This window comes from Orcinus orca, chromosome X (genome assembly GCF_937001465.1).
Source record: "Orcinus orca chromosome X, mOrcOrc1.1, whole genome shotgun sequence".
Classification (NCBI taxonomy): Eukaryota; Metazoa; Chordata; class Mammalia; order Artiodactyla; family Delphinidae; genus Orcinus; species Orcinus orca.
This window is the reverse complement of record NC_064580.1, coordinates 57,214,828-57,359,006: the sequence shown is the minus strand read 5'-3', so window position 1 is coordinate 57,359,006 and position 144,179 is coordinate 57,214,828. Positions and strand designations below refer to the sequence as shown.

The following is a 144,179-nucleotide window of genomic DNA, read 5'->3' as shown; positions in this document are numbered from 1 at the left end:
AAAACCAAATGGGACCTAATGAAACTTAAAAGCTTTTGCACAGCAAAGGAAACCATATACAAGACGAAAAGATAACCCTCAGAATGGGAGAAAATATTTGAAAATGAAGCAACTGACAAAGGATTAATCTCCAAAATATACAAGCAGCTCATGAAGCTCAATACCAAAAAATAAGCAACCCAATCCAAAAATGGGCCGAAGACATAAAAAACATTTCTCCAAAGAAGATATACAGATTGCCAACCAACACGTGAAAGGATGCTCAACATCACTAATCATTAGAGAAATGCAAATCAAAACTACAATGAAGTATCACCTCACACCGGTGAGAATGGCCATCATCAAAAAATCTACAAACGATAAATGCTGGAGAGGGTGTGGAGAAAAGGGAACCCTCTTACACTGTTGGTGGGAATGTAAACTGATACAGCCATTATGGAGAACAGTATGGAGGTTCCTTAAAAAACTATAATAGAATTACCATATGACCCAGCAATCCCATTACTGGGCATATACTCTGAGAAAACCATAATTAAAAAATACATATGCAACACAATGTTCATTGCAGTTCTGTTTACAATAGCCAGGACATGGAAGCAACCTAAATCTCCATCTACAGAATGGATAAAGAAGATGTACATATATACAATGGAATGTTACTCAGCCATATAAAGGAAGTAAATTGTGCAATTTGCAGAGCTATGGATGGACTTAAAGACTCTCATACATATTGAAGTAAGTCAGAAAGTGAAAAACAAATTCCATATGCTAACACATATATATGGAATCCAAAAAAAAAAAAAAGGTCCTGAAGAACCTAGGTGCCTGATGGAATAAAGACACAGACGTAGAGAATGGACTTAAGGACATGGGAAGGGGGAAGGGTATTTTGGGACGAAGTGAGAGAGTGGCATTGACAAATACACACTACCAAATGTAAAATTGATAGCTATTGGCAATCAGCCACATAACACAGGGAGATCAGCTCAGTGCTTTTTGACCACCTAGAGTTGTAAGATAGGCAGGGTGGGAGGGAGATGCAAGAAGGAGGAGATAAGGGGATATATGTGTATGTATAGCTGATTCACTTTGTTATAAAGCAGAAACTAACACACCATTGTCAAGCAACTATACTGCAATAAAGTTGTTAAAAAATAAATTTTAAAAAATTTAAAAAAATTTAATAAATATACAAAATAAAATGGACACTTTTACAAAGGACAAGGAAGGACACCACACAATGATCAAGGGATCAATCCAAGAAGAATATATAACAATTGTAAATATTTATGCTCTCAACATAGGAACACATCAATTGATAAGGCAAAAGCTAACAGCCATAAAAGCGGAAATCAACAGTAACCCAATAATAGTAAGGCACTTTAACACCTAACTTTCATCAATGAACAGATCACCCAGACAGAAAATTAATAAGGAAACACAAGCCTTAAATGTCCTATTAAACCATATAGACTTGTTCGATATTTAATGGACATTCTTTCTGAAAGCATCAGAATACATTTTCTTCTCAAGTACACACGGAATATTCTCCAGCATATATCACATCTTGGGTCACAAATCAAGCCTTGGTCAATTTAAGAAAATTGAAATCATATGAAGCATCATTGTTTTTCTTTTTTTTTTTTGTGGTATGCGGGCCTCTCACTGTTGTGGCCTCTCCTGTTGCGGAGCACAGGCTCCAGATGCGCAGGCTTAGTGGCCATGGCTCACAGGCCTAGCCGCTCCACAGCATGTGGGATCTTCCCGAACCAGGGCACGAACTCATGTCCCCTGCATCATCTGCAGGTGGACTCTCAACCAGTGCACCACCAGGGAATCCCTCAAGCATCATTTTTGACTAAAATGCTATGAGATTAGAAATCAATTTCAGGGAAAAGTGGTAAAAAACACAATCACATGGGGCTTCCCTGGTGGCACAGTGGTTGGGAGTCTGCCTGGTGATGCAGGGCACATGGGTTCATGCCCTGGTCCGGGAGGATCCCACGTGCCGTGGAGCGGCTTGGCCCATGAGCCATGGTCGCTGAGCCTGCGCGTCTGGAGCCTGTGCTCCACAACGGGAGAGGCCATGACAGTGAGAGGCCCGCGTACCGCAAAAAAACCCACAATCACATGGAGGAAAAGCCATATGTTACTAAACAAACCATGGGTCACTGAAGAAATCAGAGGAAATAAAAAAAGACCTAAAGACAAATGACAATAAAAGCGCAATGATCCAAAACCTATTGCACACAGAAAAAGCAGTCCTAAGAGTGAAGTTTATAGCAATATAATCTTACCTCAGGAAACATGAAAATTATCAGATAAACAATCTAACATTACACCTACAGTAACTAGAGAAGGAAGAACAAACAAAATCCAATGCTAGTAGTAGGAAAGAAATCATAAAATCAGAACAGAAATAAATGAAATAGTGACAAAGAAAACAATAGCAAAGATCAATGAAACTAAAAGCTGGTTCTTTGAGAAGATAAAGTTGATAAATCTTTAGCCACACTCACCAAGATAAAAAGGGAGAAGACTCAAATCAATAAAATTAGAAATGAAAAAGGAGAAGTTACAATTGACACCAAAGAAACACAAAAGATCATAAGAGGGCTTCACTGGTGGTGCAGTGGTTGAGAGTCTGCCTGCCCATGCACGGGACATGGGTTCGTGCCCTGGTCTGGGAGTATTCCACATGCTGCAGAGCAGCTGGGCCTGTGAACCATGGCCACTGAGCCTGCGCATCTGGAGCCTGTGCTCCGCAACAGGAGAGGCCACAAGAGTGAGAGGCCTGCTTACTGCAAAAAAAAAAAAAAAAAAAAAAAAGATCATAAGAGACTACTGAAACCAACTATATGCCAATAAATTGCACAACCTAGGAGAAATGGACAAATTCATAGAAAGTTACTACCTTCCAAGACTGAACCAGGAATAAATACAAAATATGAACTGACAAATCAAAAGTTCTGAGGTTGAAACTGTAATTTACAAATTTCCAGTGAACAACCATCCAGGACGAGACAGCTTCACAAGTGAATTCTATCAAATATCTAGGGAAGAGTTAAAACCTGCCCTTCTGAAAATCTTCCAAAAAATTACAGAGGACGGAAAGCTCCCGAGCTCATTCAGCGAGGCCACCATCACCCTGATACCAAAATCAGACAAAGATATCACAAAAAAAATTACAATCCAATATTACCGATGAACATAGACACAAAAATACTCAAGAAAATCCTAGAAAACTTAATCCAACAACAAATTAAAATGATCATACACCATGATCAAGTGGGATTTACCCCAGGGATGCAAGGATGCTTCAATATGAACAAATCCATCAGTGTGATATACCACATCAATGAACTGAAGAATAACGACCAAATGGCCATCTCAATAGATGCAGAAAATGCTTTTGTCAAAATTTAACACCAGGGGGATGAGGGGAAGATGGCGGAAGAGTAAGACGCGGAGATCACCTTCCTCCCCCACAGACACACCAGAAATACATCTACACGTGGAACAACTACTACAGAACACCTACTGAACGCTGGCAGAAGACCTCAGACCTCCCAAAAGGCAAGAAAGTCCCAACGTACCTCTGTAGGGCAAAAGAAAAAAGAATAAACAGAGACAAAAGGATAGGGACGGGACCTGCACCAGTTGGAGGGAGCTGTGAAGGAGGAAATGTTTCCACACACTAGGAGCCCCTTCACAGGCAGAGACTGCGTGTGGCGGAGGGGGAAAGCTTCGGAGCCGTGGAGGAGAGCACAGCAACAGGGGTACGGAGGGCAAAGCAGAGAGATTCCCACACAGAGGATCGGTGCCGAACGGCGTTCACCAGCCCCAGAGGCTTGTCTGCTCACCTGCCGGGGTGGGCGGGGCTGGGAGCTGAGGCTAGGGCTTTGGTTGGAGTGCAGGGAGAGGATTGGGATTGGCGGCGTGAACAGAGCCTGCAGGGGGTTAGTGCACCACGGCTAGCCGGGAGGGAGTCCGGGGAAATGTCTGGACCTGCCAAAGAGGCAAGAGACTTTTTCTTCCCTCTTTGTTTCCTGGTGCAGGAGGAGAGGGGATTAAGAGCACTGCTAAAAGGAGTTCCAGAGACAGGCGCGAGCCACGGCTAAAAGTGCGGACCCCAGAGATGGGCATGAGATGCTAAGGCTGCTGCTGCCACCACAAAGAAGCCTGTGTGCCTACACAGGTCACTATCCACACCCCACTTCCGGGGGACCTGTGCAGCCCACCACTGCCAGGGTCCCGGGATCCAGGGACAACTTCCCCAGCAGAACACACGGCACACCTCAGGCTGCTGCAACATCATGCCGGCCTCTGCCGGCACAGGCTCGCCAGGCACTCCATACTCCTCCCTCCCCCGAGCCTGAGTGAGGCAGAGTACCTGAAGCAGCTGCTCCTTTAACCCCGTCCTGTCTGAGCGAAGAACAGACACCCTCCCTACACGCAGAGGCGGGGCCAAATCCAAAGCTGAGCCCCAGGAGCTGTGAGAACAAACAAGAGAAAGGAAAATCCCTCCCAGCGGCCTCAGAAGCAGCGGATTAAACCTCCACAATCAACTTGATGCACCTTGCATCTGTGGAATACATGAACACACAATGAATCATCCCAAATTGAGGAGGTGGACTTTGAGAGCAAGATTTATTAATTTTTCCCCTTTTTCCGCTTTTTGTGAGTGTATGTATATGCTTCTGTGTGAGATTTTGTCTGTATAGCTATGCTTCCACCATTTGTCCTAGGGTTCTGTCCGTCTGTTTTTGTTTTTGTTTCTTTCTTTTTTTAAAACATTTTTTTTCCTTAAAAATTATTTTTATTTAAATAACTTTTATTTTATCTTACTTTATTTTATCTTCTTTCTTTCCTTCCGTCCTTCAGTCCTTCCTTCCTTCTATCCTTTCTTCCTCCCTCCCTCCTTTCTTTCCTTCCATTCTTCCTTCCTTCCTTCCTTCCTTCCTTCCTTCCTTCTTTCCTTCCTTTTTCTTTCTTTCTTTCTTTCTTTCTTTCTTTCTTTTCCTTCTTTCTTTCTTTCTTCCTTTCTTTCATTCTTTCTATCTTTCTTTCTAATTTTTTTCCCTTTTATTCTGAGCTGTGTTGATGGAAGGCTCTTGGTGCTGCAGCCAGGAGTCAGTGCTGTGCCTCTGAGGTGGGAGAGCCAAATTCAGGACACTGGTCCACAAGAGACCTCGCAGCTCCACATAATATCAAATGGTGAAAATCTCCCAGAGAGCTCCGCCTCAACACCAGCACCCAGTTTCACTCAACGACCAGCAAGCTAGAGTGCTGGACACCCTATCCCAAAAAACTAGCAAGACAGGAACACAACCCAATGCATTAGCAGAGAGGCTGCCTAAAATCATAATAAGTCTACAGACAACCCAAAACACACCACCAGTCGTGGACCTGCCCACCAGAAGACAAGATCCAGCCTCATCCACCAGAACACAGGCACTAGTCCCCTGCACCAGGAAGCCTACAAAACCCATTGAACCAACTTTAGCCACTGGGGACAGACACCAAAATCAACGGGAACTATGAACATGCAGCCTGCAAAAAGGAGACACCAAATACAGTTAAATAAGCAAAATGAGAAGACAGAAAAACACACAGCAGATGAAGGAGCAAGATAAAAACCCACCAGACCTAACAAATGAAGAGGAAATAGGCAGTCTACCTGAAAAAGAATTCAGAATAATGATAATAAAGATGATCCAAAATCTTGGAAATAGAATAGACAAAATGCAAGAAATATTTAACAAACCTAGAAGAAATAAATAGGAAAAAAGTAATGATGAGCAACACAATAAATGAAATTTAAAATACTCTAAATGGGATCAATAGCAGAATAACTGAGGCAGAAGAACGGATAAGTGACCTGGAAGACAAAATAGTGGAAAAAACTACTGCAGAGCAAAATAAAGAAAAAAGAATGAAAAGAACTGAGAACAGTCTCAGCGACCTGTGGGACAACATTAAACGCACCCACATTGGAATTATAGGGGTTCCAGAAGAAGAAGAGAAAAAGAAAGGGACTTGAGAAAATATTTGAACAGGTTATAGTTGAAAAAGTCCCTAATATGGGAAAGGAAATAGTTAATCAAGTCCAGGAATCACAGAGAGTACCCTACAGGATAAATCCAAGGAGAAATACGCCAAGGCACATATTAATCAAAGTCTCAAAAATTAAATACAAAGAAAACATATTAAAAGCAGCAAGGGAAAAACAACAAATAAGACACAATGGAATCCCCATAAGGTTAACAGCTGATCTTTCAGCAGAAACTCTGCAAGTCAGATGGGACTGGCAGGACATATTGAAAGTGATGAAGGAGAAAAACCTGCAACCAAGATTACTCTACCCAGCAAGGATCTCATTCAGATTTGATGGAGAAATTAAAAACTTTACAGACAAGCAAAAGCTGAGAGAGTTCAGCACCATCAAGCAAGCTTTACAACAAATGCTAAAGGAACTTCTCTAAAGAAGAAACACAAGAGAAGGAAAAGACCTAAAATAACAAACCCAAAACAATTAAGAAAATGGGATTAGGAACATACATATTGATAATTTCCTTAAAGGTAAATGAACTAAATGCTCCCACCAAAAGACACAGATTGACTGAATGGATACAAAAACAAGACCCATATATATGCTGTCTACAAGAGATGCACTTCAGACCTAGAGACACATACAGACTAAAAGAAAGGGGATGGAAAAAGATATTCCATGCAAATGGAAACTAAAAGAAAGCTGGAGTAGTAATTCTCATATCAGACAAAATAGACTTTAAAATAAAGACTATCAGAAGAGACAAAGAAGGACACTAAATAATGGTCAAGGGATTGATCCAAGAAGAAGATATAACAACTGTAACTATTTATGCACCCAACATAGGAGAACCTCAATACATAAGGCAAATACTAACAGCCATAAAAGGGGAAATCGACAGTAACACATTCATAGCAGGGGACTTTAACACCCCATTTTCACCAATGGAGAGATCATCCAAAATGAAAAAGAAGGAAACACAAGCTTAAAATTATACATTAAACAAGATGGACTTAATTGATATTTATAGGACATTCCATCCAAAAATAACAGAATACACATTTTTCTCAAGTGCTCATGGAACAATATCCAGGATAGATCATATCATGGGTCACAAATCAAGCCTTGCTAAATTTAAGAAAATTGAAATTGTATCAAGTACCTTTTCCAACAAAAACGCTATGAGACAAGATATCAATTACAGGAAAAAATGTGTGAAAAATACAAACACATGGAGGCTAAACAATACACTACCTAATACCGAAGTGATCACTGAAGAAATCAAAGAGGCAATAAAAGAATACCTAGAAACAAATGACAATGGAGACACGACGACCCAAGACCTATGGGATGCAGCAAAAGCAGTTCTAAGAGGGAAGTTTATAGCAAGACAATCCTACTTTAAGAAACAGGAAACATATCAAATAAACAACCTAGCCTTGCACCTAAAGCAATTAGAGAAAGAAGAACAAAAAAAAACCAAAGTTAGCAGAGGGAAAGAAATCATAAAAATCAGATCAGAAATAAATGAAAAAGAAATGAAGGAAACGATAGCAAAGATCAATAAAATTAAAAGCTGGTTCTTTGAGAAGATAAACAAAATTGATAAACCATTAGCCACACTCATCAAGAAAAAAAGGGAGAAGCTGCAAATCAATAGAATTAGAAATGAAAAAGAAGTAACAACTGACACTGCAGAAATACAAAAGATCATGAGAGATTACTACAAGCAACTCTATGCCAATAAAATGGACAACCTGGAAGAAAGGGGCAAATTCTTAGAAATGCACAACCTGCCAAGCCTGAATCAGGAAGAAATAGAAAGTATGAACAGACCAATCACAAGCACTGAAATTGAAACTGTGATTAAAAATCTTCCAACAAACAAAAGCCCAGGACTAGATGGCTCACTGGCGAATTCTATCAAGCATTTAGAGAAGAGCTAACATCTATCCTTCTCAAACTCTTCCAAAATATAGCAGAGGGAGGAACACTCCCAAAATCATTGGATGAGGCCACCATCACCTTGATACCAAAATCAGACAAGAATGTCAAAAAGAAAGAAAACTACAGGCCAATATGACTGATAAATATAGATGCAAAAAGTCTCAACAAAATACCAAGAAACAAAATCAAACAACACATTAAAAGGATCATACACCATGATCAAGTGGGGTTTATTCCAGGAATGCAAGGATTCTTCAATATATGCAAATCAATCAATGTGATACACCATATTACCAAATCGAAGGAGAAAAAGCATATGATCATCTCAATAGATGCAGAGAAAGCTTTCGACAAAACTCAACAACCATTTATTATAAAAACCCTCCAGAAAGTAGGCATAGAGGGAACTTTCCTCAACATAATAAAGACCAGATATGATAAGCCCACAGCCAACATTGTCCTCAATGGTGAAAAAGTGAAACCGTTTCCTCTAAGATCAGAAACAAGGCAAGGTTTCCCACTCTCACCAATCTTATTCAACATAGTTTTGGAAGTTTTAGCCACAGCAATCAGAGAAGAAACCTAAATAAAAGGAATCCAAATTGGAAAAGAAGAAGTAAAGCTGTCGCTGTTTGCAGATGACATGATACTATACACAGAGAATCCCAAAGATGCTACCAGAAAACTACTAGAGGTAATCAGTGAATTTGGTAAAGTAGAAGGATACAAAATTAATGCACAGAAATCTCTGGCATTCCTATACACTAATGATGAACAATCTGAAAGTGAAATCAAGAAAACACTCCCATTTACCATTGCAACAAAAAAGAATAAAATATCTAGGAATAAACCTACCTAAGGAGACAAAATACCTGTATGCAGAACATTAGAAGACACTGATGAAAGAAAGTAAAGATGATACAAATAGATGGAGATATATACCATGTTCTTGGATTGGAAGAATCAACATTGTGAAAATGACTCTACTACCCAAATCAATCTACAGATTCAATGCAAGCCCTATCAAACTACCATTGGCAATTCTCACAGAACTAGAACAAAAAATTTCACAATTTGTATGGAAACACAAAAGACCCCAAATAGTCAAAGCAATCTTGAGAACGAAAAATGGAGATGGAGGATTCAGGACCCCTGACTTCAGACTATACTACACAGCTACAGTCATCAAGACAGTATGGTACTGGCACAAAAAAAGAAAGATAGATAAATGGAACAGGATAGAAATCCCAGAGATAAACCCATGCACATATTGTCACCTTATCTTTGGTAAAGGTGGCAGGAATGTATAGTGGAGAAAGGACAGCCTCTTCAATAAGTGGTGCTGGGAAAACTGGACAGGTACATGTAAAAGTATGAGATTAGATCACTCCCTAACAGCATACACAAAAATAAGCTCAAAGTGGATTAAAGACCTAAATGTAAGGCCAGAAGCTCTCAAACTCTTAGAGGAAAACATAGGCAGAAATTCTACAACATAAATCACAGCAATATTCTTTTTGACCCACTTCCTAGAGAAAAGGAAATTAAAAGAAAAATAAACAAAAGGGACCTAATGAAACTTCAAAGCTTTTGCACAACAAAGGAAACCATAAACAAGATCAAAAGACAGAGGAGTTCCGGGAAGATGGCGGAAGAGTAAGACGCGGAGATCACCTTCCTCCCCACAGATACACCAGAAATACATCTACGCGTGGGACAACTCCTACGGAGCACCTACTGAACGCTGGCAGAAGACCTCAGACCTCCCAAAAGGCAAGGAACCCCCCACGTACCTGGTTAGGGCAAAAGAAAAAACTAAACAGAGACAAAAGGATAGGGACGGGTCCTGCACCAGCGGGAGAGAGCTGTGAAGGAGGAAAAGTGTCCACACACTAGGAAGCCCCTTCGCGGGTGGAGACTTCGGGAGGCGGAGTGGGGGAGCTTGGGAGCCGCGGAGGAGAGCACAGCAACAGGGGTGCGGAGGGCAAAGCGGACAGATTCCAGCGCAGAGGATCGGGCCGACCGGAACTCACCAGCCGAGAGGCTTTTCTGCTCGCCCGCCGGGGCGGGCGGGACTGGGAGCTGAGGCTCCGGCTTTTGTCGGAGCGCCGGGAGAGGACTGAGGTTGGCGGCGTGAACACAGCCTGCAGGGCGTTAGTGCACCGCGGCTAGCCGGGAGAGAGTCCGGGGAAAAGTCTGGACCTGCCGAAGAGGCAAGAGACTTTTACGTCCCTCTTTGTTTCCTGGTGCACGAGGAGAGGGGATTAAGAACGCTGCTTGAGAGAGCTCCAGGGACGGGCGCGAGCCGCGGCTAAAAGTGCGGAGCCCAGAGACAGACATGAGACGCTAAGGCCGCTGCTGCCGCCACCAGGAGGCCTGTGTGCGAACACAGGTCACTAGCCACACGCCCTTCCGGGGAGCCTGTGCAGCCCGCCACTGCCAGGGTCCCGGGATCCAGGGACAACTCGCCCCGGAGATCGCACGGCGCGCCTCAGGCTGCAACGTCACGCAGGCCTCTGCCGCTGCAGGCCCGCCCCGCACTCCGTGACCCTCCCTACCCCCCGGCCTGAGTGAGCCAGAGCCTCCGAATCAGCGGCTCCTTTAACCCCGTCCTGTCTGAGCAAAGAACAGACGCCCTCCGGCGACCTACACGCACAGGCGGGGCCAAATCCAAAGCTGAGCCCCTGGGAGCTGTGAGAACAAAGAAGAGAAAGGGAAATCTCTCCCAGCAGCCTCAGAAGCAGCGGATTAAAGCTCCACAATCAACTTGATATACCCTGCATCTGTGGAATACCTGAATAGTCAACGAATCATCCCAAATTAAGGAGCCCTGTGGATGAAAGGCTCTTGGTGCTGCAGCCAGGAGTCAGTGCTGTGCCTCTGAGGTGGGAGAGCCAACTTCAGGACACTGGTCCACAAGAGGCCTCCCAGCTGCACATAATATCAAACAGCAAAAATCTCCGAGAGATCTCCATCTCAACGCCAGCACCCAGCTTCACTCAACGACCAGCAAGCTACAGTGCTGGACATCCTATGCCAAACAACTAGCAAGACACGAACACAACCCCACCCATTAGCAGAGAGGCTGCCCAAAATCATAATAAGTCTACAGACACCCCAAAACACACCACCAGACGTGGACCTGCCCACCAGAAAGACAAGATCCAGCCTCATCCACCAGAACACAGGCACTAGTACCCTCCACCAGGAAGCCGACACAACCCACTGAACCAACCTTAGCCACTGGGGACAGACACAAAAAACAACAGGAACTACGAACCTTCAGCCTGCAAAAATGGAGACCACAAACACAGTAAGATAAGCAAAATGAAAAGACAGAAAAACACACAGCAGATGAAGGAGCAAGATAAAAACCCACCAGACCTAACAAATGAAGAGGAAATAGGCAGTCTACCTGAAAAAGAATTCAGAATAATGATAGTAAGGTTGATCCGAAATCTTGGAGATAGAATGGACAATAGAATGGACAAAATGCAAGAATCAGTTAACAAGGACCTAGAAGAACTAAAGATGAAACAGGCAACGATGAACAACACAATAAATGAAATTAAAAGTACTCTAGATGGGATCAATAGCAGAATAACTGAGGCAGAAGAACGGATAAGTGACCTGGAAGATAAAATAGTGGAAATAACTACTGCAGAGCAGAATAAAGAAAAAAGAATGAAAAGAACTGAGGACAGTCTCAGAGACTTCTGGGACAACATTAAACGCACCAACATTCGAATTATAGGGGTTCCAGAAGAAGAAGAGAAAAAGAAAGGGACTGAGAAAATATTTGAAGAGATTATAGTTGAAAACTTCCCTAATATGGGAAAGGAAATAGTTAATCAAGTCCAGGAAGCACAGAGAGTCCCATACAGGATAAATCCAAGGAGAAATACACCAAGACACATATTAATCAAACTGTCAAAAATTAAATACAAAGAAAACATATTAAAAGCAGCAAGGGAAAAACAACAAATAACACACAAGGGAATCCCCATAAGGTTAACAGCTGATCTTTCAGCAGAAACTCTGCAAGCCAGAAGGGAGTGGCAGGACATAGTGAAAGTGTTGAAGGAGAAAAACCTGCAACCAAGATTACTCTACCCAGCAAGGATCTCATTCAGATTTGATGGAGAAATTAAAACCTTTACAGACAAGCAAAAGCTGAGAGAGTTCAGCACCACCAAACCAGCTCTACAACAACTGCTAAAGGAACTTCTCTAGGCAAGAAACACAAAAGAAGGAAAAGACCTACAATAACAAACCCCAAACAATTAAGAAAATGGGAATGGGAACACACATATCGATAATTACCTTAAATGTAAATGGACTAAATGCTCCCACCAAAAGACACAGATTGGCTGAATGGATACAAAAACAAGACCCATATATTTGCTGTCTACAAGAGACCCACTTCAGACCTAGAGACACATACAGACTGAAAGTAAGGGGATGGAAAAAGGTATTTCATGCAAATGGAAACCAAAAGAAAGCTGGAGTAGCAATTCTCATATAAGTTATATATATATATATATATATATATATATATATATATGTAGTTTGCTTGAGTGCAGTGTTTTTTGTTTTCTGTACTGAATTCATTAGCATGGGTCGGTATAAAATTTAGCATAGGTCAATATGTAATTTGTAAACTAATAAGGTCTTAAAAGTGAGGAATTAAGTCTTTTAAATTTAATTATTTATTGTAAAGAGCAGAATAGCATACATAAACAGGTGCCTAAGGAAAACTTGTATTCTAATATGGAACTCTCATGAACACCTTTTTTTTTTTTTTTTTTCTTCTAACGGTATGATAGTAGGCCATTTGATTATTTTTATGGCTTTAACTTTACAACAATGAAATATTCGTAAATTTTAAAAAGTATTTTTCTTTATTTGATGCGGGTGGGATACTGGAGAAATGAAAGGTCAAACATCTATTGAGGAATCCATACTTGTCTATATATTGTGTACTTTTATTTCAAGAACTGATTTAAAATTCCTAAAAGGATGCTATAATAAGTTATTATGCCATTTTACAGACTGAATTAAGTGAATTTCAGGGAGGTATGAAACTTGCCTAAGGCTATCCAGCTACCAAGCGGTAGAAGTGAGAATTAAATCCAGGTATATCTATAAAAAAAAAAAAAAAAAAAAAAAAGAAGGCGAGGGCAGCACCAGGGTATGGGGTTGTTAGTTTTATAGGGGTGAGTAATTTCATACGCTGATGAGTGGGAGGAGTATTCCAGCTATTTTGGGGAAGGGGTGGGGATTTCTAGGAATTGAGCCACCGCCCACTTTTTGACCTTTATGGTCATCCTTGGAACTGTCGTGGCACCTGTGGGTGTGTCGCTTAGCTTGCTGATGTGTTACAATGAGTGTATACTGAGGCTCAAGGTCTAGTGGAAGTAGACTCGTCCGCCATCTTGGACCTATTTTGTTCTAATCAGTTTATGTTGTGTCCTCGGGCTATGTAATTCTTTTAAAGGTTGTGCCCTGCCCCCTTTCCTCCTGTTTCATATTGAATATATAATATTTACCAGAGTATGTTTTAATAATTAATACATGATATATTGTATAATTAATTTATATATCATATATATAATGATATCTATAGGTATTTGTTCTAATAAGTCATTAAAAATAAATGAATATTCAAAAAAAAAAGAATGCTTAAGACAGGAATAAAGACACAGACCTACTAGAGAATGGACTTGAGGATATGGGGAGTGGGTAGGGTAAGCTGTGACAAAGCGCGAGAGAGGCATGGACATATATACACTACCAAACGTAAAATAGATAGCTAGTGGGAAGCAGCCGCATAGCACAGGGAGATCAGCTTGGTGCTTTGTAACCGCCTGGAGGGGTGGGATAGGGAGGGTGGGAGGGAGGGAGATGCAAGAGGGAAGAGATATGAGAAAATATGTATATGTATAACTGATTCACTTTGTTATGAAGCAGAAACTAACACACCATTGTAAAGCAATTATACTCCAATAAAGATGTAATAAAAAAAAAAAAGATCAAAAGACAACCTTCAGAATGGGAGAAAATATTTTCAACTGAAGCAACTGACAAAGGATTAATCCCCCAAATTTATAAGCAGCTCATGCAGTTCAATAACAACAAAACAAACAACCCAATCCAAAAATGGGCAGAAGACCTAAATAGACATTTCTCCAAAGAAGATATACAGACTGACAACAAACACATGAAAGAATGCTCAACATCATTAATCACTAGAGAAATGCAAATCAAAACTACAATGAGATATCACCTCACACCACTCAGAATGGCCATCAACAAAATATCTAGAAACAATAAATGCTGGAGAGGGTGTGGAGAAAAGGGAACACTCTTCTACTGCTGGTGGGAATGTGAATTGGTACAGCCACTATGGACAACAATATGGAAGTTCCTTAGAAAACTACAAGTAGAACTACCATATGACCCAGCAATCCCACTACTGGGCATATACCCTGAGAAAACCATAATTCAAAAAGAGTCATGTACCAAAATGTTCATTGCAGCTCTGTTTACAATAGCCAGGAGATGGAAGAAACCTAATTGTCCATCATCGGATGAATGGATAAAGAAGATGTGGCACATATATATAATGGAATATTACTCAGCCATAAAAAGAAACGAAATTGAGCTATTTGTAATGAGGTGGATGGACCTACAGTCTGTCATACAACGTGAAGTAAGTCAGAAAGAGAAAGACAAACACCGTATGCTAACACATATATATAGAATTCAAGAATAAAAAATGTCAGGAAGAACCTAGGGGTAAGACAGGAATAAAGACACAGACCTACTAGAGAATGGAGTTCAGGATATGGGGAGGTGCAAGGTTAAACAGTGACAAAGCGAGAGAGAGGCATGGACATATATACACTACCAAACGTAAAATAGATAGCTAGTGGGAAGCAGCCACATAGCACAAGGAGATCAGCTCAGTGTTTTGTGACCACCTAGAAGTGTGGGATAGGGAGGGTGGGAGGAAGGGAGACGCAAGAGGGAAGAGATATGGGAATATATATATATATATATATATGTATATATATATATATATATAAAACTGATTTACATTTTTATAAAGCAGAAACTAACACACCATTGTAAAACAATTATACTCTAATAAAGATGTAAGAAAAAAACATATTAAGGCATATTAAAACCTTACATTAAGGAAAGCAAAAAAAAAATTAACACCAATTTATGAAAAAAGCTCTCCAGAAAGTGGGCATAGAGGGAACATTCCACAATATAATAAAGGCCATATTTGACAAACCCACAGCAAACATCATCATCAGTGGTGAAAAACGGAAAGCATTTCCTCTCTGATCAGGAGAAAGACAAGGAAATTCACTCTTACCACTTTTATTCAACATTGTTTTGGAAGTTCTAGTCATGGCAATCAGAGAAGAAAAATAAATAAAAGTAATCCAAACTTAAGAAGAAGTAAAACTGTCACTGTTTGCACGTGACATGATACTACACATAGAAAATCCTACAGATACTACGAGAAAACAACTAGAACTCATGAATGAATTTGATAAAGTTGCAGGGTACAAAATTAATACACAAAAATCTCTTGTATTCTGATACACTAACAATGAAAGATGAGAAATTAAGGAAACAATCCCTTTACCATTGCATCAAAAAGAGTAAAATATGTAGAAATAAGTCTACCTAAGGAGGCAAAATACCTCTACTCAAAAACTATATGATAGTGATGAAAGTAATCAAAGATGATGTAAACAGATGGAGAGATATACTATTTTTGTGGATTGGAAGAATCAATATTGTGAAAATGACTATACTACCCAAAGCAATCTACAGATTCAGTGCAATCCCTATCAAATTATCAGTGACATTTTTCACAAAATTAGAACAAAAAAATTTGCATATTTTTATGGAAACACAAAAGACCTTGAATTGCCAAAGCAATTTTGAGAAAGAAAAACAGAGCTGGAGGAATCCGGCCCCTGACTTCAAACTATATTATAAAGTGACATTCATCAAAACAGCATGGTATTTACACAAATACAGAAATATGGGTCAATGGAACAGGATAGAAAGTCAAGAGATAAACCCATACATTTATGGTCACCTAATCTATGACAAAGTAGGCAGGAATATACAAAAAGGAAAGACAATGTCTGCAATAAGTGGTGCTGGGAATACTGGACAGCTACATATAAATGAATGAAATTAGAAAACTCCCTATCACCATACACAAAAATAAATGCAAAATGGATTAAAGAACTAAATGTAAGGCAAGATACTATCAAACTCCTAGAGGAAAACATAGGCAGAAGAGTTTCTGGCATAAATTGCAACAGTATCTTTTGTGATCCACCTCCTGGAGTAATGAAAATAGAAAGAACAATTAATAAATGGGACCTAATGAAACTTAAAAGCTTTTGCACAGCAAAGGAAACCATAAACAAAATGAAAAGGCAACCCTCAGAATGGGAGAAAATATTTTCAAATGAAGCGACCAACAATGGATTAATCTCCAAAATATATAAACAGCTCATGGAGTTCAATATAAAAAAAAAAACCCACTCAAAAATGGGCAGAAGATCTAAATCGATATTTCTCCAAAGAAGACATACAGATGTCCATAAAGCTCATGAAAATATGCTCAATATCACTTATTATTAGAGAAATGCAAATGAAAACTACAATGAGATATCACCTCACAGCTGTCAAAATGGCCATTATCAAAATATCTACAGAGAATAAATGCTTGAGAGTGTGTGGAGAAAATGGAACCTTCCTACACTGTTGGTTGGAATGTCAGTTGGTACAGCCACTATGGAGTACAGTATGGATGTTCCTTAAAAAACTAGAATTAGAGCTACCATATGATGCAGCTATCCCACTTCTAGGCATTTATCCAGAGAAAACCATATTTTGAAAATATACATGCACCCCAATATTCATTTCAGCAATATTTACAATAGCCAAGACATGGAATCAACCTAAATGTCCATCGACAGAGGAATGGATAAAGAAGATGTGGTACATATATACAATAGAATATTACTCAGCCATAAAAATAGAAAGAACTAATGCCACTTGCAGCAACATGGATGGACCTAGAGATTGTCATACTGAATGAAGTAAGTCAGACAAAGACAAATATCATATGATATCACTTGTATGTGGAGCCAAAAAAAATGGTACAATGAAATTTATTCACAAAACAAAAGTTGAGTCACAGATGTAAAAAACAAACTTATAGTTACTGGGGGAGAAAGGGGTGGGGGGAGGGATAAATTGAGAGATTTGGATTGACATATATACACTACTATATATAAAATAGATAACTAATAAGGACCTATGGTATAGCACAGGGAAATCTACTCAGTACTCTGTAATGACCTATGGGGGAGGGAACATAAAAAAGAGTTGATATATGTATGTGTTATCACTGATTCACTTTGCTGTACACCTGAAACTAACACAACACTGTAAATCAACTATAATTCAATAAATATTTTTAAGTGGTGCTGGCAAAACTGGACAGCCACATGCAAAATAATGAGATTTGAACATTCCATCAGACCATATACAAAAGTAAACTCAAGAGAGACTCCCGTCAAGCCTCTTAGATAGCCTCATCCACTAGAGGGCAGACAGCAGAAGCAAGAAAAACTACAATCCTGCAGCCTGTGGAACAAAAACCACATTCACAGAAAGATAGACAAGATGAAAAGGCAGAGGTCTATATACCAGATGAACGAACAAGATAAAACCTGAGAAAAACAACTAAATGAAGTGGATATAGGCAACCTTCCAGAAAAAGAATTCAGAATAATGATAGTGAAGGTGATCCAGGACCTCAGAAAAAGAATGGAGGCAAAGATCAAGAAGATGCAAGAAATGTTTAACAAAGACCTAGAAGAATTAAAGAACAAACAAACAGAGATGAACAATACAATAACTGGAAGGAAAACTACACTAGAAGGAATCAAGAGCAGAAAAACTGAGGCAGAAGAACGGACAAGTGATCTGGAAGACAGAATGGTGGAATTCACTGCTGTGGAACAGAATAAAGAAAAAAGAAAGAAAATAAATGAAGACAGCCTAAGAGAACTCTGGGACAACATTAAATGCAACAACATTCACATTATAGGTGTCCCAGAAGGAGAAGAGAGAGAGAAAGGACCAGAGAAAATATTTGAAGAGATTATAGTTGAAAACTTCCCTAACATGGGAAAGTAAATATCCACCCAAGTCCAGGAAGTGCTGAGAGTCCCATACAGGATAAACCCAAGGAGAAACACGCAGAGACACATAGCAACCAAATTGGCAAAAATTAAAGACAAAGAAAAATTATTGAAAGCAGCAAGGGAAAAATGACAAATAGGACACAAGGGAACTCCCATAAGGTTAACAGCGGATTTCTCAGCAGAAATTCTACAAGCCAGAAGCGAGTGGCATGATATACTTAAAGTGATGAAAGGGAAGAACCTACAACCACGATTACTCTACCCAGCAACGGTCTCATTTAGATTTGATGGAGAAATCAAAAGCTTTACAAACAAGCAAAAGCCAAGAGAATTCATCACCACAAAACCAGCTCTACAAAAAATGCTAAAGGAACTTCTCTAAGAGGGAAACACAAGAGAAGAAAATGACCTACAAAAACAAACCAAAAACAATCAAGAAAATGGTCATAGGAACATACATATAATTACCTTAAACGTGAATAGATTAAATGCTCCAACCAAAAGACACAGGCTTGCTGAATGGGTACAAAAACAAGACCCATATATATACTGTCTACAAGAGACTCACTTCAGACCTAGAGACACATACAGACTGAAAGTGAGGGGATGGAAAAAGATACTCCATGCAAATGGAAATCAAAAGAAAGCTGGAGTAGCTATACTCATATCAGATAAAATAGACTTTAAAATAAAGAATGTTACAAGAGACAAGGAAGGACACTACATCATGATCAAGGGATCAATCCAGGTAGAAGATAGAACAATTATAAATATATATGCACCAAACATAGGAGCACCTCAATACATAAGGCAATTGCAAACAGCTATAAAAGAGGAAATCAACAGTAACACAATAATAGTGGGGAACTTTAACACCTCACTTACACCAATGGACAGATCATCCAAAATGAAAATAAATAAGGGAACAGAAGCTTTAAATGACACAATAGAAAAGATAGATTTAATTGTTTTTTATAGGACATTCCTATCCAAAAACAGCAGATTACACTTTCTTCTCAAGTGTGTATGGAACATTCTCCAGGATAGATCACGTCTTGGGGCACAAATCAAGGCTCAGTAAATTTAAGAAAATTGAAATCACATCAAGCATCTTTTCTGACCACAACACTATGAGATTAGAAATGTGTTACAAGGAAAACAATGTAAAAACACAAACACATGGAGGCTAAACAATACGTTATGAAATAACCAAGAGATCACTGAAGAAATCAAAGAGGAAATCATAAAACACCTAGAGACAAATGACAATGAAAACACGATGATCCAAAATGTATGAGATGCAGCAAAAGCAGTTCTAAGAGGGAAGTTTATAGCTATACAAGCCTACCTCAAGAAACAAAAAAATCTCAGGTAAACAATCTAACCTTACACGTGAAGGAACTAGAGAAAAAGAACAAACAATACCCAAAGTTAGCAGAAGGAAAGAAATCATAAAGATCTGAGCAGAAATAAATGAAATAGAAACAAAGAAAACAATAGCAAAGATCAATAAAACTAAAAGCTCATTCTTTGAGAAGATAAAAAAAATTGATAAACCATTAGCTAGACTCATCAAGAAAAAGAGGGAAAGGACTCAAATCAATAAAATTAGAAATAAAAAAAGGAGAATTTACAACAGACACCACAGAAATGCAAAGCATCCTAAGAGACTACTACAAGCAACTCTATGCCAGTGAAATGGACAACCTGGAAGAAATGTACAAATTCTTAGAAAGGTATAACCTCCCAAGACAGAACCAGGAAGAAACAGAAAATATGAACAGACCAGTCACAAGTACTGAAATTGAAACTGTGATTAAAAACTTTCCAACAAACAAAAGTCCAGGAGCACATGGCTTCACAGGTGAATTCTATCAAACATTTAGAGAAGAGCTAACACCCATCCTTCTCAAACTCTTCCAAAAAATTGCAGAGGAAGGAACACTGCCAAACTCATTCGATGAGGCCACCATCACCCTAATACCAAAACCAGACAAAGATACTACAAAAAAAGAAAATTACAGACCAATATCACTGGTGAATATAGATGCAAAAATACTCAACAAAATACTAGCAAACAGAATCCAACAACACATTAAAAGGATCATACACCACGATCAAATGGGATTTATCTCAGGGATGCAAGGATTCATCAATATACACAAATCAATCAATGTGACACACCATATTAACAAACTGAAGAATAAAAACCATATGATCATCTCAATAGATGCCGAAAAACCTTTTGAAAAAATTCAACACCCATTTATGATAAAAACTCTCCAGAAAGTGGGCATAGAGGGAACCTACCTCAACATAATAAAGGCAAACACACAGCAAACATCATTCTCAATGGTGAAAAACTGAAAGCATTTCCTCTATGATCAGGAACAAGACAAGGATTTCCACTCTCTCCACTAGTATTCAACATAGTTTTGGACGTCCTAGCCATGGCAATCAGAGAAGAAAAATACATAAAAGGAATACAAATTGGAAAAGAAGAAATAAAACTGTCACTGTCTGTAGATGACATGATACTGTACATAGACAGTCCTATAAATGCCACCAGAAAACTACTAGAGCTAGTCAATGCGTTTGGTAAAGTAGCAGGATACAAAATTAATTCACAGAAATCTCTTGCATTCCTATACACTAATGACGAAAAATCTGAAAGAGAAATTTTGGAAACACTACCATTTACCATTGCAACAAAAAGGATAAAAAACCTAGGAATAAACCTACCTAGGGAGACAAAAGGCCTGTATGCAGAAAACTATATGACTCTGATGAAAGAAATTAAACAGATTAAACAGATCTCTCCAACAGATGGAGAGATATACCATGTTCTTGGATTGGAAGAATCAATATTGTGAAAATGACTATACTATGCAAAGTAATCTACAGATTCAATGCAATCCCTATCAAATTACCAATGGCATTTTTTATGGAACTAGAACAAATCATCTTAAAATTTGTATGGAGACAAAAAAGAGCCTGAGTAGCCAAAGCAGTCTTGCAGGGGAAAAAACGGAGTTGTAGGAATCAGACTCCCTGACTTCAGACTATACTACGAAGCTACAGTAATCAAGACAATATAGTATTGGCACAAAAACAGAAACATAGATCAATGGAACAAAATAGAAAGTCCAGAGATAAACCCACGCACCTATGATCAACTAATCTATGACAAAGGAGGCAAAGGTATACAATGGAGAAAAGACAGTCTCTTCAATAAGTGGTGCTGGGAAAACTGGACAGCTACATGTAAAAGAATGAAATTAGAATACGCCCTAACACCATACACAAAAATAAAGTCAAAATGGATTCGAGACCTAAATGTAAGACCAGACACTGTAAAACTCTTCAAGGAAAACATAGGAAGAACACTCTTTGACATAAATCACAGCAAGATCTTTTTTTTTTTTTTTTGCAATACACGGACCTCTCACTGCCGCGGCCTCTCCCGTTGCGGAGCACAGGGTCCGGACACGCAGACTCAGCGGCCATGGCTCATGGGCCCAGCCGCTCCATGGCACGTGGGATCCTCCCAGACCGGGGCACGAACCCGTGTCCCCTGCATCGGCAGGCGGACTCTCAACCACTGTGCCACCAGGGAAGCCCCAGCAAGATCTTTTTTGATCCACCTCCTAGAGTAATGGAAATAAAAACAAAAATAAACAAATGGGACCTAATGAAACCTAAAAGCTTTTGCACAGTAAAGGAAACCATAAACAAGATGAAAAGACAACCGTCAGAATGGGAGAAAATATTTTCAAATGAATCAACGGACAAAGGATTAATCTCCAAAATATATAAACAGCTCATGCAACTCAATATTAAAGAAACAAACAACCCAATCCAAAAATCGGCCGAAGACCTAAATAGACATTTCTCCAAACAAGACCTACAGATGGCCAAGAAGCATATGAAAAGATGCTCAACATCACTAACTATTAGAGAAATGCAAATCAAAACTACAATGTGGTATCACCTCACACCAGTTAGAATGGGCATCATCAGAAAATCTACAACCAACGAATGCTGGAGAGGGTTTGGAGAAAAGGGAACCCCTTGCACTGTTGGTGGGAATGTAAATTGTTACAGCCACTATGGAGAACAATATGGAGGTTCCTTAAAAATCTAAAAATAGAATTACCATATGATCTAGAAATCCCACTACTGGGCATATACCCAGAGAAAACCATAATTCAAAAAGACACATGCACCCCAATGTTTGTTGCAGCATTATTTACAATAGCCAGGTCATGGAAGCAGCCTAAATTCCCATCGACAGATGAATGGATAAAGATGATATGGTACATATATACAATGGAAAATTACTCAGGCATAAAAAGGAAGGAAATTGAGTCATTTATTGAGATGTAGACAGATCTAGAGACTGTCATACAGAGTGAAGTAAATCAGAAAGAGAAGAACAGATATCGTATATTAACACATATATGTGGAAACTAGAAAAATGGTACAGATTAGCCAGTTTGCAGGGCAGAAGTTGAGACACAGATGTAGAGAACAGACGTATGGACACCAAGGGGGGAAAACTGCAGTGGGATGGGGATGGTGGTGTGCTGAATTGGGCGATTGGGATTGACATGTATACACTGATGTGTATAAAATTGGTGACTGATAAGAACCTGCAGTACAAACAAATAAACAAAACAACTAATACTATATTTCCTTTGGGTTATTTGTATGGAAATATGTTAATATAAGTGTTTCAGACATTACATGAAATTTCTAAAAATCTTTAAAAAAAAAGTAAGCTCAAAATGGTTTAAAAACTTAAAACCATTGAAACTCCTAGTGGAGAACATAGGCAGAACACACTTTGATACAAACCACAGCAATATTTTCTTGGATATCTCTCCTAAGGCAAAGGGAATAAAAGCAAAAATAAACAAATCATCCCTAATTAAACTTAAAAACTTTTGCACAGCAAAGGAAACCAAAAAAAAAAAAAAACCCCAAAACACAGTCTATGAAATGGGAGAAAATATTTACAAATGATGCAACTTACAAGAGGTAAATATACAAAATATACAAACTGTTCATCCAACTCAATATCAAAAAGCCAAACAACCCACTCTGAAAATGAGCAGAAGAACTGAATAGACATTTTTGCAGTGAAGACATATAGATAACTAACAGGCCTGTGAAAAGACGCTCAGTATCCCTAAATTATTAGAGAAACGCAAATCAAAACAACAATGAGATATCACCTCACACCTGCCAAGATAGCTATCATGAAATTGTCTACAAATTACACATGTAATTTGGAGAGGATGTGGAGAGAGTGGAACAACTATAAACTGTTGGTGGGAATGTAAATTGGTGCAGCCAGTATAGAAAACAGTATTGAGGTTCTCAAAAAACTAAAAGAGAACTACCATATGCTCCAGCAATTCTACTCTTGGGTATATACCTGGAAAAAACAAAAATGCTAATTCAAAAAGATACATGCACCTCAATATTCATAGCAGCACTATTTACAATAACAAAGATATGGAATCAACTCTAGTGTCCATCAACAAACAAATGGATTATGAAGATGTGGCAGATATAGATAGATGATAGATAGGTAGATAGATAGATAGTTGTCCAAAAAGTTTGTCCACGTTTTTCTGTAAGATGTAATGGAAAAACCCGAACAAAGTTTTTGGACAAAAATATACATTTTCAATTGGCTGCAAAACAACAGCCATCTAATAACAAATGCTTCTCCACCCTCACCCTATCACAGCTCTGGGAGAATCATGGGTCTAACCATGGGTGTGGTGGGGGTGGCATTGCAAAAAGCCAGGGTGAATGGGAGTAGCCAGTGACGGGATGGTCAGTCACCACCCCCCGTGTGCACAGAGCCCTTTGTATATGATAAGATATTACTCAGCCATAAAAAAACAGAAGAATGAAATACTGACATTTACAGTAATGTGGATAGGTCTAGAGAATATTATGCTTAGTGAAATAAGTCAGATAGATAAATTCAAATGCTGTATGATATCACTTATATGTGGCATCTAAAAATAAAACAGGTGAATGTATATAACAAAACAGAAACAGACTCACGGACATAGAGAACAAACTAGTTGCTACCCTTGTGGGCAAGGGGGATGGGTGAGATGGGGTATATGATTAACAAACATATACACAAACAACTATTTATAAAATAAATAAGCAAGAAGAATGTACTGTACATCACAGGGAATTATGACCACTATCCTATATTAACTTATAATGGAGTATAATCTGCAAAACTACTGAATCATTATGCTGTACTCCCGAAACTAACATAATATTGTAAATCAACTATACTTCAATGAAAATAAATTTTAAAAATAAATACAATTTTGAAGTAAAATGAAAAAAAAAACCACCACAATTAGATACCACCTCATACCTGTCCAAATGGCTATCATCAAAAATCTACAAATAACAAATGTTGGTGAGGATGACGAGAAAAGGGCATCCTTGTACAGGGCAATGTAAACTGTTGTAGCCACTGTGGAAAACAGTATGGAGTTTCCTCAAAAATACTGAAAATGTATATGCCATATGATCAAGCAATTCCACTCCTAGGTATGTATTCAAAGAAAATGAAAACACTAATTTTGTATGATACATGCACCCCAATGTCCATCGCATCACTATTTATAATAGCAAAGATATGGAAGCAACTTGTGTCCATCAACAGAAGAATGGATAAAGAGGCTGCGGTCTATCTCTCTATCTATCTACAGAGAGAGAGAAAGAGAGAGGGAGGGAGGGAGGGAGGGAAGGAGGGAAAGAAGGAAAGTGGAATATTATATATTAAAAAATGAAAATTTGCCATTTGAAACAACATGGATGAAACTGGAGGGTATTATGCTTACTGAAATAAGTCAGAGAAAGACAGATACTGAATATTATCATGTATATGTGGAATCTAAGAAATAAAACAAATGAGTGAATGTAACAAAACAGAAACAGATGCACAGATATAGAGAACAAACTAGTGGTTACTAGTGGGGAGAGGGAAAGGGGGAAGGGGCACAATAAGTGTAGGGGATTATGTGGTACAAACTACGATGTATAAAATAAATAACCTACAAGGATATATTGTACAGCACAAGGAATATAGCTAATATTTTATAATAACTGCAAATGGAGTAAAATCTATAAAAAATATTGAATCATTATGTTATACACCTGAATCTAATATAGTATTGTAAATCAAATATACTTCAATTTAAAAAAAATATTTTCAGGTGGCTATGCTTTGAAAAACACTCCATGGAAATACTGTGCTGTACAAGACAAAATTTGACAAACATGTTTGAAGATATAGCATGATGGCATTGAAAGGCCATGGATACAGAATTAAAACATACCAGGGTTCAAGTTCTGTCTTTTCACCAATCTGAGTCTGAGTCTGAGTCTCTTCATGTGTAAAAAACAGAAGTTAAAAGTATTTTATAAGGCTTTGTGAATATTAAATCTATATAAATCAAAAGAAAATTTTATATTTATTTGGGGAAATACTGTTAGCCGTATTTTCATCAAATTTAGAGAATATGTTCAGGATGATCTACTTTACAATATAGGTTCATCATGTGCTTGAAATTCTCTTTGATATCACCTAGGGTGTACTTCAAAAATAGGCAGTCATTTTTCAGATAAACTAAAATCAAATGGTGGATTTTTCCCCAAAAAATGGAGAATATTTCTTAAACAGGCATATTTATATCAGAATATCTTAGTCTTTATATAAGTATACATATTTTATACATATTTATATAAGTATAGAATATATCGATATATATGTGGATGCCTTAAAATACTCTGTATTTATGTCTTAATATATATGAGAATGTGTCCCTGAAATTAACTCTTCTCTCTACTCCAGCCCCATCCATGTTGTTTTGGTTTGGCCCTTTGCTGGCAGGTTTATAGATCTGAAATGCGACCTTCTCCACAGACGCAGCCTCTTGGGAACTCTACTCCTATCACTTTCTCTCTGATTGTTCCTGTCTCTGGGAACAGCCTTGCTAGGCCAGTCTACCTTTCCTTACCCTACTTGGAATTCTTATAAACACAGTGTTCTACTTCTTGATACAAAATCCATCATCCTCTCTTCCTCTGAAAAAGAGAAAGTTCATAGTCTCTGAGATGCACAGCACATTGACTAAATTAAAGCAAAGTGATGGTAGGCTAGGAGATGGTAGATGCTGGTGCCAATAGAGATGAGCAGGTGAAAGTTTTCCTACTGGCTTGAACCATCCACCTATGTCCCTACTCTCAGTCTAGTGAATAAGGCACTGTAATGAATGAAACAGGTACACAGAGAAAAATGTTCCATACAATGTGATAAGTGCAAAGATGAATATAAGCACAGAGTAATATGGGACCACATTTGGGAGAACCCAGCCCAGAAGTGGTAGAAGAAACAAGAGTGGTGAGTGAATATTTCAGGAAGGACATGGAGACAACTTGAAGGATGAACAGAATTTATTAATTCACAAAGGACGTGGTTCAGCGTAGGGTGAGGTAGGGGCACCACAGGCATTAGGAGAACTTAAGCAAAGGCACAAATCAAATAGAAATACTAGAGTTAAAAGCTACAGTATGATGAATTAAGAAGAGACCTGGGGGAAAGCAAGGTCAGGATAAAGAAGATACTCGAAATACATGTCAGGCAACCCAGAAAGCAATGATGAGACTCCTAAACAGGAAAATAATATAGTGAAAGTTATGATGGGCAAACATACTCTGGTAGAAGTGTAGTGCTTGTATTTGTGGCATGTAAGTAGACAACAAGGAAATTAATTAGGAGTCCAGGTAAGAAACTATTTGGGTCTAAACAAGCCTCAACAGAAGCTGAAGAAGTTGCAGTTGCTCCCTGTGTTATCTAGAGCCAAAAACTTAGCTTCCCGGTTAAGTGGGTACAGGATTGCCGGTACACTTATTGTGTCTTTTGCCTTTCATATGTTATTGATATTATATAAGGATGCTTCATAATTCCATTTGTCCAATTTTCTCACTTTGTGTTCTTATATCACCCATCAATCAAAGGCTTCTGGAATCTTCCCCAATAGAGACCTCAAATGCCAAAATCCATTTAATCTGAGGTACCCCTCTCAGTGGGGTCAGCTGTGCTCCTATGGAACTTGACTGTAAAACAAAATTTTAAAAAATTAGATAAAGTTGGTTTGTGCTGGCTCTGAAAACATTCCTGACCCATCCTTGGGCCTGGTCCTCTCACTAAACTCTGCTACCCATTATTGCCCTGGATTTTGGATTCCTAACTTGTTTTGACTTGGCCTTATTTCCTGATCACCCTTTCCTGGCTCTGGTGTCCAGCTTTTGGAATCACCAAAGGCTTTTGAACATGATTGACCCTTTTTTATTGCAAATCCTGTGTAATACTGAAACTTCTGACACTCCCTCCCTGCCCATCTCCATAGTGCCTACCAGTTGAGGAGTGAGACTATTCACTTGGAAAAACCTGGTAGAATTTCCCTTAGCAAATCTCAAGGCATCTTTGGAGCAGTGTTTCCCAAGTTGCATTCAGTAGAATACTAGAATTCTGAAAAGTACCAAAAAGTGTACTATAGAACAGAAGATTTTACAGTCAAATATGTTTGGAAAAGCCTGGATTTTCTAGTCCTTCTGTGGTGACTCATAAAAACCAACACATTTAAACCGCTCCGAGGAGTCTTTTCATAAAGAAATGTGTTTAGGAATTTCCTGGTGGTACAGTGGTTGAGAATCCACCTGCCAATGCAGGGGACATGGGTTGGAGTCCTGGTCCAGGAAGATCCCACGTGCCGCGGATCAACTAAGCCTGTGCACCACAACTACTGAACCTGCACTCTAGAGCCTGCGAGACACGACTACTGAAGGGCGCGCGCCTAGAGCCCATGCTCCGCAACAAGAGAAGCCACTGCAATGAGAAGCCCGTGCATCACAACAAAGAGTAGCCCCTGATCGCTGCAACTAGGGAAAGGCTGTGCACAGCAAAGAAGACCCAATGCAGCCAAAAAAAAAAAAAGAAGAATAAAAAAGAAATGTGTTTAATGTTTAACACAGCACTTACAAGCTTATTTGGCCAAGGAAGCATTTTGTTTCTTACAGAATATCTGTGAAAATCCTGTAGTATACAATTGTAGTGTACAATTTGGGGAATATTAGTCACACATTTGGCTTGCTTCAGTATCTTTTAAAATGCCATAAGAAACTGGTATGGTGAAAATAATTAAGTTTTGGAGTCAGGCAGAAGCCCTGGCTTCCAGCATTTGCTCCGCAATTCATCGCTTGTATTATATGGCCTTGAACAAGTCCCTTAAATTTTTCCCCCATCTGTAAGAGTAACAAAGAAATACTAACAGCAGCCACAATAAAATTCTCATTTACTGAGGATTCACTACATGCTAAGTAACCGTGTAAAACTCTATATAAATGTCAGTTGTTATTATAAAAAATAAAAATGTTTTTCAATTGTGGTTCAAGTCCTTTCATCCCACTTCTCTTTCCCTTAGATGACCAAGGTTTTGGGAGAAATGATATTAGTAAGCTTATTATTTAATCCAAGTGACAGAGTCAGGCTTTGATCTTTATAAGCCCAGTGTTTCTGCTTTCTTCCTTCTCTCTCATGCAGAGCTGCTCTTCCACCTTTTCTGTATATTCATTTCCATTTGGGAAGTGTAGGGCTGCTTAAGTGCCATTATTTTCTTGGTTGCATTACCAGGTTAGAAGTTTTATTGAGGTTTTATGTATTGAAGTAGCATATCTTCCATTTTACATTGCTTGTACTAATCAGAACCATGTCTTCAGAGGTGGCAACAGCAGGGGTGTGAGGTGACATTGGAATACGTATTTCTTTCTTTTTTTTTTTTTCATTTTACATCTTTATTGGAGTATAATTGCTTTACAATGGTATGTTAGTTTCAGCTTCACAACAAAATGAATCAGTTATATATATACATATGTTCCCATATCTCTTCCCGCTTGCATCTCCCTCCCTCCCACTCTCCCTATCCCACCCCTCCAGGCGGTCACAAAGCTCCGAGCTGATCTCCCTGTGCTATGCGGCTGCTTCCCACTAGCTATCTACCTTACGTTTGGTAGTGTATATATGTCCATGCCTCTCTCTCGCTTTGTCACAGTTTACCCTTCCCCCGCCCATAGCCTCAAGTCCATTCTCTAGTAAGTCAGTGTCTTTATTCCTGTTTCACCCCTAGGTTTTTCATGACACTTTTTTTTCTTAAATTCCATATATATGTGTTAGCATACGGTATTTGTCTCTCTCTTTCTGACTTACTTCACTCTGTATGACAGATTCTAGGTCTATCCACCTCATTACAAATAGCTCAATTTCGTTTCCTTTTATGGCTGAGTAATATTCCATTGTATATATGTGCCACATCTTCCGTATCCATTCATCCGATGATGGACACTTAGGTTGTTTCCATCTCCAGGCTATTGTAAATAGAGCTGCAATGAACATTTTGGTACATGACCCTTTTTGAATTATGGTTTTCTCAGGGTATATGCCCAGTAGTGGGATTTCTGGGTCATATGGTAGTTCTATTTGTAGTTTTTTAAGGAACTTCCATACTGTTCTCCACAGTGGCTGTATCAATTTACATTCCCACCAACAGTGTAAGAGGCTTCCCTTTTCTCCACACCCTCTCCAGCATTTATTGTTTCTAGATTTTTTGATGATGGCCATTCTGACTGGTGTGAGATGATATCTCATTGTAGTTTTGATTTGCATTTCTCTAATGATTAGTGATGTTGAGTATTCTTTCATGTGTTTGTTAGCAGTCTGTATATCGTCTTTGGAGAAATGTCTATTTAGGTCTTCTGCCCATTTTTGGACTGGGTTGTTTGTTTTTTTGTTATTAAGCTGCATGAGTTGCTTATAAATTTTGGAGATTAATCCTTTGTCAGTTGCTTCATTTGCAAATATTTTCTCCCATTCTGAGGGTTGTCTTTTGGTCTTCTTTATGGTTTCCTTTGCTGCGCAAAAGCTTTTAAGTTTCATTAGGTCCCATTTGTTTACTTTTGTTTTTATTTCCATTTGTCTAGGAGGTGGGTCAAAAAGGACCTTGCTGTGATTTATGTCATAGAGTGTCCTGCCTATATTTTCCTCTAAGAGTTTGATAGTTTCTGGCCTTACATTTAAGTCTTGAATCCATTTTGAGCTTATATTTGTGTATGGTGTTAGGGAGTGATCTAATCTCATACTTTTACATGTAACTGTCCAGTTTTCCCAGCACCACTTATTGAAGAGGCTGTCCTTTCTCCACTGTACATTCCTGCCTCCTTTATCAAAGATAAGGTGACCATATGTGCGTGGGTTTATCTCTGGGCTTTCTATCCTGTTCCATTGATCTATATTTCTGTTTTTATGCCAGTACCATACTGTCTTGATTACTGTAGCTTTGTTGTATAGTCTGAAGTCAGGAAGCCTGATTCCTCCAGCTCCATTTTTCGTTCTCAAGATTGCTTTGGCTATTCGGGGTCTTTTGTGTTTCCATACAAATTGTGAAATTTTTTGTTCTAGTTCTGTGAAAAATGCCAGTGGTAGTTTGATAGGGATTGCATTGAATCTGTAGATTGCTTTGGGTAGTAGAGTCATTTTCACAATGCTGATTCTTCCAATCTAAGAACATGGTATATCTCTCCATCTATTTGTATCATCTTTAATTTCTTTCATCAGTGTCTTATAATTTTCTGCATACAGGTCTGTATTTCTAATTTTAGTTGATTTCCAAGAACTTACATTTCTCTTTTTATACACTACACACTCTTTTAACTCCATTATAAATATTGTCTTTTAATCCTCACCATAACCCTGTGCAATAGATATCATTATTATTGCCATTTTAATAGCTGACAAGACTGAGACAGGTTAATTAGCCTGCCCATGTAATTAGAAAGTGGCACAACTAAGAAATGAACCAAGGCAATTACTGGCTTTATAGATATGATCTCAATCACTGTGCTATATTGCTGCCTATGAGACTTTCAAGGACAGGAAATACCTATTCATTTCATGAGGTCCACTTCAAGTAGCTCTCCCTGAACCCTAAACGCTCCTCTGGCAAGGCTTCTAAGACTTTTTTATTTTAACATCTTTATTGGAGTATAATTGCTTTACAATGGTGTGTTAGTTTCTGCTTTACAACAAAATGAATCAGTTATATATATACATATGTTCCCATATCTCTTCCCTCTTGCGTCTCCCTCCCTCTCACCCTCCGTATCCCACCCCTCCAAGCGATCACAAAGCACCGAGCTGATCTCCCTGTGCTATGTGGCTGCTTCCCACTAGCTATCTACCTTACGTGTGGTAGTGTATATATGTCCATGCCTCTCTCTCGCTTTGTCACAGCTTATACATCCCCCTCCCCATATCCTCAAGTCCATGCTCTAGTAGGTCTGTGTCTTTATTCCTGTCTTACCCCAGGTTCTTCATGACATTATTTTTTCTTAAATTCCATATATATGTGTTAGCAAATGGTATTTGTCTCTCTCTTTCTGACTTACTTAACACTGTATGACAGACTCTAGGTCTATCCACCTCATTACAAATAGCTTAATTTCGTTTCTTTTTATGGCTGAGTAATATTCCATTGTATATATGTGCCATATCTTCTATATCCATTCATCCGATGATGGACACTTAGGTTGTTTCCATCTCCAGGCTATTGTAAATAGAGCTGCAATGAACATTTTGGTACATGACCCTTTTTGAATTATGGTTTTCTCAGGGTATATGCCCAGTAGTGGGATTTCTGGGTCATATGGTAGTTCTATTTGTAGTTTTTTAAGGAACTTCCATACTGTTCTCCACAGTGGCTGTATCAATTTACATTCCCACCAACAGTGAAAGAGGGTTCCCTTTTCTCCACACTCACTCCAGCATTTACTGTTTCTAGATTTTGTGTTGATGGCCATTCTGATTGGTGTGAGATGATATCTCATTGTAGTTTTGATTTCCATTTCTCTAATGATTAGTGATGTTGAGCATTCTTTCATGCGTTTGTTAGCAGTCTGTTTATCTTCTTTGAGAAATGTCCATTTAGGTCTTCAGCCAATTTTTGGATTGGGTTTTTTGGTTTTTTGTTATTAAGCTGCATGGGCTGCTTATAAATTTTGAAGATTGATCCTTTGTCAGTTGCTTCATTTGCAAATATTTTCTTCCATTCTGAGGGTTCTCTTTTGGTCTTGTTTATGGTTTTCTTTGCTGTGAAAAAGCTTTGAAGTTTCATTAGGTCCCATTTGTTTATTTTTGTTTTTATTTCCGTTTCCCTAGGAGATGGGTCAAAGAGGATTCTACTGTGATTTATGTCATAGAGTGTTGTGCCTATATTTTCCTCTAAGAGTTTGATAGTTTCTGGCCTTACATTTAGGTCTTTAATCCATTTTGAGTTTATTTTTGTGTATGGTGTTAGAGAGAGATCTAGTCTCATATTTTTACATGTACCTGTCCAGTTTTCCCAGCACCACTTATTGAAGAGGCCGTCCTTTCTCCACTGTACATTCCTGCCTCCTTTATCAAAGATAAGGTGACCATATGTGCGTGGGTTTATCTCTGGGCTTTCTATCCTGTTCCATTGATCTATATTTCTGTTTTTGTGACAGTACCATACTGTCTTCATTACTGTAGCTTTGTAGTATACTCTGAAGTCAGGGAGCCTGAGTCCTCCAGCTCCGTTTTTCGTTCTCATGATTGCTTTGGCTATTCGGGGTCTTTTGTGTTTCCATACAAATTGTGAAATCTTTTGTTCTAGCTCTGTGAAAAATGCCAGTGGTAGTTTGATAGTGATTGCATTGAATCTGTAGATTGCTTTGGGTAGTAGAGTCATTTTCACAATGTTGATTCTTCCAATCCAAGAACACGGTATATCTCTCCACCTCTTTGTATCACCTTTAATTTCTTTCATCAGTGTGTCATAATTGTCTGCATACAGGTCTTTTGTCTCCTTAGGTAGGTTTATTCGTAGATATTTTATTCTTTTTGTTGCAGTGGTAAATGGGAGCGTTTTCTTGATTTCACTTTCAGATTTTTCATCATTATTGTATAGGAATGCCAGAGATTTCTGTGCATTAATTTTGTATCCTGATACATTACCAAATTCATTGATTAGCTCTAGTAGTTTTCTGGTAGCATCTTTAGGATTCTCTATGTATAGTATTATGTCACCTGCAAACAGTGACAGCTTTACTTCTTCTTTTCTGATTTGGGTTCCTTTTATTTAGGTTTCTTCTCTGATTGCTGTGGCTAAAACTTCCAAAACTATGTTTAATAAGAGTGGTGAGTTGTCTTGTTCCTGATCTTAGTGGAAATGCATTCAGTTTTTCACCATTGAGGATGATGTTGACTGTGGGTTTGCCATATATGGGCCTTATTATGTTGAGGAAAGTTCCCTCTATGCCTACTTTCTGCAGGATTTTTATCATAAATGGGTGTTGAATTTGGTCGAAAGCTTTCTCTGCATCTATTGAGATGATCATATGGTTTTTCTCCTTCAATTTGTTTATATGCTGTATCACGTTGACTGATTTGCGTATATTGAAGAGTCCTTGCATTCCTGGAATAAATCCCACTTGATCATGGTGTATGATCCTTTAAATGTGCTGTTGGATTCTGTTCGCTAGTATCTTGTTGAGGATTTTTGCATCTATGTTCATCAGTGATATTGGCCTGTAGTTTTCTTTCTTTGTGACATCTTTGTCTGGTTTTGGTATCGGGGTGATTGTGGCCTCGTAGAATGAGTTTGGGAGAGTTCCTCCCTCTGCTATATTTTGGAAGAGTTTGAGAAGGATAGGTGTTAACTCTTCTCTAAATGTTTGATAGAATTCGCCTGTGAAGCCATCTGGTCTTGGGCTTTTGTTTGTTGGAAGATTTTTAATCACAGTTTCAATTTCAGTGCTTGTGATTGGTCTGTTCATATTTCCTATTTCTTCCTTATTCAGTCTGGGCAGGTTGTGCATTTCTAAGAATTTATCCATTTCTTCCAGGTTGTCCATTTTATTGGCATAGAGTTGCTTGTAGTAATCTCTCATGATCTTTTGTATTTCTGCAGTGTCAGTTGTTACTTCTCCTTTTTCATTTCTAATTCTATTGATTTGAGTCTTCTCCCTTTTTTTCTTGATTATTCTGGCTAATGATTTATCTATTTTGTTTATCTTCTCAAAAAACCAGCTTTTAGTTTTATTGATCTTTGCTATCGTTTCCTTCATTTCTTTTTCATTTATTTCTGATCTGATTTTTATGATTTCTTTCCTTCTGCTAACTTTGAGGTTTTTTTCTTCTTCTTTCTCTAATTGCTTTAGGTGCAAGGTTAGGTTGTTTATTTGAGATGTTTCCTGTTTCTTTGTGGTAGAATTGTATTGCTATAATATTCCCTCTTAGAACTTCTTTTGCTGTATCCCATAGATTTTGGATCATCGTGTCTCCATTGTCATGTGTTTCTAGGTATTTTTTAATTTTCTCTTTGATTTTTTCAGTGATCTCTTCATTATTAAGTAGTGTATTGTTTAGCCTCCATGTGTTTGTATTTTTTACAGATCTTTTCCTGTAATTGATATCTAGTCTCATAGCGTTGTGGTCGGAAAAGATACTTGATACAATTTCAATTTTCTTAAACTTACCAAGGCTTGATTTGTGACCCAAGATATGATCTATCCTGGAGAATGTTCCATGAGCACTTGAGAAAAATGTGTATTCTGTTGTTTTTGGATAGAGTGTCCTATAAATATCGATTAAGTCAATCTTGTTTAATGTATCATTTAAAGCTTGTGTTTCCTTATTTATTTTCATTTTGGATGATCTGTCCATTGGTGACAGTGGGGTGTTAAAGTTCCCTACTATGAATGTGTTACTGTCAATTTCTCCTTTTATGGCTGTTAGTATTTGCCTTATGTATTGAGGTGCTCCTATGGGGGGTTCATAATTATTTACAATTGTTATATCTTCTTCTTGGTTTAATCCCTTGATCATTATGTAGTGTCCTTCTTGTTCTCTTCTAATAGGCTTTATTTTAAAGTCTATTTTGTCTGATATGAGAATTGCAACTCCTGCTTTCTTTTTTTTCCATTTGCATGAAATATCTTTTTCGATCCCCTTACTTTCAGTCTGTATGTATCTCTAGGTCTGAAGTGGGTCTCTTGTAGACAGCAAATATATGGGTCTTGTTTTTGTATCCATTCAGCCAATCTGTGTCTTTTGGTGGGAGCATTTAGTTCATTTACCTTTAAGGTAATTATCGATATGTATGTTCCTATTCCCATTTTCTTAATTGCTTTGGTTCATTATTTTAGATCTTTACCTTGTCTTGTGTTTCTTGCCTAGAGAAGTTTCTTTAGCAGTTGTTGTAGAGCTGGTTTGGTGGTGCTGAACTCTCTCAGCTTTTCTTGTCTGTAAATGTTTTAATTTCTCCACCAATCTGAACGAGATCCTTGCTGGGTAGAGTAATCTTGGTTGCAGGTTCTTCTCCTTCATCACTTTAAATATGTCCTGCCAGTCCCTTCTGGCTTGCAGAGTTTATGGTAGGCAGCTGGAGGGCTAGAACTCAGATAGGCGTAAGCTAGAATTCTGGCTCTTCCACCTATTCTCTGTGTGATATTGGACAACTTATTTTAGTTATTTGAGCTTCATTTCCCTCAGTAAAATGGGGTACATAATACTTACATTGCTAGTGTGTTGTAAAGATTCAGTGAGTTCAAGTCTCATACAACACAGGTCTTTAAACATGTATTTTTCACCCTATATGACATTTGACTCATTCCAGGTCAACTAAGTCAGCATTTCTGAGGGTGGGACCCAAATAATTATGCTTTTAAAAACCCCTTAGATCATTCTTAGTGAGTGTCTAAGCTTTACCACTACTGATTTGTTGGTGAGATTAAATCCAATACTGTATCATTTGTTATGGTTAACACTGGGAATTTTTTTACAAGTGAACCATTTTTACTTTTTTCTGTTTTTTAGAAATGTTCTCATGGTTTTCATTTTTTATTTAAAAAATTTTTTTGGAATATAGTTGACTTACAATGTTGTTTTAGTTTCAGGTGTACAACAAGGTGAATCAATTATATATATACAAATATCGACTCTTTTGTTGTTGTTAGATTCTTTCTCCATATAGACCATTACAGAGTACTGAGTAGAGTTCCCTGCACTATAGATTAAGTCCTTATTAGTTATCTATTTTATAAATAATAGTGTATATATGTCAATCCCAATCTCCCAGTTTATTCCTTCCCCCTTATCCCCTGGTAACCATAAGTTTGTTTTCTACGTCCATGATTCTACTTATGTTTTGTAAATAAATTTATTTGTACCCTTTTTTTATAAGAAAGACAAATATCAAGTGAATCATTTTGAGAACCTCATGCTTTCTACCTTTTGATGCTGTAGTTTTGGGAGAGTGATGCTGAAGTGTAAACAGTGACTGGGTTGAGATCTTAGCAGGCAGGGGCTTTTACCAAGACTGACAGACTGCATGTGTCTTTACCTCTTCCTTGTTCATGTCTTAATTTCCATCATCAAGTTCCTGTCAGTGCTGCACCCCAGCTCAGCAACTCAATGTAGCATAAGAAAGTTGTGACTTCAGCCCCTTAGCTGGGAGTAGTCAGGTGTTTCTATCACTTTTGTAAAAAGGAGAAAGCTGAGAGTCAAAAGTATGTAGTTTCCAAAAGCCACACAGCGAGGGAATAGCAGAGATGAAATTGGAGTCCATCTACGTATGACTCAGAAACTCTTGAGTTTCTTCCACTTGTGGCAATGTACTACTTCTCCAAAAGAAAACTGGGGAGAAGAGCTTCTTGGTCAACAATCATTTATTAAGCACCTAATATATGCTTCATATTTGAACTAGGAGATTTTCTTAATTTAAAACTTGTGACAACTACATAGGGTAAGTATTTTCATTGTTTCTCTTTAACAGATGAAACTGAGTCTAGAATTATTTTCCAATCACAACAATTTTGTTATTCATATGGCTATTAGAAATCAATGTTCTCATTTATTAAGGGCATAAACCACTCAAGGGCTTAAAGGTATTGCTAATGGTTAACCTCACCTTGCTTCTCCCCTACTTACAACTATTCACTGGCTCAGCATTGCCTTTAGGATTAGGTCTATAATCCTTTTTGTGGTCTACAGAACACTTCAAGATTTAGCTCCTGTTTCATTTCTCTCCTCTCTTGTTTTTACATTAATATACTCTAGCCATTCTGAACAATCTGTAGCTCACCAAAATTTCTCTTTGACCTATGGGACATTGTAAATGCTGCTCCTGCTGCTTAGGATGATTTTTCCAACTGCCTCATCTCATGTCTGATTATCTTCACCAGTTGCATCAGGTATCCAATTTATTCAATCATTCATTCATTCATTTGACAAATAATTACCAGTCACCTACCATGTATCAGACTCTATGGAGTTCTGAGTTCTAAAATAGTGAACTCAGTAGCAACATCATCACAGAGCTTACATTCTGTAGGGGGAAACATAACCCCAAGATATAAAAAGTTAAATATATAGTAGTTAATGATACATACTATAAAGTGAAGTGAGATAGGACTTGTGTACATGGGATAAGCTTGCAATTTTAGAGAGACTAGCCAGGGATACCTTCATGCATTTTAGTAAATACCTGAAGAAATTGGAGGAGCAAGCACAAACCATGATAGTATAGCTTTAAAATGTTCACAAAGGGGCTTCCCTGGTGGCACAGTGGTTGAGAGTCTGCCTGCCGATGCAGGGAACACGGGTTCGTGCCCCGGTCTGGGAAGATACCACATGCCACGGAGCGGCTAGACCCGTGAGCCATGGCCACTGAGCCTGCGTGTCTGGAGCCCGTGCTCCGCAACGGGAGAGGCCACAACAGTGAGAGGACCGCGTACCTGAAAAACAAAATGTTCACAAAATGAACACATTCATATAATCAGAAGCTATATCAAGAAACAGCATTACTAACATCCTGGAAGCCCTGTTTGAGCATCTTTCTGGTAATAACCTCTACACATTCTCAGAGGTGACCAATATCACAACTTCTATCACTATAGATTAGATATCTTTTTCTGTTTTTAAATTTTTCACAAATGGAGTTACACAATTTGTACTCTTTTGTGTCTGGCTCCATTTACACAACATTATGTGTGTTATTCATCCATGTTATTGAGTATACCAGTACTTGTTCATCTTCGTCGTCATGTAGCATTCCATTGTATAAAAATATTGTGATTTATTTATGCATGATAACTATTTTTTAATTGACAAAGAAATTTGAAAATATTAACTCATATAATACTATCAGCAACTAAACAAAGTAAATACTTTCATTTTCCCCATTTTAGTATTGAGGAAACAGAGCACAGAGAGATTAAGCTACTTGGCTATGGCAACATAGCAGAACCAGAAAGAAAACCTATTTAGTTTTGTCTAGATGGTTGTTTAACCCAGAATTTCAAAAACTTATCTGAGTGAAGAACTTTTTTGTTGTATGACACCTATCAAGTCTATATAACACAGTTTTGGGAATGCTGAACTCAATGGTTTGAAGGTATTTCCACCTCTAACAACACCAAGAGTGATAACTAAACTGGAGGATAAAGAGCACCACGCTGGGAATCAGACGTTACTGTAGTCCTTAGTCTACCAAAACTGCCTTGTGACTTTGGGCAAATCATTTCTCCTCTCTAGACCTCAGAATTCCCATCTATACAGAAACAATTAAACACTTTTTGAAAGCCCTTACGTTCTGAGATTCATAGCAAGTAACTGAGAATCACAATCTAGAAAGAAAGCAGTTAAGCAATCTGGTCTTGGAAGAAATATTATGGCTATCACAAATGATAAATCCCTTTCAGTCTTAGATTAATTCCACATACTTCATGCCCTCAATCCATCAAACTAGCCTATGATTGTGAATAAAAACTGAGGAGGATAAAGGCAGCAATGAGACAACTCTTCACTTGGATCCCAACTCAGCCACTTAACAGTTTAAAGCAGTTTACTTTTGTTAAACTACCTAACCTCTCAGAGCCTCTGTTCCTTCTTTTGAAAACAGAGATAATAATTTCCAAGGAACACTATGAAATATAGTCTCTCAGTGTGTGGCTATGTGCCCATCTAAATTTTAAGCTTTTTCCTTAGAGGAAAAAGGGAGAAATGGAGACTGTTGGACAACCAGCAGACTCTGCCACAGTCTGCCGACTCACATACACTTCTCAACCCACATAGAATATGTTCAATTCCTCCCCAAAAGAGACAACCCAAAGTTCCATCGAGTTACTGCATCTATCACAAAGTCCAGAATCTTTGGGTAACTTGCAGTCATCTCCTTCAACCCCAGATATGGTTTCCCATGATCCAGTAAAACTATAAACAAAAAGATATGTTATCCGTTCCTTGTCCATACCCTAAAACAACAAAATAAAAATATTATTGTTTCCTAAAAACTCTTTAGGATAATAAAGTGTGAAAAATGCACAACATATATACACTACCAAACATAAAATAGACAGCTAGTGGGAAGCAGCCACATAGCACAGGGAGATCAGCTCGGTGGTTTGTGACCACCTAGAGGGGTGGGATAGGGAGGGCAGAGGGAGGGAGACACAAGAGGGAAGAGATATGGGAACATATGTATAACTGATTAACTTTGTTATAAAGCAGAAACTAACACACCATTGTAAAGCAATTATACTCCAATAAAGATGTTTAAAAAATGCACAACAGACACTGATCTATAACAATAAATGAATCTTGCTGGGCAGGAGTTGCAAAGACTCCCTGCCCTGATAGTGGAGTTACTTTCTTTGGTAGACACACGTTCTCTTCTTTGAGAGAAACTTTCTCATCCATTATTCTCCATTATCCCTGACTTTACCCTCTGCCAAATTTTTCTTTGCATATGTACCTGCATGGCCACATCTAAAACTAACTGAAAAAGCATCAGAATCTGGGTCTTTTCCTTTCCAGTTCACATTTCATGTAGCACGTTGCACTGCCCCAGAACTTTGAATCTGATAAGAGAAGAAGAAACAATCCATCATTGGATGAATGGATAAATAAGATGTGGCACATATATACAATGGAATATTACTCAGCCATAAAAAGAAACGAAACTGAGTTATTTGTAGTGAGGTGGATGGACATAGAGTCTGTCATACAGAGTGAAGTAAGTCAGAAAGAGAAAAACAAATACCGTATCCTAACACATATATATGGAATCTAAAGGAAAAAAAAAAGGTCATGAAGAACCTAGGAGTAAGAGGGGAATAAAGACACAGACCTACTAGAGAATGGACTTGAGGATATGGGGACGGGGAAGGGTAAGCTGTGACAAAGTGAGAGAGTGGCATGGACATATATACACTACCAAACGTAAAATAGATAGCTAGTGGGAAGCAGCCACATAGCACAGGGAGATCAGCTCTGTGCTTTTTGACCACCTACAGGGGTGGGATACGGAGGGTGGTAGGGAGGGAGATGCAAGAGGGAAGAGATATGGGAACCATATGTATATGTATAACTGATTCACTTTGTTATAAAGCAGAAACTAACACACCATTGTAAAGCAATTATACTCCAATAAAGGTGTTAAAAAATATGAAACAAAAATTTTTACTTTAAAAATAAACATTCCTTATCATCAAAAAAAAAAAAAGAAAGAAAGAACGAAAGAAACAATCAGAGGTGGCAGTGTAAGAGGAGAGAAGTTTCTGCGTGGCCTAAAGATAGAAAAGTCTTGAAAAGCATAGTGGGAATCTTACACTTAGTGCCTACTAAGCTCCCTATGGACCAAACACTGGGGAAGAGTAAACAAAAATAGAGTCAAAGCTATCTTATGACAGAGATAAGAGATGCCTCTACTCTTATATAATGGTCAGTTTATACCACAAAACTGACTACATCCATCACCTGTTTCAAAACTTTTCCTACTGATCTTCAGACTAAATGCTATGCTCCTTATTCTGTCATTCAAGGCACTTATAATCTGGTTTTCTCATTTTTCTTTCCCCTTGAAATCTTCTTCCTCCCTTGCCCAAGTTATCCTATGTGGCAGCCTGGCTTTACTATTCAATATTCTCCAAATACATTATGCCTTTTTACCTGCTATTATTTCTACCAGACATGTCCTTTCCCACTTTATATTTTTTGTAAGCTCTTATAATCCCACCAGTTCAAATGTCTGTCCCTCTGAGAAATTGTCCATGGTTCTTCCATTCTGATTTAAGCACTCTTGCCTCCAGATCTCAACTGGAGTGCATTTTGTAAATACTTGTTTGCAGGAACTGGATCTTATGATTACTGTATTCCCCCATGCATGACAGATGCTCAGGAGATGTTTCAGGAAGGAAAAAAGAAAGAGAGGAAGAAATGAAGGGATAAATGTTAAAATACTGCAAGGGAAAAAAATGGGCTCATTTTGCAATGTCATATATTAAGAGTGGGACCTTGGGCACATTGCTTAACCTTAGGATAACTGAGTTCTTGTCTCAGCTCTAATTCTTTCTGGATGTAGGGCAAACCATTTCCCTCTTTGAGCCTTGATTTATTCACCTATAAAATGAGAAGTGGACAAAACACAGTGAAAAAGATACTTTCTTAAGATTTGATGCCTCTTTATTTCGAGAAAGATTTTTTGAGTGTTTGCTCTATGCAATGCACTTTGTTATGTGTGGGGATACATAAATGAATCAGACACAATTTCTGTCCTGGAGATTGTGCCTCAGTTTCCCCATCTTTAAAATGAAGAAGTTTGACAAATGACATCTACAGACTCTTTCAGCTTGAAGAATCCAATGATTCTGTGCTTGTGAATTGATCTCTGTGTGACCTTAGGTGGATCATTTCACTTCTCCAGCATGAGTTGTCCAATTTGTAAAATTAGATGGTTGGACAATATGATCTCTAAAGGCCTCTTGAGTTCTGGTATTTTTTGGTACTACAGTTTAGATGGTAGATGTGTACCTATAATGCCTTGCTCCTAGTATTCCTGTTCATCCCTGAATTTCATTGCTGTGGACTTTTGTGGATGAATGTGGGGTTGGGGAGAGGGGATCGTGGATGAGGGAAGGTTTCATAGCAACCTACACTGGTTGCTTTGACTGCCCTCCCCCACCCCAGTAGCCTGTGTGTCCTGGAGTAGGACTGCCCATATAGAACTGGCCATGGATGGGCCCCTTTCTTGAGGTCCAGCCAGGTCCTATCAGAGTATGGGGAGAAATGTCTAGTCAGCCATGCCAGCTCTGCTAGAAGCCAGAAAATTGTCTAAATGTGTGCTCAGCTACAAAAAGTAGGATTAATTAATAAGGAAATGAATAAATCAAAGGAATTTGTTCTTGCTGATCAGGTATATATCCATTCTCATTCTCTCTCTCTCTCTCTCTCTCTCTCTCTCTATCTATCTATCTCTATCTCTATCTCTCTCTCCTCATTTTTTATTCCTTAGAAATATTTCTAGAGTCAAGGACATGAGTGATGGTGACTGAGAGATGACCCCATCAGTCAGCCCTTAGTTCTTCTCCTGGACTGCGACACAGATTGTGTGGGGCTCCCTCCTTGCCCTGTTGTGCCTTGAGGTTCAGCCAGCCTGGTTTCCTTACCACTGTAGGCAAAGAGTCCTGAATGGCTTATTCTCTAGAAAGCCTATCCTGATCGCTGGCCAAGAACACTGTGACCCCAGCAGCAAGGTAAACATGGATGGAACAAGGGAATGACTGACAAGAACTGACCTGAGCCCAGCAGCTTTGATCTAGGCAAGCATTGGCTGATAGTGAGAACTCAACTAGGGCAACTAGAGACCATAAAATCATAGCACCACAGCATGTCCCAGCTTGAAGTAATTGGTGGTGAACACTTAAGGGACCATGAGGTGAAGGAACACAGACTGTGAACCAAGAGACCTGGGTTAAAAATCCATCTCTCGTCATATTTGAGCTGTGTGAATTGGGCGACTCATTTCAGCTCTCTGAGTCTCATTTTATGTTTTCATTTTTGTTTTTACCAATGAGCTTGGTATGAGGACCCCAGTATAAATCAAGAATAGGGGTTGACAAAATTTTAAAGGGTCATATAGTAAATATTTTAGTTGTTGTGAGGCATATGGTCTTTGTAGCAACTACTCATTTCTGCCCTTAGAGCATTAAAGCAGCCATACATAATAAGTAAATGAATGGGCATGGCTGTGTTGTAGTATAACCTTATTTACAAAAATAGGCAGTGGGCCATATTTGGCACATATGTTATAATTTGTAGATCTCTGGTCAAGAAGGTGAAATGGTTTCCTATAAAACAAATTTCATTTTAGGATTTATTAATAGTTATTTAGTTAGTATATAGTATATAGTTAGTTATTTATTAATAGAGATTTTTCAGAGCAGAGGAGGTGACATTCTTCTTTATTCTATATTGTCCAACAAGTATTCTGTTTCCAGCTCTGGCCCTCACTCTTCAAAAATGATACAGAAAAAGTAGAGTGGGTACAGATGAGAGGTCAGTAGGGTGAAGAGTTGGCAAGGTCCCAGGCTCTATGTAGAGTCATTGAATGAACTGGAGCTCAGGCCTTGTGACAGGGCAGACAGAAAAGACAGAGTCTGTGTGGTACCAAGGAGCTACAACCCATAGGTGGAAGCCACAGAGTGAAAGAGTTCATTCTTTACTAGGAAAACCTTTGTAAGGAGATGTCTACTCATGAGTTCCTGTAACTGTAGGTTTCCAAGCAGGGCTTGAAAGACTGGTTGGGTGGAAATGCTTAGAAGGAATCAGGTTTGGGATTAGATAAGCTGAATTTGGAGGTTTGGTCAAATCTTGAGCTTCTGTTTTGCCTGCCCTGCCTACTAGACAAAAGACAGAAAAGTGCTTTGTGAAGTTGATTTTATTCATTTATCTAACATCTGAGAACTATTTGGGGTCAGGCACTATGCTAAATTACTGGGGCTCCAAAGTGCAAATCCAGGCCACCACGCTATTAAAGAGATCATAAACTCATCACCCATAATTTTACAGAGGATTATACTGAAACCCAGAAGCTCCTGTAAAAATTAAAAGGGATGGATTTACCATAAATATGGAAACCTATGGGCCAGCAGCAAGGCCTTAGCTCTCCCTTCTGAAGATTAAGTCTAAGAGCGATAGAGCACAGGTGGCATTTATCTGATTTGGAAAACTGCTACACAAGCTGAGGTGATAGATAGTGCTTTACAGACTGAAATGAATCAGTTGAATAGAAGTAGCAGAAAATCAGCAACAAGTGTCCTTATTTATAACAATTCACTCCAGGGTAGCAGCCCCTGGAAGCACAATGCAGCATACTGCTCTAAGGGTGGAGTTGATCTTTAGACTCTTAAGAGGTCTCAGTTCATTTTGACCCCAGTGGGAGTTCCTTCAGTTTCCCAATCTGTTCACTTGCCCAATTTGATTGTATCCAAGTGTTTCTAGAATGTAGAGTATGACTGAAAGACTTATCAGTACTCTGGGATCCAGACATCGCAGCCACCCAATCTTATTACTTGAGTTTGTTCCTGACTCCTAGAATTACAATATAGATTGAGCATGTAAGATTTAATCTATCCCCAAAGTCATCAAGAGGAGCCTCTCCTTTGAAAGCCTCATTCATCCTTTCTATACCATGCTCCCAAATCTCTGAAAGAGGCAGCATGGTGGAAGATATGAGCTTCAAAGTCACGTAAATCTGGCTTAAAATCCTGATCAACTATTGGGCTGTCCAAAAAGTTTGTTTGGGCTTTTCCATAACATGGAAAACCCGAACGAACTTTTTGGACAGCACAATATTTACTAGCTCTGTGGATCTTAGGCAAGTCACATTTACCCTCTGAACCTCCATGTCTTTCCCTGTAAAATGAGAGTAACAATATATAACTCACAGGTTTATTGCACATATTTTAATACTACATCAAAAAGCCTAGTACAGTGCCTGTCACACAGTAAAAAATTAAATATTATCAAGAAACTGCATGCTTATTGCAGGCAGCTCTCTGGGTTTTAGTTCCAACATTGGCATTTACTGGCTGTGTAACCTTGAGCAAGTCAGATCATTAATCGGGAGTTCAGTTTTCTCACTGAGATATTAACAGTATGTATTTTCCAAGGTATATAGAAAAATAGATGAGCTAAATATATTAAATGTACCTCTCACATGGTCTATCATATAGTAGGTATTTTTGCTAATTGTTATGAAATCTTATTCAGTCCCCTGCTCACTGTATTAGGCCCCAGGGGTTTTCATGCGCAGCTTGGTGGAGTGACTGTACTCTTCCACTCCCACAAGATGATGATCTGATGCCCTAATAAGCTAAGCTTGGTTAAAGTGAGGTCAGACTGTCCCAGGGATTCCTGGAAGACAGAAAAAGGCCTAGCACCCCAAGGAAGTCTACTGGCCAGAGCATGACTCTTTCCTTGGCCCATTCGTTTGTACTTATTACCTCTCCCTTTGCCCTTCTCATACATTTCCCCACACCAGCAACTGGCATAAGTTAAAGGTTGGTGGTGAGTTGGTGGAAAGTGGGGCAGGGGAGAAAGGGAAAGTTGGTAAGAAGCTGTGCCACTCGTCTATTGATGAGCATTTGACTGGGAGCCAAAGATTCTGGTTTCTGATCTACCTTCTGCTAACTTACTCAATGACTCTGGATAAGTCTCTTCCCATCTTTACCTGTAAAATGGTCTCTTCTGGCTCAGGACCCCTCAGGCTCTGATTTTCTAAGAATCTGAGAAAGTACTGGACTCATAGGAAAACAACTTAAAATAGGGACACTTGATTTTGTTGGTTACTTTCAGTGAAAATTTTGGAAGTTATCTGACACTTCAATAGATACATGAATCTTTTATATGATCCTGTGGGCAGGGGGGATAGACTTAATGATGTTCTTGAAAATGTTGAGATCTATAACTTAGGCTGTGGAAAACATTTCAATTTGAGAAAGATAAAAGTATGATAAGCATTCTGGGAAATCTGGGGCTGCCCAGGCCTTGCCCTACATTAGGAAGGGCTAGAATGAGCCAGCAGCTGGCAAGATGCCACCACATCATTCCAGAACAGTGTTTTGTGAAAGTGACCTGGGTTTTTGACTAAGAATGGTTTCTGACCTTCATTTAACCCCATTAAATTTAGATTCAAACCTCAGGAGCTTCATTTCCTAGCTGTGTGACCTTGGTTATTAGTTAAGAGACCTCTGAGAACTCTGAATGGAAGGAAGTAAAGTTGTCATCTTAAAATTTTAAGTAATCTTAAAACTGGTACTTCCTAAACCTTCTAGATCACAGACCCCTTTGATAGTTGGTCAAAATCTATGGTCTTCCTGCTCCTTAAAAAAATATTGATTTACAAAAATTGTGTTTTACCATGTACTCTAGTTTAAATCTCCTGCCTTAAAGAACAAGAGGAAAACAACTGAATGTATATGTTTATTTTTTTTAAAATGTGTCTATTAGAAAAGGTCGTAGAGATTGAGGTGGAGAGTGTGTGGGGAAGAACCTCTCTGTTATAAAAACAAAACAGAAACAAAGGGGTTGGTATGGGCACCAAATGGGGAAACGATGCACTGGTCCCCAAACTTTACATATTCTGGTTTAATTTACAAAACCATCCTAATTTTGTCCATAGCTACTTCAGGAACATTTCATAAATTCATTGAACTTCCATGGCTCTGATTCTTTATTCAATGGGCAAATTTATGACTCTGGAGTAACCATTTGGCATTCTGAGGGAATATACCCAGAGACATTTTAGGATCCTGACATCTGAGGACTTTACTAACTGATGTGTAAATGCATAGTACACAACTGGGGCTACTTAACAATTGTGTGATATGTGCCCACACCACAGTCATGCCATCTACATGATTCCAATTCATGCCAAGAACTTTTGTATGATTCAATTTCATTCTCAAAACCATTCTGAAATATAGAATTTAATATTCTTGTTTCATAATTTGCACTTCTTGAGCTGTGAGCATTCACAAAGCACTTTCATATCCCTCAATCTCAATTAAACCTTATTACAGCCTTCAAAGCAGTCTAAACATTATGTCTCGTTGTTTGTGTAGGCTCCTGCTCAGTCTGCAGGACAGATCATAGAGTGACAGCTTCTGTTACATATGAGCCTGTGTGCTCCTGTTTGCTCCTAAGCACAGTGAAAACAGGGGATTCCTTTCAAAGTCAATCTTCTAACTACCCAGAACCTCCTTTTGAGGGTCAAGATTCTCCTCACAAAAATTTACAGAATCACAGATGAGAGAGCCTCAGGGATCACAGTCCAGGGGTTATTAACTAAGATTACATGTCAAAACCTCCTGAGGATGAGATGAGGGGTGGGGACTGACAACATCCCCCCAACTCTGACCCTCACCACCCCACCCTAATCATAAGCAAAGCCTTGCCCAGAAGGTCTTTTTCCCCATGGGCCTTACCAGAGCAGCCAGGTGGAACTAGCAAAAGGGACCCTGACACAATAAGCACCTAGCCTGGGAAAAACTATGCATCTGCCACAGGCAGGGATTTCCTACCAAACAAGTGTCCAAGGGCCAGGAAGATTCTTTGTTCCTATAACTTCATGATCCTCAAACTCCCCTCTCCCAAAGAGAGATAGCAAATGACCCTGCCTGGGAAAACACATTCCATCATTTGGGCAGCAACAGCAGAGACCAAATAGAGATCCCATCAACACCAAAATAACACCACAAAGGTTCTGCTCAAAACCAGAGCAACAAAAGTATAACAGGACCTACCTAAACAAGGTGAACCTAAACAAGGTGACTGCCTGCTAAAACAAAATGTTTAAATAAGATCAAGGGTCCCCTAAAATAATAGACAAAATTCCAGGATACAGATTGAAAATCACCCATTAAAATGACAACCAAGAAAAATCACAACATAAATGAGAAAACACAACCAACTGATGCCAACATAAAAATGAATCACATGTCAAAACATCAAAGATTTTAAAGCAGCCATCATAAAAGAAAAAAAAATTAACATCTTTATTGGAGTATAATTGCTTTACAATGGTGTGCTAGTTTCTGCTTTATAACAAAGTGAATCAGCTATACATATACATATATCCCCATATCTCCTCCCTCTTGCATCTCCCTCCCACCCTCCCTATCCCACCCCTCTAGGAAATTTTTTAATTCTCTTGAAAACATGAAAAAATACTTAAAAATCTCAATAAAAAATATGAATCAGGAAATAAATAGTAAAATGACAGACATGCTCAAGAATCAAATAAAAATTCTAGAACTGAAAAAAATAGAAACAAAAAGATTGCTTTATGAGCTAAATAGTACAGTGGAAATGGCAGAGGATGGAATTAGTGAACTTGAGGAAAGATCAATTGAAAGCACTCAATCTTAATAACAGAGATAAAATAGACAGAAAAACAAATGAACAGAACCTTGGGGACCTCTGGGATAATAAAAAAAGGTGCACCATTTGTATCATTAGAGTCCTAGAAAGGGAAGAAAAACAGAGTGGGACTAAAAGAGTATTAGAAGAAATAACAGCTGAAAACTTCTCAAATTTGACTAAAGATACAAACCTACAGATGCAAGATAATGAGAGAACCCAAACAGAAGTAACCCAAAGAAATTTATGACAAGAAACATCATAATTAAACTTCTGAAAACTAAAGAAAAATAACATTTTTAAAGCAGCCAAGAGAGAAAAGAGGCAATAACTATACAAAAAGGCCAAGATTAAAAACAATGGATTTCTCAGCTGAAATCATGGATGCCAGAGAGAAATGGCATAATATTTTTAAGTGATGAAAGAAAAAATCCCGTCAATCATTAATTTTATATCTGGTGAAATAATCCTTCAGGAATAAAAGGGGAATAAAACATAGTCAGACAAAGGAAAACTAAAAGAATTTGCCACTAGCAGATATACCCTTAAACATTGGCCAAAGGAAATTCTTCAAATATAAGGAAACAAACAAAAAAAGAATCCTAGAGCATCAAGAAAGAAGAAGCAACAGAGAAAGAGGAGAAATTTGAGTACAGACAATAGATTATCCTTTGCCTCATGAGTTTTTAAATCATTTTTGATGACTAGAAAAAACTATAACACTATCTGATACTCAACACAATGATAATTTACAGTGAGGAAGATTTCTACTCTTCGCACATAGTGATAAAATGTTAATATTAGTTAATACCAATAGACTGATAAGATTTAGGGTAATACACAGAGCAACCACTGCAAAAACTATACAAAGTATTAACACTAAAAAAAAGCACTATCAGTCAATCAATATGGATTTCTAAAAAACTGTTCAAGTAATCCACAGGCAAGAAAAGAATGAGAAATAGAGGAAACAAACAGGAAACAGTAAAAAAGCAGACAGTAAACAGTAAAAAAGCTCAACTACATCAATAATTCCCTTAAATGTAAATGTAAACCATAATATAAACTACGTACGCTAACCGAAAGACAGAAACTAGCAGAGTAATTAAAAATATGACCCAACTGCATGCTATTCAAGGAAACACACTTGAAAGCAAAGACAGGGAAATTTAATATAAAAGGAAGAAACAAAATATACCCAAAATATTAATAATAAAAAAGCAGAAGTGGCTAAATTAATATCTGATAAAATTATTTAAGAGGTGTGATGAACCTAAAGTAGTGCTAAGAGTGAAATTCATAAATCTAAATCTTACATTTATAAACAAGGTAAATTCTCAAAGCAATACTTTAAGTTCCTAACTCAATAAACTAGGGGGAAAAAAGATCAAACTAAACCCAAAATAAGCAGAATAAAGGAAATATCAAAGATGAGAGCAGAAATCAATGTCATTGAAATCAGCATAACAATAGGAAAAACCCAATAATACAAAAAGTTGTTCCTTTGAAAGAAAATCAGTAAAATTTCTAAACCTCTAACAAAACCGACAAAAATAAGAGAGAAGACCAAAATATTAACATTAGGAATGAAATAGGGAATAATGCTATAGATCTTCCAGCCATTAAAAGGATAATAATGGAGTACTCAACTTTGACATCTTATAAGAAATGGATCTGTCCTTGAAAACTACAAACTACCAAATCTCAACCAAGATAAAAGAGGTTTTCTCAATAGTCTTATAACCGAAAGAAGTTGAACTTAGAATTTAAAAACTCCAAAAAATAAATTTCCTTACATGTATATTTTCACTGTATTATTAAACAAGCACCAATTCTCCATATTCTCTCCAAGAAAATAGAAGAAAAAAACACTTCCCAACTTATTTTATGAGAACAGTATTACTCTGATACCAAAACCAGACAAAAAATGTCAATATTTTTAAAGTAAACTACATAGATACAAAAGTGCAGAACAAAATATTAGCAAACTACATCCAACAATGTGACCAAATGGGATTCATTCCTGGTATGCAATGTTGGTTCAACTTTTGAAAATCAGTGAATGAAATCCACCATATCAATAGGCTAAAGAAGAAAAATCATATGGTGATATCAACTAATGCAGAAAAGCATCTATTCATGATAAAAACTCTCAAGAAATTAAGAATAGGAATAATTAGAACTTGATAAAAATCATCTCCAAAATCCTACAGCTAACATCATATTTGATGGTGAAAGACTGAGAGCTTCCTCCTATGCTCGGAACAAGACAAGGATGCCCACTCTTATCACTAATCCAACATATAAATTGGAATTCTGCCCACTTAAATAAAGCAAGAAGAATAAATAAAAGGCATAAAGATTGGAAATGTAGAAATAAAACCATTCTTATTTAGAGACAGCATGATTTTTTATGTAGAAATATCAATGAATCTATAAAGTAATAAGTGATTTCAACAAGGTTTCAGGATACAAGATCAACACACAGAAATCAAGACATTTCTACGTGCTAAAAATGACAATGGGTAATAAACCAGAATTAAAAACACTTACCGTCACTCTAAATAAAATGAAATACTTTGATATACACTTAACAAAACGTGTATAGGTTATATATAATGAAAATTACAAAATGGTGAAAAAGTCAAGAAAACCTAAATAAATGGGGATAGACACACTGTGTTTATGGATTGGATGACAACATAGTAAATATGTCATTTCTCCCCCAAATTGATCTATAGGTTTAATTCAATTATTTTTGAAATTCCTGAGTTTTTTGTAGACATATAAAAGCTTATTCTTCAGAATTTCAATAGATCTGAATCCCAAGTTTTCCATGTACTAGCTGACTGATGATGAGCATATGACTCTATGCCTTATAAGTTTGATCACCTGTAAAATAGAGAAAATAATAATAATCACCTTTAAAGTGTTATTGGAGGATGGCACCAGATGGCATAGGTAAAGTGTTAAGGATGGTGCTATGGCAGAGACTGGCTAGCTGTTTACAAAACATTCCCTTTTCCTCCTGGTCATACAGATATTCTATATTTCCCAGCCTCCTTTGCAGTTAGGTATAGTCATATAACTGAGATGTGTGGAAGTGATATGCATGACTTTCAGCCTTGACCCATTAAAACTTCCCAGAAACTAGCTTCCCTCTATTTCTCCATCTTGTACCAAGCAGATAAGGAGTCCAAGGATGAAATGAGTTTGAACCCCAGTTGTGCTGGTTATTCTTTATTAGCTCTCCTAGATCCACTCTCTACCCTCCAATACCATGTTGTGCTCCCTTAGAGGTTACCTCTATTGACTGCATCATTTGGACTCCTAAGCTCATGTCCTTTTCACTACAGTCTCCACACACTCACATACACATCAAATGCTGAAGTACTTCCATACCAATTAATAAGTAGCTGCTTCCCCTATCCCTCAGTTTTGTGAGGCCTACAAATTTTCTCCTTTACTACTTTAACACCCTTTAGTGAGGTCACCTAACCACCCAAGATGCTATCTGAGAGCACTTCACGATTCAAACTGTTGCTACTATGGTCATCTACGTAGTGTTTACAGCCCAGCATTATGATTAGGAATTTCTTCTGTCTCTAGGCACTGTGACATTGTGTTGAAGTCCCCAAGGAAAGGCTTGGCTAGGGAGAGAGAACCAAATTACCACAGTGTATTTACAGCCCTTGCCCTCTTTGACACCCAAGGTTTTGTGAATGGGCCTAACTTATCTTTTCAATAACTTTTCCCTTAGAATGTTTTTTTTTTTTCTCAGAAAGCTCCTCTGTGTCTTTTATACCAAGTGATTACTAGTGGGTGCACCTTACAGATTGGCTAAATGTGTTTGAATGATATAGTTGGGCTCAAGCTGCATACAGAGTAATATTTAAGAGCCAAACTATTCTAGCCCATCTGGGTTTAAACCTTGGCTCTAGCATTTCCTAGTTGTGTGATTTTGGCCAAGTTACTTAACTCCTCTATATCTGTATTTTCATTAGTAAAATGGCATGATTCCTCATCTATAAAATTGATTTTGGAGTAGATTTAATGAGAAAATATATGAAAGACACTCAGAATATCTGGAACATAAGTGTACAATAAAAGATAGCTCTTAATATTCACACATAGTTGAAGAGATAGGATCAGAGATGGAGAGTAAGTTACCCAGAGTCCAATTCCAAAGGCTATGCTGTTCCAATTTCCCTAGAGTCTGGATTTCCAAGTTCTCAAGCCTGGAGTCTTCCAGATCACTGCATTGCCTCTCCCATCCAGAGGACAGAGACAGCTATCACCATCTACATATCTCAGTGTGTCCAAGCCTTTCTACGTGACAGGAGCCCATTTGATTAAAGATGCTGAAGTAAAGAAGTCACCACATCATTGTTGTAGAAGTCCTTCCCCTTGCCCATGAAATTATATTCTATCATTCCATGTCCTCGGCACATTCTTGAAACCTCTCTCCTGACATAAATGACAAGAATGTGGGCCTCTATTCTAGTACCCATGGCTGTAAACTATGTATTCTAGTTGGCTGTACACTACTGTTACTTCATCTATTAAAATATGGTTTATAAACTGAGTTCAAAAGGGTCCGTAATGAAAGTGATCTTCAAATTTTTATACTCTGTAAATATAAAATACATTTTATATTTGACCTGACACATACACATATAACTGAAACAAACTTTCATAACTACCCACCCAATGTGTGCTGCATTCTGATATTTTATTCTCTATTTCATACTACTGTTTCATTTTTAATTTTTTTTATTTATTGGTTTCAGTTTTCTCATATATTTCTTTAACATCTTTATTGGAGTATAATTGCTTTACAAAGGTCTGTTAGTTTCTACTTTATAACAAAGTGAAACAGCTATACATATACATATATCCCCATATCTCCTCCCTCTTCCGTCTCCCTCCCACTCTCCCTATCCCACCCCTCTAGGTGGTCACAAAGCACCGAGCTGATCTCCCTGTGCTATGTGGCTGCTTCCCACTAGCTATCTATTTTACATTTGGTAGTGTATATATGTCCATGCCACTCTCTCACTTCGTTGCAACTTACGCTTCCCCCTTGCCATGTCCTCAATTCCATTCTCTACATCGGCGTCTTTATAGCTGTCCTGCCTTTAGTTTCTTCAGAAACATTTTCTATTTTTAGATTCCATATATATGTGTTAGCATACGGTATTTCTTTTTCTCTTTCTGACTTACTTCACTCTGTATGACAGTCTCTAGGTCCATCCACCTCACTACAAACAACTCAATTTCGTTTCTTTTTATGCCTGAGTAATATTCCATTGCATATATGTGCCACATCTTCTTTATCCATTCATCTGTTGATGTACAATTAGGTTGATTCCATATCCTGGCTATTGTAAATAGAGCTGAAATAAACATTTTGGTACATGACTCTGTTTGAATTATGGTTTTCTCATGGTGTATGCCCAGCAGTGGGATTGCTGTGTCACATGGTTCTATTTTTAGTTTTTTACGGAACATCCATACTGTTCTCCAGAGTGGCTGTATAAATTTACATTCCCACCAACAGTGCAAGCAGGTTTCCCTTTTCTCCACACCCTCTCCAGCGTTTATTGTTTGTAGATATTTTGATGATGGCCATCCTGACTGGTATGAGCTGATACCTAATTGCTGTTTTGATTAGAATTTCTCTAAAGATAAGTGACGTTGAGCATCCTTTCATGTGTTTGTTGGCAATCTGCATATCTTCTTTGGAGAAATATCTATTTAGATCTTCTGCCCATTTTTGGATTGGGTTGTTTGATTTTTTGATATTGAGCTGCTTCTATATTTTGGAGATTAATCCATTGTCAGTTGCTTCGTTTGAAAATATTTTGTCCCATAGTGAGGGTTGTGTTTTCTTCTTGTTTATGGTTTCCTTTTCTGTGCAAAAGCTTTTAAGTTTAATTAGGTACCATTTGTTTATTTATGTTTTTATTTCCATTTCTCCAGGAGGAGGGTAAAAAAGGATCTTGCTGTGATTTATGTAATACAGTGTTCTGCCTATGTTTTCCTCTAAGAATTTTATAATGTCTGGCCTTAAATTTAGGTCTTTAACCCATTTTGAGTTAATTTTGTGTATCATGTTAGGGAGTGTTCTACCTTCATTCCTTTACATGTTGCTGTCCACTTTTCCTGTCACCACTTATTGAAGAGGCTGTCTTTTCTCCACTGTATATTCTTGCTTACTTTATCAAAGATAAGATGACCATAAGTGTGTGGGTTTATCTCTACGCTTTCTATTCTGTTCCACTGATCTATATTTCTGGTTTTGGTTTATTGTATTACAATAAACTTCCCTCTTAGAACTGCTTTTGCTGCATCACATTGATTTTGGGTCGTTGTGTTATCATTGTGATTTTTTTCTAGGTATTTTTTGATTTCCTCCATGATTTCTTCAGTGTTCTCTTTGTTATTTAGTAGCATATTGTTTAGCCTCCATGTGTTTGCATACTTTACAATTTTTTTTCCTGTAATTGATACCTAGTCTCATAGCACTGTGGTCAGAAAAGATACTTGATACGATTTCAATTTTCTTAAATTTACCAAGGCTTGATTTGTGACCCAAGATATGATCTATCCTGGAGAATGTTCCATGAGCACTTGAGAAGAAAATGTATTCTATTTGACATGGAATGTCCTATAAATATCAATTAAGTCCTTCTTGTCTCATGTGTCATATAAAGCTTCTGTTTCCTTATTTATTTTCATTTTGGATGATCTGTCCATTGGTGAAAGTGGAATTTTAAAGTCTCTTACTATTATTGTGTTACTGTCGATTTCCCCATTTATAGCTGTCAGCATTTGCCTTATGTACTGAGGTGCTCCTATGTTGGGTGCATAAATATTTACAATTTTTATATCCTTTTCTTTGACTGATCCCTTGACCCTCATGTAGTGTCCTACTTTGTCTTTTGTAATAGTCTTTATTTTAAAGTCTATTTTGTCTGATATGAGAATTGCTACTCCAGCTTTCTTTTGATTTCCATTTGCAAGGAATATCATTTTTTTCCATAATAAAGGATGCAGTAAATATACAGTAAAAAAAAAAAAAAACAACAATTGATAGATTAGCAGCCCATCTCTCTCTTTGGGCTGCCTTAACTCTGTGATGTGTGTTCTATACTATCTGCCCGAGTTCCCCAGTGTTTTTTGTTGTTTTTTTCTTTTTACATCTTTATAGGAGCATAATTGCTTTACAATGGTGTGTTAGTTTCTGCTTTATAACAAAGTGAATCAGTTATACATATACATATATTCCCATATCTCTTCCCTCCTGCATCTCCCTCCCTCCCACCCTCCCTATCCCTCCCTTCTATATGGTCACAAAGCACCGAGCTGATCTCCCTGTGCTTTGCGACTGCTTCCCACTAGCGATCTATTTTACGTTTGGTAGTGTATATATGTCCATGTCAGTCTCTTGCTTTGGCACAGCTTACCATTCCCCCTACCCATATCCTGAAGTCCATTCTCTAGTAGGCCTGTGTCTTTATTCCTGTCTTAACCCTAGGTTTTTCAAGACATATTTTTTTCTTGAATTCCATATATATGTGTTAGCATACAGTATTTGCCTTTCTCTTTCTGACTTACTTTGCTCTGTATGACAGACTCTAGGTCCATCCACCTCATTACAAAGAGCTCAATTTTGGTTCTTTTTAGGACTGAGTAAAATTCCATTGTATATATCTGCCACATCTTCTTTATCCATTCATCCGATGATGGACACTTAGGTTGTTTCCATCTCCTGGCTATTATAAATAGAGCTGCAATGAAAAATTTGGTACATGACTCTTCTAGAATTATGGTTTTCTCAGGGAATATGTCCAGTAGTGGGATTTCTGGGTCATATGGTAGTTCTATTTGTAGTTTTCTAAGGAACCTCCATACTGTTCTCCATAGTGGCTGTACCAATTCACATTCCCACCAGCAGTGCAAGAGTGCCCCCTTTTCTCCACACCCTCTCCAGCATTTATTGTTTCTAGATTTTTTGAGGATGGGCATTCTGACTGGTGTGAGATGCTATCTCATTGTAGGTTTGATCTGCATTTCTCTAATGATTAAAGATGTTGAGCATTCTTTCATGTGTTTGTTGGCAGTCTGTATATATTCTTTGGAGAAATGTCTATTTAGGTCCTGTGCCCATTTTTGGATTGGGTTGATTGTTTTTTTTGTCATTGAGCTGCATGAGCTGTTTGTAAATTTTGGAGATTAATCCTTTGGCACTTGCTTCATTTGCAAATATTTTCTCCCATTCTGTGGGTTGTCTTTTGTTCTTGTTTATGGTTTCCTTAGCTGGGCAAAAGCTTTTAAGTTTCATTAGGTCCCATTTGTTTATTTTTGTTTTTATTTCCATTTCTCTAGGAGGTGGGTCAACAAGGATCTTGCTGTGATTTATGCTATAGTGTGTTCTGCCTATGATTTCCTCTAAGAGTTTGATAGTTTCTGGTCTTAAATTTAGGTCTTTAATCCATTTTGACCTTTTTTTGGTTAGGGAGTGACCTAATCTAATACTTTTACATGTACCTGTCCAGTTCTCCCAGCACCACTTATTGAAGGGGCTATCCTTTCTCCACTGTACATTCCTGCTTCCTTTATCAAAGATAAGGTGACCATATGTGCGTGGGTATATCTCTGGGCTTTCTATTCTGTTCCATTGATCTATCTTTCTGTTTTTGTGTCAGTACCATACTGTCTTGATTACTGTAGCTTTGTAGTATAGTCTGAAGCCAGGGAGCCTGATTCCTCCAGCTCCATTTTTCGTTCTCAAGATTGCTTTGGCTACTCGGGGTCTTTCGTGTTTCCATACAAATTGTGAAATTTATTGTTCTAGTTCTGTGGGAAATACCAGTGGTAGTTTGATAGGGATTGCATTGAATCTGTAGATTGCTTTGGGTAGTAGACTAGTTTTCACAATGTTGATTCTGCCAATCCAAGAACATGGTATATCTCCCCATCTATTTGTATCATCTTTAATTTCTTTCATCAGTGTCTTATAATTTTCTGCATACTGGTCTTTTGTCTCCTTAGGTAGGTTTATTCCCAGATATTTTATTCTTTATGTTGCAATGGTAAATGGTAGTGTTTTCTTGATTTCACTTTCAGATTTCTCATCATTATTGTATAGGAATGTGCGAGATTTCTGTGCATTAATTTTGTATCCTGATACATTACCAAATTCATTGATTAGCTCTAGTAGTTTTCTGGTAGCATCTTTAGGATTCTCTGTGTATAGTATCATGTCATCTGCAAACAGTGACAGCTTTACTTCTTTTCTGATATGGATTCCTTTTATTTCCTTTTCTTCTCTGATTGCTGTGGCTAAAACTTCCAAATCTATGTTGAATAAGAGTGGTGAGAGTGGGAAACCTTGTCTTGTTCCTGATCTTAGTGGAAATGCTTTCAGTTTTTCACCATTGAAGACGACGTTGGCTGTGGGCTTGTCATGTATGGCCTTTACTATATTGAGGAAACTTCCCTCTATGCCTTCTTTCTGCCGGGTTTTTATCATAAATGGGTGTTGAACTTTGTCGAAAGATTTCTCTGCATCTGTTGAGATGAGCGTATGGTTTTTCTCCTTCAATTTGTTAATTTGGTGTATCACGTTGATTGATTTGCATATATTGAAAAATCCTTGCATTCCTGGAATAAACCGCACTTGATCATGGTGTATGATCCTTTTAATATGCTGTTGGATTCTTTTTGCTAGTATTATGTTGAGGATTTTTGTATCTATGCTCATCAGTGATATTGGCCTGTAGTTTTCTTTCTTTGTGACATCCTTGTCTGGTTTTGGTGTCAGGGTGATGGTGGCCTCGTAGAATGAGTTTGGGAGTGTTCCTCCCTGTCCTGTATTTTGGAAGCGTTTGAGAAGGATAGATGTTAGCTCTTCTCTAAATTTTTGATAGAATTTGCCTGTGAAGCCATCTGGTCCTGGGCTTTTGTTTGTTGGAAGATTTTTAATCAGTTTCAATTTCAGTGTTTGTGGTTGGTCTGTTCATATTTTCTATTTCTTCCTGATTCAGTCTTGGCAGGTTGTGCATTCCTAAGAATTTGTCTATTTCTTCCACGTTGTCCATTTTATTGGCATAGAGTTGCTTGTAGTAATCTCTCATGATCTTTTTATTTCTACAGTGTGAATTGTTACTTCTCCTTTTTCATTTCTAATTCTATTGATTTGAGTCTTCTCCCTTATTTTGTTGATTAGTCTGGCTAATGGTTTATCAATTTTGTTTATCTTCTCAAAGAACTAACTTTTAGTTTTATTGATCTTTGCTATCGTTTCCTTCATTTCTTTTCATTTATTTCTGATCTGATCTTTATTTCTTTCCTTCTGCTAACTTTGGGTTATTCTTGTTCTTCTTTCTCTAATTTCTTTAGGTGCAAGTTTAGGTTGTTTATTCCAGGTGTTTCCTGTTTCTTAAGGTAGTATTGTATTGCTATAAACTTCCGTCTTCGAACTGCTTTTGCTGCATCCCCTAGGTTTTGGCTCGTCGTGTCTCCATTGTCATTTATTTCTAGGTATTTTTTTATTTCCTCTTTGATTTCTTCAGTGATCATTTCGTTGTTGAGTAATGTATTGTTTAGGCTCCATGTGCTTGTATTTTTTGCAGATCTTTTCCTGTAATTGATAGTCTCATAGTGTTGTGGTTTGAAAAGATACTTGATACAATTTCAATTTTCTTAAATTTACCGTGGCTTTATTTGTGACCCAAGTTATGATCTATCCTGGCGAATGTTCCATGTGCACTTGAGACAAATATGTATTCTGTTGTTTTTGGATGGAATGTCCTATAAATATAAATTAAGTCCATCCTGTTTAATATATCATTTAAAGCTTGTGTTTCTTTATTTATTTTCGTTTTGGATGATCTGTCCATTGGTGAAAGTGGAGTGTTAAATTCCCCTACTATGAATGTGTTACTGTCAATTTCCCCTTTTATGGCTGTTAGTATTTGCCTTATGTTTTGTGGTGCTCCTATGTTGGGTGCATAAATATTTACAATTGTTATATCTTCTTCTTGGAATGATCCCTTGATCATTATATAGTGTCCTTCTTTGTCTCTTCTAATAGTCTTTATTTTAAAGTCTATTGTGTCTGATATGAGAATTGCTACTCCAGCTTTCTTCTGATTTCCTTTTGCATGGAATATCATTTTCCATCTGCTCACTTTCAGTCTGTATGTTTCCCTAGGTCTGAAGTGGGTCTGTTCTGCACAGTATATATACGGGTCTCGTTTTAGTATTCATTCAGCCACTCTGTGTCTTTTCGTGGGTGCATTTAATTCATTTACATTTAAGGTAATTATCGATATGTATGTTCCTATTCCCATTTTCTTAATTGTTTTGGGTTTGTTATTGTAGTTGTTTTCCTTCTCTACTGTTTCTCGCCTAGAGAAGTACCTTTATCATTTGTTGTAAAGCTGGTTTGGTGGTGCTGAACTCTCTCCACTTTTGTTTGTCTGTAAAGGTTTTAATTTCTCCATCAAATCTGTATGAGAGCCTTGCTGGGTAGAGTAATCTTGGTTGTAGGTTTTTCTCCTTCATCACTTTAAATATTTCTTGCCAGTCTCTTCTGGCTTGCAGAGTTTCTGCTGAAAGATAAGCTGTTAACCTTATGGGGATTCCCTTGTGTGTTGTTTTTCCCTTGCTGCTTTTAATATTCTTTCTTTGTATTTAATTTTTGATAGTTTGATTAATATGTGTCTTGGCATGTTTCTCCTTGGATTTATCCTCTATGGATTTTTTGCACTTCCTACACTTGATTGACTATTTCCTTTCCCATATTAAGGAAGTTTTCAACTATAATCTCTTCCAATATTTTCTCAGCTCCTTTCTTTTTCTCTTCTTCTGGGTCCCCTATTATTGAATATTGGTGTGTTTAATATTGTCCCTGAAGTCTCTGTGACAATCCTCAGTTCTTTTCATTCTTTTTTCTTTATTCTGCTCTGTGACAGTTATTTCCACTATTTTGTCTTCCAAGTCACTTATCCATTCTTCTGCCTCAGTTATTCTCCTACTGATTCCTTCTAGAGAATTTTTAATTTCATTAATTTGTAGTTCATCACTGTTCATTTCCTCTTTAGTTCTTCTAGGTCCTTGTTAAAATTTCTTGTATGTTTTTCATTCCAATTCCATTATTATTACCATTATTCTGAATTATTTTTCAGGTAGGCTGCCTATTTCCTCTTCATTTGTTTGGCTTGTTGGGTTTTACCTTGCTCCTTCATCTCGGGCATATTTCTCTGTCCTCTCATTTTGTTTAATTTACTGTGTTTGTGGTCTCCATTTCTCAGGCTGCAGGTTTGTATTTCCTGTTGTTTTTTGTGTCTGCCCACAGTGAGTGTTGTTGGTTCAGTGGATTGTGTAGGCTTTCTGTTGGAGGGGACTGGTGTTTGTGTTCTGGTGGGTGGGACTGTATCTTGTCTTTCTTGTGGTCTGGTCCATGTCCAGTGGTGTGTTTTTGGGTGCCTGTGAACTTAGTATGATTTTAGGCTGCCTCTCTGCTAATGCATGGGATTGTGTTCCTGTCTTGCTACGTGTTTGGCCTAGGATGTCCAGCCCTGAAACCTGCTGGCTGTTGGGTGGAGCTGGGTCTTAGTGTTGAGACAGAAATATCTGGGAGTGCTCTCGCCAATTGATATTACATAGGGCTAGGAGGTTTTTGGTAGTCCAATGTCCTGAACTTTGCTCTCCCACCTTGGAGGTTCAGGCCTGACAGCCGGCCAGAGCACCAAGACAATGTCAGCCACATTTCTCAGAAGAAAAGGAAGAAAGAAAAGGAAAAAAGAAAAAACTAATAATAAAATAAGGTAAAGTAAATTAAAAATAATAAAATTAAAAAGTTTATAAAATAAAATTTTTTAATTTAAAAATAAAAAATAGAAGAGAACAACCAAACCAATGAACAAAACCACCAATGATAACTAGCACTAGAAACTAAAGTAAGATAACCATTAAAATCAGAAAGAAATCAGTCACAGAAGGCAATCCCCAAGTATACAATTGCTCCCAAAATCCACTTCCTCAATTTTGGGAACATTCATTGTCTAATATTTTTGTATTCCACAGATGAAAGTTTTATCATGTTGATTGTGGGAATTTAATCCACTGCTCCTGAGGCTGCCTGGAGAAATTCCCCTTTCTCTTCATTTTTTGAACAGCTCCTGGATTTCAGCTTTCATTTCGGCCATGCCTCTGTGTGTATGATGCCCTCTGGTGTCTTTTCCACACCCACACAGGAGGGGGTTAAAGCAGTGGCTAATTATGGCTGTCTTGCTCTCTCAGGCTGGGGAGCAGGATGTGTACAGTAGTCATAACTGGAAGGCAGGGTGAGCCTGTGATGGCATAGGACAGGGTGGCATTGCAGCACCTGAGGCATCCTGTATGTTCTCCTGGGGAAGGTGTCCCTGGATCTAGGGACCCTGGTAGTGACATGCTGCACAGGATCTTGTGGGGGATGTGGGTAGTGAGCTGGGCTTCCACACAGGATTTGTGGTGCCAGTGGCAGCAGCATTAGTGTTTCATGCCCGTCTCTGTGGTCCAAGCTGATAGTCATGGTTTACACCCATCTCTGGAGCTCACTTAGGCAGTGCTCTGCCTCCTGTGGGCACATGGGGAAGGAATTCCCTCTCCTTAAGCACCTTGAAACAATGGTCTCTTTCCTCTTTGGCAGGTCCAGACTTTTTCCGTGATTCCATCCCAGCCAGTTGTACTGCACTTGTCCCCTTCAGGCTGTCTTCAAGCAGCCAACCCCAGTCCTCTCCCTGGTGTCTGACTGCTGAAGCCTGAGCCTCAGTTCCCAGCCCCCAGCCACCCCAGTGGGTGAGCAGACAAGCCTCTCAGCCTGGTGAGTGCTGGTCGGCACCAAACCTCTGTGTGGGAATCTCTCCACTTTGCCCTCTGCACCCCTGTTGCTGTGCTCTCCTCCATGGCTCTGAAGCTTCCCCCCCACCCAGGCCTGTCTCTGCCAGTGAAGGGGCTTTCTAGTGTGTGGAAACTTTTCCTCCTTCACAGCTCCATCCCAGAGGTGTAGGTCCCATCCCTATTCTTCTGTCTCTGTTTTTTTCTCTTTTCCTTTGTCCTATCCTGTTACATGGGGATTTTCTTGCCTTTTGGGAAGTCTGAGGTCTTCTGCCAGCATTTGGTAGGTGTTCTATAAGAGTTGTTCCACATGTAGATGTATTTTTGATGTATTTGTGAGGAGGAAGTTGATCTCCACGTCTTACTCCTCCGCCATGTTGAAGGTCCTCACTACCATACTGTTTGGATTACTGTAGCTTTGTAATGTAGTCTGTAGTATAGCTTTGAAGTCTGGGCATGTGATACGTCCAGCTTTGTTCTTTTTTCTCAAGATGCTCTGGCAATTCTGGCAACATAAATTTTAGATTAATTTGTTCTATTTCCATAAAAAATGTCATGGGTATTTTGATAGTTATTGTATTAAATTTATAGATTGCTTTGGGTAGTATTTTAATGATTTTAATTCTTCCAATCAAAGAGCACAGATATATTTCCATTTCTTTTAATCATTTTCAATTTCCTTTATCAGTGTATTATAGTTTTCAGCATATAGGTCTTTCACCTCCTTGGTTACGTTTATTTCTAGGTATTTTATTCTTTTTGAAGCTATTTTAACAGGATTGTTTTTTGTTTGTTTTCTCTTTATGATAGGTCTTTATTTTTAGTGTTTAGAAATGCAACAGATTTATGCATATTAATCTTGTATCCTCCAAGTTTACTGAATACAATTATTTGTTCTAATAGTTTATTGGTTGAGACATTAAGGTTTTCTATATGTAGCATCATGAAGTCTGAAAATAGTGAAAATTTAACTCCCTCCCTTTCGATTTGGATGTCTTTTATTACTGTTTCTTGCCTGATTTGAATGGCTAGGACTTCCAATACTATATTAAATAGAAGTGGCCTGAGTAGTCATCCCTGCCTTATTACTAAATTAGAGGAAAGGCTTTCAGCTTTGCACTGTTTAGTATGATGTTACCTGTGGGCTTGTCATAAATAGCCTTTATTATGTTAAGATTTTTTTCCCATCCTAACTTTGAGAGTTTTTATCATTAATGGATGTTGAATTTTTTCAACTGTTTTTTCTGTAGTATTGAGAAGATCATGTGGTTTTCATCCTTTATTCTGTTAATGTGGTGTATCACATTGAGTGATTTGTAAATATTGAACCATCCTTGCATCCCTGGAATAAATCTAACTTGATCATGGTATATGATCATTTTAATATATTGTTGGACTCGGTTTGTTAACATTTTATGGGGATTTTTACATTGGAATTCCTAAAAGATATTGGTCTGTAATTTTCTTTTTTGTAGAGTCTTTGTCTGGTTTTGGTATCAGGTAATGGTGGCCTCATATAATGAATTTGAGAGTGTTCCATTCTGTTCAATTTTTTTGAATAGTTTAAGAAGGATAGGTATGAACTCTTCTTTATATATTTGCTAGAATTCTGCTTTGAAGCTATCCAGTTCTGGACTTTTGTTTGTTGGGATTTTTTTATTACAATTTTAATTTCACTACTTGTGACCAACCTATTCAAATTGCTGTTTTATTCTTCATTGAGTATTGGCAGGTTGTATGACATTTGTGGAAATTTGTCCATTTCTACTAGGTTGTCCAATTTGTTGGCATATAACTGTTCATAGTTTTCTCTTATGATTTTTTTGTATCTCTGTGGTGTTGGTTCTTATTTCTACTCTTTCATTTCTTATTTTGTTTATTTGGGTCCTCTCTCTTTTGTTCATGGTCAGCATGACTAAAGATTTATCAATTTTTTTATATTTTCAAAAACACAGCTCTTTGTTTCATTAATCTTTTCTATACGTTTTCCATCTCTATTTTATTTATTTCCTCTCAGATCTTAATTATTTCCTTTCTTATGCTGACTTTGGGCTTCCTTACTCTTCTTTTTCTCATTTCTTTAAATGCTGTTTTAAATTGTTTATTTGAGATTTTTCTTGTTCCTAGAGGTATTCTTGTATTCCTATAAACTTCACTCTTAGAATTGCTTTTGCTGCATCCCATAGATTTTGGAAAGTTAATTTCCATTTTCATTTGTCTCGATGTATTATCTGATTTCCTCTTTTATTTCCTCATTGACTGTTTTATAGTAACATGTTGTGTAGTCACCATGTGTTTGTTCTTTCCAATTTTTCTTTTTGTAACTGATTTCTAATTTCATAACATTGTGGTTGGAAAAAATGCTTGATATAATTTCTGTCCTCTTAAATATGTTGAGACTTGTTTTGTGGCCTAGCATGGAATCTATCCTAGAGAACATTCCATGTGCCCTGAAAAAAATATATGTATTATTCTGTTTAGGGATGGAATTTCTTGTAGATATTCATTAAGTCCAACTGGTCCATTGTGTCATTTAAGACCACTTCTGCCTTATTGATTTTCTGTCTGGATGATCTGTCCATTGATGTAACTGTGGTGTTACAGTCCCCTGCTATTATTGCATTACTGCCAATTTCTCCCATTAAGGCTATTAATATTTGCTTTATGTATTTTGGTGCTCCTGTATTGGTTGCGTATATGTTAATGAATGTAATATCCTCTTCTTATATTGATCCCTGTTTTTAAATTAATTTTTATTGGAGTATACTTGTTTTACATTGTTATGTTAGTTTCTAGTGTACAACAAAATGAATTTTATATATATATATATAGCCTTCTTTTATGGATTTCTTTCCCATTTAGGTAACCACAGTGCATTAAGTAGATTTCCCTGTGCTATACAGTATGTTCTCATTAGTTGTCTATTTTATACATAGTATAAATGGTGTATATGTGTCAATCCCAAACTCTCAATTCCTCCAACCCCACCCTTTCCCCCCTTGGAATCCATACATTTGTCCCATATGTCCATGTCTACTTCTGCTTTGCAAATAAGATCATCTACACCATTTTTCTAGATTCCACATATATGTGTTAATATATGATATTTGTTTTTGTCTTTTGGACTCATATCACTCTGTAATCTCCCTTTTCCTCTGAGTCCCCTCCCAGGGGCACAGGTCCCAAACTGATTACTTTTCTTCTCTTCCTACCCAATTATGTGTGGATCTTTCTTAAGGATTTGGTTGTATTGGAGTCTTTCTGCCAGTTTCCAGTTAGTTTTCAGTAAGAATTGTTCCACATGTAGAGTATTTTTAATGTGTTCATACAGGGAGGTGAGTTCTATGTCCTGCTACTCTGCCATCTTGACCAAATACTATTCTATGCATCTTGATTAGTGCATTTAGCCTATTTACGTTTAAAGTAGTTATTGATAGGTATGTTCTTATTGCCATTTTTTAATTGTTTTGTTCATTTTTGTAGTTCTTCTCTATTCCTCTTCTCTTCCTTTGGTTTCTTCCATTGTGGTTTGATGAATTCCTTCAGTGTTATGTTTGGATTCTTTGTCTTTATTTTTTGTGTATCCCTTGCAAGTTTCTGATTTGTGGCTACCATGTGTTTCATATATATCAACCTGTATATATAGCCATCTATTTTAAGCTGATAATCTCTTAGGTTCAAAGGCATTCTAAAAGCACTAGATTTTTCCTCCCCCCCATTTTATGTTTTTGATGTCACACTTTACGTCTTTTTATTTTGTGTATCTTTTACCTTCCTGCTGTAGTCAGTTATACTTGCTTATATTACTTTTGTCTTTTTTTAACATCTTTATTGGAGTATAATTACTTTACAATGTCTAGTTTCTGCTGTATAACAAAGTGAATCAGATACTTCTGCCTTTTAACTTTCATGCTAACATTCTAAGTAGCTGATTTTTTTACCTGTGAGAATTTTTCTTTCATATATTTATTAATTTCAGGTAATGGCCTTTACTTTTCTCTTTAAAGTAGACCTTTTAATATTTCATGTAAGGCTGCTTTAATGATGATAAACTCTTTTGGTTTTGCTTATCTGGGAAACTGTTTATATCTCCTTCAATTCTGAAATTCTGAATGATAACCTTGCCAGATAGAGTATTCTAGATTGTAAGTTTTTTTCCTTTCAATACTTTAAATGTATTCTGTCATTCCATTCTGTCCTATAAAGTTCCTCCCTAATTATCAGCTTATAGTCTTATGGGATTTCCATTGTATATGATTAGTTGTTATTCTCCTGTGGCCTTTAAGATTCTCTGTGTATCATTAACTTTTGCATTTTAATTATAATATGTCTTGGTGTGGATCTCTTTGAGATTCTCTTGTTTGGGACTCTCTGATTCTTGTAACTGGATGTCTGTTTCCTTCCCCAGGTTAGGGAAGTTTTCAGCCATAATTTCCTCAGATGAGTTTTCTGTCCCTTTCTCTCTCTTCTTTTTCTGGGACCTCTATAATGTGAATGTTAGTTCACTTGATGTAGTCCTAGAAGTCCCTTAATCTGTCCTCATTTAAAAAAAATCTTTTCTTGTCTTTGCTGTTCTGAGTGGGTGATTTCCACTACTCTATCTTCCAGATCACTTATTCATTCTTCTGTGTCATGTAATCTGCTGTTGATTCTCTCTAGTGTATTTTTAAATTTAAGTTATCATATTCCTCAACTCTGATTTTTTTTCTTATTTTTTTTAAGTCTTTGTTGAAGTCCTCACTGAGCTTCCTCATTCTTTTCCTAAGTTTGGTGAGCATTCTTATGACTATTCCTTTGAACTCTGTCAGGTGAATTACTTATCTCCATTTCTTTAGGGGTTTTTTCCAGTAATTCTATTTTGCTTGTTCATTTAAAACTCATGTCTCTGTCTCTGCATTTTGTTTGACATTTTGGGTTGTTTTTTTTTTTCTACAAATTAGGTGAAAAATCTACCTCTCTTTGCCTTGAAAGAGTGGCTTAGTGTAGACCGTTTTTGCCTGGATGCTTTAGCAGGCCAGCTGGAGCTGGTGCAGATGCAGGCCAAGGACAGTCCCCAGAGAAAATCATAACTAAGGTCACCTTGATGGGCCACTGGAGCTGGAGAGGACCTGGTCTGGGGGAAGTCCGTGGGGAGCACCACACCTGAGGCCATCTTGACAGGGCAGCTGCCTGTAGAGTGGATACAGACCATGGGGAGCCCCAAGGAGTACTCAGTAGTGCAGTCCAGCACCTCTGACTCTGGACAGGTCTCTGGAAGTTCCCTGCCCATTTGGAAGAAGGTGCAGAGTTAGTATAATCTAGGTGGCCTTTAAATTGCTGCTCTTTTTGCTGAGTCTTACGATGGGTGAGTCTGTGTTTGGGCCTCTCAGCAATATCCCTTCCTACTAAAGGTAGCTGTGTCATTAGTAGGGTTCTCATGGATACCATGTCTCTGTCTGTCCTATCCATTTCAATGAGGTTTTTCTTCATGCAGTAGTTTTACAATCAGCCCTCAGTCCTTCAGGAGGAATTGACCCACATGTAGCTGTAGATTTTGTGTGGCCATGGTAGAAAGTGGGCTCAACATTTTCCTATACCACCAGCTTGGGCCACTTTCTCTCCTCTATTTCATTTTTAAAGTACTGATCTTAACTCAGAAAATTTATTTTAAGGCCACTATTGGGTTGCAAACCACAAGCACCACCTTTGGGGTCTGTTGGTAGTATCTGGATAGAGTGAACTCTGGACTCTCCATTCCACTCTGAACAGATCTGATTTTCTTTCTTTTAAAAATCAGGCTTTCAGAGAAATTAGGGAAACACTCCCATTTACCATTGCAACAAAAAGAATAAAATACCTAGGATTAAACCTACCTAAGGAAACAAAAAATGTGTATGCACAAAACTATAAGACACTGATGAAAGAAATTAAAGATGGTACAAACAGATGGAGAGATATACCATGTTCTTGAGTTGGAAGAATCAACATTGTGAAAATGACTATAATACCCAAAGCAATCTACAGATTCAATGAAATGCCTATCAAACTACCAATGGCATTTTTCACATAACTAGAACAAAAAAATTCACAATTTGTATGGAAACACAAAAAGTGCTTTGAGTAGTCAAAGCAATCCTGAGAAAGAAAAATGGGGCTGGAGGACTCAGGCTCCTGGTCTTCAGTCTATGCTACAAAGCTACAGTAATCAAGAGAGTATGGTACTGGGACAAAAACAGAAATATAGATCAATGGAACAGGATAGAAATCCCAGAGATAAACCCACACACATAGAGTCACCTTATTTTTGATAAAGGAGGCAAGAATATACAATGGAAAAAAGACAGCCACTTCAATAAGTGGTGCTGGGAAAACTGGACAGCTACATGTAAAACAATGAAATTAGAACACTCCCTAACACCATACACAAAAATAAACCCAAAATGGATTAAAGACCTAAATGTAAGGCCAGAAACTATCAAACTCTTAGAGGAAAACATAGGTAGAACACACTATGACCTAAATCACAGCAAGATTCTTTTCAACCCACCTCCTAGAGAAATGGAAATAAAAACAAAAATAAACAAATGGAACCTAATGAAACTTAAAAGCTTTTGCACAGCAAAGGAAACCATAAACAAGATGAAAAGACAACCCTTAAAATGGGAGAAAATATTTGCAAATGAAGCAACTAACAAAGAATTAATCCCCAAGATTTACAAGCAGCTCAGGCAGCTCAATATCAAAAAAAAAAAAGAACAAAAACCCAATCCAAAAATGGGCAGAAGACCTAAATAGACATTTCTCCAAAGAAGAGATACAGATTGCCAACAAACACATGAAAGGATTCTCAGCATCACTACTCATTAGGCAAATGCAAATCAAAACTACAATGAGGTATCACCTCACACCAGTCAGAATGGCCATCATCAAAAAATCTATAAACAATAAATGCTGGAGAGGGTGTGGAGGAAAGGGAACACTCTTGCACTGTTTGTGGGAATGTAAATTGATACAGCCACTATGCAGAACAATTTGGAGGTTCCTTAAAAAACTACAAATAGAACTACCATACGACCCAGTAATCCCACTACTTGGCATATACCCTGAGAAAACCATAATTCAAAGAGTCATGTACCACAGTGTTCATTGCAGCTCTATTTACAATAGCCGGGACATGGAAGCAACCTAAGTGTCCATCGACAGATGAATGGATAAAGAAGATGTGGCACATATATACAATGGAATATTACTCAGCCATAAAAAGAAATGAAATTGAGTTATTTGTAATGAGGTGGATGGACCTAGAGTCTGTCATACAGAGTGAAGTAAGTCAGAAAGAGAAAAACAAATACTGTATGCTAATGCACATATATGGAATTAAGAAAGAAAAAGTGGTTCTGAAGAACCAAAGTGCAGGAGAGGAATAAAGATGCAGATATACAGAATGGACTTGAGGGCACGGGGAAGGGTAAGGGTAAGCTGGAATGAAGTGAGAGAGTGGTATGGACATATATACAGTACCAAATATAAAATAGCTAGTGGGAAGCAGCCACATAGCACAGGGAGATCAGCTTGGTGCTTTGTGACCACCTAGAGGGTTGGGATAGGTAAGGTGGGAGAGGGACGCAAGAGACAAGAATTATGGGGATATGTGTATATGTATGGCTGATTCACTTTGTTGTAAACCAGAAACTAACACACCTTTGTGGAGCAATTATACTCCAATAAAGATGTTAAAAAATCAGGCTTTCAGGTAAGATTTTGTGTAAAAATAAATAAAAATCATTAGACTTCAATCCTTAGAAGTTCAGAAAAACAGGAATAAGACTCAGAGCCTGTCTTTTCCTTTCCTTATTTATCTTAATCCTCTCAGATGTGTTTTCTACCTTGCACTTTGATTATGGTGAGATTTGTCTGCCTTGATCATTAGCTTACAACAACATGTGTAAATAGATATTATAATTTTCACTTTTTATATGAGGAACCTGAAGATCAGAGTGGTAAAAGGACTTGTCCAAGGTCACAGTACAAAACCAGGACTAGATTCTAGAACTCCTGACTCACGTTTGTGTTATAATCTATACCTACGTAACTGTAGTGTGTTGTGCACTATAAGTAGAAAGTGTGTGGGATTTAAGAGTATTTTCAATTAGGTTTAAATTCTGGTTTAGCCACTTTCAAGCTGGGGGAACTTGCGAATATCACCTTACTTTTTGCAGAGTCAATCCATACATCTGTAGAAAGTGCAAGTCACAGAGTCTAAAACTGGATTTGATTTCAGGGGCAGAGGCTCTGAACTGTTCTACTTTGCTGGTCTTGTTGTATTACTCTTCAATCTATTATTCAAACCTAAGTCTTTGTTCAGTACTTATTGAAACCACCACTCTGTCTCTCAAACCCATCTAGTGTTTTTCCATCCTTTCTGCCACTTACATGTCCAAGCCACCAATATTACCACTGCCCTCTAATCACAAACATGCTTCCAGTCTCCCTCCAGTACAACCTCCACCTTGTTACCAGGGAGACCTAAGAAAATTCTAACTTCAATTCACTATTTAAAACTTCCAGTAGCTCCTCTTACTAACAGTAAAGTCCAAACCTTTTTCATCGGTTGAGGACATGAGCTCTAGAACCATCATTCTTGGTTCATCTCCTATCCTCTTCACCTTTTATCTGTGGGACATCTAGTAAATTAAGTAATCTCTCTGAACCTCATTTTCCTCATCTGTAAAATGAAGACAATAATAGTACCTATTTGAAAGAGTTGCCACAAGTATTAAATGAGTTGATATAGATAGGTTAGCTTTTATTTATTGCATTATTACCCCATGATTCAGCCATACTAAACTGTCTTGATTTTCAAGTTACATATTCCATTTTCTCCCTTGTTTTTGCTTACCTCAAGGAACTAGACAAAGAACAGACTAAATCAAAAGTTAGCAAAAGGAAGGAAATAATAAGGTTAAGAACATTAAATAAGTGAACTAGTAACTAGAAAAACAATGGAAAATGTCAATTAAACTAAGAGATATTTTTTAAAAAAGATGAACAAAATTGACAAAACACTAGCTAGACTAAGAAAAAAGAAATGATTCAAATAAATAAAATTATTATTATTTAAAGGAAAGACACTACAACTGATACCACAGAAATAAAAAGTTTATAAGTGACTGCTATAAACATTTATATGCCAAAAAATTTGATAACCTGGAAGAAATGGATAAGTTCCTGGAAACATACAACTTAGCAAGACTGAATAGTGAAGAAACAAACATCTAAATAGGCCAACAAGTAAAAAGATTGAATCCATAATCAAAAGTTTCCCCAAAAATAAAAGCCTAAGACATGATGACTTCACTAGAGAATTCTACACAACTTTCAAAGAAAAATTAATGCCAATCCTTCCCAAACATTTCCAAAAAAATAGAAGAGAAGTGAACACTTCCAAACTTATTTGCAAAGCCATTATAACACTCAAACCAAAGCTAAGCAAGGACACTATAAGGAAAAAATACAGGCCAGTATCTCTGATGAACACAGATGCAAAAATTCTGAACAAAGTACTAGCACACAGAATTCAATAGCACGTTAAAAGTATTATGTGCCATGATCAAGTGGAATGTGTTAGCTGGGTGCAAGGATGGTTTAACATGTACAAATCAGTAAAAGTGATACATCACATTATCAGAATGATTAATAAAAGTCATGTGATCCTCTCAATAGTTACATAAAAAGCATTCGACAATATTCAACATTTTTTCATGATAAAACCTCTCAACAAATTAGGTATGGAAGGAATAAACTCAATAAAGACCACATATGACAAGCCCACCACTAATATCATAGTCAATGATGAGAATCTGAAAGCTTTTCCTCTAATATCATAAACATGCAAAGATGCCCATTTTTACCTCTTCTATTCAATATAGTACTAAAAGTCTTAGCAGAGCAATTAAGCAGGAAGAAGAAATAAGAGGCATTGAAATTGGAAAGGAAGAAATAAAACTATCTTTGTTTGCAGGTGACATGATCTTGTATACAGAAAACTCTAAATGTTCTACCAAAAAAGCTGTCAGAATTAATAAATGAATTCAGTAAAGTTGCAGGATATAAATATCCTGTATTAAAAAATGTATTAAAAAATCTAGTTGCATTTCTATTCACTAACAACAAGCTATCTTAAATATACATTAAGAAGGAATCCCATTTACAACAACATCTGAAAAATATTTAGGAACTAATTTATCCAAGGAGGTGAAAGATCTGTAAACTGAAAACTATAAAATACTGATGAAATAAGTTAAAGATGACACAAGTAAATAAAAAGATATCCAGTATTCATGGATTGGAAGAATTAATATTGTGAAAATGTTCATATTACTCAAAGCAATCTACAGATTAAATGCAATCTTTATCAAAAGTCCAGTAAAAATTTTCTCAGAAATAGAGAAATCTATCCTAAAATTCTTATGAAACCACTAAACACCTCAAACAGTCAAAACAATCTTGAGCAAATATAAAAAGGTTTGAGGCATCATATTAGTTGATTTCAAAATATACCACAAAGCTAGTAATAATTAAAAGAACATGGTACTTGTATATGCATTTATGGTCAACTGAGCATCAACAAAGATGCCAAGAACACACAATGGGGAAAGGACAGTTTCTTCATCTCTTCAAAAAATCATTCTGGGAAAACTGGTTTTCCATATGCAGAAGAATGAAATTGGATCCTTATCTCACATGATACACAAAAATCAACTCAAAATGGATAAAAGACTTAAATGTAAGACATACAACTATAAAACTATTAGATGAAAAGATAAGGAAAACACTTCTTGACATTGGTCTGGGCAATTTTTTTTTTTTTTTTTTTTTTTTGCGGTATGCGGGCCTCTCACTGTTGTGACCTCTCTCACTGCGGAGCACAGGCTCTGGACACGCAGGCTCATTGGCCATGGCTCATGGGCCTAGCCGTTCAGCGGCATGTGGGATCTTCCTGGACCGGGGCACAAACCCATGTCCCCTGCATCAGCAGGTGGACGCTCAGCCACTGCACCACCAGGGACCCCCTGGCTAATTTTTTTTTAATATGACCCAAAAACACAGGCAACAAATGTACAAATAGATACATGGGGTTGCGTCAAGCTAAAAACTTCTGCACAGTAAAGGAACCAATCAACATAGTGAAGAGACAACTTATGAAATTGAAAAAAGTACATGCAAATCATACATCTGATAAAGGATCAGTATCCAAACTCAACTCATCAGCAATAAAAAACCTGATTGAAAAGTGGTCAAAGGACCTGAATAAGCATTTCTCAAAAAAAGACATACACATAGCCAACAGATATATGAAAAGTTGATCAACATCACTAATTATTAGGAAAATGCATATCAAAACCACAATGAGATATCACTTCACACCTGTTAGAGTGGTTATTATAAAAAAAGAGAAGAAACAAGTGTTGGTGAGGATGTGGAGAAAAGGAAACCTTTGTACAATGAACATGGGAATGTAAATTTTTATAGCCATTATGGAAAACTGTATGAAGATTCCTCAAAAAATTAAAAATATAACTGCCATATGATCAAGCAACCACATTTCTTAGTATATATCCAAAGGAATTTAAATCAGTAACTCAGAGAGATATCTACACTCCCATGTTCATTGCAGAATTATTTACAATAGCCAAGATGTGGTTACAGCCCAAAATTCCATTGATAGATCAATGGAAAAGGAGGAGTAGTGTATATAAACAATGGAATATATCATTCAACCTTGAGAAAGAGGAATACCTATCATTTGTGACAACATGGATGAACCTGGAGAATATTATGCTAAGTAAAATAAACCAAACAGTAAAAGACTAATACTGAATGATCTCACTTATACGTGGAATCTAAAAACATTATGAACTCATAGAAGCAGGGTGTAGAATGCTGGTTACCGAGGGCTGGGGAGGTTAGGCTGGGGGGAATGAGGAGATGTACCAAAGGATACATAGCTGCAATTATGCAGGTGAATAAGCCTAGGGATCTAATGTACTGGCATGATATTATAGTTAATAATACTTCAATAAATACTACAAATATGCTAAAAGTAGATTACACGTGCACTCATCACACACAAAAATGTTAATCATATGAGATGATCATGTTAATTACTTTGGCTGTAGTAATCATTTTACCAAATCATGTACCAAATCATCATGTTGTATACCTTAAATACATAAAATTCTTATTTCAAAATACATAATTTTTTAAAACTTGTGCAAAAAACCTTAAATTTAAAGGTGAAATGACATAATGCTTGGGATTTTCTTTAAAATATTCTAAGAGAAAACACAGGCTCATTATATGAAGCAAGATACTAACATTGAACATCTGCACCCCATAAGTATGTGTGTGCTGCGGGGTTAATTATGCCAGTCTCCCTATTTAGTGTTTGTTTTTGAAAGTGCACATAATGGAAGGTTTTTAAAAAGACATCAAAGAGGAAAAAAAGGATTTAGAAGTTTCTTTAAAAAGTTAAACATCTGTCTACTCTACCATGTGCCTTTTTATTCCTAGGTATTTAACCAAAAGAAATAAAAGCATATGCCCTTACAGTGACTTGTACATAGATATTCATAGTAGCTTTGTTTGTGATAACCCAAAACTGGAAACAGATGTCCACATACAGGTGAATGGATAAATAAATTGTGGTACATCCATGCAATGGAACACTACTCAGCAATTAAAAGGAATGAACTATTGATACACATTATGACATAGATAAATCTCAAAATAATTATGCTGACTGAAAGAAGCCAGATCAAAAAATGTACAAATTATAATGATTCTATTGATAAAAAATTTTAGAAAATACAAACTAACTTATAATGACACAAAGAACATTAGTAGTTGCCTGGGGACAGGAGTGAAGTGAGGAATGTGGACAGGGGAAGGATGAGAGAGAGGCAGTACAAAGGAGGAAATCTTTTGGAATAATGAATGTTATATTGTGTTCAAGCTCTAAGAGCAAACAAACAGAAACTTTGTGGTAATGAGTTGTTTGGTTCTGAGTTTTAGATTTATTTTTCAGTTAAATTCAAGTGCAAAGGGAATATTGCCTGTGGCATAGCCTGTTTGGGTTGTAGTTGAAGTCAATCTCCTTTACTGGTAAGGACACTTCTGTCAACCTGGCTCCTTATCCTACTTGATCCTCACACAGGCTTTCTTGGAGTCCTTTTCCTTTTGACACCCCTCAACACGTTCTGGATGACAATTCTTCCCAGAGAGGCAGATTGCAAGGTGTGGAGGGATGAATATTAGGAGAAACTTGGGCTGTATCAATAACTAACAGAATATCCTGAAGCAAATCAAGTCACATCCCCAAGATTCATTTGCCTATCTTTAAAATGAAGCTGCTTATAAATCTTTCCCTAACTGATTAGCATATGGTTCTACACTGACCAGCTATTGGGGGTGCTTCTACCCTAGTTTCACTTAAAGACTGATCAGGATATGAGAATGAAGAATTTGAGCACTTCAGGTATATGGTGTATAGGAGGAATCAGTGAGCTAATGGATGGGAAAGCCTTTTGGCAAAGGTCTGTGTACATGAGAGGAGTCAAAATATGTACATTTCTCATAAATCCAGTCTCTCTCCTTCCATATTCTACCACAGTTACCCTGCCGCCTAATAATTCCCCCCTTCCTGGATTCAAACTGCAAAATTTTCCAATCCACTATTAAGTTGCTCTGACTCCTTGGTTAGCAAAGTACAGCCTGATTGATGTATTATTTTTGTTAACATCTCTATTGGAGTATAATTGCTTTACAATGGTGTGTTATTTTCTGATTTATTGAAGGAAATTTATTTGGCCAGTGTCCTCCCTTGGATTTCATGATTGTTGCCTGCTCTGCTTTTCTCCCATTCTAACCTTTTTATTCATCTCTATCCTCTGCCCTATAAGAGAAAGATACCTCTCATCACCCTGCCAAATATTTGCTTCCCACTGAATGCTTCATCCCATCATCTACTACTCCCTTGTTGATGCATCAGTGAGACCAATTTCAGAAATGCCTACCTATGGATAATGTGACAAGAGAAAAGTCAGAGAGAGGCCAGAAAACAGAAAGGAAAAAAGTATAACATCCACTATAGCTTGGAGTTGGGTAATAATTTTAACTTCACAAAAAGCAGGGTTCGTGTGGAAGGTTGTGTCATAGGGCTTGTATAATTAAGATGTGAGACCATAAAGGATCTAGGAATCATTGATGTGGTGTTATCTTTACAGGAAATAGAGAATCTTCTTCAAGGTGGTATCTGTGAGTGGGAGAAGAGGATAGGTTGCCATAGGCCAGGTAATGAGCTGGTATAATGTCAAAAGCAAGACCTTACATATTGCAGTGAAAGTTCTAAACATAAGAAACAAAGGATAATTTCCTTCACCAGAATTTCTCTGCATACATTTGAAATAAATACTTTATTCACTTAAGGCATTTGGCGTAATAAGAAATGGTCAGTAACCTAACTGCTATGGAGAAGCAATTTCTATTATGTGATAGATTCTTTTGCTAAGAATCCAGATACTTTTGAATATAGCACCTTGGACATTATTCAAAAATTATTGAACATTTCCTATGTGCTAGACACTGTATTAAATGCTAGGGATACAACATTGAATGGGAAAAAGTCCCTGCTCATATAGAGCTTATAGTCTAGTAGAAAAAATTGTATATTAAACACAGAGATAAATAAACAAGATAATAAATGCACAGATTACAATAAGCACTATGAAGAAAAAAAACGATGTGGGAGATAGTAATGATAAGGATTTGGGACTGACACTTTAGAGAGATTGCCCAGGAAAGCCTTACTCTAAGGAGGTAGATATAAACTTAGACTTGTAAGATAAAAAGGATCCAACAATGATAAATATATAGGAAGAGGATTCCAAGTATAGGAAACATAAGGACAAAAGCTTGATTGAAAAAATAGTCTGAAAGGTCAGGAGACCAATTTGGCTGGACCATAGTAAATGAGGGAGAGAGTGGGATAAGATGTTTGAAACGTAGACCAAGGCCAAGGTCATAAAGGTCTCTGTAGGCCTTGGTAAGAGGTTTGGAATTTATTTTGAATGCAATAAGATGCTTTTGAAGTGTGTTAAGCAAGAGGGTGACATGTGCATTACAGCTGCTCTGTTGAAAATGGATTTGGTTGGGGCAGTGGGAAAGTAAAATCAAGAAGTGCTCCAGATGAGAGATAATGATAACAATGGATATAAAGATAAGTGAAAGGATTAGAACTCTCTATTTAGAGGCAGAATTGACAGGCCATACTAATGTGTTGGATGTGGGAGATAAGGAAGAGAGAGTAATTAAGGATGGCTTTTACATTTTTGGCTTGAGCAAATGGGTGGATACTTTTACCATTTACTGTGATGAGAAAGACTGTGAGGAATAGGTTTAAAGTTGAGGATCAAGAGTTCTATTTTGGCCAGGTTTTTGTTTGAGATGCCAATGAGATATCTATAATGAGATAACAAGTAGGCAGATAGATATATGAATTTGGATCTCAGGGAAAAATCAAACATAGATATATATAGATATATATAGATATATATATATATAGTGAATACATCAATAGATGGAGTTAAAAACTGTGGTGCTAGAAAGCATTAACTATGCAGGGAGGGTGAAGAAAGAAGAGAAGCAGACCCATATGAGTGCCCTAGAGAAACTCAATGTTTAAGGAAGATGAGCCATCAGAGGAGCCCAGGATAAAATGAGTAAAACAGAAAGAAAGCCAAGAGAGTGTAGCATCACGGGAGCTGAAAGAATTAATAGTTAAGAATGGAGTGATCAACATGTAAAATTTGTTGTGAGGTTTAGTAATTTAAAGATAGAAAAATATCCATTGGATTTCTCAACATGGTTCAGTGGAACAAAGAAATAGCTAGAGAGGTCAGTAAAAGGGGAATGTGGGATAAAGGGAAAATATTTCTGTAACTTAAAGGCACTAGAGCATGCTTGAAGCATGAAGATAATGATCCAGTAGGAGAGAAAATATGGAAGAGGGACATGGATGGAAAATTAATAAGCCTTTGGTAATGTGAGAAGGACTAGGATCCAAAATATAGCTAGAAAAATTGGTCTTAGATAGTACAAGAAATCCTTCTTTGATTGTAATAGGAAGTGTAGCGAGAAAATAGGTCCAGTTGTAAGTAGATTTACAGATTTATTGATGCAAAAATAAGGAAGATCCTGTCAGATGGCTTCTATCTTCCTAAACCAACTTCTCTATATCTCAGAGGTCAGAGGTTTTAGAAAATCTGTAGTTGCTCCTGGAACATATGAGTGGTGGCAGGAGGAAATTAGCAGCAGCCCAGAAGAACCTGAAAGTCTTCAGTTTTGAAAGGAAGGCCTTGGGTCTCTATCTGCACAACCTTACTTATATCTTTGTCCAAGAGACTTGTTACAACTTGAGGGCCCTACAGGCTCTGTGTGGAGAGGGAGGGTGCAATAAAGGCCACAGAAAGGGGAAGTAAGGGCCTTAAGTGTAAATTTTCTGACTTCATTTTTTTCTAATTCCTGGTTTTGTGACCCATTTCCCTGTGGGAAATCACCAGCAGAGACTTTGGACATGCCTTTAGCGCTGGCCTTTGTCACTTTCAGGGCTGAGCAGCAGCCATAAAACCCTTTGGTTTTGTTAAAGAATTATTTCAGCAAACCCAAAGTCTCCTTCCTAACCAGTCCCAGGGAAAAAATTGTCCAGACCTCACCCCAAAGCACACTCATGGAATTGCATTGTCCCAGTATACACACAGACACACATGCATACACATAGCTCCAGTTTTCTGACACAAATACACACTCATCCCCACCACCAAGGTCTATACATCTCTAAAATGCATTCATTCTCACACCCTCACAAACACAACAACCTACACACACATTTATGTCTGTTCATGCTCACATATTCACTCTCTAAACGTATATCTATTCAACAATTATTGGGAGACAACCCTATCCTGTGCCTGACACTGAACTAGAAACTGGACAGAAAGATGAATAAGGTACATTTCAGCCTTTGAGATGCTTGTAGACTGGTAAAGTGTGGAGACTAATGAGTATAAAGTTTATAAGATAAATACACAAGTAACTGTAAGACAAAGGTAACATATTAAACATCCTCTATAAATGCATGAACAAACTTCCTGTGGGGCTACAATGCAGCAAGAGACAACTCTTAGCAGAGGATATCGAAGAAGAACTTCCTGGAGATCTCATTAGATAATGGCTCTAAAGAAAAATTAGGATTTCATAATTATTTCTTGTTTTCATAACTTATCCCAGCTCTTTGGGGATAAATTTGGGCTGAAAGATATGCCTAAGAAACCAAAGACATGACAGATAAGCTGTTCTTTAATCCCAGTTTTATTGTTTAATAGCTAAATGCCTTTGGTAAGCAAATACCTTCTCACTGAGGCTCAGTTTTCCTGTCTACAAAATGGTGGTGTTTTTATGTTACAAGACTGTAATGAAGCTCAGTTGAAATTTTGGATGTTCAGTCGCTATGATGAATTAGTCCAGGTAGGTTAATTGCTTTAATAAAAATCTACAACAAAATTTTTAAAGTGTGTTACTTAAAACAATAATACTTTTTTCCCCCACTTATTTCACAATCCAAAACAGGTTAGCAGGGGACTCTTCTCTACACAGTCATTCAGAGCTCCAGACTTTTTCCATCTTGTAGCTCTACACTCCTCTTAGTACTTGGAGTACTCTCCATTCAAGTGATCAATAAGTAAAGTGAGGAATGATTGCACACTAGAGTTTGTTAGGGTTAATATTCAAAATTATGCACATTACTTCTTGTATTCTATTGACCAAACTCAGTCATATAGCTGCATCTAAGGGCAAAGAAGTCTTGGAAATGTAGTCTAGCTTTATGCCCAGGAAAAAGATAAAAACATGAATATTCATGAGTACCAATAGTACCAAAAATCTCTGACATCAATGTAGAAAGAAGTTTTTGTTCAATTGTGAGGAATTGTACATATTAGGAGATACCATATTGTTGTTTTTAAATGTGTACCCTACTCTGAGTCCCTATCTCAATCTCCACTGTGTTGGAGACAGGTAAAACTGAACTCACCTAAGTAAAATTTAAGCTGGAGCTTCTCTAGACCTGTGTCCAAAGCTTATCTGATGTTGGGAATCACCTGGTGAACTTGTTAAAGTACAGATTCCTGAATCCAAATCCAAGACCTCTAAATCAGAATTTCCAGGGAAGAAGTATAGTAATCTGTTATTTAACTAGTGCTCAAAGTAATTTTTATCACAAGGGAAGTTTGAGAAACACTAACCTACACTAAACCAGTCACTGTAACCTATCACCCATTCTTCTGTGTATCCATTAACTCATTTGTTTATTACTGCCCAAATACCTACTTTGTACTAACCACTATGATAGGCTAAGGAAGTCAATACAAAAGTAAGGCAACATAGGAGCAAAGGAGTAGAGACAAATTTCTAAGTACATGTAAAAGTAAGAAAACATGCACACTCTACATATGCACATCGTTGGAATTGGTACTCCACATATCCAATTTTGTTTAAGAACAATTTTAGTGTGATAGCCATTCTGTCATAGTTGCCTTCTTGTCTGTCAGCTCCTCAAGGTAAGTGATTACCTCTTATCTCTCCCCAGCCTATTGCAGTCTGAAGTTAATTAAAGAGAATTGTTGACTTGGCTTAGATCAGTTCTGTGACCTTGGATATGTCATTTTAGTTCCTCTGAACCTCATTCTGTTCCTCTGGAAAATGGGGGTAATTTTCCCTGGTTCACAGGGTTATTGAAGGATTAAATGAGAGGAAAAACTGTGAAAAGAACTCTCTAAACTGTCAGGCACTTGTTCAAAATGAGAGTTGTTTCTCTGTCTAATTTTGCTTGTGCCTTGTAGGAGTGTGCTCTCTCATGGCCCTGTTTCCCCAGTTAAGGGACAAAAGTTTTGAGGCTTTTGGGCACTGAGCCAAAAGGGTAAAATGAATGCCCCCTGTCACCCTTTCATCCACAGCCTCCTAGATTTATCATGTATCCCATCATTTATCCCATTCCCCTGGGGTTCATTATTACCAGTTCCTGAAGAATGCATTTGAGTCTTTGAGCTTCATGATTTTTGACTCTTGAACCAAACACGACCTCTTTGAGGTTGGAAATCCATTTACTCTTGGCAAAGTCACAACATCTTGTTTCAAAGAAAAGGGGAGTAAAAATATTCTAGCCCACAAAATCTTAGGGAGTTTTATAACCAAAGCTTATAAGATATTTTTGGAGCTGAATCCATTCTTACAACAGAGCCCTTGGATGATTTAAGTGTAAATGAATCAGAAGGGTCCAGATCAGATTTCCCTTGAAATATACAAAGTTTAGAAATGGAAGGAGCAGCAGCTCAGCCAAGAGCACTCTCTGTTTGGGCAAAGCCTCCAGGAGAGGTGGGATCACACAGTATTTGCAGAGATTTCCCACGAAGACACAGAAGTAGATCCCAAAGAACTGTGCCATTAGGCAGCAGAGGGCTCTAGGCACCTTCCTCAATCCTTGTCCCTATGCCCAGGCCACTCATAGGCCTAAGGGCTCCTGGGTAATGGATGGCCAACCTCCAGGAATGCTTCCGTTAATGAGAATCTCTGAACATAGAGAAAAGAGATAAGTTGCACTCCCAGCTTAGAGCCCTTTAGTATAATAATAGAGACAAGAAGAATACACAGGATATTCAGCAGGCCCGTGTGCCAAGGAAGAGGTCCAGCACAAGCTAATAGCAGCAGCAGGGAAAAGTAAACAGCTTAGAGAAATGGTAAGAGCATTGGAAGAAAGTCAAGAGACTTCCAGATCTGAATTCTTCCACTCTTCTTTCATACTACTCCAACCCTGATCAATCAAAAACCATCCTGTGGATTGTGATTTCTTTACAAATCCATCCCCTCTTTGAAACTCTACCATTGCCTGAGGTTCTATCCTGGATTTATTCAACAGCTTCCTATTTGGTCTCCCTGTTTTAAGTCTCTCCCATCCAGTCCATCTTTCACACTGGAGTCAGAGTAATCTAAGAACACAAATCTGATCATGCCACTGTTCTGCTTAAGATATATCCATGGCTCCCCATTTCTTATAGGATAAAACTTAAACATGTGTTTTATGTTATAAATATAGAGACATATGTGATCTGAACTTGACTCTACCTTTCCATTCTCATGCACTCTAACTCAAGCTTTGGTTAAAACAGACATCTTAAAGTTTCATCAATTCCAATATCTCCAGATCTTTATTCCTTTACATCTATCTATCTACCTATCTATCTATCTATCTATCTATCATCTATCTATCCATCCATCAATTATCTATATTAAATCCTTGGTAGAACAGAGTATAAACAATAAGACAAACAAATCTGTTTTTAAAATAATAAATAGCTAACATTAATTGAAAGATTATTATGTGCTAGTTGTCATTCTAAATATTTCACATATATTAAATCTTTTACTCTCCCATCAATCTCATGAGATATATTCTATTATTATTATCCATATTTTACATAGGAGGGAACTGAAACACAGGGATGTTCAGTAGTTTGCTTTCAGATTCACAGCTAGGAAGTAGCAAAGGCAAAATATGAATGCAGCTATGCCCTAGAGCTGCACTTTCAGCCCATACATCATATAACTGCATTTCCTGACATATCCTTTAACACTTGTGCCTTCATGTATGCTATCATATATTCTTGAAGACATTCACCTCCCTTTTTCTAAATCAAAACTCACATTTATTCTTCACAACTCAAACCAAAGATCCCCCCCTCACTGAAGCCTTTCCTGACTTATCCTGCTTATTACCTCTCTGACTCTGTCAGACTAAGATTATGAAAGACTAAGAGTCTCTGTAAGCCCATGTTACTTTGTTCATGATTTTGATAAATTACTTATTGTGCTGTATGAGATAAAATTATTTGTTTGCTTGAGTCTCCTACTAGCTGATGAGCTTCCTGAGGATAAGAACCAGGTTTTATTCATCTTTGTATTTCCAGCACTTAACCCATCACTGGTACAGATTGGGCTCTCAGTAAATGTTGTTGATTACTCTGCCATGTGATTTTGGGGGGGCACAATTTTTTGTTGGGTAAAAATTTCCCATGCATTGTATGACTATTTAACCTCGCTGGCCCCCATCTACTAAATACCAGAAGTATTCTTAAGTTATTAAGTCATCAAACCCACATCTCTAAAAGTCCTTTAAGAACACTGGTTGAGAACCACTCGGAAAACCTCTTAGGAAACTGGGAACTGTAGTGGATACAGCACAGGCTTTGGGATCATGTAGCCCTGTATTTGAATTCGTCCATTTACTTCGCTTTGTGACTCAAAAAAGATGCTTATCCTCACCGAACTTCAACTTATTCATCTGTGAAAGGGAGTTAATAACATATTGCTTCAAATGTTATAATATTTTAAAGCTTCTGAAATTGGAAAGCATCCTAAAATCTATATGCATATTTACTGTGGGAGTCTGTCCTTCCTTCTTGTCTTCATACTTTTTTAATTCTTTCTTTTCCTAAAAAAAAAACTTATGAAATTAATTTTTCAATCTGTAGCATCTAATATTTTTTCAAGTTATGACAATGCCTACTTCATAAGATTGTTGCAAGTGTTAAATAAGATTTTTATATAAAGGTCAATAAAACAGGAGGTGCTCAATAAATAGGAGATGGTGAAATCAGGATGAAAAGGAAGATATTCATGAATTTATAAATATTTATATAAATGTAAATGTTCTCCTTTTTTTGGGGCCTTCTAGACTGTAATGATTTCTCTCTCAGCCTAGGAAAAGGCGAGGCATGCAATCTGTTCCAAATGTGGCATTAAGTTATTCCCAGGGTTCCCAGAGAGAAGAGTCTTGGATTTGTTAATGAATTCATTCATTCATTCAAACATATGAGTCTCGGGTATATGCTACATACTGTTTTAAGCATTGGAGATACAAAAGTGAAGAAAAAGACAATAATCTCTTCATTCATGGAGGTGAAATTCTTGTAAAGTAGACAATAAAACAAGAAATGTGGATAGAATGTGCTAGGGGTGCAGGGGATCAATTTTAAAGTAAATAGTCAGGCATCACTGAGGAGGTGATGTTTGAGCAAAGACCAAGTGGAATTTTGAAAGAAGAATACTCCAAGCAGAAAGAACTGTGAGTGCCAAAGACCAAAAGCATGAGCATACCTGATGTATTTGAGGAACAGCAAGAAAGCCAGTGTGGCTGGAGCAAAGACAGTGACAGAAACAGTGGTAAAAAAAAATTAGGTTAGAGAGAGAATGAGGCAGGGGTTCAAGGTTGTGTGGGGCTTTGCAAATCAAATGGTGTTATAATTTTTGTTTCATTAATCAAATATACTTTATAAAATTAATGAGGAGAAAGATAGTTTATTGCCCGTACTTATTTATGTTCCTTTTTGCCATTTCTTCCTCCCTGATGAAATGAGATTCCTTCTTTTATCATTTATCACTACTTTTCTTTTTGAAGAACTTCTTTGGGCATTGTTTAAGGGTGGGTCTACTAGCAACACACTCTTTTTAGTTTTCCCTTGTCTGAAAATGTCTTTATTCCTAAATAAGAGTTTTACAAGATATAGAAGCTGCTGTTGACTATTCTTTTCCTTTGCAACTTATGTCACATTCTGTTGGTTTCCATGGTTTCTAATGAGATATCTCATCATTCTAATAGATGTTCCTCTATATGTCAGACGTTGCTTCTCTTACTGACTTCAAGATCTTCTCTTTGCCTTTATTTTTTGAAAGTTTAATTATGTTGTGCTTTGCAATACATTTCTTTGGGTTTATCCTCTTTGGGAGTAGAATCTCTTGAATCTTATGGTCTTTTCATCAATTTTCAGCCATTATTTCTTTGAATACTCTTTCAGTCCTATCCTTTTTTCCTTTCTTTCTAGGGCTCTGATTATAAAAATGTTGGATCTTTTGTTATTATCCCACAGGCTCCTTGGGCTCTGTTCAATTATTTTTTTCAGTCTATTTTTCTCTTTGTTGGTCAGATTGGGTAAATTCTATTGATATGCCCTCGAGTTTACTGATTCTATTCACTGTTATATCCATTCTACCTTGAGCCCACCCAATGAGTTTTTAATTTCTGTTATTGTATCTTTCAGTTCTACAATTTCCATTTGATTTTTTATAACTTAAGTTTATTTGATGAGAATTTCTATTTTTTCATGTCTTTCAGGAATTTTTATAATTGATCATTGAAGTGTTTTAATGATAGCTGCTTTAAAATCCTTGCAGCATAGTTCCAATATCTGATTCAACTTGGTATTGGTGTCTGTTGAGTTTTTTATCATTCAAATTGTGATTTTCCTGGTTCTTGATATGGAAAGTAATTTTTTATTGTATCCTCTAGATTTGGGGTATTACACTAGGAGAATATTCATCCTATGTTTTTTTGTTTGCTTTTGCCGACTGTCATTCTGCTTAGGTTTAGCTTGTAGGTCTTGGCCTACTTTTGTCTTTTGTGGCTCTGGTTCCAGTGATAATTTAATTTTTAGTGCCTTTGTGGTGTTATTTTGGTCTACTTGACTTATCTGGTGCTGCTGATATTTCCACTAATTTCTGTTTGTGCTGCCTGAAGGACAGAAGATTTTTCCCTGGACCAAGTCACCTATTACATCTAAGTTGAGAGAAGGGACTCTCATGCCTACTAGAAAGGAGAGCATTTCCCAGGCTAAACCACTTGTGGTGAGACACCTCTTGCCAGTTTCATCAGTTGCTTAGTGTCTCTTGGTGACAGAAGGGGAATTTGAGACCCAGCACAGAAGGAAAGTTTTTCCTCTGTCTACTTATCACTAGTGAGGCTCCTAATTAATCTCCCTTGCTGGTGTTGCCAGGATCTCTAAGTATTATCAGTGGACTTCTGTTTGATCTGAGAGAAAACTAAGCATATCTGAGCCATCATCCTGCTATATTTGGGTTGGGAAACAGTTGGCCTGTGTTTCCTTCTTCTTTTGGATAAGGGGAGAATCATATGACACCATGCTACTATGTTGTTTCTCTAGTTTTAAGACCCCTAGCCAGTTTCCCTTCCTCTTTCACCTTTTATAGTTCTCTTTTGGCTGCCTCTTTCATTATTTCCAGGATTTAAAATTGTACTTAACTAGGAAGGTAAGGAAAACTGGCCTAAGCCATCTTGTCTTCTGGATTCTGTATGAAGACTAAAATCATAAAAGAACAAGAGTAGAAGAATAGAGATTAATAAGAAAACTATTACATAAATTCAGGTGGAAAATGATGGCAGCTTAGACCAAGGTGATACCAATGATAGTGGTGAGAAGTGGTCAGATTCTAGATATATTTTGGAAGAGAAGTAAATAGAACTTGCTGGTAGATATGATGTGGTGGTGTGAGAGGAGTCATAACTTCAAGGTTTTTGTCCTGAGCAACTAGAGTGTTGTAGTTACTGAGATGAAGAAATTTGGGGTGGGAACAATGTTGGGTGGAGATTTGGAGTTCAACTTAGAATGTAGCGAGTGAGAGATGTTTATTGTACATCTAGGCTAAGGTGTAAAGTAGATGGTTATAGACACAAGTCTAGAGTTCAGTGAAGAGATGCTGCATAGAGATAAGTTTTAGGAGTTTTTAGCATATGGCATATAGCACACAAAATCACATAATTTTTCTCATTGACCACCATTACATTTTCAGGTAAAATTTCATGGAATTAATTGTATTTCTACCATACTAGAGCTCAAGTTAAAAATCCCAACTTTCCCTCTAAACATCATGTTGTCTCTTTCTATGCTCTAATGGATGTTTTAGAGATTTTTATTGTTGTTGTTGTTAGCAAGGCATAGAGAGAAGCTTGCTTTGCTTCATGTAATGGAAAGTTCTTTTAAGGCTATATGGAGAAATAAATTAGAATAGAAACCACTGGGTTATACAGAATAGAAGGTGACTCAGTGATGTATAGTGTTGACCTTCCAAAGCACATAGCTCTTGTTCCTGATCTTGTATTTTACTATGTGGTAACTCTCTGTTTCTACTTCTACTGGTCTTGATGCTATTGCCTAACTGAACTTTCATATGTCTTGGATTTAGACATTCCAAAGAATAGGATCTCAGGAGGTACAAACCAGGTTTAGAATACCTGGATTAGATAGAGTTCTTCTGTCAGGGTATGTCATTGGCCATGAATAGCACATGGATAATTAACTTTGCCTCAGGTGGCTCCAAAACTGGATCTAATTGGCTGTGGTCATAATGCCAGGATTATCTGAAAGCAAATTTTGGTGAAATATTTTAGACCACCATATCCAAAAGGAGACCTCAGCCAAGGAAGATATTCTCAGAAAAGTACTGCTATGGGCAAAGCAGAACGAAATATGACATGTTCATTAGAGTAGACACTTAATAAGTTACTTATCTATATCTTTATTCCAATTTCTTTTATTTCTCTCTCACATCACCCCCACTTCCTCTAATTCATCCTTCCTTTCTTTCTTACTCCACTTTAATTGACACGATACAGAATTTAAGTATATTTGAAGTGTTTGCTCTAGTTATTAAAAAAGGTGGATTTTTTTTCCATTCAAAATCTTCTTAACATGGAGGTGGCCAAGATGCTATCATAAGAAGACTCTGAGCTCACCTCCTCCCATGAGCAAAAGAAAATTTCAACTATTTACAGAACAATTATTTATAAGAATGACCTGATCGGAAAAGAAGAAGTAAAGCTGTCGCTGTTTGCAGATGACATGATACTATACGTAGAGAATCCTAAAGATGCTACCAGAAAATTACTAGAGCTAATCAATGAATTTGGTAAAGTAACAGGATAAAAAATTAATGCACAGAAATCTCTGGCATTCCTCTATACTAAGGATGAAAAATCTGAAAGTGAAATCAAGAAAACACTCCCATTTACCATTGCAACAAAAAGAATAAAATATCTAGGAATAAACCTACCTAAGAAGACAAAAGACCTGTATGCAGAAAATTATAAGACACTGATGAAAGAAATTAAAGATGATACAAACAGATGGAGAAATATACCATGGTCTTGGATTGGAAGAATCAACATTGTGAAAATGACTCTACTACCCAAAGCAATCTATAGATTCAATGCAATCCCTATCAAACTACCACTGGCATTTTCCATAGAACTAGAACAAAAAATTTCGTAATTTGTATGGAAACACAAAAGACCCTGAATAGCCAAAGCAATCTTGAGAACGAAAAATGGAACTGGAGGAATCAGGCTCCCTGACTTCAGACTATACTACAAAGCTACAGTAATCAAGACAGTATGGTACTGACACAAAAACAGAAAGATAGATCAATGGAACAGGATAGAAACCCCAGAGATAAACCCACGCACATATGGACACCTTATCTTTGATAAAGGTGGCAGGAATGTACAGTGCAGAAAGGAGAGCCTCTTCAATAAGTGGTGCTGGGAAAACTGGACACGTACATGTAAAAGTATGAGATTAGATCACTCCCTAACACCATAGACAAAAATAAGCTCAAAATGGATTAAAGACCTACATGTAAGGCCAGAAACTATCAAACTCTTAGAGGAAAACATAGGCAGAACACTCTGTGACATAAATCACAGCAAGATCCTTTCTGACCCACCTCCTAGAGAAATGGAAATAAAAACAAAAGTAAACAAATGGGACCTAATGAAACTTCAAAGCTTTTGCACAGCAAAGGAAACCATAAACAAGACCAAAAGACAACACTCAGAATGGGAGAAAATATTTGCAAATGAAGCAACTGACAAAGGATTAATTTCCAAAATTTACAAGCAGCTCATGCAGCTCAATAACAACAAAACAAACAACCCAATCCAAAAATGGGCAGAAGACCTAAATAGACATTTCTCCAAAGAAGATATACAGACTGCCAACAAACACATGAAAGATTGCTCAACATCATTAATCATTAGAGAAATGCAAATCAAAACTACAATGAGATATCATCTCACACCAGTCAGAATGGCCATCATCAAAAAATCTACAAACAATAAATGCTGGAGAGGGTGTGGAGAAAAGGAAACATTCTTGCACTGCTGGTGGGAATGTGAATTGGTTCAGCCACTATGGAGAACAGTATGGAGGTTCCTTAAAAAATTACAAATAGAACTACCATGTGACCCAGCAAACCCACTACTGGGCATATACCCTGAGAAAAACAAAATTCAAAAAGAGTCACGTACCAAAATGTTCATTGCAGCTCTATTTACAATAGCCCAGAGATGGAAACAACCTAAGTGCCCATCATCGGATGAATGGATAAAGAAGATGTGGCACATATATACAATGGAATATTACTCAGCCATAAAAAGAAATGAAATTGAGCTATTTGTAATGAGGTGGATAAACCTAGAGTCTGTCATACAGAGTGAAGTAAGTCAGAAAGAGAGAGAAAAATACCGTATGCTAACACATATATATGGAATTTAAGAAAAGAAAAAAATTTGTCATGAAGAACCTAGGGGTAAGACAGGAATAAAGACACAGACCTACTGGAGAATGGACTTGAGGATATGGGGAGCGGAAGGGTGAGTAGTGACAGGGTGAGAGAGAGTCATGGACATATATACACTAACAAACGTAAGGTAGATAACTAGTGGGAAGCAGCCACATGGCACAGGGATATCGGCTCGGTGCTTTGTGACCGCCTGGAGGGGTGGGATAGGGAGGGTGGGAGGGAGTGAGATGCAAGAGGGAAGAGATATGGGAACATATGTATATGTATAACTGATTCACTTTGTTATAAAGCAGAAACTAACACACCATTGTAAAGCAATTATACCCCAATAAAGATGTTAAAAAAAAAGAATGACCTGAAGACTAACATAATATTTTCCACAACAAAATATATAAATTAGAAACCATGAGATAGGAAGGAGAGACAGAGATGCAGTGTATTCAAAACCAACCCCCCCACAGAGTTGGACATCCACAAATGGGATAATGTTCACAAAGACAGAGGTTACCCCCAAGAATGAAGGGAACTGAGGCCCTCATTGGGCTCCACAGTCCAGGGGTACTGAACCAGTAAGACAAACATCCACAACATCCAGATTTGAAGGCCAGCTGAGTTTGTGTACAAGAGAGCTGGTGGGCTGTCAGAAACAGAGACTTTGTTCTTAAAGGACATGCAAAAAATGCCACATGCCCCAAATCTAACACTAGAGGCTTATCTGCCCAGTAGCAGGTGATCACAAGTTGCAGAACACAGTGGGTTATGCAGCCATCTGCTCCAGGACTTAGAACTGCCCACCAGTGGGCTGGAAAGAACTCTGAGCCACTGGGCCATGCAGCCAACTACACTGGAACCTGGCTCATACCAGTGGACCAGAGACACAGTATGAGCCAGATCCTGGCAGCCAACTGGGTGGGGCCAGTTCCACCTACCAGCACTTTCACAATAGTTGACCCCACTACAACAGAAGGACCCATACAGCCCACATAGGGGGCACCCCTAAAGCATATATTTCTGGTGGCCATAAGTGAGTGTTCTTCTGAGACCCATAAGATATCCTCTACATAATGCCACTTCTCCAATATGGGGAGACATAAGCAACCTACCTAATACATAGAAAAACACAGAGTTAGGGCAAAATGAGGAGACAGAGGAATATGTTCCAACAAAGAAAATAATATAAAAACCCTAAAGAAGAACTAAGGGAAGTGGAGATAAGCAATGTACCCAATGAAGAGTTCAAAGCAATCATCATAAATATACTCAATGAATTTGAGAGAAAAATGGATGAAAACAGAGAGAACTTTAACCAAGAGTTAGAAAATATAAAGAAGTACCAAGCAGGAATGAAGAATAAAATAACTGAAACTATCTGTAAATAATGAATCAACTGTAGATTAGGTAAATAGAGCAATGGATCAGTGAGTGGGAAGAGAGAGTAGTGGAAATTCACCCAAGCTGGAAAAAAAAAAAAAAAAGAGCAAAAGTGAGGCTAGTTTAAGAGAGATATGAGACAATGTCAAACATAATAACATTCACATTATAGGGGTTCCAATAGGAGAAGAAAAGGAGAGAGAACACTTTTGAAGAAATAATAGTTGAAAAATTCCTTAACATGGGAATGGAAACAGACATCTGGGTCCAGGAAGCATAGAGACTCCTAACAAGATCAACCCAAGTCCATAACAAGACACATCTTAAAAGCAGCAAGGGAGAGGACTGGAAACAAGATGGCAGAGTAGGAAGACACGGAACTTACCTTCCCTGTGAACACATCAAAAATACATCTACATGTGGAATAATTCTCACTAAAAACTCACTGGAGACTGGTAGAAAGAATCCTCTACAACCAAGCCTGTAAGAAATATTCTCACAGCATTGGGTAAAAAGGGAAGAGAAACAATCAAGTCCAGACCTGTGCCCCTGGGAGGGAACTCTAAGGAAAAGAGAGATTACACAAGTAGACCTTCCCTGAGAAGTGAGCAATTTGCGCAATGTAATGGGCGCCCCAGCTCTGGGATACAATAAGGGAACATGAACTCCCTTGGCTGGTTGCAGGGCTGGTAGGACAACATGAGGGCTGCAGGAAGCCTGCACTCCGTTTGTGAAGAGGGCATAAATGCTTGCTTGCTCCTGAAGCAGAGCAGAGAGAGTAAATTGCTATCTTACTGGTTACAGCTAGCTTACTGGTTTCCTGTGACCATACAGGCACACACCACACCCTGAGCCAAGGAAAAACTCCAGCATAACTTGCCTAGCACTGAAGCTCCACCCAGAAGCAAGGACTGACATTACCAAGGAAAAAGCTTGACCATGAGATGCTGTGGTGGCTCAAACTCTAAGAAGTGTCTAAGCAAAGAGGTGGCAGCCATTACTGGGAAGTACACAGGCAGCCCATCAGAGGCTGAACAGATTTCAGATGGCAACCAGAATGTCATGATCCTCACCGAAAACACACACCATCCTTTCTTGCTCCAGTGTTTCTGCTCTCTGGGGAGAGAGTGCCAGTGCTGAGAGGGGGAAAGGCACACACTTAAAGGGCACTGAGCCAGCTCAGACTCGAACTTCAGGACCCTGCTCCAGCAACTTGAGACCTGACCCAGTTCCCAGTAGGTGGTGATAATCATTGAACAAAGAGGGAGCTCCATTCACACTGGGCTCCAGCCCTTGCCCCTCCATCTCCAGTCCCACCTCCTACCAAGGTGATAGTTGCCAGCACTAACCTGAGGAAAGGTGTGCCTTGTGTTCACATCAAATCCAGCTATACCACAAAATGCACTGGGCAAAGGCAGACTGTATAAGGATGCTCCAACAAAAGGACACCTCTTGAAGACTGCCATAGGTAACTCTTTCACCTAATTTCATAGAGATGGAGAAAGATAAGAAAAGTGAGAAGACAGAGGAATTTGTCCTAATTGAAAGAGTAAGAGAAAACCCCTGAAAAATTTTTAATAAAGAAATGAAAAAGGAAACAAGAAAATACCTTGACAACAATGAAAATGGAAACACAACTTTCCAAAATCTATGGGGTGCAGCAAAAGTAGTTCTAAGAAGAAAGTTTATAGTGACACAAGAATACCTCAAGAAACAAGAAAAATCTCAAGTAAACAATGTAACCATCCATCTAGAGGACTAAGAAAAAGTAGAACAAAGCCCAAAGTCAGTAGGCTGAAGGAAACCAATAAAGATCAGACAGGAAATGAATAAAATAGAGATAAAGAAACAGAGTGAAGTAAGTCAGAAAGAGAAAGACAAATACCATATGCTAACACATATATATGGAATCTAAGGGAAAAAAATGTCATGAAGAACCTAGGGGTAGGACAGGAATAAAGACACGGACCTACTAGAGAATGGACTTGAGGATATGGGGAGGGGGAAGGGTAAGTTGTGACAGTGAGAGAATGGCATGGACATATACACACTACTAAACGTAAAATAGATAGCTAGTGGGAAGCAGCCGCATAGCACAGGGAGATCAGCTCGGTGCTTTGTGACCACCTAGAGGGGTGGGATAGGGAGGGTGGGAGGGAGGCAGATGCAAGAAGGAAGAGATATGGGAACATATGTACATGTATAACTGAGTCACTTTGTTATAAAGCAGAAAATAACACACCATTGTTAAGCAATTATACTCCAATAAAGATGTAAAAAAAAAAAAGAAACAATAGAAAAAAACAATGAATCCAAGAGCTGGGCTTTTTGGTTTTTTTTAAGATAAACTAAATTGATAAATCTTTAGCTAGGCTCATCATGCATAAAAGAAAGAGGACCCATAAAATCAAAATAAGAAATGAAAAAGGATAAATAGCAACTGATATCAAAGAGAAAAATCAGATCATAATAGAATGAAGAGGAGGGGTAACTGAATGCTGTGCACACCGATCCAGGCCCAGATGGTTTATTGGACAGACTGGACTTGAGAGGGTACAATCAGGGATCAGTTTCATTATTTTTTCAAGCACTGCCTTCAACTAGACTCTTTGGATCAACTTACCCAATTCAGAAGACTTCTCCAGCAAATCTCAAACACTTTCAGATTAGTTCTTAAAAGAGGAGACAAGATGGTGGAGTAGGATATTGAGCTCAACTCTCATGTGAACTCAAAAATCAAAACTAACCACTGAACAACCAATGAGAAAAAACAATGGAACCTACCAAAAAGATATTCTACATCCAGAGACATAAAGAAGACACCCAAAGAGACAGTAGAAGGGGCATACTCTGATATAATCAAATCCCATCCCCCACCCCCAGAGTGGGTGACCTACAAACTGGAGAACACTTATATTGCAGAAGTTCTCCCACAAGAGTGAGAGTTCTGAACCCCATGTCAGGCTTCCCAGCCTGGGGGCCTTGCATCGGGAGGAGGAGTCCCCAGAGCATTTGACTTTGAATGCTAGCAAGGATTGAGTGCTGGAAATCCACAGAACAGGGGAAAACACAGACTCCTCACTTGGAGGCTTCACTCGAGGTCTCATGCACACTGGTACCCAGGGCAAAAGCAGTGATTTCATAGGAGACTGAGTCAGAACTATCTGCTGGACTTAGAGGGTCTCCTGGAAAGAAAGGGGGTGGCTGTGGCTCTCTCTGTGGTCATAAAAGATGGTGGTGGAAATATCAGGGAATGTTAATCTACTTGAACTCATGTTGGAGGCAGATATCTTGATTGAGTAATTAGCACAAAGACCTGGCACCAACCAAGAGCCTGTAGGTTCCAGTGCTGGGATGCTGCAGGCCAAACAACCAACAGAATTGAAAAAGAAACTCACCTATCAGCAGATAGCAGACAGGCTGCCTAATGACTTCCTGAGTCCACAGCCCACTGGAGACAAACCACTTGACATAGCCCTGCCCACCAGGTGGCCAAGACTCAGCTCCACCTACCAGTGGACAGGCATTGGATTCTCCCACCAGGAAGCCTGTACAAGCCTCTAGAATAGCCTCCTTCACCTGGGGGCAGACACCAGAAGCAAGAAAACTACAATCTGGGAGCCTGTGGAACCAAGACTGGAAATAAAACCTATCCTGGGACCAGCTGATGCCTGGCCTTTGGGGGAAGAGAGAAAAGTGTACTGCTTAGACACATAGGATATCCCATACAGAGGGCCAGTTCTCAAAGGTCAAAAAACATAACTAACTTTCCACATGCATAAAAATAGAAATAAAAACTTAGAAAAAATGAGAGGGCAGAGGAATATGTGACAGAGGAAGGAACAAGATGAAACATGAGAAAAACAATAAAGTGATGTGGAGATAGGCAATCTACACAAGAAAATGTTCACAGTAATGATTGTAAAGATAATCGAAGTACTCAGGAAAAGAATGGATGCACAGAGTGAGAAGTTACAAGAAGTTTCTAACAAAGAATTAAAAAATATAAAGAAAAACCAAAGAAAGTTGAAGAATACAGTAACTGAAATTTAAAAATTGCAATAGAATAAATCAATAGCAGAATAAATGAGGCAGAAGAATGGATAAGTGAGCTGTAAAACAGAGTGGTGGAAATCACTGCCATAGAACAGAATAAAAGGAAAAAAAAAAAGAATGAAAAGAAATGAAGACAGTTTAAAAGACTTCTGGGCCAATGTCAAATGCACCAACATTCTCAGTATAGGAGTCCCAGAAGAGAAGAAACAAAGAAAGGACCTGAGAAAATATTTGAAGACATAATAGTTGAAAACTTCCCTAATATGGGAAAGGAAACAGTCACCTACATCCAGGCAGTGCAGAGAGTCCCGCACAGGACTAACCCAAGGAGGAACATGCTGAGACTCATAGATATCAAACAAAAATTGAAGACAAAGAGAAAATATTAAAAGCAACAGGGAAAAGAAACAAATGACATAAAAGGGAATTTCCATGAGGCTGTTGGTTTATTTTTCAGCAGAAATTCTGCACATCAGAAGGGAGTGGTACAATATATTTAAGGTGATGAAAGGGAAATAGCTAAAACAAAGAATACGTTACCCAGCACATTCAGATTTGACAGAAAAAAAGCAAAAGCTTTACAAACAAGCAAAAGCTAAGGGAATTCAGCACCACCAAACCAGCTTTACAACAAATGCTAAAAGAGTTTCTCTAAGCTGAAAAGAAAAGGCTTCAACTACAAAGAGCCAAATAATGAAATGGGAAAACTCACAAGTAAAGGCAAACATACAGTAAATGTAGGAAATCATCAAAAAATAAATATGATATCTAAAAAAGTAATCACGAGTGGACGAGAGTACAAACGCAACATACTTAAAGTGCATATCAAATTAAGATATCAGCAAATCTTTACAAATCATGTATATATATATAGACTGATAAGCAAAAACCTCTTGGTAACTGCAAATCAAAAATCTATAATAGATATATGCACATAAAAGTAGAAGGAATCCAAACAGGATTCTAAAGACAGTTATCAAATCACAAGACAAAAGAACAAGAGGAAAGTAAGAAAAAAGTTCTACAAAAACAAATCCAAAACAATTAACAAAATTGCAATAAGAACATATATATATTAATAATTACCTTAAATGTGAATGGTTTGGGGGAGGGGCATTGTGGTTGTGGGATAAATTGGAAGATTGGGATTGACATATATACACTAATATGTTTAAAATAGATAACTAATAAGAATCTGCTGTATAAAAAAATTAAATTATAAAAAAAAAAATTAAATTATAAAAAAGAGCCCAGAACATGAAAAAAATGTAAATCTATTAAATGCTCCAACCAAAAGACATGGACTGACTGAATAGATACCAAAATAAGACCTGCATATGCTGCCTACAGGAGATCCACTTCAGATCTAGACACATACAGACTGAAAGTGAGGGGATGGGAAAATGTATTCCATGCATATGGAAATCAATGAAAGCTGAAGTAGCAATACTCATAGCAAACAAAATAGACTTTAAAATAAATACCGTTATAAGAGATAAAGGATACTACATAATGATCAAGGGATCAACCCAAGAAGATATAACAGTAGTAAATATATATGCACCCAATATAGGACAAACTCAATATACAAGGCAAATGCTATTGATGTGAAAGGAGAAATTGACAGTAACACAATAATAGTTGTGGACCTAAACACCTCACTTACATCAATGAACAGATCATCTAGACAAAGAATCAATAAGAAAACACAGGCCTTAAATGATGCATTAGACTACATGGATTTGATTGATATTTATAGAGCATTCCATCCAAAAGCAGCAGAATACACATTCTTTTCAAGTGCACATGGAACATTCTCCAGGATAGATCACATGCTGGGCCAGAAAGCAAGCCTCAGTAAATCTAAGAAAATTGAAATAATTTCAAGCATCTATTGTGATAGCAATGCTATGAGATTAGAAATTAACTACAAGAAAAAACTACAAAAACACAAAAATGTGGATACTAAACAACATGTTAATAAATAACCAATGGATCAGTGAAGAAATCAAAGAGGAAATCAAAAAATACTTAGAGACAAATGAAAATGAAAACACGACTATCTAATACCTATGGGATGCAGCAAAAGCTGTTCTAAGAGGGACATTTAGAGCAAGACAAGCTTTCTCAGGAAACAAGAAAAATCTCAAACAACCTAACCTTACACCTAAAACAACTAAAGAAAGAAGAACAAACAAAACACATAATAGAAGAAAAGAAACCATAAAGATCAGAGCAGAAATAGATGAAATAGAGACCAAGAAAATGATAGAAAATATCAATAAAACTAAGAGATATTTGAAAAATTAAACAAAATTGATAAGCCATTAGTCAGATTCATATAGGAAAAAAGGGGGACAGCCCAAATCAATAAAATTAGAAATGAAAAGGAGACACACAAAAACAGACAACACAGAAATACAAAGGACCATAAGACACAACTACAAGTAATTATACGCCAATAAAATGGACAACCTAGAAGAAATGGACAAATTTTTAGAAATGTACAGTCTTCCAAGACTGAACAAGGAAGAAATAGAAAATATGAAGAAACAAATTACAAGTACTGAAATTGAACCTGTGACTTAAAAACTCCCAATAAACAAAAGTCCAGGATCAGGGGGCTTCAAAGGCAAATTCTACCAAATATTTAGAGAAAAATTAACACTTATCTTTCTGAACTATTCCAAAAAATTATAGATGAAGAAATATTTCCAAACACATTTTATTAGGCCACTGTTACTCTGATACAAAAACCAGTCAAAGATATCACACACAAAAAAATTTACAGGCCAATATCTCGGATGAAAATAGATGCAAAAATCCTCAACAAAATACTAACAAACTGTATCTAACAATACATTAAAAGGATCATACACCATGATCAAATGGTTTATACCAGAGATGCAAGAATTTTTCAATATATGCAATCAATGAGTGTGATACGCCACATTAACAAATTGAAGAATAAAAACCACATGATCATCTCAAAAGATGCAGAAAAAGCTTTTGATAAAATTCAACTTCCATTTATGATTAAAAAAAATCTCCAAAAAGTGGGCATACAGGGAACCTAACTCAACATAATAAAGGCAATAGATGACAAGCTCACAGGTAATAACAAAATCAACAATGAAAAGCTGAAAGCATTTCCTCTAAGATCAGAAAGAATACAAGGATGTCCACTCTCACCAGTTTTGTCCAATGCAGTTTTGGGAGTCATATTATATATATATGTATGTATGTATTCCTTTGGAAAAGAAGAACTAAAACTGTCAGTGTTTGCAGATGACATGATACTCTATGTAGAAAATCCTAAAGACACTACCAGAAAACTACCAGAGCTCATCATTGAATTCAGTAAAGTTGCAGGATACAAAATTAATACACAGAAATCTTTTGCATTTATATACACTAACAATGAAAGATCAGAAATAGAAATTAAGGAAACAATCCCCTTTACCATTGCATCAAAAAGAATAAAATATCTAGCAATACACCTACCTAAGGAGATGACAGACCTGTACTCCAAAAACTACAAGAAGCTGATGACAGAAATCAAAAATGACAAAAACAGAAGGAAAACATATACGATATTCTTGGATTGGAAGAATTGATATTGTCAAAATGACTATACTACCCAAGGCAATCTACAGATTCAGTACAATCCCTATCAAATTATCAATGACATTTTTCACAAACTAGAACAATTTTTAAAAATTTTATATGGAAAGGCAAAAGACCCTGAATAGCCAAAGCAATCTTGAGAAAGAAAAATGGAGTTGGATGAATCAGGTCCCCTGACTTCAGAATATACTACAAAGCTACAGTAATCAAAACCATATGTTACTGACACAAAAGCAGACACATAGATCCATGGAAGAATATTGAAAGCTCAGAAAGAAACCCATGCACATATGGTCAATTAATCTATAACAGAGGAGGCAAGATTATACAATGGAGAAAAGACAGTCTCTTGCAGGGAAAACTGAACAGCTACATGTAAAAGAACAAAATTAGAACATTCTCTAATGCCATACACAAAAATAAACTCAAAATGGATTACATATCTAAATGTAAAACTGGATACTATAAAACCTCCTCGAGGAAAGCATATCCAGAACACATTTTGACATAAATCGCAGTAATATTTTGTCTGTTCCATCTTCAAATGTTAGTAAAAGCAAATATAAACAAATGGCACCTAATTAAACTTAAAAGCTTTGCATAGCAAAGGAAACCATAAACGAAACAAAAATACAATCTACAGAATGGGAGAAAATATCAGCAAACAATGTAATTGACAAGAGATTAATCTCAAAAATACACAAAGACCTCACACAGCTCAATACTGAAAAAACGAAGAACCCAATCAAAGAATGAGCAGAAGGTCTAAATAGACCTTTTTCCAAAGAAGACATACAGATGGCCAAAAGGCACATGAAAAGATGCTCAACAATGTTAATTATCAGAGAAATGCAAATCAAAACCATAATGAGGTGTCATCTCACACTGGTGTGAATGGCCATCATGAAAAAGTCTACAAATAATAAATGCTGTAGAGGGTGTGGAGAAAAATTTACCCTCCTACATTGTTTGTGGGAATGTAAATTGATACAGCCATTATGGAGAGCAGTATGGAGGTTCCTTAAAAAAACTAAAAACAGAACTACTATATGATCCTGTAATCCCATTCCTGGGCATATAGTTGGAGAAAACCATAATTTGAAAATATACATGCACCACAATTTTCACTACAACACTATTTACAATAGCCAAGACATGGAAGCACCTTAAATATTCATTGACAGATGAATGGATAAAGATTATACACACACACACACACACACATACACACACACACACACACACTGGAATATTATCCATAAAAAAGAATGAAATAATACAATTTACAGCAACATGGATAGACCTAGGGATTATCATACTAACTGAAGAAAGCCAGAGAAAGACAAATTGTGTATGTTATTTATATGTGGAATCTAAGAAAAATGATACAAATGAACTTACATAAAAACAGAAATAGACGCACAGACATAGAAAACAAACGTAGTTTTCCAAAGGGAATGAGGGGGAGGGATAAATTAGGAGTTTGTGATTAACATAAACCCATGGCTATATATAAAATAGTCATACTGTATAGCACAGGGAACTGTACTCAATATTGTGTAGTAAACAATAAGGGAAAAATTCTGAAAAAGCATAGCTACATATATATATGTATAACTTAATCACTTTGTTGTTCATCTGAAACTAACACACGTTGTAAATAAACCATGCTTCAATTTAAAAAATTCACAGAATACTTTAAACAGTTATATACCAAAAAAAATTGGATAACCTAGGACAAATGACAGATGTCTAGAAACACATAACTCTCAAGACTGAATCAAGAAGAAAGAGGTGATCTGAACAGAATGATCACTAGAAGTGAAAATGAATTTGTATTAAAATTCCCAGCAAACATAATCCAGGACGAAATGGCTTCACAGGGGAATTCTACAGAACATTAAAGAAGATCTAATACCTATTATCTTCGAACTTTTCCCCAAAATTGGTGAGAATGGAAGACTTCCAAACTCATTCTAGTAAGCAACAATTACCCTGAAACCAAATCAGACAAAGAGCCTACAAAGAAGAATTACAGGCCAATATCTTTCATGAATATAAATGTAAATATCCTCAACAGATTTTAGCAAATCAAGTCAAACAACATATATAAAGGATGATATGCTATGATCAAGTTGGATTTATTCCAGGGTTACAAGCATGGTTCAACATTTACAAATTAATCATTGCAATACACGACACTAACAAAAAGAATGATAAAAATCACAATCTTCTTAATTGATACAGAAACAGCACTTTACAAAATTCAATGTCCATTCATAATAAAAACTCTCATCAAAGTGGGTATGAGGGAATACAATTGAACAAAATAAAGTCAGTTTATAAGAAACCCACAGCTAATGTCAAAGTCAACAGTGAAAAGCTGAAAGCTTTCCCATTAAACTTAGGAACAAAACAGGATGCCCACTCTGACCACTTCTATTTAACATATATTGAAAATTCTACCCACAGAAATCAGGCAAGAAGAATAAAAAGCATCCAAATTGGAAGGCAAGTGGACTTCCCTGGCGGTCCAGTGGTTGAGACCTTTCACTTCCAGTGCAGGGGGTGTGGGTTCAATCCCTGATTGGGGAACTAAGATCCTGCATGCTACATGGCATGACTATAAATTAATTAATTAATTAATTTAAAATGGCTTTATAAAAAAGAGGTATATGTTAGGGTGAAGATTTAATAAAATTAATACTTTTAAATAAAGAAATAAAACAGTGACTATTTGTACATGACATGACTCTTCATATAGAAAATCCAAAAATCTCCCCCTAAAATCTATTAGAAGTAATAAATGAATTCAGTAAAGTTGTAGGAAACAGGATTATTACACAGAAACCTGATGCTTTTCTATAAACTAATAATGATCTATCGGAAAGATAAATGTAGGAAACAATCCCATTTACAATCACATCAAAAGAATAAAATAACTAAGAATATACTTAACAAAGTAGGTAAAATATCAACACTCTGAAAACTATAAAACACTGATGAAGTAATTTGAAAATGGAAGGAAATTCCATATTCTTGGACTGGAAGAATTAATATTTTTTAAATGACCATACAAATGGAATCACAAAATAACCTGAATTGCCAAAGAAACCTTGAGAAAAAACAAAGTTTGAGGTCTCATGCTCCCTAACTTCAGACTATACTACAAACTTACAATAATCAAAACAGCAGGGGACTGGCACAAAAACAGACACATAGATCAATAGAACAGAACAGAGAACCAACAAACAAACCCACATGCTTATGATCAATTAATCCATGACAAAGGAGTCAAGAATGCACAATAGAGAAAAGACAAGCTCTTCAATGAATAAACCTGAGAAAATGGACAGCTACATGTCAAAGAATGAGATTAGAACATAAACTCAGAGCATATACAAAAATAAACTCAAAATGTATTAAAGACCTAAATGTAAGACCTGAAACCATAAAACTCCTAGAAGAGAATATAGGCAAACACACTTTGACATTAATCATAGAAAAAATTTTTGGATCTGTCTCCTAAGGCAAAAGAAATAAAAGCAAAAATAACAAATGGAAGCCTAATTATACTTAAAAGCTTTTTCACATCAAAGGAAACCATTGATGAAATGAGAAAACAACCTACTGAATGGGAAAAAAATATTGGCAAATAATATGATTCATAAGGGGTTAATATCCAAAATACATAAACACCACATCCAACTAAATATCAAAAAACAAACAACCCAATAAAAATAATGGGCAGAAGACATAAATAAACATTTTTACAAAGAAGATATACAGATGGCTAAATGGCACATAAAAATATACTCAATATCACTAAACATCTGAGAAATACAAATGAAAACCACAAGAAGATATCACCTCAAAATTTTCTGAATGCCTATCATCAAAAATTCCACATATAACAAACGTTGGCAAGTATGTGGAGAAAGGGGAACACTTGTACACTGTTGGGGGGTAAGTAAATCGGTACAGCCACTGTGGAAAACAGTATGGAGGTTTATTTAAAAAACTAAAGATAAAAGTACCATATGATCCAGCAATTGCACTCCTGGGTATATTTCCAGAAAATACAAAACCACTAATTCAAAAAGATACATGCACCCAATGTTCACAGTAGCACTATTTACAATAGTGAAGACACGGAAACAACCCAAGTACCCATCAACAGATGATTGGATTAAGAAGATCTGATATATTATGTGTGTGTTTGTGTGTGTGTGTGTGTATGTGTGTATATATATATATATATAGATATATATATATAGATATATATATAGATATATATATAAATGTAATAGTACTCAGCCATTAAAAAGAATAAAATACTGTCATTTAAAGCAACGTGGATGGACTTAGAGAATATTGTGCTATTGAAATAAGTCAGGCAGAGAAAGACAAATGCTCTATTTTATCACTTGTATGTGGAATCTAAAAAATAAAACAAGTGAATATATATAACAAAACAGAAACAGACTCATAGGCATAGAGAACATATTAGTTGTTACCATGGAAAGGGAAGGCAGGAGGGGCATGACATGGCATATGGTTAAGAGACACAAACTAGGGAAAGGGGTCAGGATGGCAGAATAAGACTTGGGGTTCACTTCTCCCCACAAGTACATCAAGAATACATCTAGAAGTGGAATAATTCACACAGAGCACCTTCTGAACACTAGCAGAGGACCTCAGACACTTAAAAGGATACAAAAAGATCCCTGCACAACCAGGTAGGATGAAGGAGAGAAAGGAAAGAAAAATAAAAGAGGAAAAGGGATGTGACACACACCTCTGGGGGGAGTTAAAGGAGAAGAGATGTTACTGCACCCAGAGAAGCCCCCTCACCAGGGGCTTCAGGGGCTACAGGAAGAAAGTGAAGTGGCCAGTCTGTGGCAGGCAGGACAAAGAAAAACTTTCACAGACAGTCTGTACCACAGCCTTGTGCACCCCAGGCTGAGATGGGTGTCAGCCAATGCGGGCGGGGACTGGGTATTGAAGCATGGGGTTAGGAGAGCAGACCCGAGAAGAGGACTGCTGTTGACTATGTGGAGACAGCCTGAAGGGAAAGGAGTGATGACCTCCGAAGCCAGGAATGATCCAGGAGGAAACGTGGAATGCTTTGAAAGTGAGCATCATTGTGGAGTGGCATGCAAAGAGTGGGGATGCCATAACAGACTCTCTCCCCACATGCCAACCCCTTCCTCTGTGGTCACCAGGAGGGATTCCCAACAGAGTGAGCATTTGTGCCCTAGTCATACATGCCTTATCCTCCTAAGCAAGCATGCACAGCCCAATCACACACCACCTCTGGCCCCTCCCACATAAGACAGCAAGCATGCCCCACTCAGTTGATGCCTTCATCCCCTCTCACCTGGGTGGGGAGCAGATATCTTAGGGTGGCCTAGAAGCAGAGGTGGGACCAAAATCAAAGCTGAGCCCCAGGGGCTGTGTGATTAAGGAAGAGGAAGAGACAGCACTCTGTGAAGCTGCATAAACTGTGGATTAAACCCTCATGATCAGCCTGGTGTATCCACCACCTATGAAATACCTGAATGGACAATGAGTATTCCCACAACAGAGATCAGTCCAGCTTTAGCAGCTGTGGATTTTGGGAGCATGAACACATGGGAACCGAGCAAGGTCAGAGATTGAGCTGCCCCCAAATTGCCCAGAGCAGGTCCAGAGACATACCTAGAGGTCTTGGAAGGCCTCCTGGGGAGGTGGGAGTGGGCAGTGGCTCATGATGTGGACTAGGATACTGATAGTGGAGGCCACAGGGAACTGTTTTGTTTTGTTGTCATTTCAATTTTTTTAAATTTATTTTATTATATTTTAATTTTTAAATATATTTTTGTCAACTTTTACTTTCTTATTTTTGTTTTTGTTGTCTTTTTTGATTTTGGGGTGGTTTTACTTTTTTTTCATTTTTTTGGGTTTTTTTTGGTTTTGTTTTGTTGTTGTTTTGTGTTTATGTTTTGTTTTCTTTGTTTTTTGTTGTTTTTGTTTTAATTTGTTATTTTTGTTTTTATTATTTGTTTTAGTTTCTGGGTATTCTTGTTTCTTTGGTTGCTTTCTGTTTTGTATTCTTTGTGTTTTGTTTTTGTTTGTTTTGTTTTGTTTTTGATATTCATCTTGGGTTTTTTTGACTGTTTTCTCTTCCTTTTTTTGTTGTTGGCATACCACATGGCTTCTGGGGTATTAGTTCCCCATGCAGGGGTTGAACCTGAGTCCCCATGGTGGGAGCATGGACTGCTAGACACTGGACCACCAGAGAACACCCGGCCATAGAGTGTTCAGCATGAGCTCACCCAGATATCTCCATCTCGGAATCAAGCCCTGGCTCCACGCAAGCTCCAGTGCAGGAGGTGTCAGGCCAAGTAACCGGAAAGACAGGAACACAGCCCCACCCATCAGCAGACAGGCTGCCTAAACTCATACTAAGCTCACAGACACCACAAAACAAACACTTTGACATGGCACTGTGCACCAGAGGGACAAGAGCCAGCTCCAACCAACAGAGTGTAGGCACAAAGTCCTCCCACCAGGAAGCCTACACAAACCTCTGGACCAAATTCACCCACCAGGGGCAGAAACCAGAAGCAAGAGGAAATATGACCCTGCAGCCACAGAAAGGAGACCATAAACACAGTAAGTTAGACAAAACAAGACAACAAAGGATTTTGCTGCTGACGAAGGAACAAGGTAAAAACCTACAAGACCAATTAAATGAAGAAGAGATAGTCAATTTACCTGAAAAAAGTTCAGAGTAATGATAGTAAACATGGTCCAAGATCTTGGAAATAGAATGGAGACAAAGATCAAGAAGATGTAAGAAATGTTTAACAAAGACCTAGAAGAACTAGAGAACAAAAAAACAGTGATGAGCAATACAATAAATAAAATAAAAAATACACTAGAAGGAATCAATAGTAGAATAACCAAGGCAGAAAAACAGAAGTAAACTGGATGACAGAATGGTGGAAATCACTTCCATGGAACAGAATAAAGAAATAATAATGAAAAAAAAAGAGGACAGTCTCAGAGACCTCTGGGACAACATTAAGTGTAACAATATTCAAATTATAGGGGCCCCAGAATTAGAAGAGAAAGAGAAGGGTTCTGAGAAGATATTTAAAGAGATAATAGTCAAAATCTTCCCTAACATGGGAAAGGAAAGAGTCAACCAAGTCCAGAAATTGCTGAGAGTCCCATACAGGATAAACCCAAGGAGAAACATGCCAACACACATATTAATCAAATTTAAAAAATTAAACAAAAAGAAAAAAATTAAAAGCAGCAAGAGAAAAGCAAAAATAACATACAAAGAAATCCCCATAAGGTTATCAGCTGACCATTCAGCAGAAACTCTGCAGGACAGAAAGGATGCATGATATAATTCAAGTGATAAAAGGGAAAAACCTACAACAAAGACTACTCTACTCAGCAAGGATCTCATTCAGATCTGACAGAGAAATCAAAAGCTTTATAGACAAGCAAAAGCTAAGAGAATTCAGCACAACCAATCAAGCTTTACAACAAATGCTAAAGGAATTTCTCTAGGCAGGAAAGCCAGGAAAAGAAAAAGACCTAAAACAACAAACCCAAAACAATTAAGAAAATGGCAATAGAAACATACATATCAATAATTACCTTAAATGTAAATGGAATAAGTATACCAACCAACAGACACAAACTGGCTGAATGCATACAAAACAAAGACCCATATATATGTGGCCTACAAAAGACCACTTCAAACCTAGGGACATATACAGACTGAAAATGAGGGCATGGAATAAGATATTCCATGCAAATGAAAATCAAAGGAAAGCTGGAGTAGCAAGTAGCAATATTCATATCAGGCAAAATAAACTTTAAAATAAAGACTGTTACAAGAGACAAGGAAAGACACTATATAATGATCAAGTAATGATCAATCCAAGAAGAAGATATAACAATTGTAAACATATATGTACCCAACATACGAGCACCTCAATATATAAGGCAAATGTTAATCATTTAGCCTAAAAAGGGGACTTGACAGTAACACAATAATAGTGGAGGACTTTAACACCCTACTTACACCAATGAACAGATCAACCAGACAGAAAATCAATAACAAAACACAAACCTTAAATGACATATTAGACCAAATACTTTTAATTTGTATATATATATATGACATTCCATCTGAAAGCGGCAAAATATACTTTCTTCTCAAGTGCACATGGAGCATTCTTCAGGATAGATCACATCTTGGGTCACAAATCAAGCCTTGGTAAATTTAAGAAAATTGAAATCATATCAAGCATCTGTTCTGACCACAACGCTATGAGATTAGAAATGAATTACAGAAAAAAAAAAAACAGGGAAAAACACAAACACATGGAGGCAAAACAATATGTTACTGAATAACCAATGGATTGCTGAAGAAATCAAAGAGGAAATCAAAAAATACGTAGAAACAAATGATAATGAAAACATGACGACCCAAAACCTATGGGATGAAGTGAAAGAAGTTCTAAGAAGGAAGTTTATAGCAACACAATCTTACCTCAGGAAACAAGAAAAATCTCAAACAACCGAACATTAGACCTAAAGCAACTAGAGAAAGAATAACAAACTAAACATAAACTTAGTAAAAGGAAAATCATAAAGATCAGAGCAGAAATAAATGACATAGAGATGAAGAAAAAAATAACAGAGTTCCGTGAAACTAAAAGCTGGTTCTTTGAGAAGATAACAAAATTGATAAACCTTTAGCCAGACTTCACAAAAAAAAGGGAGAGGATTGAAATCAATAAAATTAGAAATGAAAAAGATAAGTTACAACTGAAAGCAGAGAAATACAAAGAATCATAAGAGACTATTAAAAGTAACTCTGCCAATATTATGGACAACCTAGAAGTAATGGACAAGATATTAGAAAGGTACAACCTTTCAAGACTGAACCAGGAAGAAAAAAATATGAACAGACTAATCACAAATACTGAAGTTGAAACTGTGACTAAAAATTTCCAACAAAAAAAAGTCCAGGACCAGATGGCTACACAGTCAAATTCCATCATTCATTTACAGAAGAGTTAACACCTACTGTTCTGAAACTCTTCCAAAAAATTGCAAAGGAACAAGGACCTAGAAGAACTAAAGATGAAACAAACAATGATGAACAATGCAATAAATGAAATGAAAAATACTCTACATGGGATCATTAGCAGAATAACTGAGGCAGAAGAACAGATAAGTGACCTGGAAGATAAAATAGTGGAAATAACTACTGCAGGGCAGAATAAAGAAAAAAGAATGAAAAAAACTCAGGACAGTCTCAGAGACCTCTGGGACAACATTAAACACACCAATATTCGAATAATAGGGGTTCCAGAAGAAGAGAAAAAGAAAGGGACTGAGAAAATATTTGAAGAGATTATAGTTGAAAACTTTCCTAATATGGGAAAGGAAATAGTCAATCAAGCCCAGGAAGCACAGAGAGTGCCATACAGGAAAAATCCAAGGGGAAATACACCAAGACACATATTAATCAAACTGTCAAAAATTAAACACAAAGAAAATATATTAAAAGAAGCAAGGGAAAAGCAACAAATAACAAACAAGGGAATCCCCATAAGGTTAACAGCTGATCTTTCATCAGAAACTCTGCAAGCCAGAAGAGACTGGCAGGACATATTTAAAGTGATGAAGGAGAAACACCTACAACAAAGATTACTCTACTCAGCAAGGATCTCATTCAGATTTGATGGAGAAATTAAAACCTTTACAGACAAGCAAAAGCTGAGAGAGTTCACCACCACCAAACCAGCTCTACAACAACTGCTAAAGGAACTTCTCTAGGCAAGAAACACAAGAGAAGGAAAAGACTTACAATAACGAACCAAAAACAATTAAAAGAATGGGAATAGGAACATACATATGGATAATTACCTTAAATGTAAATGGACTAAATGCTCCCACCAAAAGACACAGATTGGCTGAATGGATACAAAAACAAGACCCATATATATGTGGTCTACAAGAGACCCACTTCAGACCTAGAGACACATACAGACTGAAAGTAAGGGGATGGAAAAAGATATTCCATGCAAATGGAAACCAAAAGAAAGCTGGAGTAGCAATTCTCATATGAGAAAAAATAGACGTTAAAATAAAGACTATTAGAAGAGACATAGAGGACACTACATAATGATCAAGAGATCGATCCCAGAAGAAGATATAACAATTGTAAATATTTATGCACCAAACATAGGAGCACCTCAATACATAGACAAACACTAACAGCCATAAAAGGGGAAATCAACAGTAACACATTCATAGTAGGAGATTTTAACACTACAATTTCACCAATGGACAGATTATCGAAAATGAAAATAAATAAGGAAACAGAAGCTTTAAACGATACATTAAACAAGATGGACTTAACTGATATTTATAGGACATTCCAACCAAAAACAACACAATACACATTTTTCTCAAGTGCTCATGGAACATTCTCCAGGATAGATCATATCTTAGGTCACAAATCAAGCCTTGGTAAATTTAAGAATATTGAAATTGTATCAAGTATCTTTTCCGACCACAAAGTTATGAGACTAGTTAACAATTACAGGAAAATATCTGTAAAAAATACAAACACATGGAGGCTAAACAATGCACTACTTAATAACGAAGTGATCACTGAAGAAATCAAAGAGGAAATTAAAACATACCTAGAAACAAATGACAATGCAGACACGAGAACCCAAAATCTATGGGATGCAGCAAAACCATTTATAAGACGGAAGTTAATAGCAATACAATCCTACCTTAAGAGACAGGAAGCACCTCGAATAAACAACCTAACTTTGCACCCAAAGCAATTAGAGATAGAAGAACAGAAAAAAAACCCCAAAGTTAGCAGAAGGAAAGAAATCATAAAAATCAGATCAGAAATAAATGAAAAAGAAATTAAGGAAATGATAGCAAAGATCAATAAAACTAAAAGCTGGTTCTTTGAGAAGATAAACAAAATTGATAAACCATTAACCAGGCTCATCAAGAAAAAAAGAGAGAAGACTCAAATCAATAGAATTAGAAATGAAAAAGAAGTAACAACTGACACTGCAGAAATACAAAGAATCATGAGAGATTACTACAAGCAACTCTATGCCAATAAAATGGACAACCTGGAAGAAATGGACAAATTCTTAGAAATGGACAACTGCCAAGACTGAATCAGAAAGAAATAGAAAATATGAACAGACCAATCACAAGCACTGAAATTGAAGCTGTGATTAAAAATCTTCCATCAAACCAAAGCTCAGGGCCAGATGGCTTCACAGGCGAATTCTATCATACATTTAGAGAAGAGCTAACACCCATCCTTCTCAATATCTTCCAAAATATAGCAGAGGGAGGAACATTCTGAAACTCATTCTATGAGGCCACCATCACCCTGATACAAAAACCAGACAAGGATCTCACAAAGAAAGATAACTACAGGCCAATAACACTGATGAACATAGACGTAAAAATCCTCAACAAAATACTAGCTAACAGAATCCAACAGCATGTTCAACGGATCATACAACATTATCAAGTAGGGTTTATTCCAGGAATGCAAGGATTCTTCAATATACGCAAATCAATCAACGTGATACACCATATTAAAAAATTGAAGGAGAAAAACCATATGATCATCTCAATAGATGCACAAAAAGCTTTCGACAAAATTCAACACCCATTTATGATAAAAAAAACCTCCAGAAAGTAGGCATAGAGGGAACTTTCCTCAACATAAAAAGGCCATATATGACAAACCCACAGCTAACATCATTCTCAATGGTGAAAAACTGAAAGCATTTCCACTAAGATCAGGAATAAGACAAGGTTGCCCACTCTCACCACTCATTCAACATAGTTTTGGAAGTTTTGGCCACAGCAATCAGAGAAGAAAAGGAAATAAAAGGAATCCAAGTCGGAAAAGAAGAAGGAAAGCTGTCACTGTTTGCAAATGACATGCTACTATACATAGAGAATCCTAAAGATGCTACCAGAAAACTACTAGAGCTAATCAATGAATTTGGTAACGTAACAGGATACAAAATTAATGCCCAGAAATCTCTGGCATTCCTACACACTAATGATGAAAAATCTGAAAGTGAAATCAAGAAATCACGCCCATTTACCATTGCAAAAAAAAGATAAAATATCTTGGAATAAACTTACCTGAGGAGACAAAAGACCTCTATGCAGAAAATTATAAGACACTGATGAAAGAAATGAAAGATGATACAAATAGATGGAGAGATATACCATGTTCTTGCATTGGAAGAATCAACATTGTGAAAATCACTCTACTACACAAAACAATCTACAGACTCAATGCAATCCTTATCAAATTATCACTGGCATTTTTCAAAGAACTAGGACAAAATAAATTCACAATTTGTATGTAAACACAAAAGACCCCGAATAGCCAAAGCAATCTTGAGAACAAAAAATGGAGCAGGAGGAATCAGGTTCCCTGACTTCAGAATATACTACAAAGCTACAGTAATCAAGACTGTATGGTACTGGCACAAAAACAGAAAGATAGATCAATGGAACAGGATAGAAAACCCAGAGATAAACCCACGCACATATGGTCGCCTTATCTTTGATAAAGGAGGCAGGAATGTACAGTGGAGAAAGAACAGCCTCTTCAATAAGTGGTGCTGGGAAAACTGCACAGGTACTTGTAAAACTATGAGATTAGATCACTCCCTAACACCATACACAAAAGTAAGCTCAAAATGGGTTAAAGACCTAAATGTAAGGCCAGAAACTATCAAACTCTTATAGGGAAACATAGGCAGGACACTCTATGACATAAATCACAGCAAGATCCTTTTTGACCCAGCTCCTAGAGAAATGGAAATAAAAACAAAAATAAACAAATGGGACCTAATGAACGTCAAAGCTTTTGTACAGCAAAGGCAACCATAAAGAAGACCAAAAGACAACCGGCAGAATGGGAGAAAATATTTGCAAATGAAGCAACTGACAAAGGATTAATCTCCAAAATTTATAAGCAGCTCATGCAGCTTAATAAAAAAAAAACAAACAACCCAATCCAAAGGTGGGCAGAAGACCTAAATAGACATTTCTCCAAAGAAGATATACAGACTGCCAACAAACACATGAAAGAATACACAACATCACTAATCATTAGAGAAATGCAAGTCAAAACTACAATGAGATATCATCTCACACTGGTCAGAATGGGTATCATCAAAAAATCTAGAAACAATAAATGCTGGAGAGGGTGTGGAGAAAAGGGAACCCTCTTGCACTGTTGGTGGGAACGTAAATTGTTATAGCCACTGTGGAGAACAGTATGGTGGTTCCTTAAAAAAGTACAAATAGAACTACCATATGACCAAGCAATCCCACTACTGGGCATATACCCTGATAAAACCATAATTCAAAAAGAGTCATGTACCAAAATATTCATTGCAGCTCTATTTACAATTGCCCAGAGATGGAAACAACCTAAGTGTCCATCATCGGATGAATGGATAAAGAAGATGTAGCACATATATACAATGGACTATTACTCAGCCATAAAAAGAAATGAAATTGAGCTATTTGTAATGAGGTGGATAGACCTAGAGTCTGTCATACAGAGTGAAGTAAGTCAGAAAGAGATAGACAAATACCGTATTCTAACACATATATATTGAATTTAAGAAAAAAATGTCATGAAGAACCTAGGGTAAGACAGGAATAAAGACACAGACCTACTAGAGAATGGACTTGAGGATATGGGAGGGGGAAGGGTAAGCTGTGACAAAGCGAGAGAGAGGCATGGACATATATACACTACCAAACGTATGGTAGATAGCTAGTGGGAAGCAGTCACATCGCGCAGGGAGATTAGCTTGGTGCTTTGTGATCACCTGGAGAGGTGGGATGAGGAAGGTGGGAGGGAGGGAGATGCAAGAGGGAAGTGATGTGGGAACATATGTATATATATATATAACTGATTCATTTTTTTGTAAAGCAGAAACTAACACCCAATTGTAAAGCAATTATCCTCCAATAAAGGTTTTAAAAAAATATTGCAAAAGAAGGAATACTCTCAAGCTCATTCTACAAGGCCACCACCACCCTAATACCAAAACCAACAATATCAAGAAGAAGAAAAAAATAGAAACAAAATTACAGGCCAGTATCACTGATGAACATAGACTGTAAAGTCCTCAACAAAATACTAGCAAACAAAATACAACACATTAAAATGATCATACACTATTATTAATTGAGATTTATCCAAGGAGTGCAAATTTTCTTCAATATAAGTAAGTCAATTAATGTGTTACACCACATTAACAAATTGAAGAACAAAAACCATACGATTATCTCAATAGATGCAGAAAAAACATTTTGACAAATTTCAACACTATTTATGATAAACATTCTCCAGAAAGTGGGCCTAGAGGGAATCTACCTTAATATAATATGGAGGTATATAAGATAAACCTACAGCTAACATCATACTCAGTGGTGAAATGTTGAACACATTTCCTCTAAGATCTAGAAATAAACAAGGATATCTACTATCCCCAATTTTACTGAACATAGTTTTGGAAGTCCTAGCTGAAAAATAAATAAAAGGAATCCAAATTGGAAAAAAAGAAGTAAAACTGTCACTGTTTGCAGATTACATGATACTATACATAGAAAATGCTAAAGATGCAATCAGAAAACTATTAGAGCTCATCAATAATTTTGGAAATTTGCAGTATACAAAATTAATTCACAGATATCTCTTGCATTCTGATACACTAACAATGAAAGATAAGAAAGAGAGATTAAGGAAACAATCCCATTCACCACTGAATCAAAAAGAATAAAATACCTAGGCATAAACCTAAGTAAGGAGGCAAAAGACCTGTACTCCAGAAACTATAAGATACTGATGAAAGAAATCAAAGATGACACTAACAGATGCAGAAATATACCATGTTCTTGGATTGGAAGTATCAATATTATGAAAATGACTATACCACCCAAAGCAATCAACAGATTCAATGCAATCCCTATCAAATTACCAATGGCGTAGGCAGAGTCAAGTTGGTGGTGTCTGAAGAGGTGTACTTCACCTCTCCCCACAACTAGGGCACCTGCCAGCCACTGGTAGGGGACTCTGATGCCTAAGGAGACCGAAGGAACCCCCAAAGCAATCTATAGACACAGTGCATTCTCTCTCATATTATCAATGGCATTTTTCACAGAATTAGAACAAAAAAAATTTACAATTTGTATGGAGACACAAAAGACCATAAAAAGCCAAAGCAATTTTGTGAAAATAAAATGGAGCTGGAAGAATCAGGTTCCCTGCCTTTAGACTATACAACAAAGCTACAGTCACCAAAACATTATGGTACTGGCACATAAACAGAAATATAGATCAATGCAACAGATTAGAAAGTCCAGACATAAATACATGCACTTATGGTCACCTAATCTATGGCAAAGGAGGCAAAAATATACATGTAGTAAAGAGAGTATTTTCAATAAGTGGTGCTGGGAAAACTGGACAGCTACTTGTAATAGAAAGAAATTAGAACATACCCTAAAACCATACACAAACATAAACTCAAAATGGATTAAAGACAATGTAAGGCTGGACTATAAAACTCTTAAAGGAATACATAGGGAGAACACTCTCTGACATAAATTGCAACAAGATCTTTTTCTACCCACCTTATAGAATAGAGAAAATAAAAACAAAAATAAACAAATAAGATGTAATTAAACTTAAAAGCTTTTGCACAGCAAAGGAATCCATAAACAGAATGAAAAGAAAACCCTCAGAATGGGAGAAAATATTTGCAGATGAAGTAACTAACAAGTGGTTAACCTCCAAAATATAGAAACAACTCACACAGCTCAATATCAAAAAACAAATAAACAAACAACCCAATCAAAAAATAGGTGGAACATCTAAATAGACATTTCTCTAAAGAAAACATACAGATGGCAGTAAAGCACATGAAAAGATGCTCAACATCACTAATTATTGGAGAAATGCTAATCAAAATTACAATGAGGTATCACCTCACACCAGTCAGAATGGCCATCATCAAAAAATCTACAAACAATAAATGCTGGAGAGGGTGTGAGGAAAACAGAACCCTCCTACACTGTTGGTGGGAATGCAAAATGGTGCAGCCACTATGGAGAGCAATATGGAGGTACCTTCAAAACTGAAAATAGAGCAACTATGTGATCCAGCAGTCCCACTACTGGGCATACATTTAGAGAAAACAATAATTTGAAAAGATACATTCACTCCAATGTTCCGTGTGGCAATATTCACAATAGCCAGGACATGGAAGCAACCTAAATGTCCATCAATAGGGAAATGGATAAAGAAGATGTGGTACAATGGAATATTACTCAGCCATAATAAGAACAAAATAATGCCATTTACAGCAACATAGATGGAACTAGAGATTTTCATACTGAGTGAAGTAAGTCAAAGAAAGGCAAATATCATATGATATCACTTCTATATGCAATCTAAAACAGCTACAAATAAACTTATCTACAAAATGGAAATAGAGTTAGAGATGTAGAAAATAAACTTATGGTTACCAAGGGGTAAGGGGAGGAGGGATAAATTGGGAGATTGGGATTAACATATACACACTACTATATATAAAATAGATAACTAATAAGCACCTACTCTATAGCAAAGGGAACTCTACTCAATACACTCTAATGGCCTATATGGGAAAAGAATCTAAAAAAAGAATTGATATATATATGTGTATAAGGGTTTCACTTTGTTGTACACATGAAACTAACACAACATGGTAAATCAATTATACCCCAATAAATTTGTTTAAAAATATAAAGATATAAACTATTATTTATGAAATAAATAAGCAAAAAGGATATATTGTACAGCACAAGGAAATGCAGCCAGTATATTTATAATAATTTTAGATGGACTTTTCTATCTTTAGATGAATTTTCAACAGAAACTTTGCAGGCCAGAAAGGAGTGGCATGCTATATTCAAGTTATGAATGAAAAAACCTACAATCAATAATATTCTACCCAGTAAGGCTATCATTCATATTTGAAGGAGAGATAAAGATTTTTATAGGCAAGCAAAAGCTAAAAGAGTTAAGCTCCCTTAAACCAGCTTTACAAGAAATCTTAAAGTGACTTCTCCAAGCAGAAAAATAAAATCACAACTAGAAATATGAAAAAAGATTAAAGAAAAAGTCACTAGTGTAAAAGCAAACAAACAATAAATGTAGTAGATCATCCACTTATACAGCTAGTCAGAAGGTTAAAAGTTAAAAGTAGTAAAATCATCTATATCCACAATTAGTTAAGGGATACACATAATAAAAAGATGTAAAATAAATGTCAGAAACATTAAATATGGCAAGGAGTAAAAATACATAGATTTTAGAACATGTTTGAACTTAAGAGTTCAGCAACTTAAAATATAGCATATATAGAGAGATTGCTATATATGAACCACATGATAACCACAAACTAATGGTATATAAAAATACACACAAAAAATGGAAAGGATTCCAAACAACGTTAAAGATAGTCATCAAATCACAAGTTAAAAAAGCAAAAGAAGAAAGGAACAAAAGGAAACTACAAAAACTATGCCTCAAAATTAACAAAATGGCAATAAGTACATACCTATCAATAATTTATTTAAATATAAATGATCTAAATAATCCGATCAAAAGATACTGAGTGGCAGAATGGACACAAAAGCAAGACCAATATATGCTGCAGATAAGAGACTCACTTTATATCAAAGACACACACAGAGTAAAAGCAAGAGGATAGAAAAACATATTACATACAAATGGAAACAAGAAGAAAGCTGGAGTAGCAATACTTAATATCAGAAAACAATAGGCTTTCAAACAAAGACAGTCACAAGAGACAAAGAAGGATATTTCATAATGATAAAGGGATCAATCAGAAAATAAGATATAAAAATAGTAAATTTATATAGTAGCATCTACATATATAAATCAAATGTTAAGAAACATAAAGGGAGAAATTTACAATGAAACAATGATAGTAGGGGATTTTAACACTCCACTTACATCAATGGTCAGATGATCCAGACAGAAAGTCAATAAGGAAACATTGGCTTTAAGTGACACAATAGACCAAATGAAGTAAATATATATATATATATATATATATATATATATATATATATATATATATAGAGAGAGAGAGAGAGAGAGAGAGAGAGAGAGAGAGAGAGAGAGAGAGAGAGAGAGAGAGAGAGAGAGGGAGAACACTCCATCCAAAAGCATCAGAATATACATTCTTTCCAATTCTCCATGACAGACACATGGTAATCCAGAAAACAAATCTGAATATATTTAAGAATATGAAATAGTATCAAGGGTCTTTTCTGAATAAAATGGTATGAGATTAGGAAAAAATTAAAGAAAAAATTCAAAAAAAACCCAAACAGGTAGAAGCTAAATAACATGTTTAATGAAACGACCAATGGATTACTGAAGAAATCAAAGAAGAAATCCAAAAACACCTTCAGACAAATGGAAACACAATTTTACAAAATCTATGGGATGCAGCAAAAGCAATTTCAAGTAGAAACAATTTGAACAGACCAATCACTAGTAGTGAAGTAGATTTTGTAATTTAAAAACTCCCAGCAAATGAAAGTGCAGAACTGGATGGCTTCACAGGGGAATTCTACCAAACACAAAGAAGAGCTAATACTTAACCTTTAAAAAATTTTCAAAAACATTGAAGAGGATGAATGACTTTCACATTCATTCTTTGAGGTCACCATTACCCTGATACCAAAACCAGACAAAGTCACTACAAAAAAGAGTTACAGAACAATGTTTTTACGTTAATATACATGCAAAACCCTCAATAAATATTAACAAATCAATTGCAACAATATAAAAAAAGGATTATACACTATCATCAAGTTGAATTTATTCCAGGGTCACAAGCATGGTTCAACATACACAAATCAATCATTGTGATACATCACATTAACAAAAGAAAGGATAAAAATCACATGACCATCCAAATAAACACAGAAAAAATATTTGACAAAATTCAACATTGATTCATGGTAAAACTTCTCATCAAAGTGGATATAGAGGGAGCACAATTCATTATAAGAAAGGCCATTTATGACAAAGCCACAGCTAATATCATACTCGATGGTGAAAAGCTGAAAGCCTTTATTCTCATTTCAGGAACAAGAAAAAGATACCCACTCTTACCACTTCTATTTAAAATAGTATTGGAAATCTTAGTTGCAGCAATCAGTAAAGAAAATGAAATAAAAACAGATCCAAATTGGAAGGTAAGGAGTAAAACTGTCACAGTTTGTACATGCCATGATACTTTATATAGAAAACCCAAAAATCTCCACACAGAAACTTGAGAAAGAAGAATAAAACTAATGGTATCATATGCCCAGACTTTAGACTATATCACAAAGCTACAGTAATCTAACAGCATGTTGTTGGCACAAAACAGACACATAGATCAAAGGAAAAGAATAGAGAGCACAGAAATAAAACCATACACTGATGGTCAATTAATCTATGACAAAGGAGGCAGGAATATACAATGGAGAAAAGATTGTCCCTTCAACAAGTGGTGCTGGGAAAACTAGACAGCTACACATAAAAGGATGAGATTTGAACATTTCCACATAACATATACAAAAATAAACTTCAAATGTAAGACGTGAAACCATAAAACTCCTAGAAGAAATCATAAGCAGAACACTTTTTGACATAAAACATAGCAACATATTTTGGATCTGTTTTCTAAGGAAAAGAAAAAATAAACATATAGGATGTAATTAAACTTAAGATATTTTGTACAACAAAGGAAACCATCAACAAAAAGACAACCTATGGAATGGGAGAAAATATTTGCAAATGATATAACTGACAATAGGTTAATATCCAAAATATATGAAGAGTTCATGCAACTCAATATCAAAAAAAATGCAAAAAAGTCAGAAGTCCTGAATTGACATTTTTCCAATGAAGACATACAGATGGCTAACATGAACATTAAATGTTGCTCAACATCACCAATTAGTAGAGAATTACAAATCAAAACAAAGAGATATCACCTCACACCTGACAGAATGGCTATCATCAAATAGTCTACAAATAACAAATGTTGAGTAGGATATGGAGAAAATGTAACACTTGTACACTCTTAGTGGAAATATAAATTGTGGCAGCCACTATAGAATACAGTATGGAGGTTCCTCAAATAACTAAAGGTAGAACTACCACATGATCCAGCAATTCCACTCGTAGGTGGAATTATATATATATATATATAAACAAAACAAAAACACAAATTCGAAATTATACATGCACCCCAAATATTCATAGAAGCACTAATTACAATAGCCAAGTTATGGAAGCAACCCTAGTGCCCATCGACAGAAGAATGGATAAAGAAAATTTGGTATACACACACACACACACACACACACACACACACACACATATGTAATGGAATATCATACAGTCAAAAAGCAAATGTAATTTGTCTGCCCTTTAGAGCAATGTGGATGGACATATAATGTATCATGTTTAGTGAAATAAGTCAGACAAAGACAAATACTGTATGGTATCACTTATATGTGGAAAAATAATACAAACTAATGCATATGCAAAACAGAAAGAGACTCACAGACATAGAAAACAAACTAGTGGTTACCAGTGGTGAGAAGGAAGGGAAAAGAGGCAATATAGGGTTATGGAATTAAGAAATACAAATAGTATGTGTAAAATATATAAGCAAAAGGATTATTGTATAGCATAAGAAATTATAGCCATTATCTTGTAATAACTTTTTATGGAGTATTATCTGTAAAAATACTTAATTACTATGTGCCATACACCTGAACTAGTATAATATTCTAAGTCAACTATACTTCAATCAATAAAAAAAAAACGCATTAAAGAATCATACATTTTGATCAAGTAGGATTTATCCCAAGTAAGCAAGGATGGTTCAATATCCACAAATCTATCAGTGTGATACACCACACTGAGAAATTGAAGAATAAAGATCCGAGGATCATCTATATAGATGTAGAAAAATCTTTTGAGAAAATTCAAGATCCACTTATGGTAAAAGCTCTCAACAACTTGGGTATAGAGGGAAAGTACCTCAACATAATAAAGACCTTATATGACAAACCTACAGCCAACATTGTACTCAATGGTTGAAAGCTGGAAGGATTTTCTCTAAGATCAGGAAAAAAACAGGCAAAGCATGCCCACTCTTGACACTTTTATTCAACATGTCATTGCAAGTCCTAGCCGAGGCATTCAGACAAGAAAATAAATATAAGGAGTCCAAATTAGAAAGAAAGAAGTAAAACTGTTGCATTTGCAGATGATAAGATACCACATATAGAAAATCCCAAAGTCACGATCAGAAAAAAATTAGAATTCAGTAAATTTTCTGGATATAAAATTTACATACAGAAATCTGTTGCATTTCTAAACACTAACAACATGAAAATGAAATTAAAAAAACCCAACTCCATTTACAATTACATCAAAATGAATAAAATACCTAGGAACAGATCTAAGGTGGTAAAGGACTTGAACTCAGAAAACTATAAGACATTGATTAAAGAAATTGAAGATGACACTAACAAATGGAAAGATATACCATGCTCATGGTTGGGAGAATTAATATAGTTAAAATGACCATACTACCCAAGACAATCTACAGATTCAATGCAACCCCTAACAAATTAACAATGGCATTTTTCACAGAATTAGGACCAAAAATTCTAAAATTTGTATAGAAACACAAAAAACCCTGTATCTAAAACAATCTTGAGAAAAAAGAGCAAAACTAGAGATATCATGCTGCCTGATTTCAAACTATACTACAAAACTACAGTAATCAAAAGTGTATGATACTGGCACAAATACACGTGTAGATCAATGTACCAGAATAGAGTCTACAGCCATAAAAAGAAACGAAATTGAGTTATTTGTAGTGAGGTGGATGTACCTAGAGTCTGTCATACAGAGTGAAGTAAGTCAGAAAGAGAAAAACAAATACTGTACACTAACACATATATAAGGAATCTAAGAGAAAATAAAAAGGTTCTGAAGAAACTAGGGGCAGCACAGGAATAAAGACGCAGACATAAAAAGTGGACTTGAGGACACGGGGAGGAGGAAGGGTAAGCTTGGATGAGGTGAGAGAGTGGCATGGACTTATAAATACTACCTAATGTAAAATAGCTAGTAGGAAACAGCCACATAGCACAGGGAGATAAGCTCGGTGCTTTGTGACCACCTAGAGGGGTGGGATAGGGAGAGTGGGAGGGAGATGCAAGATGGAGGAGATATGGGGATATACATATATGTATAGCTGATTCACTTTGTTATAAAGCAGAAACTAACACAACATTGTAAATCAATTATACTCCAATAAAGATGTTAAAAAAAAGAATAGAGAGTCTAGAAATAAACCCACACATATATGGTCAATTAATCTATGACAAAGGAGACAATAATATACAATGGGGAAAAGAAAGCCTCTTCAATAAATGGTGTTGAAAAAACTGGACACCTACATGCAAAAGAATGAACCTGGACCACTTTCCCGCACCACAGACAAACATTAACTCAAAATGGATTAAAGCCTTAAATGAAAGACTTGAAAACCATAAAACTCCTAGAAAAAAATATTGGCAGTACACACTTTGACACTGGTCTTAGCAATATTTTTTTTGGATGCGTCTCCTCAGGCAAGGGAAACCAAAGCAAAAATAAACAAATGGGACTATGGAAGCTATCAACAAAATTAAAAGGCCTCCTACTGAATGGGAGAAGGTAGGTGTAAATGATATATCTGTTAAGGGGTTAATATCCAAAATACACTGAGAACTCACACAACTCAACATCAAAAAAGCAAGCAAACCTATTAGCATATGGGCAGAGGACCTGAATAGACATGTTTCCAAAGAAGACTTAAAGATGGCCAACGGGCGCATGAAAAATATGCTCAACATCACTAATCATCAGGGAAATGCAAATCAAAACCACAATGAGATATCACCACAATGAGATATCACCTCACAACCTCACAACTCTCAGAATGTCTATTATCAAAAAGACAGCAAATAACAAGTATTGGTGAGGTTGTGGAGAAAAGAAACCCTCTTGCACTATTGGTGGAATAAAAATGGTACAGCCTCTATAGAAAACAGTATGCAATTTCCTCAAAAAATTCAAAATACATCTACCATACAGCCCAGTAATTCCACTACCAGGTATTTTTTTTTCCGAAGAAAACAACATTAGTTTGGAAATATATATATATACACCTATGTTCATTAGAGCGTTATTTACAACAGCCAAGATGTGGATGCAACTGTGGTGTCCATTGCCAGATGAATGGATAAAGAAGAAATATGTGTGTGTATACACAATGAGATATTACTCAGCTATAAAAATAATGAAATATTGCCTGTTGCAACAATATGGATGGACCTAGAGGCTATTATGCTAAGTGAAATAAGTCAAAAACAAATACAATATTAACTCACTTATATGTGGAATCTGAAAACAAAACATATGACCCAACATAACACAATAAAAACAGACTCATAGATACAGAGAAAAAAGGCAGTTTTCAGAGAGGAGAAAGATGGACAGATGAATGAAATAATTGAGGGCGATTAAGAGATACAAAATTCTAATTATAAAATAAACAAGTCATGGGGATATAATGTGCAGCATAAGGAATATAAGCTATATTGAAATATTGTACAATACATACAAACTTTGTATGGTGACAGATAGTAACTAGACTTATTGTGGTCATAATTTTGTAATGTATAAAAATATCAAATCACCGTGTTGTACACCTGAAACTAATATAATATTGTAAGTCAATTATACTTCAATTAAATTAAATCCTCTTAACCCAACCCTTTTTATTCCTATCATAACTCTTCCCCTATTTCCCCAACACCTTTGGTCCTGCTACTAGGCAAATTTATCTAATAATCACTTCATCTAAAATTCTATTGATATCTTAATTTTAATACTGGTATAATATCATAAAGTGGATTAGTCATTTTTGGTAACTTCTTTGGCATTGTATGCATTTTACTGACGAGCATGTATAAGTTAAAGCAATACTACCTACTATAACAAACAAACCACAAAATATTTAAATAGTATTCCAAACATGATAGATGTTTATTTCTTACTCCAAATAGGTCAAAATGGGTATTGTTATCAATCGGTATATCTTCTCCAAATGGTGATTTAGGGACCTATGCTCTTTCTATACACAACTCTTCCATCTTTAACACATAGCTTCCCAAATGTGATCATTTGTATCAAGCCAGTGAAAAGAGACAGAATGTGGAAGGTCGTGTGTGGAAGGTGTTTTGGGTCAGGCCTGGAAGCGTCAAGTGAATGAATCACTTTCATTCACATTCTGTTAGAGTTCAGGCAAATGGCCACAATTAGCTGCAAGAGAAGGTTAGAAACACAGTCTACATGTGTGCTCAGTAAGAACAGAGATATTATTAAGTAGATATTTCATCTTTGCCACAGTCACTTTTAGCTTAATTTTGTATTTCTCACAGGTTTTTATCATGTTTGTGTCATTTTATGAATAATGGGATTCTTTGGATCCTTGTGGATACATTTTTTTCATTTCTCTTTTTTTTTTTTGGAATGTATTTTAAAGTTTTTGGCAGATTTCCTAAGGATGTTTTGTTCGATTTTCTATGTTTTAGCAAAAAGTACTTATTAATTGCAATCAAGACATTAATTACAACATAGTAAAGGCATTTTGCAGTGAAGACCCTCTTACTATAGTCAGCTCAATCACAGAAGAAGAAATATGTGTACTGTTGCTCTCAATATCTTTGTGTATTTTGACATCTAAAATTACATAATAAATTATTAGAAAATGATAACTATGTCTGAAATTCTGTAAATATAGTAAGTTTATGGGCAAAAGATATCTGCTTCAGTGTTATTTAAGATACTGAAAAGTAGGAAACAATACAAATGTCAGACAATAGCATACATTTAATAGAATATTATGTTGCCATTTAAAATAAAGCTTAAGGCATACAGAAATGCTTATAAGATAAGCAGGATACTGGTTATAAATATTTTAACAAGTAAATGTTTTTTAAAAAGTAGTCAGTGGGCCCAAATACTAATAGAGGTTGTAATTAAATGGTGAGATTTGGGACTTTACTTTTATTTCCATATTTTCTGAAATTTCTTATTTACTTTTATAATGTATCACCCATTAGATTAATCTCACTCATCTCCTTATATACTCCATTCACTCTGCCCCTTTTCTCATCTTCCAGACCGCTCTCTACATTTTCCAGAGTGATCTATCAAAGAAATATAAATCTGGCCATTTCACTAACCCATCAAAGTGCTTCTTATTGTTGGTACATTCTCAACTAGGGTATGGTTATCAGTTGTGAGATATGCTAGAATGATTAAATGAGTAAATGAATGAATAACTTAATTAATCCTCCTCCCATTTTACAGATAAGGCTATTAAAGCCTAGAGAAGGCAGTAAATTGGTCATGATCATTGAGCAAGTCAGTGACAAATATGAGACTAGAACCAAGGATTCCTGATTCCCAGGTCACAGTTCTACCTATCTAGTGTACTATTTGACCCTAAGCTGACCCTTGAAACAAATATCTATTGAGCCAAGATGATTACCAAGGCCAGAACAATGAGCACTTGCTGGATCTAGGGAAAGAATTAGGTGGTTTCTCTTCTCTCATCAGGTTGTTTGAACACCCCAGACTTTGTCATTCCTGCAATGTGAAAACAATACCAAAATTAGAACAGCTACCATTTCTTAAGTGCTTCCTCTGTATCAAATAATTTGCTGTCTTGTATGTGCACTATCTTATTTAATCTTCTTAACAATTCTAAAAGATAAATACCATTACCATCCCCACTTTACACATGAGGAAACTCATCCGGAAATGAAAGAACCTGCTAAAATTGATGAACCAATAAGTCATGGAATTGGGATTTGAACCTAAATCCGTCTCACTCCAGGGCCTGTGATAGAATCCTACAAAGAAAATCTGTCAGTCATCCTCTCTCTCTATCTCTGCATTATTTGAACATGCTCATCAACCCCCCTTAGTTTTCCACCAGCTCTAAAAGACCCAGTAGCTTGGAAAAGAAGCAAATAGTGAAATTATTTGCATTCATTCGCTGCAGGCAAAATGTGCTAAAGAAAACTTGGGAGTTTAAAATTAAATTTTATTTTCCTATTAAACAAAACCAAGACAAAATACACTTTTACAAAGGTCATCTGCAAAGTGAAATGTTTCCAAGTGTCAAGTGCTCAGTAACTGTAGAAAAACTGTGTTGGCACAGAAACCAGACTAGTGATTTTTACCCTCACTACTCCTCAGCTCCTACCATTAATCAGAGCTACATAGAGTTATAAGGAACTAGAGTAGTAAAATGGCTGAAAATGGTTAAAGGAAATGCAAAATGTGTGTCCAAAGACAGGCACTGTGACGTAGTAGTGAGACCTAAGATCTGGAGATGTGGGTCACTGATTGGCTCTGGCACTGACTCATTGTGACACCTCAAATTAGTTCCTTTCCTTACCTGGATCACATTTCATGTTCCTAAAGTGTTAGATTCTCAATCCCATAATTCTCTCTTAGGTCCTTTTGAAATTTCTCTTATTCCATGAGAGGTAGTTAAAGGGTGGTGTAGAGGCGGGAAAACAGCCCTAGCCCAAAAGGCAGGAGACCTGAATTCTAGTCCCAGACCTACTAATTACTTTCTGTGTGACTTTGGATAAGTATATTTCCCTTTCTGAGCCTCTGTATTCCTATTAGTTGTACTAGATGATCTATTGGTACGCCTCCAACTCTGTCATTCTAAAGTTCCTACAAAAAATGATGCATTTGTATTAGTTTCTTATTGCTGCTTTAACAAGTTACCACAAACTTACTGGGTTAAAACAATAAAATTTATCATGTCATAGTTATTGATGTCAGAAGTCAAATGCAGATCTCATTGGACTAAAATCAAGGAGTCATCAAGGCAGAGTTACTTTCTGGATGTTCTAAGGGAGAATCCATTTCCTTGCTTTTCCAACTTCTATAGATCATCTGCATTTCTTGGCTTGTGACCTCTTTCTCCATCTTCAAAGCAAGCAGTGTAGAAACATCAAATTTCTCTCTCATTCTGACCCTCCTTTCTCCCCCTTGTGATTACAAAGAAGCCACCCAGATAAATCAGGATAATCTTCCTAACTTAAGATATTTAACTTAATCACATTTATAAAGTCTCTCTTGACATGTAATGTAACATATTCACAGATTCTGGGGACTAGGATGTGAACATCTTTAGGAGGGCATTATTCAACCTACCACAGCTTTTTCACATAAGATGATGACACTCATGTCCTAATGTGAAAAAGACTTAAAGGAGGTGGATAGATGTTTGCAAGCCCTTGCGAGTGCAGAGAGTGATAGGCTGCTCCAAACACTAACACCATTTTAGGCTGTATTAATAGGCATAGAATGTTCAGAATGTGGGAAGAGACATTTGTCAACAATGATAAGACCACATCTAAATTACTTTGTCCAGATCAAGATACCATATTTTAAGTGGGACCAAACTATAAAGTGGAACAGGTACAGAAAGGAGTGAGAAGAATTCAGGGACTCAAAACTGTCATATGGAGAGACGAGCGTGAGCCGCGGCTAACAGCACGGCCCACAGAGACAGGCATGAGACGCTAAGGCTGCTGCTGCCGCCACCAAGAAGCCTGTGTGCAAGCACAGGTCACTCTCCACACATCCCTTCTGAGGAGCCTGTGCAGCCCACCACTGACAGGGTCCCGGGATCCAGGGACAATTTCCCCAGGAAAACGCATGGGGAACCTCAAGCTGCTGCAACGTCACACTTGCCTCTGCCACCGCAGGGTCACCCCGCACTCCGTGCCCCTCCCTCCACCCGGCCTCAGTGAGCCAGAGCCCCCGAATCACCAGCTCCTTTAACCCCGTCATGTCTGAGGGAAGAACAAACGCCCTCTGGCAACCTACACGCAGAGGTGGGGCAAAATCCAAACCTGAACCCCGGGAGCAGTGTGAACAAAGAAGAGAAAGGGAAATATCTCCCAGCAGCCTCAGGAGCAGCGGATTAAATCTCCACAATCAACTTGATGTACCGTGAATCTGTGGAATACCTGAATAGACAAAGGATCATCACAAATTGAGGAGGTGGACTTTGAGAGCAAGATTTATTATTTTATCTACTTTTTCTCTTTTTGTGAGTGTGTATGTGTATGCTTCTGTGGAACATTTTGTCTGTATAGCTTTCCTATCACCATTTCTCCTAGGGTTCTATCTGTCAGTTTTTTTTTATTTTGCTTTTGTTTTTTTATTAAAAAAATTTTGTTTTCTTAATAATTTTTTCTATTTTAATAAAATTATTTTTTTTACCTTACATTATTTTATTTCCTTTTATCCTCTTTCTTTCTAATTTTTCTACCTTTTATTCTGAGCTGTGTGGATGAAGGGCTCTTGGTGCTCCAGCCAGCAGTCAGTGCTGTGCCTCTGAGGTGGGAGAGCCAACTTCAGGACACTGATACACAAGAGACCTCCCAGCTCCATGTAATATCAAACGGTGAAAATCTCCCAGAGATCTCCATCTCAACACCAAGACACGGCTTCACTCAACGAGCAGCAAGCTACAGTGATGGACACGCTATGCCAAACAACTTGCAAGACAGGAACACAACACAACACATTAGCAGAGAGGCTGCCTAAAATCATAATAAGTCCACAGACACCCCAAAACACACCATCAGACGTGAACCTGCCCACCACAAAGACAAGATCCACACTCATCCACCAGAACACAGGCACTAGACCCCTCCACCAAGAAGCCTACACAACCCACTGAACCAAATTTAACCACTGGGGACAGACACCAAAAACAACGGGAAATACAAACCTGCAGCCTGCAAAAAGGAGACCCCAAACACAATAACATAAGCAAAATGAGAAGACAGAAAAGCACACAGCAGATGAAGGAGCAAGATAAAACCCCACCAGACCTAACAAATGAAGAAGAAATAGGCAGTCTACCTGAAAAAGAATTCAGAATAATGATAGTAAAGATGATCCAAAATTTCGGAAATAGAATAGAGAAAATGCAAGAAACATTTACCAAGGACCTATAAGAACAAAACAAGCAATGATGAACAACAAAATAAATGAAATTTAAAATACTCTAGAAGGGATCAATAGCAGAATAACTGAGGCAGAAGAACGGATAAGTGACCTGAAAGATAAAATAGTGGAAATAAATACTGCAGAGCAGAATAAAGAAAATAGAATGAAAAGAACTAAGGACAGTCTCAGAGACTTCTGGGACAGCATTAAATGCACCAACAGTCGAATTATAGGGGTTCCAGAAGAATAAGAGAAAAACAAAGAGACTGAGAAAATATTTGAAGAGATTATAGTTGAAAACTTCCCTTATATGGGAAAGGAAATAGTTAATCAAGTCCAAGAAGCACAGAGAATCCCATACAGGATAAATCCAAGGAGAAATACGCCAAGACACATATGAATCAAATTGTCAAAAATTAAATACAAAGAAAACATATTAAAAGCAGCAAGGGAAAAACAACAAATAACACACAAGGGAATCCCCATAAGGTTAACAGCTGATCTTTCATCAGAAATTCTGCAAGCCAGAAGGGATTGGCAGGACATACTTAAAGTGATGAAGGAGAAACACCTACAACCAAGATTACTCTACCCAGCAAGGATCTCATTCAGATTTGATGGAGAAATTAAAACCTTTACAGACAAGCAAAAGTTGAGAGTTCAGCACCACAAAATCAGCTTTACAACAAATGCTAAAGGAACTTCTCTAGGCAAGAAACACAAGAGAAGGAAAAGACCTGCAATAACGAACACAAAACAATTTAGAAAATGGGAATAGGAACATACATATCGATAATAACCTTAAAGGTAAATGGACTAAATGCTCCCACCAAAAGACATAGATTGGATGAATGGATTCAAAAAAAAGACACATATACATGCTGCCTACAAGAGACCCACTGCAGACGTAGAGACACATACAGAATGAAAGTAAGGGGATGGAAAAAGATATTCCATGCACATGGAAAACAAAAGAAAGCTGGAGTAGCAATACTCATATGAGACAAACTAGTCTTTAAAATAAAGACTATTACAAGAGACAAAGAAGAACATTACATAATGATCAAAGGATTGATCCAAGAAGAAGATATAACAATTGTAAATATTTATGCACCCAACATAGGAGCACCACAATACATAAGGAAAATACTAACAGCCATAAAAGAGGAAATGAACAGTAACACATTCATAGTAGGGGAATTTAACTCCCTACTTTCACCAATGGACAGATCATCCAAAATGAAATTAAAAAGGAAACACAAGCTTTATATGATACATTAAACAAGATGGACTCAATTGATATTTATAAGGCACTCCATCCAAAAACAACAGAATACACATTTTTCGCAAATGCTAATGAAACATTCTCCAGGATAGATCATATCTTGGGTCACAAATCAAGCCTTGGTAAATTTAAGAAAATTGAAATTGTATCAAGTATCTTTTCTGACCACAATGCTATGAGACTAGATATCAACTACAGGAAAAGATCTGTAAAAAATACAAACACATGAAGGCTAAACAATACACTACTTAATAACAAAGTGATCAGTGAAGAATTCAAAGAGGAAATCAAAAAATACCTAGAAACAAATGACAATGGAGACACGATGACCAAAACCTGTGGGATGCAGCAAAAGCAGTTCTGAGAGGGAAGTTTATGGCAATACAAGCCCCCCTTAAGAAACAGGAAACATCTCGAATAAACAACCTAAAATTGCACCTAAAGCAATTAGAAAAAGAAGAACAAAAAAACCCCAAAGTTAGCAGAAGGAAAGAAATCATAAACATCAGATCAGAAATAAATGAAAAACAAATGAAGGAAACAATAGCAAAGATAAATAAAATGAAAAGCTGGTTCTTTGAGAAGATAAACAAAATAGATAAACCATAAGCGAGACTCATCAAAAATAAAAGGGAGAAGACTCAAATCAATAGAGTTAGAAATGAAAAAGGAGAAGTAACAACTGACAATCCAGAAATACAAAAGATCATGAGACATTACTACAAGCAGCTCTATGCCAATAAAATGGACAACCTGGAAGAAATGGACAAATTCTTAGGAATGCACAACCTGCCAAGACAGAATCAGGAAGAAATAGAAAATATGAACAGACCAATCACAAGCACTGAAATTGAAACCGTGATTAAAACTCTTCCAAGAAACAAAAGCCCAGGACCAGATGGCTTCACAGGTGAATTCTATCAAACATTTAGAGAAGAGCTAACAACTATCCTTCTCAAACTGTTCTAAAATATAGCAGAGGGAGGAACACTCCCAAATTCATTCTATGAGGCCACCATCACCTTGATACCAAAACCAGACAAGGATGTCACAAAGAAATAAAACTACAGGCCAATATCATGGATGAACATAGATGCAAAAATCCTCAACAAAATACTAGCAAACAGAATCCAACAACCCATTAAAAAGATCATACACCATGATCAAGTGGGGTTTATTCCAGAAATGCAAGGATTCTTCAATAAAAGCAAATCAATCAATGTGATAAACCATATTACCAAATTGAAGGAGAAAAACCATATGATCATCTCAATAGATGCAGAGAAAGCTTTTGACAAAATTCAACACCCATTTATGATAAAAACCCTGCAGAAAGTAGGCATAGAGGGATCTTTCATCAACATAATAAAGGCCATATATGACAAACCCACAGCCAACATCATCCTCAATGGTGAAAAACTGAAAGCATTTCCACTACGATAAGGAGCAAGATAAGGCTGCCCACTCATACAACTCTTATTCAACATAGTTTTGGAAGTTTTAGCCACAGCAATCAGAGAAGAAAAGGAAATAAAAGGAATCCAAGTCGGAAAAGAAGTAAACTGTCACTGTTTGCAGATGACATGGTACTATACATAGAGAATACTAAAGATGCTACCAGAAAACTACAAGAGCTAACCAATGAATTTGGTAAAGTTGCAGGATACACAATTAATGTACAGAAATCTCTGGCATTCCTATACACTAATGATGAAAAATGTGAAAGTGAAATAAAGAAAACACTTCCATTTACCATTGTAACAAAAAGAATAAAATATCTAGGAATAAACCTACCTAAGGAGACAAAAGACCTGTATGCAGAAAATTATAAGACACTGTTGAAAGAAATTAAAGATAATACAAATAGATGGAGAGATATACCATGTTCTTGGATTGGAAGAATCAACATTGTGAAAATGACTCTACTACCTAAAGCAATCTATAGATTCAATGTAATCCCTATCAAACTACCACTGGCATTTTTCACAGAACTAGAACAAAAAATTTCACAATTTGTGTGGAAACACAAAAGACCCTGAATAGCCAAAGCAAACTTGAGAATGAAAAACGGAGCTGGAGGAATCAGGCTCCCTGACTTCAGACTATACTACAAAGCTACAGTAATCAAGACAGTATGGTACTGACACAAAAACAGAAGGATAGATCAAGGGAACAGGATAGAAAGCCCAGAGATAAACCCATGCACCTATGGACACTTTATCTTTGATAAAGGTGGTAGGAATGTACAGTGGAGAAAGGACAGCCTCTTCAATAAGTGGTGCTGGGAAAACTGGACAGCTACATGTAAAAGTATGAGATTAGATCACTCCCTAACACCATACACAAAAATAAGCTGAAATGGATTAAAGACCTAAATGTAAGGCCAGAAACTATCAAACTCTTAGAGGAAAACATAGGCAGAACACTCTATGACATAAATCACTGCAAGATCATTTCTGACCCACCTCCTAGAGAAATGGAAATAAAAACAAAAATAAACAAATGGGACCTAATGAAACTTCAAAGCTTTTGCACAGCAAAGAAAACCATAAACAGACCAAAAGACAATCCTCAGAATGGGAGAAAATATTTGCAAATGAAGCCACTGACAAAGGATTAATCTCCAAAATTTACAAGCAGCTCATGCAGCTCAATAACAAAAAAACAAACAACCCAATCCAAAAATGGGCAGAAGACCTAAATAGACATTTCTCCAAAGAAGATATACAGACTGCTAACAAACACATGAAAAAATGCTCAACATCACTAATCATTAGAGAAATGCAAATCAAAACTACAATGACATATCATCTCACACCAGTCAGAATGGCCATCATCAGAAAATCTAGAAACAATAAATGCTGGAGAGAGTGTGGAGGAAAGGAACACTCTTGCACTGCTGGTGGGAATGTGAATTGGTTCAGCCACTATGAAGAACAGTATGGAGGTTCCTTAAAAAATTACAAATAGAACTACCATATGACCCAGCAATCCCACTACTGGGCATATACCCTGAGGAAAACAAAATTCAAAAAGAGTCATGTACCAAAATGTTCATTGCAGCTCTATTTACAATAGCCCAGAGATGGAAAGAACCTAAGTGCCCATCATCGGAGGAATGGATAAAGAAGATGTGGCACATATATATAATGGAATATTACTCAGCCATAAAAAGAAACGAAATTGAGCTGTTTGCAATGAGGTGGATAGACCTAGAGTGAAGTAAGTCAGAAAGAAAAAGACAATACCGTATGCTAACACATATATATGGAATTTAAGGGAAAAACATGTCATGAAGAACCTAGGGGTAAGACAGGAATAAAGACACAGACCTACTGGAGAATGGACTTGAGGATATGCGGAGGGGGAACGGTGAGCTGTGACAGGGCGAGAGAGAGGCATGGACATATATACACTAACAAACGTAAGGTAGATAGCTAGTGGGAAGCAGCCGCATGGCACAGGGATACGGGCTCAGTGCTTTGTGACCACCTGGAGGGGTGGTATAGGGAGGGTGGGAGGGAGGTAGATGCAAGAGGGAAGAGATATGGGAACATATGTATAAGTATAACTGATTCACTTTGTTATAAAGCAGAAACTAACACACCATTGTAAAGCAATTATACCCCAATAAAGATGTTAAAAAAAAAAAAGACAGTACGGTACTGGCACAAAAACAGAAAGATTGATCAATGGAACAAGATAGAAAGCCCAGAGATAAACCCATGCACATACGGTCACCTTTTCTTTGAAAAAGGAGGCAGGAATGTACAGTGGAGAAACGACAGCCTCTCCAATAAGTGGTGCTGGGAAAACTGGACAGGTACATGTAAAAGTATGAGATTAGATCACTCCCTAACACCATACACAAAAATAAGCCCAAAATGGATTAAAGACCCAAATGTAAGGCCAGAAACTATCAAACTCTTAGAGGAAAACATAGGCAGAACATTCTATGACATAAATCACAGCAAGATCCTTTTTGACCCACCTCCTAGAGAAATGGAAATAAAAACAAAAATAAACAAATGGTACCTAATGAAACTTCAAAGCTTTTGCACAGCAAAGGAAACCATAAACAACACCAGAAGACAATCCTCAGAATGGGAGAAAATATTTGTAAATGAAGCAACTGACAAAGGATTAATTTCCAAAATTTACAAGCAGCTAATGCAGCTCAATAACAAAAAAAACAAACAAACAAATCCAAAAATGGTCAGAAGACCTAAATAGACATTTCTCCAAAGAAGATATACAGACTCCCAAAAAACACATGAAAGAATGCTCAACATCATTAATCATTAGAGAAATGCAAATCAAAACTACAATGAGATATCATCTCACACCAGTCAGAATGGCCATCAACAAAAAATCTAGAAACAATAAATGCTGGAGAGAGTGTGGAGAAAAGGGAACACTCTTGCACTGCTGGTGAGAATGTGAATTGGTACAGCCACTATGGAGAACAATATGGAGGTTCCTTAAAAAACTACAAATAGAACTACCATATGACCCAGCAATCCCACTATTGGGCATATACCCTGAGAAAACCAAAATTCAAAAAGAGTCATGTACCAAAATGTTCATTGCAGCTCTATTTACGGTAGCCCGGAGATGGAACCAACCTACGTGCCCATCATCGGATGAATGGATAAAGATGTGGCATATATATAAAATGGAATATTACTCAGCCATAAAATGAAATGAAATGAAATTGAGCTATTTGTAATGAGGTGGATAGACCTAGAGTCTTTCATACAGTGTTAAGTAAGTCAGAAAGAGAGAGACAAATACCATATGCTAACACATATATATGGAATTTAAGAAAAAAAATGTCATGAAGTACCTAAGGGTAAGACAGGAATAAATACACAGACCTACTGGAGAACTGACTTGTGGATATGGGGAGGGGGAAGGGTGAGCTGTGATAGGGCAAGAGAGAGTCATGGACATATATACACTAACAAACGTAAGGTAGATAGCTAGTGGGAAGTAGTCGTATGGCACAGGGATATCGGCTCGGTGCTTTGTGACCGCATGGAAGTGTGGGATAGGGAGGGTGGGAGGGAGGGAGATGCAAGAGGGAAGAGATATGGGAACAGATGTGTATGTATAACTGATTCACTTTATTATAAAGCATAAACCAACACACCATTGTAAAGCAATTATACCCCAATAAAGATGTTAAAAAAAAAAGAAAAGTACAAATAGAATTACCATATGACCCAGCAATCCCACTACTGGGCATATACCCTGAGAAAACCATAATTGAAAAACAGTCATGTACCAAAATGTTCATTGCAGCTCTATTTACAATAGCATGGAGATGGAAACAACCTAAGTGCCCATCTTTGGATGAATGGATAAAGAAGATGTGGCACATATATAAAATGGAATATTACTCAGCCATAAAAAGAAACGAAATTGAGCTATTTGTAGTGAGGTGGACTGACCTAGAGTCTGTCATACAGAGTGAAGTAAGTCAGAGAGAGAAAGACAGATACCGTATGCTAACACATATATATGGAATTTAAGAAAAAAATGTCATGAAGAACCTAGGGGTAAGGCAGGAATAAAGACACAGACCCACTAGAGAATTGTTTTGAGGATATGGGGAGGGGAAGCGTGAGCTGTGACAAAGCAAGAGAGAGGCATGGGTATATATACACTACTAAACGTAATGTAGATAGCTAGAGGGAAGCAGCCGCATAGCACAGGGAGATCAGCTCGGTGCTTTGTGACTGCCTGGTGGGGTGGTATAGGGAGGGTGGGAGGGACGGAGACACAAGAGGAAAGAAATACGGGAACATATGTTTATGTATAACTGATTCATTTTGTTATAAAGCAGAAACTAACACACCATTGTAAAGCAATTATACCCCAATAAAGATGTTTAAAAAAATAAAAGAAAATCTACCTAGATATAATTCACCTATAAAGTCTATTATTCCCAAGATCATAAACCAGCAAGGCAGACTGCCTCAGTTGTCCAATATATCTGTTCCATACCACTAAAAAAAAAAATGAAGAATAAAATATCTAGGAATAAACCTACCTAAGGAGACAGAAGTCCGGTATGCAGAAAATTATAAGACACTGAGGAAAGAAATTAAAGATGATACAAATAGATGGAAAGATATATCATATTTTTCGATTGGAAAAATCAAGATTGTGAACATGACTCTACTACCTAAAGCAATCTACTGGTTCAATGCAATCCCTATCAAAATACCACTGGCATTTTTCTCAGAACTAGAACAAAAAATTTCACAATTTATGTGGAAACACAAAAGACTCCGACTAACCAAAGCAATCTTGAGGACGAAAAACGGAGCTGGAGGAATCAGGCTCCCTGACTTCAGACTATACTACAAAGCTACAGTAATCAAGACAGTATGGTACTGGCACAAAAACAGAAAGATTGATCAATGGAACAGGATAGAAAGCCCAGAGAAAAACCACGCACATATGGACACCTTATCTTTGATAAGGGAGGCAGGAATGTACAGTGGAGAAAGGAGAGCCTCTTCAATAAGTGGTGCTGGGAAAACTGGACAGGTACATGTAAAAATATGAGATTAGATCACTCCCTAACACCATACACAAAAATAAACTCGAAATGGATTAAAGACCTAAATGTAAGGCCAGAAACTATCAAACTCTTAGAGGAAAACATAGGCAGAACACTCTATGACATAAATCATATCAAGATCCTTTTTGACCCACCTCCTAGAGTAATGGAAATAAAAACAAAAATAAACAAATGGGACCTAATGAAACTTCAAAGCTTTTGTACAGCAAAGGAAACCATAAACAAGACTAAAAGACAACCCTCAGGATGGGAGAAATTTATTTGTAAATGAAGCAACTGACAAAGGATTCAACTCCAAAATTTACAAGCAGCTCATGCAGCTCAATAACAAAAAAACAAACAACCCAGTCCAAAAATGGGCAGAAGACCTAAATAGACATTTCTCCAAAGAAGATATACAGACTGCCAACAAACACATGAAAGAATGCTCAACATGATTAATCTTTAGAGAAATGCAAATCGAAACTACAATGAGATATCATCTCACACCAGTCAGAATGGCCATCATCAAAACATCTAGAAACAATAAATGCTGGAGAGGGTGTGGAGAAAAGAGAACACTCTTGCACTGCTGGTGGGAATATGAATTGATACCGCCACTATGGAGAACAGTATGGATGTTCCTTAAAAAGCTACAAATAGACCTACCATATGACCTAACAATCCCACTATTGGGCATATACCCTGAGAAAACCATAATTCAAAAAGTGTCATGTGCCAAAATGTTCATTGCGCTCTATTTACAATAGCCCGGAGATGGAAACAACCTAAGTGTCCATCATCGGATGAATGGATAAAAAAGATGTGGCACATATATACAATGGAATATTACTCAGCCATAAAAAGAAACAAAATTGAGCTATTTGTAATGAGGTGGGTGGACCTAGTGTATGTCATATAGAGTGAAATAAGTCAGAAAGAGAAAGACAAATACCGTATGCTAACACATATATATGGAATTTAAGAAAAAATATGTCATGAAGAACCTAGGGGTAAGACAGGATTAAAGACACAGACCTACTTGAGAATGGACTTTAGAATATGGGGAAGGGGAAGTGTAAGCTGTGACAAAGTGAGAGAGTGGCATGGACATATGTCCATGCACTACCAAATGTAAAATAGTCAGAAGCAGCCGAATAGCAGAGGGAGATCAGCTCAGTGCTTTGTGACCACCTAGAGGGGTGGGATAGGGAGGGTTGGAGGGAGGGAGACACAAGAGGGAAGAGATATGAGCACATATGTATATGTATAACTAATTCACTTTGTTATAAAGCAGAAACTAACACACCTTTGTAAAGCAATTATACTCCAATAAAGATGTAAAAAATATATATTGTACAAATATTTATTGAACACCTACTATATGCCAAGTGCTGTTCTTGGCATTGGGAACATGTTAGTGACCAAGATATAAGGTCCTTGTATTTGTACACTCCTCATACACTACCCCAGCTAACAAATTTATATTGTATGATTAAAAAAATTGTCATATGTAAAACAGTAAATGAACTGAAGATATTTACCCCCAATAAGAGAAAACTTAGAGAAAATTTGATAGCTCTCCTCAAAGATACAGAGGACTATTTATTTGCAGTTGTGATAGACATTATCTCTGGCTTCTAATGGCAGAATCAGGACCAAAAATGAAGATATAAGGAGGGTGTTTTCAGGTCAACTTAAGGGGGGAGAAACCTGCTGGTGGAGCTGTCCTGAGATTCATCAGATCTGTGGTATGTTTGTGAGTAAGAATGTGTGAGTATTGGTGGTGGCGGGGAGTGGCAAAGAACAGAAGGTACAAACAGGGGCTGAAATAATATGCAGTAGGAACATTTTAGAGAGATTAAAGGGGAGAGTATTCAAGTAGAACATTTCCTATACCTGACTGATCATTACAATAGCCTGTAAAAATGCAGGTTCCAGATCCCCAGCTGCAAAGGTTCTGATTCAGTAGGTTTGGATGGTGTCTAGGAATCAGTAATTTAACCTGTTTCACTGGTTATTCTAATAATCATCCTAGTTTGGGACTACTGGATTGAATGACTCTAGCACTAAAGGTCTATGGTTCTCTGATTCTTTATAGTGGATCTGGAAACTAGGGTTGCCTAAGTAATTTATCCAGGCACTCCTGGGAGTGTCCAAGTTTTGGAGGTTCTGCCTGGAAATGGAAGCTTGTAGAGTAAATCTTGTGGAAACCAGTAGAGCTTGATTAACTCCTTATGGAAACTTACCTTCAGGAGAAGTAGGTCTCTGAAACCAGAAAAGGATTAACATAATAATTTAAAACACAGGCTCAGGAGCCTAGTTGCCTGGACTCAAATTGTACTTTTGTCATTACTAGTTTCATAGATATGGAAAACTACTTCACTTCCCTGTCAGTTTCCTAAAGTGAAAAATGGGAGTGATAAGAGTATATATCTCATAGGTTGTTTTAAGTGTTAAGTGAATTCTAAAGCATTTAGAGGACTGCCCACAATATAGTAAATGTATAACAAGTGTTAGCAATTATTATAATTATTTTCTCCAATCATTCAAGTAGCAAGGCTCAGCAAATATAGTTAGCTGGCATTCAGGATAGAAGACTAATTACATGGGCTAGGTTAATAGAAGAAAACCGTATTTCTCTTTGGATGGAGGCCACATACTTCTCTGAAGACTAAAATGTAGTGTTGTATGTAATAATGACTTCTTTCCTTTCACAGTGAAGAGCTCAGGTGGTTCAGTTTGGGTCCTAAGTCTGTGATACCGACCAGAGAACTAAGCTGTTTGCCTAGATGTCCATCTGAAATGTTGTCCTTACAGAGTAAGGTCACAGGGACTGAGCTAGTGGAGACGGCTGTGAGGGTATTTTCAGATAAAATTTACATTTAAATTGGTGGACTCTGAGTAAATCATATTGCTCTCTATAATGTGGGTAAGCCTCATCGAGTCAACTGAATGCCTGAATATAATAAAAGGTGGACATCCCCTGAACAAGAGGGAATTCTCCACCAGATTGCATTCATTCTCAAACTACAATTCTTTCCTGAGTTTCCAGCCTGATTGTCTCTCACATCAGATTTTTGATTCACCAAGCCTGCACAATCATGTAATGTAAGCCATTTCCTCAAAATAAATCTCTTTATTTATACATATCCTATGGTTCTGTTTCTCTGAGAACCTTGACTAATACAGTGGGGGGACAAGAATCTGTGTTCTAAAACAAACATTCCAGGAGATTCTGAGTGGTATCCTTGTTTACAAACTAATAATTTCATTCAAAAGTATTTTCTGTTACTGAAATCCTTTCTAAAGCATCTTCTCCAGTTGCTATCCAAATCTTTCTTGTACGTTTCTAGTGACAGGAAGATAATCACCTCCAGGGACCAGAGGCAGCCCAGTTGATCTTTGCATAGCTCTAATTGTTATAGTGACTATCACTGTGAACAAAATTACTCCCCAAAACTTAGTGGCTTAAAACACAACCATTTTATTATATTATTTTAGTTGATTAGGAATTTAGGCAGGGTCTAGCTGGGTGATTCTTCTGCTCCACTTGGTATTGACTGAAGTCACTTGGTGGTATTCAGCTGGGAAATGGACTGCCCTGGAGGGTACAAGCTAGCTTCACTTATATATCTGATTCCTTGTCTGGGAATGCTGGAAGACTGGGCTCAGCTGGGACTGTAGATTAGACTGCTAATATGTAACCTTTTCAGCAAGGTGTTGTTATGCTACTAAGACTGTTTACAAGATAGCTTAGAGTTCCTAGAGAGTGCTCAAGAGATAGGAATTAGCAAGGGTCCCTAGAAAGTATTTAAAGGACAGGAATTAGAAGCTACTAGTCGATTAAGGCCTAGGTTCTGAAACAGGATAGGATAACTTTCATCAGACTGTTGCGGTCAAAGCAGTCAGCGAGTTACAATTAGGCAACATGAGAACAAAGGGTAGAAGGAGAAAAGGAAGAGAAGACTTTGTTACTACAGTTATATGCCCAGAGTTCCAATGACATTTGGGGGTAAATATGTGGGACAAATTTTATACAAATTTTACAGCACCAGCTGGTAGAGCCACAGAGCATAGAGGTTAAAAGTATTGCTATGAGTCATGCAGATCTGAGTTTGAACACTTACAAATTGTGTGATTTGGGGAAAATTATTTTACCTCTGAATCTAGACTTCTTCAACTTTTAAATGGTAATAATACTTCATAGAGTCATTGTGTGTATTAAATTAGATGTGGCAATTTATTGAACAAGATGGTTGACTTTCCTCTTCAAGGAGTGGTTAAAGGCAGACAAAAAATAAGATATAAAAATAGAGTTGACCTTTGAACAATGCAGAGGTTAGGACGCTGACCCTCTGTGCAGTTGAAAATCCTTTATAACTTATAGTCAGCCCTCCATATACATGGTTCAGTACCTCCGTATCTGCATCCGTTGATTCAACCAACTGTGAATTGTGTAGTACTGTAGTCTTGTACTATTGAAAAGATCCATATATAAGTGGACCTACACAATTCAAATTCATGTGTTCAAGGCTCCACTATATATAATATCAGGTAGTGAAAAGTGTTATGAAGAAAATTGTGATATATATGAAACAATCGAAATGAGTCTGACATGAATAAGAATTGAATGAACAGTAAACATCATCTCATTAATCCCCCAAATAAGAAACTCATCTCCATTTCAGAGATGGGAGAACTAAGGTCAGTGAGTTAAATAGCTTGCTTAAGAGCACACAGCTTCTAAGTCCCAGTCTCCAAATCCAAGCTTGGTTACAGATACAGAGGTCCATGTTTTTTTCTACTCTGCCACTGCTCATCTTGGATTCTAGATTATAGAACCATAAAAAGTGAAAATTGAAAGGAATCTTAAGAATTATGTAATTCCTGCCTTGTTAGCCCCCTTTCACTCCCTGAGATGTCCTCCATGAAAATCCATGGTTCCATGGCTAGTCCAATTCCCTCTGATTCAGTCTCCAACATTTTATAGATGTAGGAACAAAAGTTTAAAAGGGTAAACATACCCACTCAGAGTTATACTGAGAGTTAGCTTAGAATGAACATTAAAGGTGAATTTCTAATAAGGTATCAGAGGAAGGGAGATGGCTCAGACCACAAATGGATGCAGTCAGTCAATCTCAGAAGTTGTATTATGTACTCACTATGTGGTAAAAAATATTGCTTAATTAATACACATCTGTTGTTAACAACTGCTATGTTATACCCATATGTAGTATGGTTAAGTGGGTCCTACACACAGGCAGAGGTTTGATCCAAATAAACCACAGTGGACTCCTGTAATCTGAGTCTGTAATTCAAGAGGAAGAAGTGCTACCCAGTGTTCATGCCAATCATAACCTACTTTTCCTATTGCATTTGTTGTTCTGAGGATCAAGTTAGATAATCAATGTGGGAAATGATTTGAAAACTGTAAAGTGCTGTGCAAATGTAAGGACTTGAAACATTATTGCTATTACCATTATTCTAAGTTATGGTTTCAATCTTACAGAATTTTTAGCTCAACATGACTCAAGACTTTCACTAATTAGACCCCCCCCCCCCGGGCTCTAGAGAGTCTTTCCATACAGATATATACCTGATTGTCATTATCAGTATTCTCAGTCAAAGATTCACTCTGTAACCAACAAATGGGTTTGCTGAACTCATCTTAGTTGTGGTTGGCATGAAACTCTCCCTATCTCATTTGAGTTAAATCAATTAAGTCACATTTATTAAGCACTCACTTTGCAGAACTCATTGTGGAACAAAGACTTTGGATATAATTAAGTAGCTAAAAGCAGTCTGAAAAGGCTGGGATTATGAGCCAAAACCAAGAAGTTCAACTGGAATATGCATGTAAGGTTATGCACTTGTGTCTAACAACAAAAAACAAACAGAAAACAATCACCAAAAACAATGGTCTCAGAGAAAGGAGATGAGACTTATCACTGGCATCTATAAACAAACTTAGGGAATGTACCCACCTGCAAACTCAGTTAATAAAAAGATGTGGCTAACAGAAGAAATAGTAATGCAAGCTGTATAAATAGAAACATTAACTAAATAATGTTTGAACATTCATAGTACTCAGTCTAGCAAATACTAGGCAATACATATTTATTTGAAAGATTGAACAAAGTAATTTTAAAATCACTTATTTATATTACAGGTATTCTAAAAGGAAGTTCCTTCTGTGAGTTGTTAGTAAGAGTTAGTTAAAAAAAAAACAACTCTATATGAAAACACTTTTGTGAAATTCCAGTCTAAAGAAAATTAAAATCTTTCTTTGACTATAGACTTCTCAATTCTCTAATATGCAAATTGCATTGTGACTCTCCGTGAAGGAATTATAGATGCCTTGTTTCCTAAACTTATTTGACCGCGGGAATTTTTCTCTGTAGAACATTTTATGTGACCAGTGTTCAGTAAAAATGCACTTCAGGAACTGCTGATCCAGAACCACAAAGGTGATACTCTATCTATTCAGACTATCTGGGTCCCATATTTTAAGAGTAAACATATGTATGGGAATATATCCACATGGAGGTCACTGGGTCATGAGGAGATAAGAAACAAATTCCCTTGATCTGGGGGCTGGTTGGCTTGCAGTATACTCGGGGACATTTCGTTTCTGTCTTCTGAGCTCTGAAGGCATGACACCTCACAGAGGGTCCAAGCTGGGATGTATGGATATAAGCCACATAGAGATGATTTTCAACTTGGAACAAAGGAGAACTTTCTAAAAGAAATGGCCTCTTGATATCAAGTGACCTCGCCATCACAAGATGTATCTAAGCTGAGTACTCAGAACTAGTTTTTAATGTTCCAAGAATCAGATGTTTGGGGTATGGAACGGAGGTCTTGACAGATTCACCCAACACTGAGAGTCCAAGTTTCCAAATGAAACTGAAATTGGCATCATGGGGGGAGGGACAGGTTGAGAGACTATGCAAAGCAATTGTTCTCAAACTTGATCATACCTTAGAATCGCCTGGAGGGCTTGTTAAAACAGATTTATGACTTCCAATTCCAGTCAAGACAAAGTAATCACCCAGTTCCTCACTAGCCCTCCCTCTTACAACTAAAAAATTCTGGACATAACAAACAAACATAAAAAGACTGAAAAGTAGAAAGAATAAGGACTACCTAGAGACTTCAGGATCTGAGAAACAGTGTGGTGGGAAGCTCCCCGGGTTTCCTTTTAGGCTCTCATATACCCCTATGGGACACTGTGAGAAGTGTGCAACCTGGCACAAACAACTGGCACATACCAAAAAAAGCTACAAGAAAATCCTGCTCACTGTAGCCAAAGGATTGGAATAAATGTGGCACACAGAACAGAAAACCTTTTATGAAAACATAATATCTGCCTTAATCCAGCCAAACACCAAAAGAAAAACTTCCTCCACACACTATCCCCATCCATTGTCAGAAATACCAATCAGGGATCTGAACTCCTAAACCTACCAAGTGACAAAGAAGCAGAACAAGGTGGTGCAAGGCAGTGCTAGCCAGCACTCCACTCTTCCTGCCAATGTAGTATGAACAGGGCCTATCTGGAAGCTGAACTTCCACCTCTCTTTAGTGCAAGATAGTGTAAGTCAGTGCTCTGTTTTTGCAGAGGTGGTGTCAGTAGGGTGTGGGGGTGATGTTGCTGAATTTCAGTCTACACTCAGCAACAATAAAATGGATTAAAGTGGTATAGGGAAGTCCTGGTCAGCACTTACTTCCCACTCCTGCTCCATTATCAGCAGGAACCAGGGGGATACTGAGATTCCAAGTCTACCAGGCAGCAACAGGGCAGAACGAGGCAATAAGAAGTAGAGAGAAGTGATACTCATTGAAACTCTTCTTCCTCCCAGCTCCATATCAGCAGAGTCCAGAGGGTAGCTGAACTGTCACCTCC

The 144,179-nt window shown here is 37.1% G+C and overlaps 1 long non-coding RNA gene across 1 annotated transcript; it reads right to left on the bottom strand.

Annotated features, from left to right (window-relative positions):
* Positions 1–37,950: 37,950 nt before the first annotated feature.
* LOC125963014 (uncharacterized) lies at positions 37,951–91,912 on the bottom strand. Its single transcript, XR_007474774.1, has 2 exons — positions 91,806–91,912; positions 37,951–38,172 (listed from the first exon to the last, which is right to left on the bottom strand). It is a non-coding gene; the product is annotated as an uncharacterized LOC125963014 (long non-coding RNA).
* Positions 91,913–144,179: the final 52,267 nt, after the last annotated feature.